The sequence below is a fragment of the Oryx dammah genome, unplaced genomic scaffold (assembly GCF_014754425.2).
Source record: "Oryx dammah isolate SB20612 unplaced genomic scaffold, SCBI_Odam_1.1 HiC_scaffold_4, whole genome shotgun sequence".
Taxonomy (NCBI): domain Eukaryota; kingdom Metazoa; phylum Chordata; class Mammalia; order Artiodactyla; family Bovidae; genus Oryx; species Oryx dammah.
Window position 1 is genome coordinate 27,207,663 of NW_024070188.1, and position 117,013 is coordinate 27,324,675.

At 42.8% G+C, this 117,013-nt stretch overlaps 2 protein-coding genes across 9 annotated transcripts; both read left to right on the forward strand.

The window, feature by feature from the left end:
• Positions 1–51,650: 51,650 nt before the first annotated feature.
• SLC22A16 (solute carrier family 22 member 16) lies at positions 51,651–84,813 on the forward strand. Of its 2 annotated transcripts, XM_040238498.1 has the most exons (9): positions 51,651–51,746; positions 56,247–56,726; positions 60,326–60,443; positions 65,385–65,736; positions 65,839–65,916; positions 70,089–70,216; positions 72,585–72,694; positions 74,046–74,145; positions 84,431–84,800. In XM_040238498.1, exons 1-9 carry the CDS (start codon positions 51,694–51,696, stop codon positions 84,626–84,628), a joined length of 1,617 nt encoding a protein of 538 aa, XP_040094432.1. In that variant the 5' UTR covers positions 51,651–51,693; the 3' UTR covers positions 84,629–84,800. The 2 variants fall into 2 exon arrangements, with proteins under 2 accessions (XP_040094432.1, XP_040094431.1); XM_040238497.1 differs by having other exon boundaries at positions 65,385–65,916; positions 84,431–84,813.
• A 6,948-nt stretch (positions 84,814–91,761) lies between these two features.
• Positions 91,762–108,944, forward strand: DDO (D-aspartate oxidase). Of its 7 annotated transcripts, none has more exons than XM_040238501.1 (6): positions 91,774–91,863; positions 92,264–92,464; positions 93,880–94,055; positions 98,797–98,905; positions 100,699–100,875; positions 107,501–108,944. In XM_040238501.1, exons 3-6 carry the CDS (start codon positions 93,884–93,886, stop codon positions 108,063–108,065), a joined length of 1,023 nt encoding a protein of 340 aa, XP_040094435.1. In that variant the 5' UTR covers positions 91,774–91,863; positions 92,264–92,464; positions 93,880–93,883; the 3' UTR covers positions 108,066–108,944. The 7 variants fall into 7 exon arrangements, with proteins under 7 accessions (XP_040094438.1, XP_040094436.1, XP_040094435.1 ...); XM_040238499.1 differs by lacking the exon at positions 92,264–92,464 and adding an exon at positions 92,666–92,809 and having other exon boundaries at positions 91,808–91,865; XM_040238502.1 differs by lacking the exon at positions 92,264–92,464 and having other exon boundaries at positions 91,770–91,863.
• Positions 108,945–117,013: the final 8,069 nt, after the last annotated feature.

Sequence of the window (117,013 nt, forward strand, 5' to 3'; positions counted from 1 at the left end):
TTCTGCAAAGTAATCTTAATAATCCCATTTTATAGATGAATATGCTGAGGCTGAAGGCAGTAAAATACCTCTCCCAGGTAACACAATTATCAGCTCCCACCAAGGGATTCAAGCCTAGGTTGTAAATACCAGAATATCCTTCTCAGACAAGAAAACATAAAAGTTTCCTAAACTTGTGTTTAGTTGAATTTTTGAGGGCTTTTAGTGCTCAAAGGGCTTTTGAGTCTTGGAAGCTGCAGCTTCAGTTTGCTTTTGAACATCCTAAAGGCCACAGGGGCAGAAATAGCATTAAGTGGAGAAGTAATCCAAAAGAAGAGTCTAAAATTTCAGATACTGTATATATAGAAAGATATACTGTGCTTAGTCACTCAGTCGTGTCCGACTCTTTCTGATCCCATGGACTGTAGCCCGCCAGGCTCCTCTGTCCATAGGGATTCTCCAGGCAAGAGTACTGGAGTGGGTTGCCATGCCCTCCTCCAGGGGATCTTCCCAACCCAGGGATTGAACCCAGGTCTCCTGTATTGCCGGCGGATTCTTTGCTGTCTCAGCCAGCAAGGAAGCCTGAAAGATATACCACTTGGGTCTTTTCAAATGGATTAAAGGACGCCACACCTACGTTTTCCAAAAGGGCTATTTTCTTTTGGTGTGCCTGGACTGATGAGGTGTGTGTGTGGGATTCTTTAGAAACTTTCTGATGCCATCTCCTGGTACAGTCATGGGCTTGGGTACTGAAATACAGGAGAAATTAGCACCCATTGAAGCACCTTACAGTCTCTCTCCCCTCTGTTCCTCCAGTGATTTCTACAGGCTGAAGTTTCCTTTTAATTTCTGCATCACATCGTTAGTACAGTTTGACTTCTTGGAACTCTTGGTCACAAGATTTCAGGTTTGAAGTGATAGCTTTTGTTACTATCTTATCTGCTACCAGAGTCCCTTTTCTGTTATAGAAATTCAGAGCAGGAAAGTTGATGCTTTCCCCAACAGGTGAGTCACTAAGAAAATGCTTGAGTTCTCAAAAGGTGATGGTTCTACTCCAAGCTGGTGAATTTCATGAACAAACAAAGCTCTGTTTGTAACCCTATCAGATAAGAATAATCTGCAGTGTGTTTTCTGTTTGGTACAGGAAATAGGAGGTGGGTGATTCCACTTTGTGGAATTTGGCAATCTTCTCTTTGGTCAGTATCTCTTATTTTGTTACTCATATTTTAACAAAAAGAAAAGAGGTCTTTTAAAAGACTATGAAACCCATATTTTGAATGGAGATAGGTAAGGAAGGAAGCGTGGGATGTGTCCAGAGGTCAGACAGTTCATGTCTTTAGCTGGAGCAAAGGGTATGTGGCGGTCAGGAGAGTCAGCACCAGTTCAGGGAGGACCTTCAATGTTCGGCTGAGGAGGTTAGGCTTTCTTCTCAAAAGGGTGGGAGCTACTGAGGATTTCTGATGAGAACTGCATTTTAGGGAGACTGGTGTATTAACCATGTGTGAAGTGGAGTGGAAGATAGATAGTAGACACAGGGAAACCCGAGAGAGGTCCACTATCGTCTCCCAGGCTAAAGAAGGGAAGCAGGGAATGAAAAAGATGTCATGGGGGTAGGGTGAGGTGGCAGAGCTACAGCAGAGATAGAAATTACAGAGTCAGAATGTATATGGAGGGCAAAGGTGGTGCCAATATTTCTGCACTGGGTGAGCGGGAAGACGGTGGCATGGAGAGATGTGGAGAGAATATATGGCAGGGAGAGCACAGGTTTGAAAGGAAAGATCATGAGACCCCTTTGGGACACACTGAGTTTGAGGTGTTAATGGGACATGCAGGTGGAGATCAGAGGACGACAAGGCCTTGGAGGCTTAAGCTATTAGCTAAGTTTTTGGTCCAAGCTTCAGCTTAAATGAGCTAACCTGAATTAAGGCGTTGGTTGAAGCAGTAATACTGGATGAGAACATGGAAGCACCCAAGCGAGCAGCCAAAACTAAGGGATACCAGGTCCTTGAAGATCCTGCCTTAGGGAGCAGTTGGAGAAGGGCTTAGATAAATTGTTGAACAGGAAGAGAGCAGGGGTCTGGAAAGCTGAGGAAAGAGATTTAGGAAGGAAGGGGTCAGTACTATTCACTTTGGCGAAGGGGCTGAGAAGGTGGCGGATGGAAGCTGGTGATCTTTGAGAGGACAATTAAGAATAGCAGTGTGGGTCAAAGCACAAGAAAACACACTGAAAATGACATTGGGTGTAATTAATGTCGCTGCAGTAGTACAATGGAATTGAAATATAACATTTAGCTAAATTGATAACATAAATACTTTCTAAGTGTTTACTATGCGTGTGTGCACGCAGAGTCACTAAGTTGTGCTTGACTCTTTGTGACCCTGTGAACTGTAGCCCGCCAGGCTCTTCTGTCCGTGGAATTCTCCAGGCAAGAACACTGGAGTGGATTGCCAGTTCCTCCTGCAGCGGATCCTCCCAACCCAGGGATTGAACCTGCGTCTCCTGTGTCTCTCCTGCATTGGAAGGCGGATCCTTCCCCACTGGGCCAGCTGAGAAGCCCAGGTGTTTCCTATACCACTCAGAAATTAAAAATTTAAATGCAATAGTACATTTAAATATGGTTTACATGGCAAATTTTATGTCATATTTTACCACAAAAAAAGTAGGAGAAAAATTTTAACATTTCAAAAGTTGTATTATTCTCTACACTTTTCCTATGCTTGAAATATATCATAATAAATTGCTTTAAAAAGTGGAGAAAAAATTAAGTGGTAAGTCAGAAACAGACGTTGCAAATACAGAATACTCTCTAGAGGAGTTTGAGAACTGAGTGAAGGAAAAAAGGATGCCTGACAGAGCTTGACGAGGGTAATGGGATAGAAAGAATTTATTTTTCTTTTGATGAGGCAACTTGGACATGTTTCCTGATTTAGTATGAGGATCCAGAGGCAGGGAGAGAATGAAGGTGGGGGTGGGCATGGAGTGGGTTGAGTGGTGAAACTCAAAAAGGTATGTCTATGTCCCAACTCTTGGAACTATGAATGTGACCTTATTTGGAAAGAGGGTCTTTGCAGATGTAATTAGAGGATCTTAAATTTAATCTGGATTATCCCAGTGCATCCTAGTCCAAGATACAGAAGACACAGAGAGAATAGGAGAAGGCCACGTGAAGACAAAGGCAGATGGCGGTGATGCAGCGTCTGCGAAGGAGTGCCTGGTGTCACCAGAAGCTAGAGGCAGGGAAGGAGTCTCCCCTAAAACTCCTGGAGGCAGCATGGCCCTGCTCACAGCTTGGTATCAGACTTCTGCCCTCCGGAACTATGAGAGAATACATATCTATCTATTGTGTTCAGCCATCATGTTTGTGATTTTTTGTTACACAGCTTAGAACAGTAATATAGGGGTGGGGTGGGAAGGGCCTTTGGCCACAGCCTGGTCCTGAAGCAGACCTGGGGCTGGGTCTCAGGCATTACAGTGTTCCATGCGCAGCCTGGGGGCAGCACAGCTAGGTGCTCGGTGATTAGTAAAGGACCTCTGGGCTCATAGAAACAGCACAGGATTTCATTCGCAGAAATAATTTTCCTTTGTCTTCACATTTTCTTCTCCCTTTCCCATTCAATCTTAGGGAAAATCAACAAAGATTTCACAGTACTAATTTTTCCCTTGCACCTTCCATCTTTTCAGCTGCTGACAGTGGAGCCAGCATGGCCCTGTGGGTTTCCAGGGGAAACCTTTCCTGGGAGCTTACACCTCACGCTCCTTCGCACAGACCAAGTGACACGGGGGCTTGTGATCGAGCTGGGCAGCAGGTGGTGAAGGGGAGAGCTCTGGGGAGGCCTGGAGACAAGCTTTCCCCTCATAACTGCTGTGTATATTAGCTGTTGACTTAGATCATCCCAGTCCTTCCAAATTCCAGTAACAGAGAGGGCCTCATTGAGGCACTTAACAACCAGAGAGAGCTGACTGTCCCTTTAGTCAACTCTCTCTGGTGTTTGAATGAGCCGCTTATTCCTAGCCCAGCAAAAGCTGATGGATATGGTGGAAAAGCCTTTCCCAGGGAGAAACTAGAAGACAGAAGCTTCTAAGTTGCCTGAGGACAGGAGACACTGCCACACATGTGAGCCTTGCACGCTGGAGTCCCATGCACACAATAGATGCCCAGCAATGTCTTTTGTTTTTACATCTATACAAGGAACTTCACTCTTTTAAATTTAACCCATACTCCACTCTACTTCCCACGTGGAATATTTCATCATTACAAAACTACCAAAGTAATTTAACAATTTTTTTTTTTTTAAAAGCAGGCTTTACTGAAAAGCTTCTGGCTAAGACCTTTGAATCTGTCCCCTTGAGGGGCTCCAGGGCAGGACTCCAGCAGGGTGGTGTAAGACTTACTGTCCTGACGTGGGTGGCAGTTGTTAGAATAGGGACTGTTTTGTTTCATTAACAGTGAAGCATGCTGTCAGCTGGCAGCAACCGCCACAGCAAAAGATGCAACCAAATCCGACTCTGATCCATCCTGCTCTAGCCACAGGCAAACTTTTCCCTTTTATGGGTTCTCCAGGAGAAAGATGAGAATCAGACCAGGAGAGCCCCCTCAAAGAGGAATTATGTTGAAGTCAATGTAATGCAATCCGAACATTCTGTCGCCCTAAAACTGCCCCTAGCACTGTTTTCTAAAAGCAGAATGCAGTATCCAGAGGGGTGTCTTGGATTCCACCCAAGAGATTTAGTTTTTGAAGAGCCTAAAAGATTCCCAGCACATCATGAGTATGAGAGCCAGATTCCAGAAGGTTATACTGTCCGTGGGTGCTACCCTGCTTATCAAGAATTTGACAGAAATAAACGTTCATTCAGCTGAAATAGATGCATCTAAGAGGCAAACCTTCCTTAAACCCCACTAATGTACAACCTCAATCCACAACTGGATTCAATTACCGCGTGGAAAGAGAGGCATTTTCTCATAAAGCCGCTCTGTTTCCGTGCCTGGCTGCGAGCAGGGTCAGCCATGACAAAGACAAGCCTGTGCGTTGTATTTCTTTTCAAGCTCTTTTGCTGGTACTGCCAGGCCCCAGGCTGTTTGGATCAGTTATGTGGGGGCAAGTTTACTTGTTTTGGCTTTCAGCCTTTCTGTCCAGTGTTGAAGATAGAAGAACAAGCTTGTGACCTATTGATCCGTAGAACTGATGGGCTACCCAGCCGGACCCAGTGGTTATACCATGTCCACGTGTCCCTCAGGTGCAGCACTTCTGAGGAAGGTAAAAATTCTAAGGAAGGAGTGTGGGGGAGACTGTAGGGCACCTAGAGGGGTCTAGCATAAAGGAGTCTGAATGCTGCTGTTCTCAAATATTAATATATAGAGGGTGCTTGCTATGTGCCACTTCCTCCTAAGAGCTTTGCATATAGTAACTCATTCAATCCTCCCAACAAACCTCTGAAGTACTATCACTATCTGCACTTTACAGATGGGGAAATCGAGTCACAGAGATGAGTTTCCAAAGGTTACACAGTAAATGGCTATTGTCAAAGAGGAAGTTGCAGAAATTTAAAAACCATCACTGGCATTTATTTAGCCACTAAGCACATATGCAGCATTCTTCATTCATTCTTTACTTCAATACACTCAAAGGTATTTTGTATTGCTATAAGCACATTTTAAATCATAAGACCCAGGAGACCCACGTGGCCCAGCCTGCCTTGGGGCAGAGAAGAAATGATTCTTATGGAAAGCCAGTGAGCTTTCATAAGAGATAACTGCACCCAAAGGAGGTGAAGACCAAGCCCTCAGTTGTCTGATCAGCAGCTCAAGCTTCTTGCATGAATGTGGGTCTCTGATAGGGAACTCTGGGGCCTCTGACTGGGAGTGAACCTCGGGCCTGTGCCTGTGAACACAGGTACAGTCCAAGTTCCCACCCATCAGCTTAGTTCATTTTGACTGGTATCATTTTGTTGCCTCTTGGTTCCAAATTTACTCTTCATTACTCGCTTGACAATAATGGAAAAGCAGTTCTCTTTGACAGCTAATGTGGTGTTAAGTTGTGTTGGCAAAGGGTCTGGCAGGGACACTGAGGAGTGGCTCTTCTTCCAGGTTCCAGTACACTGGGTCATTAGGACCATGCAGCGGGCATGGCTTTGCCTGCAATGCCAGGTAGCCACAGCAGTAGTGTCTTCCTCTGGGTAGCTTCTCTGGGCACCTCCCTGTGAATGACTTCTGTTGGAACCTCCACAGGAAGCTTCATAATAGAATGCCCAAATGGGCACCCCACTGGGTAGCTTTGCAGTTAGTCTGGGGCCCAGTACCCCGTTCTATGGATGGCTTCCTCAGTACTCCAGAGAACAGGTTCTGCAATGCTTCACCAATATGGCCCCCAATGAACTTTTCTACCATCCAGGGAACATACCTGGGCGGGCACACCCTCTCCAAAGAGGAGGTATAGATCTCGACCCTGAGAGGAGGCAACCTCTTCCTGAACTTTCTGTCTCAGCCCTAGGGGTCATAGCTGCGCCCTGTGTTTCTATTCCTGTTTTCCTTTAGTGTTAGCTTTACCTCTTCCAGTGCTGAGCCAAACTCATGGTTACTCCAATTCCCTTTCAATAATTCTTTATGGTTAACTTTCTTTGTAGAAGTTACTGTGTGATTTCCATCTCCTGTTTGGACTCTAATATTAATACAGTCACTGTATTTTTTAGTCCACCCTTTAAAATAAAAATGTAGCCTCCTTTAAGAAGCATGGAAGAAACAAAAACATAAAAACACTTGCACAGTAAATACTAATGTTTAAGTAAGATATTTACTACTAAGTTACAAAGCTCTGTATCCTCTTTCAACTCTCAGTTCTATATCTGCATGATTCTTGCATAGTGGTAATCCTTGAACACAACCAAGTCTGTGTTCTGTGTTTACCAGTTTGACATTAAACAGTTTTGTGCAGTCCTATGTAGCCACTGTCCACATGCTCTTGTGTTTATCATCAGTCATGGCAATATAACATTCTATCTTTTTATACGCTAAAATTTGCTCAGCTAGTTCCTGAACATTGGCCATTTGGGTTGGTTCCTGCTTTTCCATGCTACAAAAAGTACAGAAATATCTTTGGGCAAGTTGCATCAATGTTATGTAATTTTTCCTGCTGTCTCTCCCTTTCTCCTTTCTCTAACAGCTGGGCTCACACATTTTCCCACTGGTAGACAACAGATTACTGCAACAGAGGAGACATATATGGGGGAATACCTGCTCATGAAGGAGGATGGAGCTTTTACTGAAGTAAAGGCTTCAGGAAGCAACAGATGCTTGACTTACTTAGGGCGCAGCTCTTGCCAGCAGGAGACCTGGGCCTCAGGGACAAGGGACAATAGCTGGTCGGAGTGGGAAACACTGAGAAGAAAGTCCTTCCAGAGACCAGGACTGCCTTTTTCTTGAGTCTCTCATATTGTAACTTGTGACTAATGCATTAGTCATACTGAACACGTGGAAACTACACAATATATACTAGAAAAACATTTTAGTTCTCAAGAATAGCCTCAAAATCAGACAATACTTGAAGTAATGGAGAGTGGGAAGGCACATTGCGATTATTGCTCTCTGACATTTTAAACCACCAAGAACTCAATTGTTTCCTGAATTCCCAGAGAGTCAAGGAACACGAAAAACCCTCTTTGTCATACAGCTAAGTAAATGTTAACCTCATACTTAAATCTTTTTTTTCCTCACAAAAAAGCATTCCTGGAACGGTGCCCCAAAAGGAGCTTAGGCATAAGCGTTCACCATATGAGGTTCATACATAATGCTTATCTGAAGATTATTTCATATCCATTCTTAAAAAATACCTTTGCTGTTCATGCATTTCTCAGTTAAATTCTCTTGTCACTTTGAAGATACTGTTCTAGTTTTCTGGGTTTTGTTGCTGTACAACAAAAAGGTGTTGGCTGACAACCAAATTATTTCTTTGTAGATGATGTGCCTCTTTTTTTTCTGTTTCTTGCCTTTAAGCTCTTCCTTTTTGAGCTTAGCATGCTGCAATTTTACAACAATGTGCCTGGGTATAGATTTTAAAAACTGATGCTTTAAGGTATACATGATACTTTCTGTGGATCGACATTGCTCACCAGTGGAGCTTCTGGTCCTTTATCCCTTTGGATATTGCCTTGCCACCTATTCTCTCTAGTATTTTCTGGGACTCTCATGATCAATATATTAAATCTCAGTCTCTCTTCTAAGTCTTAACCTCTCTTTCATATCTTCTATCGTCCTGTCTCTCTGTACTATATTCTGAGCAATTTCTTCGGACACTCTAGTTAACTGATTCTCTTTTCAACTGTGTCTTTGTTGCTATTTAGTTAGACTCTTTTGCAGCCCCATGGACTGTAGCCTGCCAGGCTCCTCTGTCCAAGGGATTTCCCAGGCAAGAATACTGGAGTGGGTTGCCTCCTGTTTAATCTAGCCATTGAGGTCCTAATGTCTACAATTATATTTTTCATTTATAAATGTTTTACTTGGCTCTTTTTCAAATCTGCTGGGGAAAGACATGTTCCACAGTCTCTCCGTACTGGCACACACTTAGTGATTTCATCCTGGTTTTCTTTAAGTCATACGCAGTATTTTAAACTCTGCATTTAATAATTCCAATTCCAAAACCCTAGGAGTGTAAACGCGTTGCTTGCTGCTTCTGCTTTGTCTTTCCTGTGGTGGCCTTCTTCCTTGCTGTTTGGCCGTCTTTGATTTGAAACTCACTTTGCTCCACCTGTGGGCCTCCTAAGAGCCTCCCTTGGAGGAGTTGACTTCAGCAGAGGCCTCCCTTTGCTTCCTCCAAGACCTAGAAGGCCAAGCAGCCCCCTTCAAGGGTCAGGGCTTAAAGCAGGAGACTTAGTTTGGCCGTTGACCCTTGCGATGGTCTAAGGCTTAGTGTTCTACTTTGTCCTGTGCTTCCCACCTCCTGCTTAAGCATGATTGCAGCTCATGGCTCACTTCTTTGGACTTTAAAGGGTTTCTTTGCTATCTGCAAGCTCAGCAGCACACATTAAAACCACACTGTATTCAGGATCTAACTGTATTGTGGCAGGAGGGTCTTCAGAGGATTGGCTCTGCTGTAATGTTGGGAATGGGTGGCGTGTATTCATGATATTCAGGGCATTCAGACACAGCAGCACAATATGCACAGGCTGAAGGAGATCTGGTTTGCACGTCAAAATTTTAAGATACTACAAAAGATACAAGAGGAAATCTCAAAGCTCTCTGCGCTTCATATATATATATATATATATGTATGGACGTGTACGCGTGCATAGATGTATAACACACACATATACTTTTGTATATATAATAAAAAAGAGACTGGTGAAGAGCTGATACCTGAAGTATTTGAATTCCTTTACGGAGCTGAAATTGGTATTCAGAGTGGGGTAAATAGAGGCCCCAAGAGGGAATCAGTAAGACCTTATCTTTGAGTCTCTATTTATAAACCAGATCTTGCCCTACTGGTATTTTATCCCTTTGGCTTCATAATTATAAGACTTAGCTAGTAATTTTCATACGAATATCCCTTTTGAAAGTTCCCTATAATTTCCTTATTTACAAGATGGGTGCTCATTAGAGTCCTCCTGGCTCTATTGGGTGACTTTTATCCACAGACAACAAATGGATGGACCATGTCATTTTCTCTGCTCGATGATCTTGTAGTGAAGGATGCTGAACTCAAACAACAGCTTAAAGAGATGCACCTTGCTTCCTACTTCTGCATGCAAAATTAATGTTTTTCCCTTTCAATAGGCACTTTCTCAGAAGGTTTTGAGAGGACTGGTTTTTGCTTTCATCACTAAAGTCTCCTCTGGGGGCAAATGGATACTTGTGTATGGATGGCTGAATTCCTTTGCTGTCCACCAGAGACTATCACAACATTGTTCATCAGCAAATAAAAATAAAAAATAAAAATAATTAATTAAAATCCCTCTGATGTGTATCCACCTTCCCCCTGGTACAGCAAAGTCTGCCTGGCTCTGCCTCTGCCCAGCTCTGCAGCTGTCTACTGAACTTTATAGTCTTCTCTAGTCTTCCACTGGAGAAGGAAATGGCAACCCACTCCAGTGTTCTTGCCTGGAGAATCCCAGGGACCGGGGAGCCTGGTGGGCTGCCGACCATAGGGTTGCACAGAGTCGGACACGACTGAAGCGACTTAGCAGCAGCAGCTAGTTTTCCAAGCAGAATGATCTGAAACAAGGCTTGCTTCTGGGTTGGGAATTAGTTGAAGAAAATCTGGGCTCCGAACAAAATCCACATTTAAAAGAGTGTGTCTTTTCTTTTATTGGCTTTTGTTCTAAAAAGCAAAGGCTGAAAAACAGCTGTTAGCTGTTTACACAGTATTTTTTATTTAAGTGTTAGACAATAGCTGTTTTCTTCTCCACTAAAATGGCACATTTTTTTCTCAGGCCATTTAAGTCTTCTCTCCCTGTGGTCACAAGTATTGGTATGCACCTCCACCCTCTCCCTAGGTTTCTGGAGGAGATTAAGCTTTTACGTTGTGTTTTTTTTTTTTCCTTCAGTTTCTGTTTTTTTTTTTTTTTTTGAAGTCTGACTTGGGTTTCTCAGGATAGTTGGCTGAATTTGGTTATCAGGTCAGAATGTTGCAGGTCACTTTTGGGGTCAACGTGACAGGTACTCACAGCAGACACTCTAGAGAAAATTTCTTTAGTTTCAGAGTGTTTGTGGCTAGATCACACGAGCAGAATTAGCTATGGACTTAGTGATGCTCATCTATTCTTGAGCCCTAAATATTGCTGGATGGTTTCCTCTGTTTGTAATTCAGAAGATGATTCCTGCCATTCTCCACTTTCTTGGGCATTTTCTAGGGATACCATCCTTCATCATCACCCTCACTATCCAGAGCTAAGCATCACACCATGCGCGAGGCTACATCTAACCCAGTTTCCAGAACTGGGAAATTCTTACAAGATGTCATCCAAGAAGCACTGCAAGCTTGTTGAAATCAAGATGACCATGGACGAAAGACAATCTTCGTCCTCTTCACTAGGACACTAGGTATTTGCAAATCCGTAATGACACTGCCACCTCCAATCCCCTAAAAATCCCCTAAAGTTACTCCTCAATCTTACTTTCTGTCACATGTAATTAAACAATATTTACTCTTGTTTAATAAGGAATAACACATTATGATCTTTTTCTCTTAAAATAAGTGGTCCAAAATTAGATATTAGAAAAAACAGTCCCCATGTATACAACACCAAATACTAGGCTTGTTAAGTCATTATTTCAAAAACAGGATTTGTGATAAATAATATCCCCCTTTGGGAGATGTAAGTTTTTGATATATTAAAGACTCTGAGAAGTCTTGTAGCAAAGAAACTTTAGGAAACTGTTTTCATGGGACAACTCTTAACCTCTCTCAGGACATCCACTGGGAAGAATGGGTTGTGAAGTCTGTCTTGAAGTTCACGTTGTCGGCATCCTCACATTCTGCTTGGCAGCTCAGGCCTTGGAGCCCCTGGGAGTCCTGATCTCAGTCACCCTATCCTACCGCTGCCAGCTCTCCACAAACCTCATCAACTCCCTTTGCTTGTGGGGCAAGTTCAGGTCAGGAGCCAATGCCCAATAATGCTATCAGTCAGGCTGCCACTGACTTGAACTAAGAGGAGAGAAGCACCCATGGTTGACAAAGAACCGGCCCCTTCTCTGCCACTATCTTCACCTGCCCTCTTCCTTACTGCGGACGCCTCTCTCATGCAGTACATCTGCTTCCATTATTAACCACTGTGTGGTTTACCTGCCGCCTTGACAGAGCCATAACTGGTGTGAAAGAGAAGGGTGAACCACAGCACCCTCAGGGACAGGTATTCCCGAAATACAGGAGTATGGGCATTTACCCGGAACCACATTAAGGCTGGCATGGAACATGAATTCTAGATTGAAAAGGGCCTGGCAACCACAAACAAACACATGTGACTTTGCAGAGAGGGAAAAGCAGACACTGACTTGGAACACTGCATTACACGCCCACAGGTGCCAACTTCCTGAGTGCGGAGGCACCCATTTCAGTCCAGACACCAGAAACCTTTGTAAAATCATGTGCCAAGGTTCTGCCCACTCTCCCACTGGGCATCCAGGGGCAGCTTAGGGGGAGCGGAGGGGCAAGATGGAAGAGGAGGGAATGAGGACATTCTCACATGCCACTGTGACTTCTCACTGCAGAGAGACTTTCATCTGTCAGTGAAATCTGCCTGTATCACGCTTGCCATGCACGCATGCCACAGGTTGCATGCAGTGTTGGGCAACAGGTTTATTTAGTTGCCCAACTCATGCCCACATCCAGTGGGCATGCCAGGAGAAAATGAAAAGCTAGAAACTGTTTGCATAACAATAATTAGTTTCATAGCTAAGTTACACACAATAGTGCTTTCAGCCCCCAGGAGCAAGTAAGGCTGATAAAATGTTTATGGGCTAGTAAATTTTTTTCTACTAATTTGCAAGGCGATAATAAAACCCATGAACTTGATGGCCTGCAGGAAACATAACAAGAACTGGGAATGTACAGTAATTTGGAGCTAGAAGGCCTCTTAAGGTCCTAAAGGAAATGACTCCCAGAAAGGAGATGAACCACAGTATTTTAAACAGAGAAGAATGATGCTAAGTTTGTGCTTAACCAGTTACAGCCTGGGAAAAGACCTTCCAGAAACAAATGGTGGAAGCTTCCTGCTTTCAATTATTCTTGCTTTAAAGAAAAAAATTAGTTCAAATATACAAAAAACTATCTTCAAATGAAAACAATGAATGAAGTACAATTTATCCTGCCTTGTAATATTAATTTAGGACTGCAAGTTTTTTTCCTGCAATATACACAGTCACACTGCGCCCTCTTGTGGCAAAAATGATTACAACCAGAATATAGAAGACACACCCCGCTGTATTTTACACTGTTAATGACCAGATTTATCTGGCAAGCTGTTCAAGGGAAAAGACAGTTTGCAGAAGGTGGTTGACAAGAGAGTCACTGCTGGGACACCTGTGAGCATGGACATCTGAGTGGGACTGTTCTTACACAAGGGGAGTTGCAGCTGAAAGGAATCCTAACCTTTTCACAGATGCAAAGAAAAACTCATCACAGAAAACTGAGTTTTAATTTTCTGTTTGATATTAAAGCTTAACCATCTTAACATTTTACAGCTAGCCCCATCTATAAATAACAATAATTGCTAGCATGTAGCAAATGTGACAGGCAGTTTGTACACATGACCTCATCTCGTCTCAAAACTATGATGTTATATAGGGAAACTGAAGCTTGGAAATAGGAAGTATTTGTTGTGTGTTTACCCAGTTAGTGAATGGCAGAGCAGGGATTTGAATGAATCTTCCCCTCATTCCATAAGCCTGCACATTTTCCATTGTGCTGACTTGACTCTAACCAAATATTTCTTGAGTACTTAATACCTGTGAGACACTGCTGCTGGGTGCCCTGGGGACTTATAGAGTGTAAGATACTCCCCATTCTTCAGGAATTTATGGCCTAGACAGGGGATTAAAAACATACATGGAAAAGAAGCCACCATACAATGCAGGAGAAGGCAATGGCAACCCACTCCAGTACTCTTGCCTGGAAAACCCCATGGATGGAGGAGCCTGGTAGGCTGCAGTCCATGGGGTCGCTAGGAGTCAGACAGGACTGAGCGACTTCACTTTCACTTTTCACTTTCATGCACTGGGGAAGGAAATGGCAACCCACTCCAGTGTTCTTGTCTGGAGAATCCCAGGGATGGGAGAGCCTGGTGGGCTGCTGTCTATGGGGTCACAGAGAGTCAGACAAGACTGAAGTAATTTAGCAGTATACAACGCAGTGTACAAGGACCATCTATGTAGAACTATTTTTAAACAAAGGATCGGTATGGTCATGTACATTTTCTCCATCAACTTCAATAGATTTTGCTTTTGGCCATGAGTGTGAGCAGGACCTGTGGCTCACTTCTAACCAATAGCATATGGCAAAGTTGATGGGACACACATGAGTATGTGTGATCATATGTCTATGTTACTTCAGATCTTAGCAACCACTTTGCTACAGTCTCTTTCTGGCTTTGAGGAAGCAAGTGATCATGCTGTGAAACCCTATGTGGTGAGTAACGAACTATGGGCATCATTTAGCAGCAGAGGGTGGCCTCTGGCCAATAGCTAGCAAGATGTGAAATCCTCAGTCCTGCCAGAAAATGAATTCTGTCAATAACTGTCCCGGGGGAGCCATGAACGAGTTCACAGCCTGGAGGACATCTCGACTGCAGCCTTGTGAGCCTCTAAGCTGAGGTGTCACCTACCCATTCCTGGACTCCTGTGTTAGTCATTCAGTCATGGCCAACTCCTTGTAGTCACAAGGACTGCAGACCCCTAGATTCCTCTGCCCATGGAATTCTCCAGGCAAGAATACTGGAGTGGGTAACCACTCTCTTCTCCAGGGGATCTTCCCAACCCAGGAATCGAACCCAGGTCTCCTGCATTGCAAATGGATTCTTTACTGTCTGAGCTACCAGGACTCCTGACCCACAGAAATAGTGAGGCAACAAAATGTATGTTATTTTAAGCCAATAAGTTGGTGTTCGGAGAAGGCAGTGGCACCCCACTCCAGTACTCTTGCCTGGAAAATCCCATGGATGGAGGAGCGTGGTAGGCTGCAGTCCATGGGGTCACTAGGAGTGGGACACAACTGAGCGACTTCACTTTCACTTTTCACTTTCATGCATTGGAGAAGGAAATGGCAACCCACTCCAGTGTACTTGCCTGGAGAATCCCAGGGACGGGGGAGCCTGGTGGGCTCCCGTCTCTGGGGTTGCACAGAGTTGGACACGACTGAGGAGACTTAGCAGCAGCAGTAGCAAGTTGGTGTTAATATTGTTGCTCTGCAATAGATAACTAGTACAATTATCTTTTAGAAGTTTTATAATTTTAACTCTTAGGTTTAGGTCTTCAATCTATTTGCAGTTAATTTTTATAGATGGTGCAAGGTAAGGATCTTTCTCTTTTTTTTTCTTTCAATTTCTTTTTTTTCATATGGCTAATCCAACTATTCTATCATCAATTGTTAAAAATACTATCCTCTGCCCACTGAATTGCCCGGGGATCTCTGTCAAAGGACGCCTGACTGTACATATGAGAATCTATTTCTGAACTTTCTGTTCAGTTGCTCTAGTTACCTTTACACCAGTGTACACTGTCTTAATTCTTGTAGCTATATGATAATTTTTAAATTCCTGTATTTGTATAAATAATTCTTAAACTCCTTCAACTTTGTCTTTCAAAGACTTTTGGCTATTCTAAGTGCTTTGCATTTCCATGTAAACTTCAGAAAGCAGGTTCATCACAGTGCAAGAGCGCCTCCTTTTCTTACCCTGTTGCCCCACAACAAGTACCACAGCCTCTGCCTTGAGCTTCCTCAGCTCTAAATTACTTACTTATGTCCCACGATTTCAGGGGACACATATCAAGCTCTTTGAGAGGTTTCCTGGATGTTCCTCTTATTAGGGTCGTGAGAAGGTCGGAAGATAGTAGACATTCTTGCCAAGAAACTCTTTCCACCAGCCCACTCAGTGGAGTTCCAGGTGGAGAGTCCCTGGACTGCTTTATGTCTCCAGTGTGGGTTGTATTCCTGTCCTGCTGTGTTGAACATCTTCATCCTGGTCTGTCGCAAAACTCGCTTGCTGTGCCAGACAGTTATCATATCTTTGCATCTTACTCAAACCCCCAATTTAACATTTTGTTATACATTTTAGGGAGAAGGCAATGGCACCCCACTCCAGTACTCTTGCCTGGAAAATCCCATGGATGGAGGAGCCTGGTGGGGTGTACATTTTAGATAAATTATAAAACATTTAAATAATTTCATCTGGCATTTTTTGTTGTTTTATAGGCAGAGAGTCGTCAAGGGAATCAAGTGTGCAATACTACCAGAGATAGGAAAGTGAAAGCGTTAGTTGCTCAGCTGTGTCCAACTCTTTGTGACCCCAGGGACCGTAGCCTGCCGGGCTCCACTGTCCATGGAATTCTTACTTGGAGAGGTAGGAGAAATAGAGGAGGACTTTGCCTTCTGAATAAACTGGAAGGAAGAGAAATAAGTGCTCAGAACCCAATAAACCTGAATTTTTCCAAGTTCTTTTCAACCCTTAAAAGTAGCTCTTGTTAGCGCTAAGCCCCAGCTTCCAGCTGGGCAGTGTTATGCAGCAGCATTTAAATGAGAGATGAGCAATCCTAACCACATGCTGGTTCTGAGGCAGTTTCATACAAAATGACTACATAAATCCAGGTGAGTGCTTGTTAAACACACAGTTACACACCCACGGAGCTGGGCTGAACACACGTAGGCAGGAGGAAGCACGACAGGCATGGTTTCTTAGGATTAATAACACGACTATCAAAGAAACAGAGGATCTCACCTCTTGTCTTTTTTAAGAAAAAGACCAATATTTATGCTGAAATGTCTTCACAGATTTGGGCACATTTTTATTAAAACAAATTAATACACCACAGATGTAGTACATATACATATGTACCCTGATTTAAGCCAGTGTTATTTTTTATAAGCATGTAGCACAAATCCAAGGAAAAAATTCTGAACTAGTAATTTACTTGAGTTTTAAAAACTTCCTGATGGGGGAAATAATGAAAATACCAGCAATAGAAATGTATACAGTAAAGGTAGCATTTGGTCAGTGGAGAAAAAAATGGATTAGTCAGTAGATGGGCTTGAGACAATGGCAATCATTTGGAAGAATGTAGTATCCTAACCTCACTCTTTATACCAATAAAATTTTCCAGTAAAGTTTTATATATAAGAGTAAAAACATAAACCAACCAGCAAAGCTTAAAATGCCAGAAGGAAACATATACATGTAAGTATGTATGTGTCTTTTTGCATGCACACATACATATAATCATGATCAAAATCTTGTAGCACCCAAGAATGTTAGGTGAAAAATAAATGCCTCCTTTCTGACCTAAACCCCATGTTCTATTTCTCAGGAGAAACCAGTCTGTCAGTTTCTTGTGTAAATATTCTGTATATATTTAGGCATATGTATTAGGCTTCCCTGATGGCTCAGCGGTAAAGACTCTGCCTGCAGTGCAGGAGACACAGGAGATGTGGGTTTCATCCCTGAGTCGGGAAGATCCCCTAGAGGAGGAAATGGCAACCCACTCCTGTATTCTTGCCTGAAATATCCCATGGACAGAGGAGCCTAGCGGACTACAGTCTAAAAGGATCTCAAAGAGTCAGACACGACTGAGCGCATACATATATACCTTTTATTAAAAGACATTCATATTAGACAAAAAGAATCCTATTCACTTTTTCATATTATATCTTGAACTTCTTTCTATTTAGTACATATTGTTCTGCTACTGCTACTGCTGCTAAGTCACTTCAGTCGTGTCCGACTCTGTGCGACCCCATAGATGGCAGCCCACCAGGCTCCCCTGTCCCTGGGATTCTCCAAGCAAGAACACTGGAGTGGGTTGCCATTTCCTTCTCCATATTGTTCTACTTATTCATTATTAATGACTGTCTAATATTCCCTTTTGTTGACTGTATAGAGCTTCTCCATCTTTGGCTGCAAAGAATATAATAAATCTGATTTCAGTGTTGACCATCTGGTGATGTCCATGTGTAGAGTCTTCTCTTGTGTTGTTGGAAGAGGGTGTTTGCTATGACCAGTGCATTTTCTTGGCAAAACTCTATTAGTCTTTGCCCTGTTCATTCCGCATTCCAAGGTCAAATTTGCCTGTTACTCCAGGTGTTTCTTGACTTCCTACTTTTGCATTCCAGTCCCCTATAATGAAAAGGACATCTTTTTGGGGTGTTAGTTCTAAAAGGTCTTGCAGGTCTTCATAAAATCGTTCAACTTCAGTTTCTTCAGCGTTACTGGTTGGGGCATAGACTTGGATAACTGTGGTATTGAATGGTTTGCCTTGGAGATGAGCAGAGATCATTCTGTCATTTTTGAGATTGCATCCAAGTACTGCATTTCAAACTCTTCTGTTGACAAAAACAAGACCAGGAGCTGACTGTGGCTCAGATCATGAACTCCTTATTACCAAATTCAGACTCAAATTGAAGAAAGTAGGGAAAACCGCTAGACCATTCAGGTATGACTTAAATCAAATCTCTTATGATTATATAGTGGAAGTGAGAAATACATTTAAGGGCCTAGATCTGATAGATAGAGTGCCTGATGAACTATGGAATGAGGTTCGTGACATTGTACAGGAGACCAGGATCAAGACCATCCCCGTGGAAAAGAAATGCAAAAAAGCAAAATGGCTGTCTGGGGAGGCCTTACAAATAGCTGTGAAAAGAAGAGAGGTGAAAAGTAAAGGAGAAAAGCAAAGATATAAGCATCTGAATGCAGAGTTCCAAAGAATAGCAAGGAGACTTAAGAAAGCCGTCCTCAGTGATCAATGCAAAGAAATAGAGGAAAACAACAGAATGGGAAAGACTAGAGATCTCTTCAAGAAAATTAGAGACACCAAGGGAACATTTCATGCAAAGATGGGCTTGATAAAGGACAGAAATGGTATGGACCTCACAGAAGCAGAAGATATTAAGAAGAGGTGGCAAAAATGCACGGAAGAACTGTACAAAAAAGATCTTCACAACCCAAATAATCATGATGATGTGATCACTAATCTAGAGCCAGACATCTTGGAATGTGAAGTCAAGTGGGCCTTAGAAAGCATCACTACGAACAAAGCTAGTGGAGGTGATGGAATTCCAGTTGAGCTGTTTCAAATCCTGAAAGATGATGCTGTGCAGCACTCAATATGCCAGCAAATTTGGAAAACTCAGCAGTGGCCACAGGACTGGAAAAGGTCAGTTTTCATTCCAATCCCAAAGAAAGGCAATGCCAAAGAATGCTCAAACTACCTCACAATTGCACTCATCTCACATGCTAGTAAAGTAATGCTCAAAATTCTCCAAGCCAGGCTTCTGCAATACGTGAATCGTGAACTCCCTGATGTTCAAGCTGGTTTTAGAAAAGGCAGAGGAACCAGAGATCAAATTGCCAACATCCGCTGGATCATGGAAAAAACAAAAGAGTTCCAGAGAAACATCTATTTCTGCTTTATGGACTATGCCAAAGCTTTTGACTGTGTGGATCCCAATAAACTGTGGAAAATCCTGAAAGAGATGGGAATACCAGACCACCTAACCTGCCTCTTGAGAAACCTATATGCGGGTCAGGAAGCAACAGTTAGAACTGGACATTGAACAACAGACTGGTTCCAAATAGGCAAAGGAGTATGTCAAGGCTGTATATTGTCACCCTGCTTGTTTAACTTCTATGCAGAGTACATCATGAGAAACGCTGGACTGGAAGAAGCACAAGCTGGAATGAAGATTGCCGGGAGAAATATCAATAACCTCAGATATGCAGATGACACCACCCTTATGGAAGAAAGTGAAGAGGAGCTAAAAAGCCTCTTGATGAAAGTGAAAGAGGAGACCGAAAAAAAAAGTTGGCTTAAAGCTCAACATTCAGAAAACAAGATCATGGCATCTGGTCCTATCACTTCATGGCAAATAGATGGGGAAACAGTGGAAACAGTGTCAGACTTTATTTTGGGGGGCTCCAAAATCACTACAGATGGTGACTGCACCCATGAAATTAAAAGACGCTTATTCCTTGGAAGGAAAGTTATGACCAACCTAGATAGTATATTCAAAAGCAGAGACATTACTTTGCTGACTAAGGTCCGTCTAGTCAAGGCTATGGTTTTTCCTGTGGTCATGTATGGATGTGAGAGCTGGACTGTGAAGAAGGCTGAGCACCGAAGAATGGATGCTATTGAACTGTGGTGTTGGAGAAGACTCTTTAGAGTCCCTTGGACTGCGAGGAGACCCAACCAGTCCATTCTGAAGGAGATCAACCCTGGGATTTCTTTGGAAGGAATGATGCTAAAGCTGAAGCTCCAGTAGTTTGGACACTTCATGCGAAGAGTTGACTCACTGGAAAAGACTCTGATGCTGGGAGGGATTGGGGGCAGGAGGAGAAGGGGACGACCGAGGATGAGATGGCTGGATGGCATCACAGACTCGATGGACATGAGTCTGAGTGAACTCCGGGAGATGGTGATGGACAGGGAGGCCTGGCGTGCTGCAATTCATGGGGTCGCAAAGAGTCGTACATGACTGAGCGACCGAACTGAACTGAACTGAATATTCCCTTGACTAGATGCACCATAACTTATTTAAGTCCTTTCCTAAATTGCTTTTTTCTCATAGCAAAATGTTTTCAAGGTCTCTCCATATCTCCTACATTAATCTAACTCACGTCCATCCTGTTGCATAGTTTTCCACTGTAGGAATATGACAGAATTTACCCATCGACATGTTGCTTCCAATTTTTCTCTATAACAAACAATAGAATTTCTAGTCCATGTCCTCATATGAGAGTTTCTCGAGGGCAGCAGTCCTCATATTTTCAAAAGATCACACTGGCTGTTGTGCTGAGAACAGACTTGGGTCTAAGAGCAGGGAGACTGGTTGGGAGGCCACTGTAATAATCCAGATGAGTGGTGAAGTGGCTTAGTGGCACCAAGAATGGGAATGGTGGTGACAAGTGTTTGGAATGAGGTACACTTTGGAGGTAAAGCTACATGACCTGCTGATGTTTGGACACAGAATATGAGAGGAAAAGAAAGGTCAACTAAACAACTAAGAGATTAAAGGTATCATTCACTAAGATACTGATCACTGGGGGATGAGCAGCTTTAGGGAGAAGATCAGTATTACAAAATCTGTTCTGAAAATACTAAGGTTGTCCATCAGACTTCCCAGTGGAGATGTCAAGAAGTTGGAGTTCAGGTGAAAGCTTGGCACCAGAGATACTGACTTGTGAGTCGTCAGTGTGTGGATGCGATTCATAAGGATGATATCTAAAACCAAGATACCAGGACAGAGTGAGTGCAGAGAGAGAAGAGGTTCGTGGCTCTTCTTAGAGCAGTCCAGTATTAGAAACTGGAAAGAGGAACAAGATCTAGAGAAGGATATCATGAAGGAACAGTCATCAGGACGGGAGGTGACCTGGTTTCCAGTTTAATAAATGCTGCTAGTAATGATCCAGTAACATCAAGACTTAACAACTGACTACAGGATTGACAAAGAGGAGCTCGCTGATGTGGGCAAAAGCTTGACAGGATTGCTATCAAGAAAGAAAGGGAGAAGAACTGAAGACTCCTGGAGGAATTTTTCCTTAAAAGGAAGCAGGGGAAAAAAGGGACATTAGCCTGAAGGGATGTGAGACCAAGTGAGGATGCTACAATCAAGATATCACAACCTCTTATAAAACGCAGACAGGAGATTCCAAGTAGAGAAGGGAACGCAGAAGAGAGAAAAGGTAACAGTATGAGCGATGTTCCCAAGCAGGTGAGAGGAGATGGGTGCCTCCCACACACACTGCCAGGCTGCCCAAGTTAGAAAAGTTTGTCCTTCACGTGGTGGAAAAGCAGAGTATGTGGGATAAAGGAATAAAAGGAGAGAGATTATATGTGGTGCAGGGAGTGAACATTCTCTATTAATTTTTCTCTGTTATGTTCTCAGTGCAATAAGAATATAGAGTCAGCCGAGACTGAGGCTGGTTGCTTGAAGACAGTCACCCGAGAGGAGAGTGAGAAGTGTTGCCTGCAACGGAGGGCAGCTGGTCAAATTGTGCCATTCAAGATAAGGGAATTTGCAAGTCAAGACCATCATGCCTACCAGCCAGGCCAGGCAGGCTGGTATAGTGTCTTAGAAAACGAAAGAAGTTTAAGGCCACCAGAGTGGGAAGGGGTTGGGGTGGCTTTACTGAGCAACTCAGTTACCTTCTGTGGCATGCATTTCCTCAACAAACACTGACGGAGAGCCCACATCAGACCAGGAGGTCAAGATAGACCCCTTATGGATCATACAGCCTATGAGGTACACTTTTCTGTAAGAATAGGTCTCAGTTTTACCCTTGCTCTAAAAGGGGGATAATGGGATAGTTTCAGGTACCTGGTGGAGGTAGGTGGAGGGAAGCGAGGCTGTGAGAACTGATACATTCATGTGCAGGGGGATGGGGGGCAGCATGCATTTTACAACTTGGAACAGACTTCCTCCTTAGGCTCCACTATCCTTTTTACCGAAGTTATGCAGCCATCAACTTGCTGGTGCGGTCTTCAACAGGTTGTCTTAATTTATGGGCAAAGTGCATCCTGGATGAGGTGCTCTTTGAGGCCCCGACAACAGTGCCATGATTCTGCCATGGAACCTATTTTTCCATTATGAGCAACAACTAGGGAAAGTGTTTTGAGAAATTGCTGAAATGAAAACCCATCCCAAATACTAACTTGTTTTCGTATGCTTCTCAATTTGAGGAAGGAGACAAATGAGCTCCAGCTACACAATTTGCCTCCTGTTTATGTTTTGAGACAAAGATTATAACAGGAATATGACAAGCAGCTTGACTGTCGCCTGTGGACGCTTCAAGATGACAAAACTAGCAGGAACAGAGAGGAGAAAGCCCAGTATAGGGAAAAGATAAAGAGGCCACCTATTTCTCATCCTCAGGGTCAAGGAGACCTCCCAGACTATATAGGCACAGGGGAGTTCCTCAGGGGAAGGAACATTAGGCCATCAGATGTTTTGTTAACCTCCCAGACACCCTCACACTGGAACCCATCTTGGCTAAAAGATGAACGTGCACACAGGGGAGGGCCCTTAGTCAGAACAAATATGGACCCGGAGCCAGACAGAGCAAGATGACTGGCTGGAGGAACCCCAGAAAACTGTCTCCATTTAAGTGATTTAAGTCACCCCAAAGGTGCGACTTTCTGAGACCGCCCAGGTGTCTATCCGCATGTATCTTTCTCTTAATAAACACTTAATCTGTTTCTATGTTCCATCTCTTTGCTAAAAAAAATTTTTTTTAAGAGAAGACAAGAGCCACGGCTCTGCTTCTAGCCACCAGCAGCTAGAATTCGGCATTCTCCCCGTCACAAGTCTGGCTCTGCTTCCCACTCAGGGAGCTGAGATCCTGTTTCTAACTGCCACACACAATGCCCACCCACAAGATCAAAGTCATCCTGCCTCCTTCCTCCTTTATGGTTCCAGGTAAATCTTAGAAGGTCATCACTGAATGAACCACAGTTGTAAAAGATATGCTAAAGCTTAGTGGGCTTGGCCTTTTTGGCTTTTTAGGTGGCAAAAACAAAACAGTGCATTGGATTCTGCTCTAAAGCAATTCCATTCCAAATGTAGCTATTTCGGGGGCTTCTTTCTGTCATCAATCCCACCAGAACCACACTGACCTCACACACTTTGAAAATGACCGTTTGTTTCTCTACGCTACAGAAAGCCATACAGAATTTTCTATCTCAGATCTATTATTGTTTTCCCATGGCATATTTACGCCTCAAAGCTACATTACCGAATGCTTATCGCGTGCTACTGTTTCTGTTTACTTCTTTGAAATGCCCTTTCTTAATGGATTTTAAGTAAACACAGCTTTTAGTTAATTAAGCTTTCCCCTACTATTTTTTCATCTTTACACAGATTATTTCTTGATTCCACTGTAAACAGAGCAGTACTAGGTAATTATTAATTTTAGGCAACCACGTCAAAGGAGCCATGTAACCTTTTCCCACTAAGGGCTAATTATTAAACACTTGTTAAAAGCAGTAACAATCTTTTTGTTGTAGTCTGACATAACAAATGTTTTTATTTTCCCATATCCTTCTATGGCTCAATTAATTATATCAGTGCTAGAAGTTAAGTAGTGACTCTAAGTTCCTTCTGCTCATGGAGGTATAAAAATGTTACCAGCCATATCAGCACAAGGAGTGTTGCAGCCCTCAGGGAGCTCCTGCGGCTCTGACAGTGAGCCATGAGGGAACTGACCACGGACACAAACGGGCTATTGCCAAGCCCTCAGCCACTGAAGCCACCCCCCAGCGGTGCACCTTGCAGGCACTCAGGATGGGAAAGAACAGGATACTGGCCTAGAAAGCTAAAGGGTCAATCAAAGCAATGATCTCAGTGAACCCAGACTCTTGCATCTTTCCATACATAAAAAAATACTAAATTCATTAACTTGAGCTATCTTGGTTTTCTTTAATTAACAGTAATATTTTGATGTACTGACTACTTGGTCTTTGTTGCAAAAATTCCTATACACCCTGGCTTCTCCCTTACCTCTTTGGTGCAGTCCCTCAGAGCTATCTTCAGAGGTTACCTCCTGGGCTTGAAGTCCTCAAAAAGTCTGTCTCATAAAATACAATTCTCAACTTTTAGGCTGTGCAATTTTTTTTTTTTCCAGTAGACAGAGGGAATGTTTGTGTGACCACACAAACCATTCTATATTTTGCAAGCTGGGGTAAACCCTTGAGCGATTTTCTTCCTCAGCTGAGGTCCACCTATCTCTAAAGCTTATTACGAGCTTTTCTTATATCTCTGTATAAATTAGGATTCTATGTCCCCAATAATTCAAAGTAGCTTAAATAATAAAGAGAAATATCAGGTTATATAACAGAAGAGTCCAGAGGTAGTTGGCTTCAGCTAAGGTTTGGTCCCATAAACAATGTCATGAGGAGAAAAGGATTTTAGAGAGTGTCAGAACAGTCAGGGGAAAAAGAAGTTTAGTTTGCAGATTTCATGAGATTTTTTTTTTAATTAGTCAGCTTTTTGAAAATTATAAGGTATTGTGACTTCTTTTCTTACTCTAAATATTATAATTTTGTATTTGTAACCTTGTCCTCTGAAGTGGTTTCTGCAAACTGCATAAACTTCAAGCTTCACAAAACTTGCATCTGGCCTTCTTGAAGAGAGGGCAGAAGATTGCTTTCAGAAGAAAACTTTATTAAAATGAAGGTGAAAGGACATTTAATGACAAAAACATGACCACTGAAGTTTTAAATCCATTTTCAACTTTTTTTCTTCTTTAAAAAAAATTTTGGCTGCACTGAGCAGCGTGTGGGATCTTAGTTCCCTGATCAGGGATGGAACCGCACACCCTGAAGTGGAAGGTGGAATCTTAACCACTGGGTCGCCAGGGAAGTCCTTGTTTTCAACTTACTTAGCTTTCAGTTCTGCCTATATGAGTCTGATAAATGTTTTTACTGGTAATGAAGCTATTTAAAAGCAGGGACTATGTTATTTATTTATTTATTTATTTATTTATTATTTTACTTTACAATTCTGTATTGGTTTTGCCATACATTGACATGAATCCACCACGGGTGTACATGTGTTCCCAAACCTGAACCCCCCTCCCACCCAGGGACTATGTTTTAAGACCTTGTCTGGCTATGCCTCCAGTGATCAGTGAACTAATCTGTATGTAAAAAGATATTGGTTTGCCATGCCCTTCTCCAGTGGACCACACTTTCTCAGAACTCTCCACCATGAACCGTCTGTCTTGGGTGGCCCTACAAGGCATGGCTCATAGTTTTATTGAGTTAGACAAGGCTGTGATCCATGTGATTGGTTAGTTTTCTGTGATTGTGGTTTTCATCCTGTCATCTGAGTGCCAAAGAATTGATGCTTTTGAACTGTGGTGTTGGGAAAGACTGTTGAGAGTCCCTTGGACTGCAAGGAGATCCAACCAGTCCATTCTAAAGGAGCTCAGTCCTGGGTGTTCTTTGGAAGGACTGGTGTTGAAGCTGAAACTCCAATACTTTGGTCACCTGATGCCAAGAGCTGACTCACTGGAAAAAACCCTCAACCTGGGAAAGATTGAGGGCAGGAGAAGAGGATGACAGATGGTTGGATGCCATCACCGAGTTAATGGACACGAGTTTGAGCAGGCTCTGGGAGATGGTGATGGACAGGGAAGCCTGGCGTGCTGCAGTCCATGGGGTTGCAAAGAGTTGGACACGACTGAGTGACTGAACAACAAAAACATTGACTTGCTAATGTTTCTTTCCAGTACTCTGATTCCAAAAAGATTATACTTTCTTTTTATTTGAACAAACACAAAAGTCCAAGCTGGAGGAGTTAAACTATATAGACATACTATGTTTATAGTATGTCTATGTTTATAGTTAAACTATATAGACATACAGTATGTTTACAGCACAACACAATGACCTAAGCCTTGTCCATGGACTTACTTATTTTGAATAATTATTATCTATTTGTTGAAACAGAGCTTTAAATAAAGGAAGAAACCTTGCCTGAGGTAAGACTCTTAGTAACGTGAGAAGCGTTAAATGTAACCATGTTTTATACATCCTTAAGAGCATATGTTTATTTTAGAGGTTGCTCTAGAAAAAAATGCATTCTAGGATAGAGTTCATGTGAAATTACTCGGGAAGGAAGTACTTGAATTATACTGTTCATGATGGCCTTTTCAGGAATTCATGGAATTCATGTTGTTTCGTCACTAACTGAAATTCATCCTCAGTGAGAAAGTCTGTGAAAATGAATTTGGCCAGCTTTGTCTAGAGATCATTGTTATTGCTCTGAGGAGAGAAGATCCTGTGGCCTCCATGGCTTCTTCTAGAACTTCATTTTTCAGTTATGTGTGACACTTTTAGTTCAGTTCAGTCACTCAGTCGTGTCCGACTCTTTGCAGCCCCATGGACTGCCGCACGCCAGGCCTCCCTGTCCATCACCAACTCCCAGTTTACTCAAACTCATGTCCATTGAGTCGATGATGCCATCCAACCATCTCATCCTCTGTCATCCCCTTGTCCTCCTGCCTTCAATCTTTCCCAGCATCAGGGTCTTTTCAAATGAGTCAGTTCTTCGCATCAGGTGACCAAAGTATTGGAGTTTCAGCTTTAGCATAGGTCCTTCCAATGAATATTCAGGAGTGGTTTCTTTTAGGATGGACTGGTTGTATCTCTTTGCTGTCCAAGGGACTCTCAAGAATCTTCTCCAACACCACAGCTCAAAAGCGACATCTTTGGTACATTATTAAATAACACAGTTTTAGGCTTCTTGGGGTCTATGGGGACAAACACAAACAAACCTGCCTTTATCTTTTGTACTTTTCCTATTTGCCAAGTCACCTCTCTGAGCACAGCATCTTCACTGGTGAAAACAAGAGTGTTGTTCCAGAATGATCTCTGAGGTCTAAGCAGTTGTGACATTCTGTTATTCTAGGATCCAACTCTCTATATTTTCAGACAAATGCTAGACTTGACTAAGTGGGAAATAGTTTCCTGAAACTGAGGGATCTTCTTCAACTTATTGTGAAGTTTCTGACTTTAAACATTTCTGGGAATTTTCTAGGAAGAAGTAATGTTTTCCAAGATTTCTTAGAAAGGAGGAGACTTTTCTTTCCTCCCAGCAGTTACACCTTGCCTCAGAAGTCATCTTGGAATGGGAATATTTCTAGAAGTGGTTGAAAGGCCTCAGAACCACTTCAGTTCAGTTCAGTTGCTCAGTCGTGTCCGACTCTTTGTGACCTCATGAACCGCAGCACGCCAGGCCTCCCTGTCCATCACCAACTCCCGGAATCCACCCAAACCCATGTCCATTGAGTCTGTGATGCCATCCAACCATCTCATCCTCTGTCGTCCCCTTCTCCTCCTGCCCCCATTCCCTCCCAGCATCAGAGTCTTTTCCAATGAATCAGCTCTTTGCATGAGGTGGCCAAAGTATTGGAGTTTCAGTTTTAGCATCATTCCTTCCAATGAACACCCAGGGCTGATCTCCTTTAGAACGGACCGGTTGGATCTCCTTGCAGTCCAAGGGACTCTCTAGAGTCTTCTCCAATACCACAGTACAAAATCATCAATTCTTCGGCGCTCAGCCTTCTTCACAGTCCAACACTCACATCCATACATGACCACAGGAAAAACCATAGCCTTGACTAGACGGACCTTTGTTGGCAAAGTAATGTTTCTGCTTTTGAATATGCTATCTAGGTTGGTCATAACTTTCCTTCCAAGGAGTAAGCGTCTTTTAATTTCATGGCTGTAGTCAACATCTGCAGTGATTTTGGAGCCCCCAAAATAAAGTCTGACACTGTTTCTACTGTTTGCCCATCTATTTCCCATGAAGTGATGGGACCAGATGCCATGATCTTGTTTTCTGAATGTTGAGCTTTAAGCCAACTTTTTTCTCTCCTCTTTCACTTTCATCAAGAGGCTTTTTAGTTCCTCTTCGCTTTCTGCCATAAGGGTGGTGTCATCTGCATATCTGAGGTTATTGATATTTCTCCCGGCAATCTTGATTCCAGCTTGTGCTTCTTCCAGCCCAGCATTTCTCATAATGTACTCTGCATAGAAGTTAAATAAGCAGGGTGACAATATATAGCCTTGACGTACTGCTTTTCCTATTTGGAACCAGTCTGCTGTTCCATGTCTGGTTCTAACTGTTGCTTCCTGACCTGCATACAGGTTTCTCAAGAGGCAGGTCAGGTGGTCTGGTATTCCCATCTCTTTCAGAACTTGGGGGTTTACTAAACACAGACTGCTGGTTCCCACTCGCATGCTATTGTTCAGCTAGTTTAGGGCCTAAGAATGTGAATATCCCACAGGTTTCTAGGTAATGCTGATGCTGCTGGTCTGGGACCAAACTTAGACAACCAATGGTTCATAGCATTCAAATTTAAGGTCTCTGGCCATTAAGTAGAACGAGGTCTACATATTCTTGTCTCTGTAAGAACACCTCCTCTCTCCCTGCACTGTGCCGCCCACCGACCGGGAAAGCTGTAGCACTAGGCAGCCCAGCCAGATGGCAGATGCACAGTTTTCATTCACTCGCCTGAAGTATGGGTGGGGACTAGACAATACTTTGTTTTCACCAGTGGTTTATACTGGGAAATTTCTAATTTTAGTGGACTGGAGTCAGGTGGCATTCTGACCTTCCATCCAGTTAATTATAAAAAGATTCTTGTTTAATCCCCTAATATGGAAAGAGATGGGAATACCAGACCACCTGATCTGCCTCTTGAGAAACCTTTATGCAGGTCAGGAAGCAACAGTTAGAACTGGACATGGAACAACAGACTAGTTGCAAATAGGAAAAGGAGTATGTCAAAGCTTTATACTGTCACCCTGCTTATTTAACTTACATGCAGAGTGAAAGTGAAAGTGAAGTCGCCCAGTCGTGTCCGACTTTTTGCGACCCCATGGACTGTAGCCTACAAGGCTCCTCTGTCCATGGGATTTTCCAGGCAATAGTACTGGGGTGGATTGCCATTTCCTTCTCCAGGGGTTCTTCCCAACCCAGGGACTGAACCTGGGTCTCCCGCATTGTAGACAGACGCTTTACCTTCTGAGCCACCAGGGAAGTCACCTATATGCAGAGTACATCATGAGAAATGCTGGGCTGGAAGAAGCACAAGCTGGAATCAAGATTGCCAGGAGAAATATCAATAACCTCAGACAGGCAGATGACACCACCCTTATGGCAGAGAGTGAAGAGGAACTAAAAAGCCTCTTGATGAAAGTGAAAGAGGAGAGAAAAAAGTTGGCTGAAAGCTCAACATTCAGGAAACGAAGATCATGGCATCTGGTCCCATCACTTCATGGGAAATAGATGGGCAAACAGTAGAAACAGTGTCAGACTTTATTTTGGGGGCTCCAAAATCACTGCAGATGGTGACTGCAGCCATGAAATTAAAAGACGCTTACTCCTTGGAAGGAAATTTATGACCAACTTAGATAGCATATTCAAAAGTAGAGACATTACTTTGCCAACAAAGGTCCGTCTAGTCAAGGCTATGGTTTTTCCAGTGGTCATGTATGGATGTGAGTGTTGGACTGTGAAGAAAGCTGAGTGCCGAAGAATTGATGCTTTTGGACTGTGGTGTTGGGAGAAGACTCTTGAGAGTCCCTTGGACTGCAAGGAGATCCAACCAGTCCATTCTAAAGGAGATTGGTTCTGGGTGTTCTTTGGAAGGAATGATGCTAAAGCTGAAGCTCCAGTACTTTGGCCACCTCATGTGAAAGAGGTGACTCATTGGAAAAGACTCTGATGCTGGGAGGGATTGGGGGCAGGAGGAAAAGGGGATGACAGAGGATGAGATGGCTGGATGGCGTCACTGACTCGATGGACGTAAGTTTGAGTGAACTTTGGGAGATGGTGATGGACAGGGAGGCCTGGCGTGCTGCGATTCATGGGGTCGCAGAGTCGGACACGACTGAGCAACTGAACTGAACCGAACTGATGGTTTTTCATCCATCTATTTATCTTCCCAGTCATTCACCTAAATAATTCCTAAGTACCCTAGAAAAATTGGGAAAATAAATGTAAACAAAAAGTTGAAAACATCCAAAATTAGCCTAAGAAAACCACTTCCAAATCCACAACTTCAGAAACAGATTACAAAACTGTGATCATATTGCTCTGAAATATGCATCACCATCTACTGTGAACATCTTTTCATGTTAATAAATACATAATTACATCATCATTTTAATTTTATGATGATATACTGATATTATATAGTATTAATATACAAGTAATGATTTCCTACTGTAAAAAATTAAGACAATCAGGGATATATGAAAAAAGAGTCTTATCCTGAGAAAAAAGAACAAAGCTGAACTTCAGACTATACTACAAGGCTATAGTAACCAAATAGCATAGTGTTGGCACAAAAACAGAAATATAGATCAATGGAACAGAACAGGGAGCCCAGAAATAAATCCATGAACCTATGGTCAATTAATCTACAACAAAGGATGCAATAATATACAATGGAGAAAAGACAATCTCTTCAACAAGTGGAAAATCTGAAAAACTTCATGAATTAGAACACTTCCTCACATCATATACAAAAATAAACACAAAATGGCTTAAAAACTTAAATATAAGACATGACACCATAAAAATCCTAAAAGAGAACATAGAACATTCTTGGACATAAACTGTTAGCAACATTTTCCTTGATCAATTTCACAAGGCAAAAGAGATAAAAGAAAAAGAAACAAATAGGACCTAATCAAACTTACAAGCTTTTATACAGCAAAGGAAACCATAAACAAAATGAAAAGACAACCTACAGAATGGGAGAAAATATTTACAAATGGAGGGACCAACAAGAGATTAATTTCCAAAATATACAAACAGCTCATACAACTCAACAACAAAAACAAATAACTCTATAAAAAAATGGGCAGAAGACTTAAATAGACATTTCTCCAAAGAAAAGATACAAGATGGTCAACAGGGACATGAAAAGGTGTTCAACATCACTAATTATTAGAGAAATGCAAATCAAAACCATAATGAGTTGTCAGAATAGCCATCATCAAAAAGTCTACAAATAATAAATGCTAGAGAGGGTGCAGAGAAAAGGAAGGCCTCCTATACTGTTGGTGGGGATGTAGATTGATTACAGTCACTATGGAAAACAATATGGAGGTTCCTTAAAAATATAGAGCTACCATATGATCTGGCAATTACACTCCTGGGTATATATCTGGGAAGAACAAAAACACTAATTCAAAAAGATACACGTGCCCCAATGTTCACAGCAGCAATGTTTACAATAGCCAAGTAGTAATACATGGAAACAACCCAAGTGCCTATCAATAGACAAGAGGCTTAATAAATGCAGTATTCATATATAGTGGAATATTACTCAGCCATAAAAATAATGAAATATTGCCATTTGCAGCAACATGTATGGACCTAGAGATTATCATACAAAGTGAAGGAAGTCAGAGAAAGACAAATATCAAAAGATATCACTTATATGCAGCATATAATGTAAAAATAATACAAATGAATCTATAAACAAAACAGAAACAGACTCACAGGTGTGGAAAATAAACTTATGGTTACCAAAGGTGGTGGGGAGGGATAAATTAGGAGCATGGGGTTAACAGATACAAACTAGTATACATATATACATGAAATAGATAAGCAATAAGGATTTACTGTATAGCACAGAGAATTATATTCAATATCTTGTAATAACCTATGTGTGTGCATGCTAAGTTGCTTCAGTCATGTCCAACTCTTTGCAACCCTATGGATTTTAGCCCTCCAGGTTCCTCTGTCCATGGGATTCTCCAGGCAAGAATACTGGAGTGAGTTGCCATTTCCTTCTCCAGGGGATCTTTCTTATCTAGGGATTGAACCGGCGTCTCTTAGGTCTCCTGCACTGGCAAGTGGGTTCTTTACCACTAGCACCACCTAGAATATAATCTGCAAAAGACCCCTACTGAATTTCTATGCTGTATATCTGAAACTAATACAATATTGTAAATCAACTAGCTGCAAAGTATTTTATTATACAGAAAACACCATAATTTAACTAGTTCCCTGTGAATGTTTAGCCTTTAAGTTGCTTCCTCTTTTGCCTCTATAAGTAACACTATATTGAAAAATTTTGCTATAGACAATTGTACATTTCTATGGTTATTTCCTCATTTTAATTTCAATATCCTTGTTTATGAGAGTAATGTATATTTATAAAATATACATAGAAATAATAAAAGCATTTATCTGAGGCAATTATGACCAAGAGATGGTTAATTAACTGAAAAAGTTGATAAAGCAAGGAATTAAAGTAAAAAGAGAGGAATTTTATGAAAGATTCAGATGAATCTTTCAGATGAATCTAATGCTATTTAAACTGTTCCAGACTATAGAAAGGAAATAAAGTATCCAACTTATTTAAGTTAAGCCGAGATAGCATTGATAAAAATATGCAACAATTACTGCACAAGGAAACTACAGATCAATCTCACTTATGAATATCAATACAACAAATGAGTATTAGCAAACATATTTCAGTAGCACATTAAAAGAATAATAACATTAACATTTAAGAATTCCAGGAGTGCAAAGATTATTCAATATTTGGCAATCTATTATTATGAAAGGAGAAAATATTATCTTTTCAATAGGTACTGAGAAGGCATTTGAGAAAATTCAATATCCGTTCTTGGTAAAGATATAGTAAACTAGGACTTCCCTGCTGGTACAGTGGCTAAGAATCCACCTGCCAAGGCAGGGGACACAAGATTCCGTTCCTGGTCAGGGAAGATTCCACACCCCTCAGGGCAACTAAGCCCATGTGCTACAACTACCGAGCCCACGTGCTGCAACTGCTGAAGTGTGCGCGCCTAGAGCCTGTGCTCTGCAGCAAGAGAAGCTGCCACAATGAGAACCACACGCGCTGCAACAGAGTAGTCCCTGCTTGCCACAACTAGAGAAAGCCTGAGGGCAGCAATGAAGACCCAGTGCACCAAAGATAAGTACATAAAAAATTTAAAAGATACCATAAACTAGCAATAGGTAGACACTTTCTTAAAATGGCTTAATATATCTATCTCTGTCTAAAAACCAGTAGTGAGCTTAATAGAGAAACAATACACATTTCCATTCATGTCAGAAACAAAGCAAGATGTCTAGTGACACTGCAATTATTTAACATTATTTTTCAGGTACTAATTCAATTAGATAAAAGAGAGAAACTAGAGGTATATCTATTTTTAAATAGAAGAGCTAACATTCACTACCTGCACATGAGGTAATTTTATACCAAGAAAGTTTAAGAAAGTCACATGAAAAACGATGTCAAACAATATGGGAAGTAATTTGGCTTGGTAAAAAACACCACCACCCAACAGAAAGAAACCGCCTTAAGATAACAATGATCAATTAGAGGGTGTCGCAGGAGACCTTATTTGTATTGTAACTGAAAAAGTAAGGTAAAAGAAAACTCTTTTTCTTTCTAATTAAAGAAAAACTTACACCACTGAGGGATACAAAAGAGAATGTGGACAAATGAAAAGACAAGTTCTGCTTTTGAGTAAAGAAGGTCAACACTGGGGTCATATCAACTTTCCTTACTTTGTGGCAATCTCAGTAAAAATGCTTTTAAGGAATTTTTTTTGAGATCAATTTAGATGCTTCTCAAGTTAATATGAAAAATAAATGGACACGAAGAGCCAAGACACTTGTAAAAAAGAAGAGGAAAGCCAACCCCGTATTAAAATATTATAAAGTAATAACAATTTACACAGTGCAGCGTTGGCGTATGGTAGGCAGCTCAGTGGAACAGAGTCTAAAGTCCCAGAATCGACCTCACAGCTCATGTGTGACTTTGCATATGACATTTACTATTGTTCTGGTATAGGATAAAGGTGCAGTTCAAGTAAGAGGAGAAAAAAATAAACTATTCAGTCAATGGCATTGGGATAAATTCAGTAACTCTCTGCAAACACACTAAGTTGGATCCATACTTCATATATTACACCAAATAAAATTCAGATGTGTCAAAGACTTAAATATAGAAGTAAAGAGAAGTAGAAAAAAGTATGGAGATATTTTCATCTTGGAGTAGGGGAATTTTCTAACTATGATATGAAACCTAGAAGGCTTGAAAAAACATTTGATAAATTGGACTATATAAAAATCAAAAAGTTCAGTATGACAAAACTCACAAGTCAAAATACAAATCAATGGGTGGGGGGAGGCAGGGTTTACAATTCTTATCACACATAAAGGTTTTATTTTTCTGTTGTAATAAAGAGCTCCTACAAAACAATAAGAAAACTACCTACCTAAATACCTAAAAAAGAATGTGAATTGTTGAAGGAAAACATCGAAGATTCTTAAGTATATGAAAAGATACTCAATTTCACACATAAGAAAATCCAAAAAAAGAAGAAAATCTTAAATAACTAAAATTTTATAGGTCAGTTTGGCCAATCTCATAAATTTGCTAACACACTGTGTAACTGAAAGTGAGGAAAAATAAGCATTATTACACATACTGAATGGAATGTAAATTGGCACAATGACTGTGAAGGACAATTTGGCATGTCTATTACGATTATAGATATGAATATACTTCCACCTAGTAATCACTTCTAGGAATTTAGCCAACAAATAGATCTCATACGTGCAAATGATTCACTGCAGCATAATTTGTAATTATGAAAAACAGGAAACAATCTAGTGTTCAGCAACAGAAGTTTGGTTAAATGAACTATGGTATAGTCATATAACAGGAAAAAATGTCAAGCAACTATTGAAAAAAAGATATATAGTGACTTGGATTATTCTTCAAGATAAGGTATGGCAAGGTACAGAACCATTTGTGTGAAAAAAGTAAGGAAACGAATAGAAATGTATTTATTGTTGGTTTATGCATAAGATATTTCTGAGTGGATTTTCAGTATCTTATGACTAGACTAGATGCCATAGCCTAGATGGCTTAAATAAGAGAAATGAATTTTCTCACTGTTCTGGAGGCTGAAAGTATGGGGATCAGGGTGCTGGTAGTCAGGTTCTGGTGGGACTCTCTTCCTGGCTATAGATGGCTTTCTTCTCCCTGCAGTCTCACGAGGCTGAGAGAGGGTAAGCTCTCTGGTGTGTCTTCTTATAAGGGCACTAATCCCAATATGGGGGGCTCTATTTTCCTGATCTCATCAAAACCTGATTATCTCCCAAGGGCTCTATCTGTAAATATTGTTACATTGAGATGGAGGTAATTAAGGTTTCAACATATGCATTTGGGGAGATACAATTCAGTATTTGATAATAATTATAATTAAGTAATTGATGATAGTTGTCTTTGGGCCCAAGGAGGGAAACAAGAGCTAAGGAATAGGACTATAAAGGTGATTTTTCACTGTTTGTTTTTTATACCTCTGTAATTCCCCAACACCAACTGGGTGTCCACCAACTCCATTCAATTCTGATACTATTACTATTTACCTGGAGTTAGCATCAGATCCCACAAGTTCAAGGGCTCATTTCCACAAAGCTGCCCCGACTTCGGATGCCAATCACATGTCCCGTGCCACTAGAACTTCTGGCCAACCAGCTATAAATCGGAGGTTCCCATGACCCCCTCCTTGGGTACAATAATTTGCTAAAATGGCTCACAGAACTCAGGAAAACATTTACTAGCTTAGTATAAAAGATGCAAATGAACAGCCAAATGAAGAGGCACACAGGCGAGGTCCAGAAAGGTCCTGAGTGCCAAAGCATCTGTCCTCATGGAGTTGGGGTCCTAGGTGCTTGTATGCGTGCTTAGTCACTTCAGTCATATCCAACTCTTTGTGACTCTATGGACTGTAGCCTGCCAGGCTCCTCTATCCATGGGATTCTCCAGGCAAGGGTACTGGAGTGGGTTGCCACGCTCTCCTCCGGGAGATCTTCCTGAGCCAGGGACTGAACTCACAGTTCTTACATCTCCTGCAGCAGCAGGCAGGTTCTTTACCACCAGTGCCACCTGGGAAGCTCTGGGTGCTAGGTGGCTCAGTGGTAAAGAACCCTCCTGCAATGCAGGAGACACGGTTTCAATCCCTGAATGTGGGAAGATCCTCTGGAGGAGGAAATGGCAACTCACTCCAGTATTCTTGCCTGAAAAATTCTGCGGACAGGGAGTCTGGTGGGCTACAGTCCATGGGGCCCCAAAGAGTCAGACACAGCTGAGCACACAGTGCATCCTCCCAGCATGTGGACGTGTTCACCAACCTGGAAGCGCTCCAAGCCCTGCTTAGGGATTTTTATGGTGATTTCATTGCAAGGGTACGATTGATCAAATCATTGGCCACTGGTGATTGAACTCCATCTCTAGCCCGTCTCCTCAACCCTCTGCAGAGGCTGAGGCAGGTGGGGTGGGAGTGAAGTTGGAACTTCTAATCAAGGCTTGGTCTTTTTGGAGGCCACTCCTGATCCTGAAGCCATCCAGAGGTCCATGAGAGTCACCTAATGAGCACAAACTCGGTTATGGTTGAAAGGGGCTTGTAATGAATAACAAAAGACTCTGTCACTCAGAAAATTCCAAGGGTTTTAGGAGCTCTGTGCCAAGAGTGCGTGGAGAAGGCTACAAAGACCAAACATATATTTCCTATAGTATCATAATACCTTTTGAATTTTGATCTACGTATACCCAGGCACATACACACTAAATAGTCTTAAAATATTGGAGAGGGGGGGAATGCTCAAGAAGCCTGAGTTAACCAAGTTCACATAACTTGTGAGGGTTAGACCTGGGCCTCAGATTTCCTTACTTCTATTTAAAGATTCTTTACAATATGTCATGATTATTTTTAATTTCTTTGGAGATGTTTACTGCTTTTGTGACTTCAAGGATCTGACATTTCTAGTTTTCATGTTTTAAAAAGATGAGTCCTCCAGACTTTAGAGAAATGGGACACTTGAGGGAGATCAACATTCATGCAGTTTTTCTCCAGTGATCAGTGCAAGACATAGTATACAGAGACAGCTATTTATATTATGCAAATTGGAAAAGACTTGGAAACTGTCCCATCCAAAATACCTCTTTACTACTTTGTTCAAAGACCTGAAATAAATCCCATTACTGTAAACCTCTTAAGAGCAATGCAGATATTTCTAAGGGAGGTAAGTCCACACTCTGAATAACCATTACTGACTCTTGAAAAAATGAATTTATTAGGTTCCTACCTCCAGGTCAGATTTCAAGAGCAAGTTCCTACAAGAATGGGACTAAGGATAATAAATTTTGGTAAAAAAGAAACTTCTAAGAATCAGTTTAATCATCTGTAAAATGAGTGAGTTGGACTGGTGTGTCCTCAGACTTTCTTCCTACAGGGCTCTGCTAAATACCTTAATTCATTTATTCCATCGAAAAACCGGGATATGTGGGAAAGGGGGGGTTGTTTTTCTCACTCGTCAGATAATGAAACTGAGGCTCGAAAGAGGTGAATCTCTTGTTCAAGATCACCAGCCAAGGATTCTGTTTCGCATGATCATTTAACTCCAAGTTCAGTGACCTTTCCACTGTATCATAATTATTCCTCCATCTTTTGAGCCATATTACATGGTATGGTGCTGGGATTCAAAAGTGACAGATGAGGCTCCTGCCCTGTTGGGGTCTGCAGCCATTAGAGAAGACAAATACTTAGCCACATCGTCAGCTCCCTGCTAGAGAGAGAGGGAGAGAAAGAAAAGGGGGAGAGAGAGAGAAAAGGAGAGGGAGAGGAGGATGGAGAGTTGGGAGCGGGGATCAGCAAAAGTGTCACAGAAGAGGTATATCACTGCAGCTGAATTAGGAAGGATGAGCAGGTGTTTGGTATAAAGAAAGATTGCGCCAGTGCTCTCAGGTGAAAAGACTTCAACTTAAAATGGAACACAAGGTGCTCTGTCAGTTTTCTGCTGCGGATAGGCAGAGAGAAACTGTGGGGCAGAGGGGCCTTTCGACCCCTTTTGGATAACATCATTTGTCATCCCCTTGTTCAGCTCTGTGCCAGATTGTTGAGGGTCATAGGCTCCTTCTAATTGGCTCCTCTGCCATCACTGTGCTTAGTCGCTCAGTCGTGTCTGACTCTTTGCGACCCCATGGACTGTAGCCCGCCAGGCTCCTCTGTCCTCGGGGATTCTCCAGGCAAGAATACTGGAGTGGGGTGCCATGCCGTTCTCCAGGTGATCTTCCGAACACAGGAATCAAACCCAGGTCTCCCACATTGCAGGCAGATTCTTTACCATCTGAGCCACCAGGGAAGCCTCCTCTTCCATCCCTATGTGGTCCTTTATTTAAAGGGCTATATTATGAAAGAAGATGGAAAGTGACAGACAACTAACAGACCATGCCATAACTTTTTCAGTTGCTTTACACTTAGTTTTACTTCCCAGATTATGGGGTAGGGGATTGGAAGTCCTCTTGAAGTTTTCACAAGATGCAGTAACACACCCAGATAACAAGTGCAAGACAAGAACAAGTTTTCATCATTGATCAAAAAAAGAAATCCATCATGGCTACTGCCTGGACCAGCTGGAGCTTTGGGTGAGAGCTTCTGGAACAGGTTGCTACCTGACGGTTTTGAGATACCTCATCGTGCAACCCTCCCCTTAACATCCCAGTCTCATAAGAAACATACTTCAGAAGCAGAACTAAGAAGTATCTTTCTTCCCTTCCTCAGACTTGCTTCAAAAAACAAGTTTTGACCACTTTGGTTAGTATCATGCTGACATACAACTGCCTCCAGGGTGTCAGTGGTTCTCGAGCTCACTTACAGACCTGAAAACACAAACACACAGAGAGACTTCTTGCACCTCCTTGAATGAAATCCATCTTCGGCTACACTCTTTACATTTCTAACACAGATAAAATACTCAAGGTTCCTGGTCAAAACTCCAATTCATTTCATGCTCTTAAAAGAGACAAAGGTTATTCCAAATCTTCTGCAAGCTCTACAAATGCCGTTCGTTTGCTTGCTTGCTTTTATGGTAAGAGGGGAACACTGCATTCACCAGAATCTTTAATACATTGCGATTGTTTATAAATCAGTACTTTTAAAGCCACTCCAGAAAGAGTCCTTGGTGGGTGTGCGAGTGACATATACCCAAGAAAGAGTGTGCTGTCTAGGTTAAGAGAAAATTACATAGCTCCCGAAAGAGAGAGGGGAGGGAGGGTTAAGGCAAAAAAGAGGAAGAAAAGAGAGGAATCTGAGTGGCCAGGCCACCATCTTCCCTGTCACCCAGGTTTAAAACCTCAGGGACTGCTCACTTCCTGACATTGATGTGCCTTCCGCAGGCAGTCAAACCTGCCATTCTTCCTTCTCTGCCATTTAAATGGGAATTCCCTTCATTCTGTTCCTACTATCACATCTGTAACCTGGATCCTCAACACTAAACTCAGAATATATCAGCTTCCCGGCTGACCTTCCTACCACCAAATTCTCTACCCTCTGTCACACTCCCACTATCAGACCAATCTTCCCAAAACATATTGTTCACCACATTGGACAAAGCCTTCAGTGGCTCACCACTGCCCTTTAACTAAAGCTCAATCGTTTTAGCCTAGAATTCAAGGCCTCATGCGTGTGCCCTAACTTGTCCTTTTTGGCCTATTTCATAGCATTAACTTTTAGTAAACACTTACCAAGGATCAGGCACTCTGTTAAAACCTTCTAAATGTTATTTGTCCTGTTGGAATCCCTTTCCAGGTAAGGTGTTATGACCCCCACATTTGTGAGATCCTGTCGGGTGGCCATTGGGGGGGCTGAACATGTGATGCAGCCCAGCCAATCAGAGCATTCTTCCACCATAGGCCAGCCAATCAGAGCATTCCCTGCCCCCAACAGGCCAACCAATCAGAACATTCTACTCGCCGTTCCCCTCCCCCGCCCCCCATCTCCAAGCCCAGCTGAAGGAAATTTGACTTTTAGGTGTGGGAGAGAGTGGCTTGCTTTCTTCTGGGGTTAGATCTACACAGAAAAGCAGAAAAGAGAAGAGATAAAGAATGAGAGAGGAGGGGAAGCCTGATGATATTGTTTGTTCCTCTGGATCCCACCACACTGGCAGCTAGTTCTATATCCGGACTTTTCCCATAAGGAGTCAAAAAGTCTCTTCCTTACTTAAGCTTGTTTGAGTTAGATTTGCTGTTATTTGCAACTGAAATGTTGATTAGAGCCCTTTACAGGCCTCTGATTTAACCCTTAACTCATTGAACCCTCACCACAGCCCTGTGAATTAGACTGTCACTTTCAACCAATTTGGTGGGGGCAGTGACACCAGAGAGATGTGACTTGCTGGAGGTCTCACAGTTTTTAATGTGGAGATATTTTCAACCGGGCCTTTAATCGTGTCTTCTAAGACCGTTCAGGAAGACATGCCCAGTGCTTCTGTGTGCCAGGCACCAGGCTGAGCACCACACACTTCTGCCATCCAATCGGCTGCTGTGCTGCACACTAGGACCTCACACAGGTCCTGACTTTTTACACTTGGATCTTTACTCAGGCTATTTTCTCCACTTCAGATATGCAGATGACACCACCCTTATGGCAGAAAGTGAAGAAGAACTAAAGAGCCTCTTGATGAAAGTGAAAGAGGAGAGTGAAAAAGTTGGCTTAAAGCTCAACATTCAGAAAACTAAGATCATGGCATCTGGTCCCATCACTTCATGGGAAATAGATGAGGAAACAGTGGAAACAGTGGCTGACTGTATTTTGGGGGGCTCCAAATCACTGCAGATGGTGACTACAGCCATGAAATTAAAAGACGCTTACTCCTTGGAAGGAAAGTTATGACCAACCTAGACAGCATATTAAAAAGCAAAGACATTACTTTGCCAACAAAGGTCCGTCTAGTCAAGGCTATGGTTTTTCCAGTGGTCATGTATGGATGTGAGAGTTGGACTATAAAGAAAGCTGAATGCAGAAGAATTGATGCTTTTGAACTGTGGTGTTGGAGAAGACTCTTGAGAGTCCCTTGGACTGCAAGGAGATCCACCCAGTCCATTCTAAAGGAGATCAGTCCTGAGTGTTCATTGGAAAGACTGATGTTGAAGCTGTAACTCCAATACTTTGGCCACCTGATGCGAAGAGCTGACTCATTTGAAAAGACCCTGATGCTGGGAAAGATTGAAGGCAGGAGGAGAAGGGGATGGCAGAGGATGAGATGGTTGGATGGCATCACCGGCTCAATGGACATGAGTTTGGGTAAACTCCAGGGGTTGGTGATGGACAGGGAGGTAGGGCATACTGTGGTTCATGGGGTTGCAAAGAGTCGGACACGACTGAGTGACTGAACTGAACTGAGCCTGGTCCAAATCTGCCTGGCTATACTTATCCTTCAAATTTGCAATCAGATGTCAGATCCTTCTGGAAGTCTTTGAGGTTACCTGACCCGGAAGAAATTACTTCCTCCTTTGAGTTTTAAAGACTTTGACTTGAACAGGGGGCAAATGGGTGTCTTCCGGAGCTTACTGCCTAGTAACTTGTGGGCATTTCTTATGGAGGTTCAAGGACTGGTGGTTTGAAGTCACCAGATTTCCATTCCAGTCATTTCAATGGTAACTCTGCAAAAACCACACTTTTTAAAAAACAAGTAGTGCCAGTGTTGTGGTCATGAGCAGTAGCTTTAGAGTAAGACTGGGCTACATTGGAACCTGGCTCTGCAACTCTCAAGCTTGGGCAACCTTAAACAGATTGCTTGTTCTCTGGGAGTCACATTTTTCTTACCTGAGTATGAGGATGAGAACAACTTTGATCTTAGAAAGATATGAGAAGTAAATGAGATAACCAACATTAAGTTCTTAGCATAGTGTCTGGCATATAGCATATATATCTATTTCTATATCTATCAAATTTTTATGTAAGGGATCATACCTTCTACTCATGTTGCCTCCACACACAGAGCAGAGACAAATAAAACACATATTTACTAAATGAAGGACCAGTCTAACAAATAGCCACTCCCTTAAAACTTCTCCCAGGCTTCTACCAAAAAATGACCAATAGTAGGTCCTTGAGGAAATGAAAGAGAATTGGAAGAAGCAAGCTGGGATAGAGGTGGGGGGAAGGAAGAGGGAAATGGTGGTCAGGAAATAAAAGCCCCTTTTAAGAAAGAGTGTCCTAAGAGCAGTGAAGGTAATCAGGGTGAGCAAAAACCAGAATTATTTTTGTTCCTTAGACTACCCCCCTCCATCTCTTACTTGCCTTCTCTCAGTGGATATCAGGTGAGATAGCCAGTGACATAGGCTCTAGTATCTTTTGAAATTGTGCAGCATTCCCCCTTCAGTCCTCCTCTTGTAAGTGGGCACAAGGCAGTTGTGCTGCAGTGGTTACAGCTTACAGTGCTTGCAGCTGCAGCAACTTCCTGATCTCTGGGCTGCAACTATGGTGGTGTGACCTTGAAACAAATATTCAGGTTGTGGCCCCTGGCTTCTCCTCCAGCCCTTCCAACAATATTGAAAGTATACAGTCCCTTTTATTGTATCCCTCTCTTCTTGAAATTCCTAGAGAGGTTTCTGTTTCCAGCACTAACTTCTGCTCAATACATGTAATATATTTAAAACAAGCATATTAAAATTAGTTTTAAATGTTAGTCAATTAAAGTTTATTTTAAAATATGTTTATAAAATTATGATATATAGATAAATGGTCACCAATGGCTGGATACTAAAGAAAGGACTTGGAGCTTCATTTTATTGTCATCAAGAATCTGACATCAAGCAGCAGCTGAGCTGTGTCCTGGAGAATTCATTGATTTGGCCAGAAAGTGGGGTACTGGGGTGAGGTCAGCTTGGACATATACATTTGGGAGTCATTAGTATTAAGTTTTGAAAGCTAGAAGACTAGATCATGGGTTTGCAAACCCATGCAAACTTTTTTCTGTAAAGGGCCAGATAGTAAATATTTTAGGTTTTGTGGGCCAGTCTGTCACAACTACTTAGGTCGGCCATTGTTGTTTGAAAGCAGTTATAGACAATCTAAATGAATGAACGTGACTATGTTCCAATAAAACTTCATTTGTAGAAGCAGGTGGCGGGCCAGATTTGGCCTGTGGACTATAGCTTACCAGCTCTTGGACAACACGATGCTACTAAGGAAAGTGTAAAAAGAGACAAGAGAGCTCAGAGTCCTGGGGTTCTCCAACACTTAGATAAAATTGGAAGAGGAAAATAAAGAGGTTAGGATGGCATAGAAGCAAAGGAAGATGTTTCAAGAAGGACAATATGATACTGTGGTGCTAGTAAACATTCTGAAAGATTTTGAAATGTCCTCTCAAAAAAAAAAGAGAAGGATATCTGTTTAATACCCTTTCTTAGGGTTATCTTCATGTTTCATAGTCTTTGAGCTTTTTATAACTTTGTAAGTTGTCAATAACTTAAAAAACTTAATGATGCAATAATTATTGTCCATTGAAATGAATTGTTTCCTGTGCAATGCATTGATCATGTTGGTGGTAATGGTGAAATGCAGTTACTCTTTGGAAAGACCATTTCTGCATCTATTTGTAAACTTGTTAGAGCATTCCTTATTGCTTTAAAACATGGACTTTATTGAATTCTTCTTTGAATTGATTGTAATATCTTATTAATTTCCTTATTAAATAATGAGTAAAATAAAATCATCGATAAGTATTCATTGTATATTTGTATGTGAGCCATGGTTTTAATAATTATTTTTTAGCTGTGGAGATTGGGTAAAATAATGATTGAAAATTGACCATTGAATTTGGCAACACAGGTCATGGTGACTTTAATAAGTTACTTTGGAGGAAAGAGTAGTAAAAGATTGGAGTAGATTGCATAAAACTGTAAAAATAAAGACATAGGCACAGGAAAAATAAATAGACCAATGGAACAGACTTAGAGATTACAGAATAAACCTACAGATGAATAGAAACTTTATAGATGACAGAGGTGGAAATGTAGTGAAAAGGATGGACTATATTCATAAATGGTGCTGGGACAATATTTTACCAGTATGGAGAAGCCAAAATTGAAACTGTGTGTGTGTGTGCTAAGTGGCTCTAGTTGTGTCCGACTCTTTGCAACCCTATAGACCATAGCCCACCAGACTCCTCGTTACATGGGAAAACTGAATCTTTACCTCAAATCAAGTAATCTGTTCTAGTGGCTTTAAGACTTACCTAAGAAACGCCAAAGGCTAAAACTTTCAGAAGAAAATATAACAGAATATTTTTTGATTTAATGGTAAAGCCAAAATTTAAAACAAGGTGCAAAATCACAAAGTGTAAAGGAAAATATTTATGAATTTGACTTCATTAAAATAAAAAATACTACTTCTGATCACCAAAAAACCATAAAGAGATTGAAATTACAATTATTTCCAGTGCTTAACTGACAAGGGTATCTGGACTACGCAAAGAACTCTTGCAAATCAAAATAAATAAAATGAATCTGGTAGAAAAATGTGCAAAAATATTAATAAGCAATTCTCAGGAAAAATAATCCAAATGATTAGTGAACATATGAAAAGCTGTACAACCTCAGTACTAATAGAGGAAGTGCAGATTAAAACTGCATACTGGATGCTTGGGGCTGGTTACTGGGATGACCCAGAGGGATGGTACAGGGAGGGAGGAGGGAGGGGGGTTCAGGATAGGGAACATGTGTATACCTGTGGCAGATTCATGTTGATGTATGGCAAAACCAATACAATATTGTAAAGTAATTAACCTCCAATTAAAATAAATTTATATTAAAAAATAAAAAAGAAATAAACTGAAAAAACCAAAAACAAACAAAATTACAGCAATGCATCTAAGCACAGTGTACACACTTTTGTATTAATAATTTTATGATAATTTTATATGAGAAACAAATTAATATGTATATTAAAATATGTTGTCCATTAAAAAAAAAACTGCAGTGCAATATCATTTCACATCTCTGAAACTGACTAATATTTAAGAGTCTGATGAGCCAAGTAATGGTAAAGGTACAGGGAAATTAGAATTTTTATACCCTTCTGATTGGAAGTGAAGTTGGTGAAACCACTTTAGAGAGCAATTTGGCAATAGTTGCTAGTTGATGCATGTGCTTCACTACATAACTCCATTCCTAAGAATATACTTTGGAAAAACTCCAGTATATGCACACAGGGACTCTGTACAGCAGCATTGCTGTAGTAAAAATCAGAATGCAATCTTCAAGTCCATCAATTAGAAAACTGTTAAGTAAATTGTGATCTGTTGAAACAATGGAGTAATAAATAGCAATGAAAAAGAAATGAACTAGTTGTTGTTTAGTCATTAAGTTGTGTTTGACTCTTTTGCAACCCCATGGACTGTAGCTCACCAGGCTTCTCTTTCCATAGGATTTTCCAGGCAAGAATACTGGAGTGGGTTGACATTTCCTTTTTCAGGGAATCTTCCTGACCCAGGGATCTAACCTGAGTTTTCTGCATTGGCAGGTGGATTCTTTATCACTGAGCCACCAGAGAAGCCCATATTTAGGTAACCGAGTTGGTATTTGCAGAGTTGGAGAATTAGATGCTGGTATGAGGAAAACACCCACACATTTCATGTCAGAAGTGTTCTATGATATATAGAAAGCTATACAACACTGATGAAAGAAATCAAAGATGACACAAATAGATGGAGAAAATACCATGTTCATGGATTGGAAGAATCAATATAGTGAAAATGAGTATACTACCCAAAGCAATCTATAGATTCAATGCAATCCCTATCAAGCTACCAATGGCATTTTTCACAAAACTAGAACAAATAATTTCCATAATTTGTGTGGAAACACAAAAAAAACCTTGAATAGCCAAAGCAATCTTGAGAAAGAAGAATGGAACAGGAGGAATCAACCTGACTGATTTCAGACAGTACTACAAAGCTACAGTCATCAAGACAGTATGGTAGTGGCACAAAGATAGAAATATAGATCAATGAAGCAAAATAGAAAGCCCAGAGATGAATCCAAGCACCTGTGGACAACTTATCTTTGACAAAGGAGGCAAAGATATACAATGGAGAATAGACAGTCTCTTTAGCAAGTGGTGCTGGGAAAAGTGGTCAACTACATGTAAAAGAATGAAACCAGAACACTTTCTAACACCATGCACAAAAATAAACTAAAAATGGATTATAGATCTAAATGTAAGACCAGAAACTATAAAACTTCTAGAGGAAAACATAGGCAGAACACTCTCTGACATAAATCACAGCAAGATCCTCTTTGACCCACCTCCCAGAGTAATGGAAATAAAAGCAAAAATAAACAAATGAGACCTAATTAAGCTTAAAGCTTTTACACAATGAAGGAAACTATAAGGAAGGTTAAAAGACAGCCTTCAGAATGAGAGAAAATAATAGCAAATGAAACAACTGACAAAGAATTAATCTCAAAAATATACAAGCAGCTCATGCAGCTCAATACCAGAAAAATAAATGACCCAATCAAAAAATGTGGCAAAGAACTAAACAGACATTTCTCCAAAGAAGACATAAAGATGGCTAACAAACACATGAAAAGATGCTCAACATCATTCATTACCAGAGAAATGCAAATCAAAACCACAATGAGGTATTATCTCAAGCTGGTCAGAATGTCTGCTATCAAAAAGTCTACAAACAATAAATGCTGGAGAGGATGTGGAGAAAAGGGAACACTCTTACACTGTTGGTGGGAATGCAAACTAGTACAGCCACTATGGAGAAAAGTGTGGAGATTCCTTAAAAAACTGGAAATAGAACAACCATATGACCCAGAATGACCATCCCCATGGAATAGACCATCCCCACGGAAAAGAAATACAAAAAAGCAAAATGGCTGTCTGGGGAGGCCTTACAAATAGCTGTGAAAAAAAGAGAAGCGAAAAGCAAAGGAGAAAAGGAAAGATATAAGCATCCAAATGCAGAGTTCCAAAGAATAGCAAGAAGAGATAAGAAAGCCTTCCTTAGTGATCAATGCAAAGAAATAGAGGAAAAGAACAGAATGGGAAAGACTAGAGATCTCTTCAAGAAAATTAGAGATACCAAGGCAACATTTCATGCAAAGATGGGCTCAATAAAGAGCAGAAATGGTCTGGACCTAACAGAAGCAGAAGATATTAAGAAGAGGTGGCAAGAATTCACAGAAGAACTGTACAAAAAAGATCTTCAGACCATGGTAATCATGATGGTGTGATCACTCACCTAGAGCCAGACATCTTGGAATGTGAAGTCAAGTGGGCCTTAGAAAGCATCACTACGAACAAAGCTAGTGGAGGTGATGGAATTCCAGTTGAGCTATTTCAAATCATAAAAGATGATTCTGTGAAAGTGCTGCACTCAATATGCCAGCAAATTTGGAAAACTCAGCAGTGGCCACAGCACTGGAAAATGTCAGTTTTCATTCCAATCCCAAAGAAAGGCAATGCCAAATAATGCTCAAACTACCACAGAATTGCACTCATCTCACATGCTGGTAAAGTAATGCTCAAAATTCTCCAAGCCAGGCTTCAGCAATATGTGAACTGTGAACTTCCTGAGGTTCAAGCTAGTTTTAGAAAAGGCAGAGGAACCAGAGATCAAATTGACAACACCCACTGAATCAACAAAAAAAGCAAGAGAGTTCCAGAAAAACATTTATTTCTGCTTTATTGACTATGCCAAAGCCTTTGACTGCATGGATCACAATAAACTATGGAAAATTCTGAAAGAGATGGGAATACCAGACCCCCTGACCTGCCTCCTGAGAAACCTGTATGCAGGTCAGGAAGCAACAGTTAGAACTGGACATGGAACAACAGAATGGTTCCAAATAGGAAAAGGAATACATTAAGGCTGTATATTGTCACCCTGCTTATTTAACTTCTATGCAGAGTACATCATGAGAAATGCTGGGCTGGAAGAAGCACAAGCTGGAGTCAAGATTGCCAGGAGAAATATCAATAACCTCAGATATGCAGATGACACCACCCTTATGGCAGAAAGTGAAGAGGAACTAAAAAGCCTCTTGATGAAAGTGAGAGAGGAGAGTGAAAAAGTTGGCTTACAGCTCAACATTCAGAAAACGAAGATCATGGCATCTGGTCCCATCACTTCATGGGAAATAGATGGGCAAACAGTGGAAACAGTGTCAGACTTTATTTTGGGGGCTCCAAATCACTGCAGATGGTGATTGCAGCCATGAAATTAAAAGACGCTTACTCCTTGGAAGGAAAGTTATGACCAACCTAGATAGCATATTCAAAAGCAGAAACATTACTTTGCCAACAAAGGTCCATCTAGTCAAGGCTATGGTTTTGCCAGTGGTCATGTATGGATGTGAGAGTTGGACTGTGAAGAAAGCTGAGCGCCAAAGAATTGATGCTTTTGAACTGTGGTGTTGGAGAAGACTCTAGAGAGTCTCTTGGACTGCAAAGAGATCCAACCAGTCCATCCTAAAGATCAGCCCTGGGTGTTCATTGGAAGGACTGATGTTGAAGCTGAAACTCCAGTACTTTGGCCACCTGATGCGAAGAGTTGACTCATTGGAAAAGACTCTGATGCTGGGAGGGATTGAGGTCAGGTGGAGAAGGGGACAACAGAGGATGAGATGGCTGGATTTCATCTCCGACTTGTTGGACGTGAGTCTGATTGAACTCTGGGAGTTGGTGATGGACAGGGAGGCCTGGAGTGTTGCGATTTATGGGGTTGCAAAGAGTTGGACACAACTGAGCGATTGAACTGAACTGACTGATGACCCAGCAATCCCACTGCTGGTCATACACACTGAGGAAACCAGAATTGAAAGAGATACTTGTGCCCCAGTGTTCATTGCAGCACTGTTTACAATAGCTAGGACATGGAAGCAAGTTAGATGTCCATCAACAGATGAATAGATAAGAAAGTTGTGGTACATATACACAATGGAATATTGCTCAGCTATTAAAAAGAATGCATTTGAGTCAGTTCTAATGAAGTGGATGAAACTGGAGCCTATTATACAGAGTGAAATAAGTCAGGAGGAAAAACACCAATACAGTATGTTAATGCATATATGTGGAATTTAGAAAGATGGTAACAATGACCCTATATGCAAGACAGCAAAGGAGACAAAGATGTAAAAAGCAGACTTTTGGACTCTGGGTGAAGGCAAGCCTGGGATGATTTGAGAGAATAGCATTGAAACGTATATCACCATATGTAAAATAGATGACCAGTCCAAGTTTGATGCATGAAATAGGGCACTCAAAGCTGGTGCACTGGGACAACCCAGAGGGATGGGATAGGGAGGGAGGTGAGAGGAGAGTTTGGGACAGGGGAATACATGTATACCCATGGCTGATTCATGTCGATGTGTGGCAAAAACCACCACAATATTGTAAAATAATTAGCCTCCAATTAAAATAAATACATTAATTTTAAAAAGAGAAGTGTTTTATGGGCAGAAACAGATCATAATACCTTCTATTCCTAGTTTGCTGAGTGTTTTTATTATGAAAGGGTGTTTGGGTTTTTGCCAAATTCTTTCTTTTGGTATCTATTGAGATGATTCTATGGTTTTTCCTTTCTAGTTTGTCAGTATGGTGAATTTTATTGATTGATTTTTCAGATGTTAAATGACTTTTGCTTTCTTGGGATAAACCTTACTTGGTCAGGATGTATTGTCCTTTTTATATAAAGATGCATTCAATTTGCTAAAATTTTGTTAAGAATATTTTATATCTATGCTCATGAGGTATATTGGTCTGTAATTTTCTTATGTCCTTGCCTGGTTCTGCTATCAGGGTAATACTGGCTTACAGAATGAGTCGGGAGGTATTCCCTACTCTTCAGTTTTCTTGAAGAGTATGTGTGTGCAGACTAAGTATTGTTTCTTTCCTAAATGTTTGGGCCTGGGTTTTCTTTGTGGAGAGTTTTATTTATTTATTTGTTTATTCATTTTCGCCTGTGCTGGGTCTTGGCTGCAGCGCATGGGCTTTCCCTAGTTGCAGTGCAAGATCTCCAGAATGCGAGGGCTCAGTAGCTGAGTCTTAGCTGTGGCTTAGCCCCACGGCATGCGGGATCTTAGTTCCCCTACCAGGGGACTGAACCCATGTCTCCTGCTGCTGCTGCTGCTGCTAAGTCACTTCAGTTGTGTCCGACTCTGTGCGACCCCATAGATGGCAGCCCACCAGACTCCACTGTCCCTGGGATTCTCCAGGCAAGAACACTGGAGTGGGTTGCCATTTCCTTCTCCAATGCATGAAAGTGAAAAGTGAAAGTGAAGTCACTCAGTCGTGTCGGACTCTTAGCGACCCCATGGACTGCAGCCTACCAGGCTCCTCTGTCCATGGGATTTTCCAGGCAAGAGTACTGGAGTGGGGTGCCATTGCCTCATGTCTCCTGCTTTGGAAGGCAAATTCTCAACCACTGGATCACCAGAGAAGTCCCTGAAGGAAGGTTTTTAACTACACATACAATTTCTTTAATAAATACAGAGCTGTTTTGGTTATCTTTTTTTTTTTTTTCTTGAGTGGGTGTTTATAGTTTGTGTCTTTCTAGGAATTTGTCCTTTTTATCTATGTTGTGCTATTTCTATTTGCTGTAATCAGAACAGCAGAGCTATTTCCCCATAGTTCTCCTTGCCCCCAACCCCCCATATCTTTTCCAGGTAAATCTCCTTTGGGTGCTTTGAAACAATATAAGGTCTTGACTGGGCCCTGTGGTTCCCATCTTTCCCTCCTAGGGTCAGCTTTTGCCCAAACTTCTCACTCTCACTCTCTCCCCCTCTCCCCAACCACTTGAACCTCCCAAGCAGTCTTTGCAATCTTAAGACTTTCTGGTTAGCAAGAATCTACCCAATTATTTAAAAAAACCCATTCCAAATTGCTTATTATTTAATGGATTAATCCTTCCAGTAGTATTTGGATTTCAAAAGAAAATAGAATTGTTCATAGCAAAAATAAATCTTTAATGGTGTTATTTCTGGCTCTGTGCCAAGTAGGTGAGGGAAGTACTTTGGGTGATGGGTTTTCCTCTCTTTCAAATCCTCTTCTAGTGTAAGTTTGCTGTTTTCTCTATTCTGCTTGTTTCTACCCAGGGAGTTCCCTTTGCCCTTCGGTTAATACAAGATGTTTCACACAGCTCTGCAGGATCCTGCCATTTCTCAGGGTCATCAGAATCCATTCTTTGTGCTCTGCTCTTGTAGGCCCCAAACGGGTGGACTTCTCTGAGAAAACGATGTTTGTGCCCAAGCGTGGAATCCGCGTTCCCCACCTTGGGCTGCCGGGTGGACCACCCTTCCCAAGCACTGGCGCACCTATCGAGAGCGGGGACCGAAAGGGACGCGGTGTCAAGGGTCTGATGGGGCGGGAAGTGGCGGGGCTTCGGAGGGGCGCACGGTGCCACCGCGGGCTCCGGGATCACGGCGCGCCGCGCAAGAGGCCGCGGCGGCGGGGACTCGCTAGAGGAGAAGAGAGAGGAACAGAGCCTCGCCCCGCGCGCGGCTCGAGCCGTTTGACGCGCGGGAGATGCCAAAGCCGGGGCGGGCGGGCCGCGGGGGCCGGGCGGGGCGGGGCAGGGCACCGCTGTGCCCGCAGTCCCCTGCACTAGGCGAGCGTCGCGCGTCCCGCTTCGGAGCTGGTGCACGGCGGCACCATGGGGTCCAGCAACTTGGAGCTGATTTTTGACAGCGTGGGGCACTTCGGCAGGTAGGGAGATGGGGTAGGGGTGAGGAGGGAGGACGGTGCCCGGGGAGCCGGAGCCACGTGGGTGGAGGCGCCGGTGGGGTCTGTTTCTTTCCGTTGCGGTGGGGTTCTTGCGCGAGCAGAGCTCGCGATCCGAACACATCTCCCCACCCCTCCTTTCCGGGAAAAGTCCGGAGGCCTGAGTCCTGACTCCTGGCCCTGGACTGATCCTCTCGAACTCTGGCGGCCGGACGCCCCCAGAGCGAGCAGCGGGCGCTGGGGGCTCGCTTCGGGAGTGGTGGGTGGGGGGTCCCCCGGCGCGCCCTCTGCCAGTGCCGGAGTCCAAAGCCCCAGCTGCAGAGGCCAAGTCACAGAAGGAATGCCTGTTCTTGGCAGCTCGTTTCTCTGATCTGCCAAATGGGCTCATTTTTCACTTCCCCAGACGACTGCTGTCCCGCCCCAACCCGTGGTAGAGTCTCCTTCAGTGCCTGGCAGGTATTGAATTGCTCTAGGAACAACCGTTTAAAGCTTGTTCGTTCTTTGTGTGTGTGTTTTCGCTTCATGGAAACTTAATATGTGGGGGCTCAGACGGTAAAATGTCTGCCTACAATGCGGAAGACCTGGGTTCAATCCCTGGGTCGGGAAGATCCTCTGGAGGAGGAAATGACAAGCCACTCTAGTACTCTTGCCTGGAAAATCCCATGGACAGAGGAGCGTGGTAGGCTGCTACAGTCCATGGGGCCGCAAAGAGTCGACGCGACTGAGCGACTTCACTCACTCAATATGTGCCAACTTACACAGTGCAAAGTTTTACAAAGGGGTGGGGATGAATCCTTATTTTAATGATTGGGAAACTGAGGCTGCATCAAGGATCCACAGCTACTGCAGGGTGGGACCTAGGTTTGACCTTTGTATGATTGTCACTCTCTTTTCATTTGTCAAATTAATTTTAAAAATTTAAAGTGTATTCATTTGTTTATTTATTCATTCATTCGTGGAGAAATACTAGTTTGACCCAGAACGTTTTGGGAGAAGGGGTAGCTGGGCGAGGAGCCATAGAAAGTGTGGATCCAGCGGTTTGGGCTCAGTCTGAATCCTGGCCTGCCACTCACTGCTAAGGTGACCCTGGGAATACTGCGTCTCAGGTTCCCACGCGCAAGATGAGAATTCTAATCAGTCCTGCCTTTAGCTCCCTTCCAGGCTTGTGATGAAGAGCTGATGCTGTGCTCTTCTCCAGGGTGAAAAGTTGCGCAGATGTTGGTTATGATTCCCAGTGTCCACAAGAAAGGAGTGGTGAAGCAGGCGGGGAAGGGGCAGGAGGCCCCACCTCTCCCCTCCTTCCTCCTGATACCTGCATTATTGAATACTCAGTTGTGCCCGGCTCTGTCCTAAGTTTTTTGTACATGTTACCCTCTTTTACCTTCACCACAGCCCTTTGAGACTAGTGGTATCACTCTCATCTTACACATGAGGAAAGCAGGTCTTGCACCTAAATCACAAATCTCTTAGTAGCAGAGCAGGATTCGATGTCATTGGATGTCCATTGGCCTCCACAGCCCATGCTGTCAACTAGATGCTATCCTGAGTGCAACCCTGGGATTCAGCCAGGTCCCTCATTTATTATCTCATCTCATCTTCCTTGAAGCAGAATGGCATAGGGATTACAAAATCAGCTCTGGGAGTGGATGTCCAAGTTCCAATCCTGGCTGACCAAGTATTAACTATATGGTCTTGAGCATTTGACTTCCCACTGCCTCATCTGTAAAATGGGGTAATAATAGTACTACACATGTTGGTTATAAGGACTCCACATGCAGCTCTCATTTCATCCTCATGATAAGAGGTAGTAGTTACTAATACCATTCTTTCCCCATGTATTTTAGGGATTAATCACCATACTTAGGAGCTGTAACAAAGAGACCCCTCAATTGGATTTTGTCTCTGGTCACTGTCCAGGGCAGCTGTGCTCCATGGTGTCTCCAGGGACCCAAGTGGGTGAGGCAACTCCACCATCCACAGCATTTGGGGCAGCTGCTCAATGTCCTCACCTGCATGGTCAGATGTGGCTCAGTGTGGTGGGAGAAAGGGAGAATGGGTTTGGGGAGACAGCTGTTAGCCAGTCACAGTAGAGTATGCAAAATCTTATCATTCTGTAAGTTATTAATAAATCGTGACTATTATCGTCACCTGAGTCCCCATTCTGGTAGGAAAGGTAGATTGTGAAAGCTACTTATAAGAAGGGAAAGTGTAACATGTCAATGCTTACAGCAAAAGGTGAAAATAGTGTGACCATATCATAGTAGCCCATATTTTCTCTGGCATTCGCTCTCATTGGTCTCTTTATTATCTATAAATAGAGAGGGAGGTTATTGCGTATCGTTGTCTAGTCTTAAGGAAACCTAGCGACAGTGTTAAGTAGAAGGCCCTAATTGTCTCTCATTTCTCCTTGGTCATTTCTAAGGTGAGGAAACACTGTCCAAATCACCTTTAAAAGAGGAAAGCAGGACACCTAAGAAGAATTAGGTGTTGTTCAATACAAAATACAAGTTTGTGTTGAAGTTACAAACACTTCACGGTTTAAGCCCCGTGTCAGAGGGAATTGAGGAAACTGAGATTTGGGAATTGTGTTGGGGGAACTAAGAGCCTGGATCTTTGAGTTATCTTGGAATAAAGACAGAGAGAGTTTAAAATTTCAGAGGTGGAATGATGAGCCTGTGGCTGACTTAGATGTATGGGTATAGGTGGTGGTTGTTTTTGTTTTTGTTTCTGTTTTCGGTCAGTATATGACCCTTTTAGGCTCTTTTTTGACTTCACCTTATGAACATCATAGTATCTAACACTTACATGTACCTACAGTGTGCCATAGTGCTTTACATGTAGTAACTCTACATTCCCACAAAGATCTTGCCCAAAAGACCCAGGTGGTAAGTAACCAGAGACAAGCTTCAAACCTTGGTAGTCTGGTTCTGGAGTCCATGCTCTTAACCACAGTGGTATAATACTAGTTATGTTTTATTATGGGCGACCCAGGTAGTGGTAGTGGTAAAGAGCCTGCCTGCCAAGGCAGGATACATCAGAGACACAGGTTCAATCCCTAGGTGGGGAAGATACTGAAGGAGGGCATGGCAGCCCACTCCAGTATTCTTGCCTAGAGAATCTCCTTGGACAGAGAAGCCTGGCAGGCTACGGTCCACGGCGTCACAAAGAGTTAGACACGACTGAAGCGATTTAGCACATACGCAGGCATGTTCTATTATATAGAATGATATCAAGCTAGGACTGAATGTAATCTTCTTTACCTGTCACCCAGATAGCATAGGTCTGTTTCCTGGAGTTTCTGGTCATCTTTGCTTTTACTTACCTCTGGTTTTCCTGTCTATTCTTTTTCCATTAGTGTTTCTCTTGGCTGTGGGCACAGTGATGTGTTGTGTCTAAGTCTGTTGTTCTGAAGGAGCCTTGGGCTGGGTAGACACTTGGTGGACAGCAATCTTTATAAGGGAGAAAATGATTTGTTAGAATGCTAGACACCTGAGGAAGTAAGATTTTGTTTTTTTGAGGCAGTTATCCTTGTGACTTCCCTGGTAGCTCAGTTGTTAAAGAATCCTCTTGTAATGCGGGAGACCTGGGCTCGATCCCTGGGTCTGGAAGATCCCCTGGAGAAGGGAATGGCAACCCACTCCAGTACTCTTGCCTGGAAAATTCCATGGACAGAGGAGCCTTTTGGGGCTACAGTCCATGGAGTCACAAAGAGTCAGACGTGACTGAGAGACTAAGCACGGCACATCCTTGTGACAGGAAAAGGGAAATTTGAACTGAAAGTGTGCTTAAGACCTTCTCAGCACCTGTGGGTGGGGCAGAGAAGACAGATCCCAGCTTCAGAGGCCTGCCAGGGGTGGTGCTCTGTTGGGGGGACTGGGTGTGAATTGAGAACATGAATAGAGAACTTGTGCGACTCTGTGGAGAAACTAGTGGCAACTGTGGGGTTCAGGCTGGCTGGGGAAGGAGTGGGGCCAGGAAGGTGGCAGTAAACTAGAGAAGCTGGTGGGCGCCAAAGGCTGGAGCCCCGAACAGTGCAGGGGATGGGGTCACTGGGAGGGACGAGGGAGCTGGGAGGATGGGGAGCTGTGGTCAGGCAATGTGAGTTTTGCAGCAGTGGAGCCTCTCCAGGTGATGAGACTACTTAGGTACCAAACCCAAACGCCTCAAGGGGCAGGCAGGTAAACTTCACACAAACAAAGTCTGTCTGCTCTTTGTGGAGACTGTGTCGAGTTTGAGCACTGGAATTTGTGAAGCGAGGAGGAGCCAAAGTATAAAAATGTATGTCATATATGATGTATGTTACCTTCTCAGTCATATTCATGGGGTTGTCGTTATGCGATCCTTCTTAGGTCCCTAACAGGATTTGGTTGTGTTTATCCCTTTATTCAAGCTAAGCATTATGGAGACCTTCCATGTTTGCCTATATCTTTTTTTTTAAGCACATAGGTCAGCTATAATAACTTTTCTTTTCCTCTCTCTTTGCAGATACCAAATATTCCTCTATTTTATATGTGCCTTCCAGAATATCTCTTGTGGTATCCACTACTTGGCTTCTGTGTTCTTGTCAGTGTCCCCGCAGCATACCTGTAGGCCCCCAGGCAATGTGAGTCAGGTTCTTTTCCAAGACCTCTCTACTTGGCAGTTGGAGGACATCTGGACCCAGTTCTCCGTAGGCCATGAGGATCACGTCCTCGTGCAGCTGCAGGACGGGGAGATCTGGGAGCTTACCAGGTGTCAGAGGTTCCGGAGGGATGATCAGTCGAGTCTGGACTATGAGTACAGCGGCCGGAAGAGCAGCTTCCCTTGCTTGGATGGCTACATCTATGACAGAAGCGAGTGGCACAGCACTGTGGTGACCCAGTGGGATCTGGTGTGTAACCGAGAGTGGTTAGGAAGGCTGATCCAGCCCACATTTATGTTTGGAGTCCTGCTGGGAGCAGTGATCTTTGGCTACCTCTCCGACAGGTAACATGAAGTCTTTTGTACTGTTTCATCCATCAGTGTAGGATTCGTTTTTCCGTCTCATTGTCTTAGGCGACAGGGAATTATGTTCAAAGCTTTAGTCATTTTCATACTTCCTATCTAAATACGTACTTCTTTGCTGATCTGTTATTTAGGGACACAAAATAACATTAAGGGGATGGGTTCTGAAGACAGTCTGCCTGTGTTCTGCCTTTTATTAGCTGTGGACCTTGGCACATTGCTTGACCTGCATTGTAGAATCTTGTGTGTAAGCTGGCAATGAAAATAACAATACTCATCTCAGAGGGTTATTGCAAAAGTAACACAGAAAAAGTACTTTGGACATATAACCACTCAGTAGCTACTGGTTATTACTTTGAATATTTTTTCTTTAAATAGACTTGCTTTTTAGGAGGATAGTCTGGCCCTATGCAGTGATATCTATGAAACTGTGTGATATACCAACCAAATTTAAAAAACATATATACTTTAAAATGAACATATAGCTCTTAAAATAAGGCAAAGTTCATCTGTGTATGGATATGGACCACACTTTTAGTGCCTGTCCCAGAGCACAGAGATAAACTTATTTATCTGGCCCCATAGTTGTGAATTTTACAGGCATGTCCTGGGCACTGGGAACCTAAAGACAACTGCTTAGGTCAGAAATCCCTGCCCTCAGTGTGTGCTAGTCACATGGGACCAAGAATCACATCGAAAGAAATATTATAGGGCTTTGTTGTGTCTGGGGCTATATTAGAAGTAAAGGCCATGGAGACAAAGACTATGGAGGCCTAAAGGGAGGGGACCCAGGTCTTTCCCTCCACCTCCCACATCCCCTCCAGGAGGTGGGGTTTGAATAATGAAATTGCAACAGAAGTGGAGTCTGTTAGTAAAATAGTTATTATTTGGTGACTGAAGTTACCATCTCAGTGTTTAAGAATCTTCTGCTTCATAAGCTTCCTGGGAAGGATGAAAGTTGAGTTGTCAGTGGGGAGAGGAGCAAAACAGGAGTTGAGGAGGTAGATACTCCCTTTTGGAAAGTCCATCAGTGGAGGAAATGCAAGATGCAAGGTGGCTACAGGAATGATGGGGATCCAGGGAAGGTTCTTGTCTTTGGCTGAAAGAGACTTCAACTGAAAGGGAGGAGTCAGAGGAGTGGGAGGGATAGAGGGAAAAGAAATAATTGGTAGAATAAGGCCTCAGAGGAGATGGGAAGAGACATGAACCAATACAAAGATTGCAGAATGGTATTTGAAGAGAAAAGGGTGTGTGTCTCTGGACAGGAGGGAAGAAAAAAAGGCTGCAGGCAGAGGCAGGTCTTGTTGGCAGTTGGGCAGAGCAGAAAATTGCAGAGCTTTCTCTTTGATGTTCTCTGTTCTCTGCTCATCATCAAGAGAGTTGCTCATCTGTTACAGAGAATGAAAACGTTGTGGGTAGAAGAGGGATGGATGAAAATAGTTTAAAATGACATTCAGGGCTCAAATGAGATTGGGAAACTTTTAAATGTAGGGCCAACAATCCCTACTAGTGCCCATGGGAGCAGAGCAGTCTGAGGCTGTGAATTTGACAGTTTCCAATTTGCTTACATACTCTCTGCTGCAATGGGCAAACCTGTTGCTTGGAATCTCAGGACTGTATTCTTTTGCCTTAAAATGATCTGTCAGGGACATCTCATAGGGAGAAAATATTTGCAAATCATATAACTAATGACAGTCTAGTAGCTAGGATACATAAAAAACTCTTATAACTCAACAATAAAAAGACAACCCAATTCAAAAATGGACAAATGATTTGGATGGATATTTTGCCAAAGAATATATACAAATGGCCAATAAGCACATATAAAAATGTTCAACATCAATTATCATTCAGTTCAGTTCAGTCGCTCAGTCGTGTCCAACTCTTTGCGACCCCATGAATCGCAGCACTCCGGGCCTCCCTGTCCATCACCAACTCCTGGAGTTCACTCAGACTCACGTCCATCGAGTCAGCAATGCCATCCAGCTATCTCATCCTCTGTCGTGTTGGAAATGTAAATTAATACTATAGTGAGATACCCCTGGTCACTAGAATGGCTGTAATCAAAAAGACAGATAATAAAAAGTGTTGTCAATAACAAGTGTGGATATGGAGAAATTGTTGGGATGGTAGAATTGAGGCAGCCACCCTGGAAAACAGTTTGGCAGCTCCTCAAAAATTAAACATAAAGTTAGCATATGATCCAGCAATTCCACCCCTAGGTACATATCCAAGAGAATTGAAAACATAGCTTAACATAAAATCTTGTTCACAAATGTTCATGGCAGCATTATTCATTATAGCCAAAAAAGTGGAAACAATGTCCAAATGTCCTTCTAGGGATGAATGGATGAACAAAACGTGGTATAGCCATGCAATGGAATGTTGTGTGTGTTAGTCGCTCAGTCGTGTCTGACTCTTTTGTGACCCCGTGGACTGTAGACCACTAGGCTCCTCTGTCCATGGAATTTTTCAGGCAAGAATACAGGAGTGGGTTGCCATTCCCTTCTCCAGTGGAATGTTATTGAGTCATAAAAAGGAATGAAGTACAGTAACATGGATGAAGTTTGAAAGCATAATAAAATAAGCTAGGTCTTATAGTGTGCAATTCCATTTATATAGAATGTCCAGAAGAGGCAACTCTATAAAGACAGAAAGTAGATTGTGGCTGTCAGGGGACAGAGGGAACAGAGAATAAGAAATGATGATTCCTGGGTGCAGAGTTTCTTTTTGGAGGGATGAAAATGTCTTGGAAGTAGATAGCGATGAGTTGCACAACTCTGTGAATCCACTAAAAAGACACTGAATTGTATACTTTAAAACTGTGGTCCCCAGCCTTTTTGACATCAGGGACTGGTTTCATGGAAGACAAGTTTTCCATGGACCGGGGCAGGTGGGGGACAGTTTCAGGATGATTCAAGCGCATTACGTTTATTGTGCACTTTATTTCTATTCTAATGCTGCTGCTGATCTGATCTGACAGGAGGTACAGGTCTGCAGCCTGAAGGTTGGGGATCCCCGCTTTAAAAGACTGGATTTTGTATCATGTGAATTACATCTCACTTTTTAAATCTGCAGGCATGTAATTGTTATTTGTTTGCTTTTTAAAGAAGGAAATGCCCTTCCCAATTATGAAAATATAGGGCAAATAGGCAACTTATTCTACTAGCAGAATGTCGCTAGACTTCTGTTTTTAGAGGGGCTTATGAAGAGTTGCCTCCCCCTTGGTAGGCGGAGCCAGCCCAACAGGGAAGATGATCCAACAGGTGACAGAGCAGGTCCTGACAGGGAAAGGACAGATCTTCCCTCTCCTTCCTCCTAATCCCAGGCTAAGAGGTCCTTTGGGGACCACCCAGAGTGATTGTGTGTGTATATTAGCAGCTGAGGTGGAGACTTGGCCACTGAAAAACTGGCCTTTTGAAAAAATTGTGTGTTAACTCATGATTTACCCAAAATAAATAAGTCAAATATATAAGCTACTAAAAATATAAGTAAAATTTATCTTTCTTGAATTAGAGTGGATGTTTTAAACTGTTGCAGCCACACCTTGCTCCTTCCACTGTGTGATTCTTGTTTTTCAGGGCAGGAAGACGCCTTGTTTTGTGGGCCTCAAGCACCGGTGTGTTTTTGTTTGGCATAGCGGTGGCATTCACATTTGATTATTACAGCTTCATAGTCGCACGCTTTCTTCTTGCTATCGTGAGTTGGGTTGTTGTCGGGGTTTCTGTTTGTTTGTTTTTGCCTCTTTAATTCCACTGCAGTATTTTTATATTAAACCTTAACTCTCTTAGTTGTGCTTATTTGAATCTAGTGAGATAGAGATCAAGGACTAATCTTTGTTCACTGCCCAAGTCTTTCTGTAGAATATTAGTGCCTTATGCTTAGAACAGAGGCTGTTAAATGAAAAACTGTTGCTTAGTAGGCTGAAACGTTTCATTGGACTCTGTGCCTGACACGTGATCCACATTCCACCATTACTAGCAGCAGGGATCTGTGAGACATCACTTCCAGTTGGCATTTAACTGTTGTTGTTGTTTAGTTGCTCAGTCATTTTCGACTCTTTTGCAACTCCATGGACTGTAGCTCGCCAGACTCCTCGGTCCATGAGAATCCCATGGATTCTCCAGGCAAGAATACTGGAGTGGATTGCCGTTTCCTCCTCCAGGGGATCTTCCTGACCCAGGGAATCTTCCTGACCCAGGGATCGAACCCTTGTGTCCTGCATTGGCAGATGTATTCTTTACTCAGCTTTACTCTGAACCACCAGGGAAGCCCATTCCAGCCAATACTGTAAGGCAAAAGATAGAGAAGAGACAGGAAGAACAAGAGGGAGAGAGGAAGGCACAAGGGGACAGAAAGAAAAAAGTCATTATTTATACCCATTACAAATAATGGCTCCAATTATTTTACTTCTGAGCAGTTACGTCAGTCTGGATGTATGCATGAGCCAGACAGTTAAGGCATATTGTTAAGAATGTCATTTGTATAATGTGCAGGAAGGGTAAAAACAAAGCTTCAGGCCTTTTCGTTTGGGGGAACAGGGGAGGATAGTGGAAAGGGCGTGTGTTTGAATCCCAGCACTGTCATATATTGGCTTCTCAGCTGTGTGACCTTGGGCAAATGCCTTATCCTCTTCGAACCTTAACTTCTGATCTGTAAACTGTAGAAAAGAATACCTATTTCACTGGGTTGTTACCAGGACTCGAGATTCAGGGAAATGTCCATAGTTCAGAACCTGGCACAGAGTAAAGCTGACTGTTGCTGGAAGTGGACCAGGGAGTTTCCACACTCAATGAGGCTTCAGGACAGGCTCCATACTACCTCACAGCAGCAACAGCGGCTCTTTGGAGGTCACTGTTCAAGGATAACAGAGTGAAGTTTTCTCTTTGGGAGGAGCTTGTGATCTTGCTGAACACAGAGCAGGGCATACATCCCCTCTCACTGGAGCAGATGACCTAAAGGTGTGGGGAGAAGCCAAGGACTTCAGCCTCAGAAGAAGAGGTCACTGTGCCCCCTCCAAGGGCAAGGTGGTCTATTCTCTTTTGGAGTCTTCATCAACAGCTAGGAAGGGTCCCTAAGAAGCCACACTTAGATGGTCAAGGATAGAAAGATGCATTAAAAACAATTTAGGAGAATCGAAGGTGTTGTATCTTTAAAAAGTATAATATTTTTGGGAATGCAGAGAGTTGTTTACACAAGAGACAACAACCAGCAGTTCTGTCTCCACTAAGGACAGAATAAGAGGAAATGACTCTGTAGCTGCAGGGTGAGGTTTGATAATAGACCTTCTGGTGGGAATGATTGTACAACAGAGGCAAAGATAGGTCTTGAGAGAGTGTGGAGTCCTCTTTTGGAATAATTGAGAGAATAAAAATTCTAAAATTATCTTTTTGGTCTTGCGAAATACCTTGAGTTGATTTCCAGAGCCAAGAAAATCAGACAGCCACCCATAGAATACTTCTGTAAAATGTGGTATTAATTTTCTGTGGCTCTTTCCTTTGGTTTTTATGGGAAATATATTTGTGATGCAATTCTGCTTAGGGAAGATGCAGGCAGATTCATTTACTCAGCACATTTATTGATCTACCTACAGACTGTCATGCTAAGTAAACCTGACCAGGATGTTTCAATAACCTATAGTGTAGCAGAAAGGCAAGATGCTGACGGACCATTGTAAAAAATCTATACGGTGTTGACGATAAGGACCAGCAGTGGGGCTGGGGCTCCACACAGTGGGGGATGGGATGGGGAGTCTAGAGAGTCAGGGTCTTTTTAGTCTGAGGGATGGGTGAGAGAAGAACCTTATAGGCAGAGGGAGTAGCAAGTGAGAAGGCCGAGAGATGTGAAGAAACTGAAGGTCTAGATACCAGGAGAATAGAGAGGCGGTGAAATGCACAGTGAGGCTGAAGGAGAGAGAGATGACTAGGCAGACCTTGTAAGATGACAAAGGGTTTGCCTGGTTTCCTAAAGGTAATGAGAATCCTCTGAAGGGGTTCAGTGAATTCAGGGGTGAAGTGATCATTCTGACTGCTGTGTCAGGCGTGGGGTCAGGGTAGATGTGAGGAATTGAATATTATTACTGGAGGTGACAGGTGCAAATGGGATCAAGGAGACTTTTGGAATTATTCAGGCAGTTGTGCATGGATTGTTTGAACCCAGTGACAGAAGTAACTGGTAGAAGTGGGAGGGAACTCCAAAAGAACTGGCCTTGGAAAAAACATCTTGAGGACTGAGGTTATAGCTTACCTTGATGGGGAATTAAAGGGGAAATTTGTAGTGTTTGAAGGTTTAAATTTACCAAACCACTGGATTCTTCAATATGGGAAGCCTCATTATCAGGCTTCATTATCCGAGTCTTGCAATTACAAGGTTGCATGGGGAAATAAAAGCTCAAAATGTGAAACTGACCACTCATACAGTCATCCCTATCAAGCACCTCTCTGCTTACTGCTACTGGGCTAGCCTCTTTCCAACTCTGATGCAAAATGAAATTGCAGATCTTACAAAAGATGCTAAACTACAAAGAGTCTTTGAAAGCAGTGGGAGAAAACTGCCTTAATGTTACACAGATCCCTTGACCAATTGGGACCTGGCAGAGATAGACCAATTAACTTTTGAAGAAATGAATATCCATAAAGATAATGACAAGACAAGCCTTCAAAAGAGCATGATTTGAATATCAAAGGATTAAGAGAGGGCTTTGGGGAAGTCAGTGGTGCCCCAAAATAATTTTTCAAAAATTAATTTTACAATTTAATTTATATTAATAAAAGTCAAATGTGAAATAATTTTGTAGAACTTCTAGTCCTTTTGCCACCACCCTCCTCCACAAAAAAATCCATTTGTTTCATTCTTTGTTTATTCCCTGAGTAGTCACATAGTGTTATTATAATCTGAATTTTGTTAAATTTAATATAGGCCTGCTTTTAAAATAAAGTTTTTCCTCCATTCTTTTTATTGTGCTAAAATGCACATTACATTATTTACCATCATAACTATCTTTAAGTATCTACAGTTCAGTGATATTAAATACATTCATACTGTTGTACAACCATCCCCGCCATCCATCTCCAGAATTCTTTTTGTCTTGCAAATCTGAAAGTCTATATTCATAAAACAGCAGTTCCCCATACTCCTTTTCCCCCAACCCCTAGCAACCACCATTCTACTTTCTGTCTCTCTGAATTTGACTACTCTAGATACTATGCCTGATATAAATGGAATCATACAATATCTGTCTTTTTGTGATTAGCTTATTTCACTTAGTGTAATGTCCTCAAAGTTAATTCGTGTTGGAGCATATTTCAGAATATTCTTTTCTTAAGGCTAAATAATACCCCATTGTGTATTATCTATTCATCTGTTGATGGATTGCTGTTGATGGGAGCTTGGATTGCTTCTGTATTTTAGCTACTGTGAATAATGCTGTTATGAACATATGTGTAAAAATATTTCTTTGAGATCCCACTTTAAATTCTTTAGGGTATATTCCCAAAATGGGATTGCTGGATCATAAGGCAATTATATTTTTAGTTTTTTGAGGACCCTCCATACTGTTTTCCATAGTGGCTGTACCATTTTACATTTCCGCCAACAGTGCATAAGGGTTCTGATTTCTCCATATCCTCACCAACACTTACTTTATTTTATTTTATACTAGCCATCCTAATGTCCCTGAGGTGGCATGTCAAATCATGATTCTGATTCGCATTTCCCTAATGATTAGTGATGCTGAGCATCTTTTTGTTGCTTTATTGGCCATTCCTGTATTTTCTTTGGAGGAGTCCAAGCCCATTTTTTAATTTGATTGTTTGTTTGGTTAGCAGATATTTGGTCCTATCCAAACCATCCATAAGACATTTGGTCCATGCCAAAACGTAGCTGATATCTGGTCTTATCCAAAACCATTTGGCTTGGACCAAATATGCTTACAGGTCTTTTGGGTAGGACCAAATTTCCAGGACCTTTTGGTGTGGACTGAATGTTTTATGGATGTTTCTGACAGGACCAAATATCATGTAAGGTTTTGTTTTATTGTTGAGTTTTAGAAGTTCTCTGTGTATTCTGGATATTAGTCTCTTATCAGATATATGATTTGCATATCTCTTGTTCCATAAGTTGCCTCTTCACTCCAGTGATAGTGTCTTTTGATACATAGACGTTTTAAATTTCCCTGAAGTCCAATTTGTCTGTTGTTGTTGTTGTTGCATGTCAAAATGAAATTTTAATCAAATCTTTTTCTTTTCACTAATTACTGTAAATGGTTTGTTCCCATTTAGAATCTAGGATTTAATAAAAAAGGCTCTTCTCTATATGAATAAATTAATACACATATTTGCAAGGAACTGAGATGTAAATTCACACTGTAAAGGAATATTTAAATGAAGCAAAAGGCAGTGTCTAACATAATGCAAAACCACTCAAACTTTGCCTTTTGGGGGTAGACAGGGTGTGGGAAGATGAGAGGACACATTTGAAGAAGAAGGATGGATTGGATTAAATTCCATTGTATGAATGTGATATGGGTTTCAGGAAACAAAGCTTTCTTTTCTTTCTGGTGTGATTTGCAGAGGGTCAAACTCCTTAGTAGTTATGTGTGTGACCTTAAATCTGGCCCACCCTCCCTGCTTTGTTTTGCAGTCTGGAAGTGGCTATCTCGTGGTGGTGTTTGTCTATGTGACAGAATTTGCCGGCATGAAGTCTCGGACATGGGCGTCCATCCACTTGCATTCCTTTTTTGCCTTTGGAACCATGGTGGTGGCTTTGACGGGCTACTTCGTCAGGACCTGGTGGACCTATCAGATAGTGCTCTCCTCTGTGACTGTCCCCTTTATCTTGTGCTGCTGGATGCTCCCAGAGACACCTTTTTGGCTTATCTCAGGGGGAAAATATGAAGAAGCACAAAAAGTAATTGATACGATGGCCAAGTGGAATAGGACGAGATCCTGTAAACTGTCAGAACTTTTATCACTGGATCACGATGGTTCTGCTGGTAATAAGCCCTCTCAAGTTGAGAAGCACACCCTGTCAGAACTGTTTTATGACTGGAGTATTGGAGCAAGGACACTTATTCTTTGGCTGATTTGGTTCACAGGGTGTTTGGGGTTCTACACCTTCTCCTTGAATTCTGTTCATTTGGGAGGCAGTGAATATTTAAATCTCTTCCTTATGGGTAAGTGGTTAAACTATATTAAGTGTAGCTGCGAAGTGAAATTTCTACCAGGTTTTGAGAGTGTTTCTATTGTCTTTATTTCTACCAGGAATAACACTGCCGGCTATGTCATTATGGTCTTTTTTAGTATTGTGTGTGTGTGTGTGTCGGTAGCTCAGTCATGTCCGACTCTTTGCGACCCCGTGGACTGTAGCCCTCCAGATACCTCTGTCCAGAATTCTCCAGGCAAGAATACTGGAGTGGGTAACCATTCCTTCTCCAGGAGCTCTTCCTGACCCAGGGGTTGAAGCTGGGTCTCCTGCATTGCAGACAAATTCTTTACCATCTGAGACACCAGGGAAGCCCCTTTTAGTGAAAATCGAAGACTTGAGTCCCTCCTTCCTTTCCTGCCTCTTCCCCTTGCTTGCTTCCTTCCTTTAAGCCCATTGCCATCTCAGAACTGTAGTTCAGAGGTACCTTCTATAACCTTTGTCCTGTACTTTCAGATTTCTTTTTATGCATCTCCATACATTTGTACAGATAAATGTTTTATATTTTAACATAAATGAGATTATTCACTACATATTGTTCTTTGCAAGTTGCATTCCTTTTAAAATTTAGCATGTCTTGGAGCTCTTCTGGCATCTTTCTACCTTCTAATTTAGGAATTTTAGTCAGTAAAATAACCTAAACACATGCAGCTGTAGTTTATGATGTCATGCTTCTTTTAATTCAGTGGCAGGTTAAAATAGCTCTGAAGCTGTGATAGCCTAAGGTGTGACTCCTAACCAAATTCACACCAGACATGAGAGAATTATCAGAAATGCATTTGTGCAGAATTATCAGAAATGCATTTGTTTCTGTGTAGGCTACTTGCATTTGATATTATCCCCAGAAAATTTGTTTTAAAATTGTTATACATAAATGTCACCCTTTCTCATTAAAGTGCTCTGTTGAGACACCTGTTTTTGTTGATTATAGCACAAAGGAATTATAAGTCATTTTAAGAAAAAAAGAACTACTCTTTTTTTTAGGGGGGAGAGACCAACAAGTTTATAAAAGAGCCCATCTTGACTTCAAACACATTTTATAAACAAATGAACAAGTGAACGCATTCTATGTGTCAGTTTGAGAAACAGGGATTGAACCCGCGGTCTCCCACATTGTAGGCAGATGCTTTACCATCTGAGCCACCAGGGAAGCCCAGTATTTCTAGAACAGAGCAGCGAATGGTAGCAGAATCAAGGGGGTGGGGTGTAACGTCAGGAAGTTTAGGAATGCTGGGGTTTTAGATCTTTATGATATAGTCTGTTAAATTTGATGGAGATGTATTACTTCTCAAGGAAACAGGCAATCTCATAAATATAAAAATGTTTCCAAGACAAATAGCATTGTTTTAGAGCCATTGGGCCTCCCCTATGGCTCAGCAGTAAAAAACCTGCCGACAATGCAGGAGACGGGGGTTGGATCCCTGGGTCGGCAAGATCCCCTGGAGGAGGGCCTTGCAACCCACTCCAGTATTCTTGCCTGGAGAATCACCATAGACAGAGGAGCCTGGGGGGCTACAGTCTATGGGGTTGCAAAGAGTCAGACAGGACTGAAGCGACTGAGCACGCACATAGTCTCCACTGCCTTTGATCTTTTCATGTCATGACCCTTGCCAGTAGCCCTCTTCTTGTCAAGCGCTTCTAGTCAGTACTTACGTGCTGTGCAAATTTTGAACAAGTTTTCAGCTCCTGAGATGGTCTGAGATTGGTAGGGATTTCAGTTCAGGTTTTGTGCCACTTGCAGGTGATGAATGCTACAGTAGCCTCAGGACATACCTTTGGGGTTATATGGAGATAGGATCAGAATGGGGTCTGAGTGATTAGAGAGATTATACATCATAAAAGTGAAGAAAATAATGGCACGTTGTCCTAATCCCAGAAGGGTTCGTTGGTTGCACTATTTCTAAACCAGACATAGTCAAGTCAAAAATGTAGACGCGGCATCACTACAACTCAAGAAGAATCAAGGTGAAATATACTTGAAAAGGTCTCTTCAGCTTTCCCAGTAGCTGTGCAGCTTTGCTAGGCTCCAGGAATTCAGCTGGTGGCCTTGCACACAGTGCTGGAGAGAGGAGAGCCCAGAGTCAGATGTGGAGGGAATCAGACATGAGGGAGGGAGGTGGCAGGAAAGGTTTGGCTCCCAAAGACCGGTCCATGAGCTGTCACTCACTCATTTGGCTCAAGACATTTAGTGTTGGGAATGATTGAAGGTGGGAGGAGAAGGGGACGACAGAGGATGAGATGGTTGGATGGCATCACCGACACAATGGACATGGGTTTGGATGGACTCCGGGAGTTGGTGATGGACAGGGAGGCTTGGCGTACTGCAGTCCATGGGGTCGCAAAGAGTTGGACAAAACTGAGTGACTGAACTAAACTGACTGATTTAGTGTTAGTTGGAAAGTAGAGGTGGTAATCCAGGCCTATTCCCAGGAGGTTCTTTTGAGAATCATTGTTTTATTTGATCTTGAAAAGTCCTTAAAAAAAAAAAAAAGAGTAGGGTAATGGATGAACCTACTGTTTTGGTCCAGAGGCACCAGATCTTACAGCAGGGTCTGTGAAGGGGAGGCGTTTTCTCTGGAGTTGTTTATTTTTCATGTTAATGAAGAGAAGGTCAAGGCTATGGTTTTTCCAGTGGTCATGTATGGATGTGAGAGTTGGACTGTGAAGAAAGCTGAGTGCCAAAGAATTGATGCTTTTGAACAGTGGTGTTGGAGAAGACTCTTGAGAGTCCCTTGGACTGCAAGGAGATCCATCCAGTCCATTCTAAAGGAGATCAGACCTGGGTGTTCTTTGGAAGGACTGATGCTAAAGCTGAAACTCCAGTACTTTGGCCACTTCATGCAAACAGTTGACTCATTGGAAAAGACTCTGATGCTGGGAGGGACTGGGGACAGGAGGAGAAGGGGATGACAGAGGATGAGATGGCTGGATGACATCAGCGACTCGATGGACTCCGGGAGTTGGTGATGGACAGGGAGGCCTGGCGTGCTGCGATTCATGGGGTCGCAAAGAGTTGGACACGACTGAGAGACTGAACTGAACTGAACTGAAGAGAAGGGAGACTCCTCTCTCCAGCAGGGCTCAGAATGTTACTTTTTGTCTTTGCCCAGCCTTTTTTTTTTTTTTTTTCCTGAGCAGCTGCAGCAGAGTTTAATTTCTGACACACTGCTAAGAATGTTAACTCAGGAAATACGTATCCTCCTGCAGTGATATGTTCCCAAAACCACAGAAGACATGTAGGCCCAGACCTGCCAGGCCAGGTGCTGACAGCACTCTGTAGTTAAACAGGCAAGAGCACACCGGTCCTCAGAGGCAGTGATGTGTAGCGTCCTGAGGTTAGGCAAACTGCAGAGGGTCGAAAGAAGAGACCTTTCACTTACGTGGACAATCTAGGCTAATAAGCAGTGACAGTTTCTCAGAGGCTACTGGGTTTGCTCAGTTTTGCTGAGAAATCTTGCTTGCTCCCTGTTGTGTTCTGGGTGATAGATGTAAAGCTTTTTGGTTCCGGATCTAAGATTCAAACTTCGGTTCTTCAACGGAAGGGCTTTTAAGTCAGTTCCAGACTTTGTTTTTTGTTGAGGGGGAGTAAAAGGAGATCCAAGACAAGGTCCTTGCTCAGTGGGGGATTCATAGTAGCTTAACTTTTAGGTTTAAAATCCATCAAACAGTTATCATTATTTTATGTACCTAGCTGCACTGAATTTTCTACCTTAATTTCTAAGTTTGAAGTTACTGATAGAAACATTTCCCCATAGTTCTGTCAAGCAGAAGAAGCCAAAGATCAGAAAATATCAGTGTTGTCTATTAATTTATATATTTGTTCATTCCACCGGCCTGCCCTCCAGGCACTGTGCTGTGTGTCCTGGGAGCTTCCAGCCTCACTGGGGATTAAGATTCTGAGGAGAGATGATAAGTGCTAAGCAGATTATGTGAGCATTAGTGCACATCTCAGTAAACATTCTTCCCACTCCAGTGAGTTTAAAAGTCACAGGCCTTTCTGCCTCTTAGGCAGTTGCTAGATAGTTCTAAGAAGTCCGTGAGATCAGAGAGAGGGCTGACCATTCCATTGGGTTAGAAGGCAGGGTCCCCCTGTTCAGTTGGATGCTCTGGCTTACAGAGATGTGTCCTTTTGCTCCATGACAGGTGTAGTGGAAATTCCTGCCTATGTCTTTGTGTGCTTGGGGATGGACCGTATGGGGAGAAGAAACATTCTGATTTTCTCCCTTCTGTCAAGCGCAGTGACCAATGGTGTGATTATGGTGATTCCCAAGGTTAGTTCTTTTATGTTTTACTTAGGGGATGGTTAGTTATACTGTGAAAGTTTGATGGGAACATTTTCAGCTTATGAATATGAAGATGAAATAAGACATAGGGATAGATTATATTCATAATATTTTAAATGTTTTCTTAAAAAAAACCCATTCCTTCTCTGTTATAATAAATAGAAAATTTAAGGGAAAAAGAAATGTGGGAGGTGGGGGGCGAAGCCCAAAATCCCACTTCTCAGAGATGGTCAGTGTTGTCCTGTGTAAACATGGTAATCTTGAGTGAGGAGAGTAGATTGCACTTTCCAGTGAGTATCATCATCTTAAACTTTTATTCATTCATGAAAGTCCTATCCAGCATCTAGTATGTGCCAAGTCCTTTTCTAGGTACTGAAGACATGCAGTAAGTCAAGTTTCTCTGAGTAAAGTGAAGAAAAACAAAATTGAATGAGGGATGGAGAGTGACTGTGTTTGGAGGGGGAATGCACGTGTGTACTGTTACTTTATCTAAGGTGGTTGAGGATGGTGTGCCTCTCAGAGAATGTGACATCTGATCAGAAATCTGAAGGAGCAAGGGAGTCATGGGGACAGATGAAAGATACTATGAGTCTTATGTTCAGAATTGTTCCAGTTTAAACAGTCTTATTTTTCACTGTAGTAGGTTAATAGTTTCCAATTTCTATTGTGCATGTATTTCCCAAGAATTTTGTTTCTAAGAATGCAATTTCTTTGTGAGAAACAGTGCCATAAACTACTGAAACGACTTCCTCATTCCTGTATTTTGGCAAACTCTTTGGCCTAGGATACCTCTTGCACCCAGAAGAACTCTTCCTTTTTTCACCTCAAATGTTACTAGAACCTGTATTTTCATTCTCAATATAGAAAATACAGTCACTATGACAATACTTTAAAATAATTTATATTTTATATTACATAATTATAAAGCAATAATATCTCAACATTTAGATCAAGGCATTTTAAGTTTTGTATATTGTAAACAATTGTTTGAAAGCTAACCAGTGACTTCCTTTTATGCTTCACTTAATTATCAGTGAATAATTGGTGAATCAAATGTTTTATGGATTGAAATTTCCAGGTGATTGATACATGCAACTGATTCACATTAGTTAAAATTACTTAAGACTTGGAGATCTCTGCCACTTTGAAGGAGCTTCATCCATACCTTTTTTGCATGCGTTTTTAAGTAGTTTGCAGTTCTATTAGTTGAGTTGATGGCAATTGTCTTTGAGCCAGTGAGGATTTAGGGAAACCCTGGCCACCTCATGCGAAGAGTTGACTCATTGGAAAAGACTCTGATGCTGGGAGGGATTGGGGGCAGGAGGAGAAAGGGACGACAGAGGATGAGATGGCTGGATGGCATCACTGACTCGATGGCATCACTGACTCGGTGGACATGAGTCTGAGTGAACTCTGGGAGTTGGTGATGGACAGGGAGGCCTGGCGTGCTATGATTCATGGGGTTGCAAAGAGTCGGACACGACTGAGCTACTGAACTGAACTGAACTGAACTGAGAGCTTTTCACCTCTACGGTGGTTAAGCCCCAGCAGTAATGCGGAAGACTGGAAAGTGGCTGATGGCATTTCTAGAAATAGAGTACTAACCCCTAATCACAAAAATTTCCTCTCTAATAAAACTTCTCTCCAAATGGTAACGTCAACACAATACAATTTTTCTGAGTTCCATTAATTCATTCAGCAAACACTGAATGCAAAGTAAGGAAGGTGATGGGTGACACTGGCTGCCTTAATACAGGCACCCGCAAATCTCAGTGACTTCACATCATAGACGTTTATTTCTTGCTCACAGAAAGTTTGATGTGGCTCTTCGCTGGTGGATGTAGGGGTGGTGAAGGGGGTGTTTGGCTCCCTGGAGTCACTCAGGGATGCAAGTTGACAGAGGGGTGCTGCCACCCCTAATGCATGAACTCCACAGTCACCTGGGTCTCAACACCCAGCTGGCAGACAGGGGAGGAGAGAAAAGATGGACTGTGAGACGTCTCTGAGAACTACTACAGGAAGTAGAATACGTCAAGGATGACCGCAGAAACTATCTGGGAGGGTCTTATTCCACAGTGTCTCTTCCCAAATGTCTCTTCTTAGTTGGTAATTTGAAATCTCCTAGGAGAGGAGGCACTGTAAAACTTTTCTCTAAATCTCATAAAGAGGGAAAGCTTTTGCAGACCATGAGCAGAATTTACAAAACAGATTCAAACAAAAATGAAACTTACTGTTCTGAAAGAAACTGGAGGATTAGAAAGTTTTAAGTAATAATTTTAAGGATTTTCTCTTTCTTTAAAAAAATATTACTTGATGACAAAATGATGGTCTATTTTGCCAATATATACATTTTCAGGAATACCATTTTTGGCTAGTGGTGGCAACTATGGCTGGAAAATTTTTCATAGGGGCAGCGTTTGGCCTTATATACCTTTATACAGCAGAGCTGTATCCAACCATTGTAAGGTAAGAGTTACTTATTTTTGTGTTGTTTTCTTCTTATCTTTCACTTTTGTGTCATAGCCTTACATTTAGTCTCTGAGTATAAATGCCTTCTTTTTGTAGAAGTATGGGAACTCCGAGATGTGGGATGATTGCATGATGGTGCTAATTCTGAATCAGAGGCTTTGTCTATACGTCATTAACAAGGATATTAGAGAATTTGTTTTGAAATAGTGCTGTATTGTCCTAAAACCACTTTAAATCTCAAACACGATTGACTTACACCGACCCAGGGCTAATGTTCTAAGGATGTGTCTCTTGATGTCCTGATGTCGGTTGTGTCAGGGCTGCCATAACAAAACACCGCAGATTGAGAGCTTCAAACAATAGGAGTGTGTTTTCTCACGGTTGTGAAGACTAGAAGTCTGAGATCAAGGAGCCTGGCACGTTTGGTTTCTCCTGGGGCCTCTCTCCTGGGCTTAATAAGAGATACTTGCTCATGCTGAAGGGCTTCCCTGGTGGCTGAGACGGTAAAGAATCTGCCTGCAATACGGGAGACCTAGGTTTGATCCCTAGGTTGGGAAGATCCCCTGGAGGAGGGCCTGGCAACTCACTCCAGTATTCTTGCCTGAAGAATCCCCATGGACAGAGGTGCCTGGTGGGCTACAGTCCATAGGGTTGCAAAGAATCGGATACGACTGAGTGAGTAAGCACAGCACACTCATGTTGGAAGCACATTCTTTGCTTCCTGCTAGAGATTCTATAAGGTTTCTGTAAATAAGTTTTAAAGGAAAGTATATTAAGATATTGCTTGACTTTAAAAAATTGAAATAGAATTATCCATAGATATAATTCTTTTGGTTTCCCAAATCCCTACTTCCTATTCTAAATAAACTTCAGCTGTAGAAGACTGATGTTATCCTCAATGTTAGACTGAATGAGTAGCGTAAGAGCTTCATCTGCATAGCTGATGAAGACTGATTTACCTTTCTTTTGTCCTGAATTATCTGCGTGTTTGTAGACACTGATATTTCACAGAATGTGAATATAAATCATGAACCTGTGTGCTTAGTTGCTCAGCTGTGTCCGACTCTTTGTGACCTCATGGACTGTAGCCTGCTAGGCTCCTCTGTCCATGGGATTTTCCAGGCAAGGATACTGGAGTAGGTTGCCATTTCCTCCTCCAGGGGAAATCATGAACAATTCCTGAAAAATTAAAGTTAATTTCCAAGTATGTTAAGCTGACTTAAGCTTTAGTATTTATTCTCTGTGGGGAGGGAGGACGGGGACCTGGGCAGCTGTTCCCTCACTGTCTCTATCACATGTCCCTTGTCTTCTGTTCCTGCTGCTGTCTTAATTCTCTCTGTGTTTCCAGGTCGCTGGCCGTGGGGAGTGGCAGCACGGTGGGCCGTGTGGGAAGCATCGTGGCCCCGTTGTGCATTTATCTCTCCAGCATTTGGATCTTCATGCCACAGGTGTTCATCAGTTTATAGAACTTGACTGAGATAGTGGTGAGGCAGAGCAGCTGACTGCCTTCTCTATTTTGATTTATTAGGCTCCAATTTATAATTTGGTTTGGGGATTTCTAGCATCCTTGTTAACAGCTCATCAGTTGTTAAGTAGGGCGGTGGTTGCTGTTTCTCTTGTTTGTTGATTGCCTTCCCCCTTCTCCCCACTGTCAGCTATTAATTGCAACTTGATCAGCTCAAGTAGGTCCTCTCCTCAGCACATCATGAAGCCAGGAGCTCTGGTTTCTGGTCTCTGAGCGTGTGCTCCTCCATCGGGATCCGCCAGCTGCCTCCCACCCCCAGCCTTTGTGATGTCTGCTCAAGGCCAGTTCTGGAGGCTGCTGCTCCTGGAAGAATCTGGTGGTATCTGGTGGAAAGGTGTAGGGGTGTGTGGTTCGCAGCTTCTCTGAAACTTGAGGGGCTCTTCATGGGCGGGGCTGCCTGTGTGCCTCCTCCGGGCATTGGCAGTGTGAGCTGTTCACCTGTTTATGAAGCCTGAGGGCGCTTCTGCTCAGTTTGCAGATTTCCTCCTGGCTTGGCTGTGAGTTTGGGAAGGCATACGGAGCACTGTTACACAACTGCGGCAGGAGGAAGATGGGTGATGGGAGGTGAGGGGCAGGGAGGTGGGGATGGTGGCGGTGCCTGCAGGTGCTGCAGTGAGGGTGCTGGCCCTCTCCCTCCTCCTCCAGGCTCCCTTTTTGGAACTTCCCGCTTGGAGCTCTCTCTAGGCCGTTTGCTCTCTGTCGTCTCTTTTTCTGATTGTCTCACTCTCCAAGAGCCATCCTGGCTGTCTTTCCCAGTCGCTGTGTGGATAACTGCTCCGGAGTGCTGACTTGACTTCCAAGCTGCAGTCTCACTAGCCCTGGGGATATCCTCCCAGAGCATCTTATAGCTTCGCCATTTCCCAAACCCAGCTGGCTTCTGTTCCCTCCTCCTCCTGTCTCCACCGTGGGGAGGGAGTCCTTGGCCTCCCACATAACACTGGAACGCCAGCTTTTATCCCCGCCCCGACCCCCCTCCTCTCAATCCACGACACCAAACCCTCCTCACTCAAAACCCCCCTCTTCACCTGCTTCCAGTCCAGCTCCTCATGACTGCCTGCCTCCCAGGTGCCCTCCCCTCACTCTACCCCCACCTCACCCCCAGCCCCACCCCATCAGGCTTGTCTGCTGAACCTACCGCTCCAGTCCAGCTGCCCCTCACCTTCAGAACGGACCCTAGCTCTGCCTGATCCTCATGTGCTTTCCAGATTGACCCCTCCCCACCTTCCCTATTTCGTTTCCCCACACGCTTCCTCCACCTCTCCACACCCACCCTGCTCTCGCTGATACCCTGCGCCACCTCCTCCGCTGGAACATCCCCTCTGCAGAGAATGCTTCTTGCCCACCTCCCCCAAGCTTTCATGTACCTTTTCTTTTCCTTAAGATAAAGAGACCCCTTTTCCTCAGACTTTCTGTAACCATACATGTTAAAACCAGGAAAACTGATGGGGCTGATTGACTAAATCAGGACCCCCTCCTGTGGAGGAGGGAGGGACAGGCTTCTGGGGTGAAAGCAGTGTTTTCTTGTGGGTGATCAAGACCATGATAATTATTTCTTTTCTTTTCAAACTTTAAACTTCTGTATTAGGGTATAGCCTATTAACAATGTTATGGTAGTTTCAGGTGAACAGCAAAGGGACTCTGCATACATATATGTGTATCCATTCTCCCCCAAAACCCCCTCTCATCCAGGCTGCCTCATAACATTGAGCAGAGTTCCATGTGCCATACAATAGATCCTTGCTGGTTATCCATTTTAAATATAGCAATGTGTACCATCAGTTCAGTTCAGTTCAGTCGTTCAGTCATGTCCGACTCTTTGCGACCCCATGAATCGCAGCGCGCCAGGCATCCCTGTCCATCATCAACTCCCGGAGTTCACTCAGACTCACGTCCATCGAGTTGGTGATGCCATCCAGCCATCTCATCCTCGGTCGTCTCCTTCTCCTCCTGCTCCCAATCCCTCCCAGCATCAGGGTCTTTTCCAAGGAGTCAACTCTTCGCATGAGGTGGCCAAAGTACTGGAGTTTCAGCTTTAGCATCATTCCTTCCAAAGAATACCCAGGACTGATCTCCTTTAGGATGCACTGGTTGGATCTCCTTGCAGTCCAAGGGACTCTCAAGAGTCTTCTCCAACACCACAGTTCAAAAGCATCAGTTCTTCGGCGCTCAGCTTTCTTCACAGTCCAACTCTCACATCCATACATGACCACTGGAAAAACCATAGCCTTGACTAGATGGACATTTGTTGGCAAAGTAATGTCTCTGCTTTTGAATATGCTATCTAGGTTGGTCATAACTTTCCTTCCAAGGAGTAAGCATCTTTTAATTTCATGGCTGCAGTCACCATCTGCAGTGATTTTGGAGCCCCCCAAAATAAAGTCAGCCACTGTTTCCACTTATTTCTTAAACTGTACATTTGTTTTATGCATTTAAAACTTATATTTTATGGTAGATCGGTAGATAGATATAGACCTTTTTTTTTTTTTTCCTTTTCAAGAGGTAAATCCAAGAACTGTTAGGACCCAGGCTGCCTCAGAAGCTGGCAGTGCATCTGGGTCAGAACCGTGAAGGGCTCCAAGAACTGGAAGATGCATTGTGGCTGCAATTTCTCTCCAGTACTCCTATGAGGTCCCTTTCACAGCATCTTCCCAATTTGCCAGAGAGCAGTTTTCCTGGATGGTGGTGTCCTGGAGCTTTAAGTGGCTGTGACTTACACAGGGGGGAGCTGAGACCAGAACTGGACCCACTTGCCTCGTTTCCAGTTTGTCCTCCTGCTCTGACTCTGCTGGATGACTAGTGGGGGCCGAATGCTCTAGGGGTGTAGATGAGGCAGCCCCCGTGTATTGATAGCTTTTAAGACATGGAGCAAACCCCACTTCTTCAAGAAGGCCACCCAGACCCAGTGACCCAATCTCCCTCTTTCTCAGGTCTACATAGCATTTCGTTTGTACCCTTTCTACAGCCTGCTGTGGCAGTCTGGCTGTAACATTTGCACGTGTCTTTGTCTCCCAGTTAAACCGTTGAACTCTTGCCGAACAGGGCATTTTGTATCACCACAATTGGGTCCAGTAAAGCATTTCTCTTACTTCGTGTGCCATTCATGTTATAATTTATAATATTTAACATTTTAAATCATATACACTGGCTTTTATAATTTAGATTTGCCCTAAGCAACAATAACAGTGAAATCATGGGTGTTATACTAGTTACATGGAGAAGGAAATGGCAACTCACTCCAGTATTCTTGCCTGGGAAATCCCATGGACAGGGGAGTCTGGTGGGCTACAGTCCATGGGGTTGCAGAGGGTCAGATACTATTGAGCAACTAACACACATGCATACTAGTTATATGTCTTATACATTAGCAAAATCCTACAAGTAATAATTGTTTCAGGTGACCTTAAAAAAAAAAAATCACTGTGCACCCACAGGTGGTATGCATCTGCTTTTTGGGAATCATTGGTTCAACGTGTTTCTCTCTTATGTCCCAGCAACAGGCACCCAGTCAAGTGTGCTTAACTGGGGGAGTTGGGTCTGGCCTACACAAGAAAAGATTTTTGAGAGCTCACTACTCATTTTTAGGGCATGGGCTTTTCCAGAAGCATCTCCTTTGTGCTTGCACTTTCAGTTCAGTTCAGTTCAGTCGCTCAGTCATGTCCGACTCTCGACCCCATGAACCACAGCATGCCAGGCTTCCCTGTCCATCATCAACTCCTGGGGTTCACCCAAACCCATGTCCATTGAATTGGTGATGCCATCCAACCATCTCAACCTCTGTTGTCCCCTTCTCTTCCTGCCCTCAATCTTTCCCAGCATCAGGGTCTTTTCAAGTGAGTCAGCTCTTTGCATCAGGTGGCCAAAGTACTGGAGTTTCAGCTTCAACATCAGTCCTTCCAATGAACACCCAAGACTGATCTCCTTTAGGATGGACTGGTTGGATCTCCTTGCAGTCCAAGGGACTCTCAAGAGTCTTCTCCAACACCACAGTTCAAAAGCATCAGTTCTGCAGCGCTCAGCTTTCTTTATAGTCCAACTCTCACATCCATACATGACCACTGGAAAAACCATAGCCTTGACTAGATGGACCTTTGTTGACAAAATAATGTCTCTGCTTTTTAATATGTGGTCTAGGTTGGTCTGTAACTTTCCTTCCAAGGAGTAAGCATCTTTTAATTTCATGGCCGCAATCACCATCTGCAGTGATTTGGAGCCCCCCAAATAAAGTCAGCCACTGTTTCCCCACCTATAGCCATGAAGTGATGGGACCGGATACCATGATCTTCGTTTACTGAATGTTGAGCTTTAAGCCAACTTTTTCACTCTCCTCTTTCATTTTCTTCAAGAGGCTCTTTAGTTCTTCTTCACTTTCTGCCATAGAGATGGTGTCATCTGCATTTCTGAGGTTATTGATATTTCTCCCAGGAATCTTGATTCCAGCTTGTGCTTCTTCCAGCCCAGCATTTCTCATGATGTACTCTGCATATAAGTTAAATAAGCAGGGAGACAATATACAGCCTTGACATACTCCTTTTCCTATTTGGAACCAGTCTGTTGTTCCATGACCAGTTCTAATTGTTGCTTCCTGACCTGCATTTAGGTTTCTCAAGAGGCAGGTCAGGGGGTCTGGTATTCCCATCTCTCTCAGAATTTTCCACAGTTTCTTATGATCCACACAGTCAAAGGCTTTGGTATAGTCAATAAAGCAGAAATAGATGTTTTTCTGGAATTCTCTTGCTTTTTCTATGATCCAGCGGATGTTGTCAATTTAATCTCTGGTTCTTCTGCCTTTTCTAAAACCAGCTTGAACATATGGAAGTTCATGGTTCATGTATTGCTGAAGCCTGGCTTGGAGAATTTTGAGCATTACTTTACTAGCATGTGAGATGAGTGCAATTGTGCGGTAGTTTGAGCATTCTTTGGCATTGCAATGAAAACTGACCTTTTCCAGTCCTGTGGCCACTGCTGAATTTTCCAAATTTGCTGGCATATTGAGTGCATCACTTTCACAACATCATCTTTCAGGATTTGAAATAGCTCAACTGTAATTCCATCACCTCCACTTGCTTTGTTCATAGTGGTGCTTCCTAAGGCCCACTTGACTTCACATTCCAGGATATCTGGCTCTAGATGAGTGATCACAGCATTGTGATTATCTGGGTTGTGAACATTTTTTTTTTGTACAGTTCTTCTGTGTATTCTTGCTACTTCTTCATAATATCTTCTGCTTCTGTTAGGTCCATACCATTTCTGCTCTTTATTGAGCCCATCTTTGCATGAAATGTTCCCTTAGTATCTCTAATTTTCTTGAAGAGATCTCTAGTCTTTCCCATTCTATTGTTTTCCTCTATTTCTTTTCATTGATCACTGAGGAAGGCTTTCTCATCTCTCCTTGCTATTCTTTGGGACTCTGCATTCAGATGCTTATATCTTTCCTTTTCTCCTTTGCTTTTCGCTTCTCTTCTTTATGTTCCTCATTAATAGAAGATGAAAGTGGAAAAAATGTTTTTAAAAAATAAGCCAAGACACACAGAAGAAGATAGATAAATCTATAAAAGCAAACTGCTATAAAGTCACTAAAACCAAATAAAAATTTTTTTAAGGATATCCATAAAGATCCATTACAGACTACAAAGTTAAAAGGGATTTTTAATTGTATATAACAGCTACTCTAATAGTGCTTGTTATATGACAAGCTCTATTTTACTTGCTTTTCGAAAAGCAGTCTTCATAGAATGTTGTTTTTGTTCAGTTGCTCAGTTGTGTCCAACTCTTTGGGACCTCATGGACTGCAGTACACCAGGTTTCCCTGTCCTTCACCACCTCCCAGAGTTTGCTCAAACTCATGTCCACTGAGTCAGTGATACTATCCAACCATCTTTTCCTCTGTAGCCTACTTCTTCTCCTGCCCTCAAGCTTTCCCAGCATCAGGGTCTTTTCCATTCATAGAATGTAGGTGCTGTTTTTGCTATCACTATTAAATGACTATGTTCTGTGCTGTGCTTAGTCACTTAGTCATGTCTAACTCTTTGTGACTCCATGGACTGTAGCCCGCCAGGCTCCTCTGTCTATGGGGATTCTCCAGGCAAGAATACTGGAGTGGGTTGCCACGCCCTCCTCCAGAGGATCTCCCCAACCCAGGGATCGAACCCATGTCTCTTACACTGTAGGTGGATTCTTTACCATCTGAGCCACCAGGGAAGCCCTTAGATGACATACTTGGGTTCAAATCCAAATACCATAACTTTTTCGTAGGTTAAACAAACAGTCCTAAAGGGGATGCAGAGGAAAAAGTTCTCCCACCTTGATCCTCATCCCCCCTTCCTTGGGACCACCTCTGTCATCCGGGTCTTGTGTGTATTTGCAAAAATATTCTGTGAATATGCTTCCTTTGGAAGTAGCAGATGTTGCTTATTATTTTTAATGAGTAAAAAAATAAATTATTAAATTTCTCATTAAGCTTATTTATGGATGTTAAACTGCCCAGGGAGCCAGTATTTTCCTTCTGAGGACTAGACATAATCGTCTAGAAGATAAGTTTATATTTTCTCTTTCCAAAAGAACCGCATGAGCATCATTCCTTCTGTTGCTTTTATTTTCAACCGTTATTTTTTAGTAATCTTAGGAAAAAAGTGGACATCTAATTCACATAATCTTTGTATTTGTGAACTCATTTGGCAAAGGTTGAGTGTTGATTTTGAATTAGGTGATAAGGAGCAGGGATAAAGAGACAGCATTTGTCCTGAAAGATGTCCTGACTGGTGTGGAAGGCAGAGGTCCCAGAGAAGAGGGCTGGGGTAGGGAATGTTGGGGTTATGGGGTTGCAGGAGAGGGCTACCAACCCAGCTAGGGCCAGAGGAGAAGTTTCCTGCAGGAGGGGCCTTTCATCTGTGTCTGGAGGGGCCGGTGAGAGTCAGCCAGGTGGAAGAGGAGATAAGGGAATTCCATGCAGAAGCAACAGAAAGGCAAAAACTTAGAGGGGAAAAGAAACATGGCCAGTTTGGGTCTAGGTGCTGGCATTGCTGCTAACACCCAGGGTGGGTCGTGGGTGTCAGGAGGTAAGGGTGAAAGGATGCAGGGATCTCAGAGGAGGTCAGAATATCAGACTAAAGGCAGGTTGGAGTGGACAGGATGGAAAAGTGTTACCCTCTGGACCTGTGACATGTTGGGTATGGTGGAGGGGGGCAGCAGGAGGGGTGGAAGGTTGTTCTCAGGGCTGTAGGGGACTCTAGGAGGAGCAACCAGGCTGAGGTGGGGAGGACTGGCGCCCTTGAATTTGGGTGAGGAGTGGAAGGTGCCTGCTTGATGGCTGGAGAGGGGGCAGCGGGGTGGGGGCGGGGGGAGGCTGGTGCCTTTACAGGTCTGGAACTCCGAGGGGCACAGACTTGAGAGTCAGCTTATGAAGGGTGAGAGGAAAGGCGGGGGACTGAAGAGCAGAAGCCTGGAAACAGTGGCGTTTAGCGCCTGACGGGAAGAGGGGTTCAGGGCAGAAACTGAGGGGGCAGCAGGGGAGGTGACCGGGCCCCAAAGGAGGCGGGGAGGCGAGGAAGGCAGAACAGGCAAACGGCTGTCAGCTTTGGCCCCTGGGAATCTGGCCTGGGAAGAAGCGTCCATGGGCACTGGGGGAGGGCCATGTTGCAGGGGGGCGGGCAGCACGGAAGGAGAAGCAGGGACTGCTGTGGAGAAGACGGGCGGGGGCTGCAGTGGGTGTGGGCTGAGGCGGAGAGTCTCGTTCCGGAAGATAGAGAGCGGTAATGACAGCTACCGTTTATTGGCTCCTCAACTGTTACTGTTTTAAGTGCCCTAAATGGGTTATTTAATTTAATCCTTTCAACAGTCCTTTGGGGGCAGGTAGTATTATTATTTCCGTTTTACAGATAAGGAAACTGAGGAGGGGAAAAATTAAGTCACCTGCCCGGGGCCACACAGGTAGGAAGTACAAGTTCCCAGGCCGAGTGGGTACAGAGATTGTAAGAGGCTCAAGAAATTTATTTTTACTGAGGGAAACTAGCCAGTGGAAAGGAAAAGATCAAAAGTTTGTGAGAAAGAAGGGAGATCTATTGATGCGGGAAGACCCCACCCCTCCACAGCCCACCCCCAGGAGAAGGTGAGAGGGGACAAAGGCTCCCCCTGGCCAGGGGGAGGGAGAGGTGGGATGGAGGGGGTTGTTGGGGTGCTTGTGTTGGGGTAGCGAGGACTGGCCAAGGGGGTGGGGGACCTGCTTGGAGTGAAAGGAGAGACCCAAGGTTCTTAGTTTATTCAGTGCCTGACTATTCTCACTACTCACTACTATGCTTGCTCCTTGGAAGAAAAGTTATGATCAACCTCGACAGCATATTTAGAAGCAGAGACATTACTTTGCCAACAAAGGTCCATCTAGTCAAAGCTATGGTTTTTCCAGTGGTCATGTATAGATATGAGAGTTGGACTATAAAGAGAGCTGAATGCTGAAGAATTGATGCTTTTGAACTATGGTGTTGGAGAAGACTCTTGACAGTCCTGTGGGCTGCAAGGAGATCCAACCAGTCCATCCTAAAGGAGAGCAGTCCTGAATATTCATTGGAAGGACTGATGTTGAAGCTGAAACTCCAATACTTTGGCCACCTGATGCAAAGAGCTGACTCACTTGAAAAGACCCTGATGCTGGGAAAGATTGAAGGCAGGGGGAGAAGGGCACAACAGAGGATGAGATGGCTGGATGACATCACTGACTCAATGGGCATGAGTTTGAGTAAACTCTGGGAGTTGGTGATGGATAGGGAGGCCTGGCATGCTGCAGTCCATGGGGTCACAAAGAGTCAGACACAACTGAGTGACTGAACTGAACTGATTCTCACTACCAAGTTAAAAAAGAAAATCCACTCTTGTCTTGAATTGTCCATTTGATTCTATTTCTTGTTTAGACTTGTTCGGTGTTTTTCAGACCCTGACAGAGGTCTCTCTTGGGATTTCTACGTCCTTTGCAACATCACTTTAAATTCTGTTACTGTTTCTTGGCTTACTCATGCATTTCTGGAATTAGGTTATCAGTGTTTTGCAAAACAAGTCAAGAACTGTCTTCCCAGGTCACATCTGTACCTGATGTGGCCTCAGGTCGTGTCTCAGTTTGCACTGTACTTCAGAGACTATAAAAGTACCAAATATGCAGATTTATCAGAAAGCCCATGCCTTAATTTATTTTTATGGGCTCTTCTCAGTACTTTTTGCTAAAGGAGTTTAAATTATGCAAACCCACCAATATCTTCATAGTGATCAACAGAGAAGAGATATGCAGACTTTAGTTTTTTAATGTGATTTGCATTTTTGAAAGCAAACACCTTGGTGGTAGTCTAAAAGGTTACCTTTCAGGTGTCAAAACCTGGAAGGTAAAGAAATACTGAATTTTTATAGGAAATCACTTGGAAACTGTTGTTCCCCCTACACAAAGTAGCAGCTAGTTTCCATTGCCTCTGTTTTGTTTCCCCCTAAATGCTACAGATTTAGCATCTGTATGTGCTGTGTATGTCATCTGGATGTGTTCCCAATATAAAATAATTTTTAATTATTGTTACCTTTTAAAAATAATTTATAGAAAGGTTTTACTTTCTTTTAAAGTAATAAACAGTTCATTGAACTGTTCATTCATGCATGCATGCATTTATTCAGTCCCCACCATTTACTGAATGCTGATGCGTGTCCATTATTGGGGGCAGGAGCAGGGTTGACTAAGACAGTCCCTGACCATCAGGTCCAAAGCCAAGATGCTGGGCTCTCCCGTGAGACTCTGGAGCCTGGCAAGACAGGGCAGGGAGGTTTTTTTTTTTCTTCGGTGTAGCTCCTAGGACTGTGCCTCAGTTCAGTTCAGTTCAGTCACTCAGTCGTGTCCAACTCTTTGCGACCCCATGAATCGCAGCACACCAGGCCTCCCTGTCCATCACCAACTCCCGGAGTTCACTCAGACTCACATCCGTCGAGTCACCTACAAGAGTAATAATGCAGGCAGTAACTGGGATTTATTGAGTAGGTGCTCCACGGTGGTTGATGAATGATCAGGTTAAGCTTAGTCAACTAATTAAAAGTAACCAAAAAAGTCTTACTACTGAGAAACAAAAATGCCAGCTGTTATGTCAATTTCAATTCTATTGCCCTCTGAACAAGGTTCAGAAATGATTATTCTCTGAAGGGTACATTTCTTTCTCGATGTGTCACTTTTTTTTTTTGCTTCCTTCTAGTTGCTTGTTGGGACTTTGGCCTTAGTGAGTGGAGTTCTAACATTCTTGCTTCCGGAAACCCTCAGGAGGCCTCTGACAACTACTTGGGATGAGACTGAAAAAGAGAGCAGTTCAGGCAAATTACTTTCCACAACCAGTAATACTGTGTTAGAAAATGTCACAGTGGAGAACTCTGAGGATTCTAGTCTTAATAAATAAACGGGCCAGAAGTGCCGTCCAGCACCCAAAATGTTGTTTAATGCTTTTGTATTAGAGGGACATTATTCTCATCTCCTGCATGTCATGTATATGTGTCTTTGTAAAGTTTTTGTAAGAAAGTTTTGAAATGGTTGTTTTGTAAAAGTAGAAGAAATAAAACGCAAGATGAGAATTCTCTCTTTTTTCATACTGCTTTCTTATTGCCACAAAATATTTTTCCGTGTTTGTTCTTCTGAGTCACTAATTCTTGCAGGACTGGGGGACTGGTACACAGCTCCCTTCAGTACTGGGGCCCCCTCCCCCCAACACCTGGACTGCTGACTGGGAGGAGGCGGCGTGTGAGAGCGTGTTTCTTTTGACAAAGCCACTCGCCGATTCTGTTTAGGATATTCCTTCCTCTATTAGGAGAATCATAGCTCTAAATTCAAGTCTTATTAAAAAATGTTCCATCAAAAAACACTTGTCTAACTACAAAAACTATAGTTATCTTGCTTTCCAGCACGCCGAGGGCTTGAATGCACAGACAAATGTACTTATGTTTGGTCTATTTAAGGGACTCACACTTGGTAGGGGACAGGAGTGAGGTTTTTTTGGTCTGAATTTCCTATTTTTCCTAAATTTACCAAATTCTCCCCATACATCTCATTCCTTGTGTATAGAAGCTGTGGCATTTTGGTGTTGCAAAAGTATTGCAAATTTTTTTTAACTTTGTAGATCATCTAGGAAATTGACATCTGGGTGTGTTCCCAATATAAAATAATTTTTAAGTATTGTTACCTTTTAAAAATAATTTATAGAAAGGTTTTACTTTCTTTTAAAGTAATAAATTTTGTTTCCTCAGCTTCACTTATATTTTGCAAAACAGTGTTAGATCCTAAACATTTCAACTGCAGAAATATGGCATATGGTATTATCTGTTATAGGAGTATGCATTCCATATAAGTTGCACATAGGTTTTGGGTATTTTCTTTACTTGGATTTCATCAGATTTATTTTTTTTTTCTTTGCTCTTGAAATTTAGCTGTTGGATACATCTTATGTCCAGTATATTAAAATTAAGGAAGCATTAGTGTTATCTGTAGAGGCAAGTGAAGAAAGATTAAGACAATTGTAAAGGAGTACGTCAAGGCTGTATATTGTCACCCTACTTACTTAACTTATATGCAGAGTACATCATGAGAAATGCTGGAGGAAGCACAGGCTGGAATCAAGATTGCTGGGAGAAATATCAATAACCTCAGATATGCAGATGACACCACCTCTATGGCAGAAAGTGAAGAGGAACTAAAGAGCCTCTTGAAGAAAATGAAAGAGGAGAGTGAAAAAGTTGGCTTAAATCTCAGCATTCAGAAAACAAAGATCATAGCATCTGGTCCCATCACTTCATGGCAATAGATGGGGAAACAGTGGCTGACTTTATTTGGGGGGACTCCAAAATCACTGCAGATGGTGATTGCAGCCATGAAATTAAAAGATGCTTACTCCTTGGAAAGAAAGTTATGACCAACCTAGATAGCATATTAAAAACCAGAGACATTACTTTGTCAACAAAGGTCCGTCTAGTCAAGGCTATGGTTTTTCCAGTGGTCATGTATGGATGTGAGAGTTGGACTATAAAGAAAGCTGAATGCAGAAGAATTGATGCTTTTGAACTGTGGTGTTGGAGAAGACTCTTGAGAGTCCCTTGGACTACAAGGAGATCCAACCAGTCCATCCTAAAGATCAGTCCTGGGTGTTCATTGGAAGGACTGATGCTGAAGCTGAAACTCCAATACTTTGGCCACCTGATGCGAAGAGCTGACTCACTGGAAAAGACCCTGATGCTGGCAAAGATTGAGGGCAGGAGAAGAAGGGGATGACAGAGGATGAGATGGTTGGATGGCATCACTGACTCAGTGGATATGGGTTTCGGTGGACTCTGGGAGTTGGTGATGGACAGGGAGGCCTGGCGTGCTGGGGTTCATGGGGTCACAAAGAGTTGGATGCCACTGAGCAACTGAACTGAACTGAACTGAACTGAGAGACACTGTAGCTTGAAAAAAGGGATTTGACTTGAGTTATTTAGACTTTTTATATTAATTCAGTTCCCTGGATAATCACTCAATTCTTCACTTGGCCTTTCTGCTTGTAAAATAAGAATAAAAAGCTTTTTTCCTTTTGTAAAAGAAAAGAAAAAGAAATAGGAGGATATGAGAAGAAAGAAGAAAGACATTTTAAAATCCTTTCTGTCATCTTATTTTGTCTCCCTTTCTTTTATTCCTTCAAACTCAGCCTGTTCTACTGTCATTTAGAGTTTTCATTTTAGTTAATATTTGATATTTTATTGACTTTCTTTTTATGTTCTGAGTTAGTTTGCTAGGTAGAGTACCACAGACAAGGTGATTTAAACAACGGAAGCTTATTTCTCACAGTTTTAGCGGTTGGAACTCCAAGGTTAAGGTGTTGGCAAGGTAGATTTTGCTCTGAGGCTTCTTCTCTTAGCTTGCAGGCCACCGCCATCTTGCTGTGTGCTCCTATGACCTCTTCTGCTTATTCAGGGAAGAGGGACAGAGGGTGGTGGGGGAGATGAGAGAGCAGGCGTTGTGTTGCCCCTTCTTATAAGGGTACTAATCCCCACTCTCATTACCTCATTGAATTCTACGTTTAGTCCATAATACTCATGTGTGTGTTTGGTGTATGCACATGAAGTCACTTCAGTCATGTCCGACTCTGCGTCCCTATGGAATGTAGCCCCACCAGGCTCCTCTGTCCATGGGATTCTCCAGGCAAGAATACTGGAGTGGGTAGCCATGCCCTCCTCTGTGGGATCTTCCAGACCTAGGGATCGAACCTGTGGCTCCGGCACGTCCTGCATTGCAGGCAGACTCTTTACCTTTGAGCCACCAATGTCCAGTCAAAAAAAAAAAAAAAAACAACAACCATCACATTTTGCACTGGCAGTGGAAGCAGGAAATATAGGCTTGGGGCTCCCAGCCCAGTGATGGCAGTGACTGATCTCTGGGTAATTTCTCCTCCATTGATTCTACCAATCCTTCCTATACTTTTGTAACTAATGCCCCATATTAAATTTCTCCTTACTTGAAATTTCTCAGAGTTTTATGTTTTCCTATTACGTTTCTAATTATTTTCTACTGCTTATTGCTAACATAAAGGAAGGTGCTTGATTTTTGTATGTTACTGTTTCACCTTCATAAAAAGTGTTATTAACTCCAAAGGAAAAGAAAAAATACAGCATAACAATTCACAAATATTAGTCATAGAGAAAGCCAAACATACTTTGTTCCTCTAGCATTTCTTAATATGTACAGCTTTCTGATTTTATACTTGAAAAAGAGTAATGTTGTATATCTGTAATAATGTGTGCTCAGTTGTGTCTGACTCTTTGTGACTCCATGAACTGTAGCCCACCAGGCTCCTCTGTGCATGGAATTTTCCAGGCAAGAATACTGGAGTGGGTTGCCATTTCCTCCTCTAGATATTGATAATCGTTGGAACCTGGTCATGTATGTAGCTCACCACATCTATCTCTGGTTGTAAACATTTCAAGGAGCACTTTACCACAGAATTGGAAAGCTCAGAGAAGAGCCCACATCCTAGTAGGTAAACTTCAGGCAGGTGGCCTTCTTACCAGTGGAGGCATGTGGACAAAACACAAAGCAAAGTAAACCTGGCCATCAGCCTTCTCACCTGGGCCAATCAATTTCTCTCTGCTACAGTATTTTCATTAGAAAATTCAGGATCATATTAAAACGTCACTTCTTTATCCATATATCTCCACTGCCCCTTACACTTCGTGGCCCGTTGAGGTCAAGTCGATGCATGGACCACAGTTACGCTGAACTGGTAATAAGGTCACCAGAGATACTATATATCTGCATCATTTAAATGCCACACTGCACAGCCCAGGTCCTGTACTGTGCCGTTTCTCCACGCGCTTTGTGTGATTCCACCATGCTGTCAAGGAGAGTGTGGCGGGCGTCCTGTCCAGCCTTGGTCTTGGCCAGTCAGCATTTGGAGCCTGTCATGCTGTCCCTGTTCTGAATCAATTGTGTCCTACAATATACGTTTCTCCCTCGAGGACTCTGCAGTTTAGATGGTTCTGGTGGCGGTTTCGGCCCATAATAGCTGCAGTGAAGACTTGCGAGCTCAGTCACTTCGGTTGTGTCCAACTCTTTGCGACCCTGTGGACTGTAGCCCACCAGGTTCCTCTATCCATGGGATTTTCCAGGCAAGGATACTGGAATGGGTTCACATTTCCTTCTCCAGGAGATTTTCCTGACAGAGGGATTGAACCTGCGTCTCCTGCATTGCAGACAGGTTCTTTACCCACTAAGCTGGGAAGCCCGCAGGGAAGATTTGCTGTGAGGCTAATAAAGCACAAATTTCAGACTTACTTCCTTCACTTGCACACGCTTTTGAGAAAGACCTTAGCAATCATTTGGTCATAAATCTTGGTAAATTTTATAAATTTTGCAAAAGTAATATATAGTAACTGCGACCAGTGAAGACTGCTATCTCTTTCCACTCTTTTCCTTCTGTAATAGGTCATCTCTATCAGACGGCATCAAAGTGTTTGCAGACATTTTTTTCTTTAATGATTTTGTGTATAGACATAAAAGAGAGCTTTTAAAACTGTAGAACTTCAGACCCCCTAAAAGCTGAATCTGTCCTCCTCCCCCCACTTCTCCAATCTTTGTTAAAAGCTATGTTGTTAGGTTTAAGTTCATATTAAAAATATACTCTGAATGTATTTCATTGAATGGTCAGTTCTGAGGGACTGACTTGTCCCCTTTGGATCACTCTTATCAAGTATTTACTTACCACATACTCAATACAAACAGTTCATTCTATAAAATGGCAATATGCAAAGAGGGGTACTTAGATTCTTGTGGGTGGTTAAGAGGAACTTTTCTTATTTAAGACTGTGAATACTGACTTAGAAGCCATGGTAACTATGGCTAACGATGGTTACTCCTCCAACTGAGTGCCTGGGAGTTGTAGGTGTTCATTCTTATCTGAATTTGCCGGAAGTCAGTAACGGCTGCTCATTTTATCTCTGAAGTCCACACTGCACCAGTATATAATGACAGTTTCTAGTTCCCTAAAGTAACTCCATCCTCTTCATTCATTCCCTGCCTCTCCCTGAGCCCACCTACCCCATTAGGGACCAAATGCCAGAGATTTTCTTGGATGTACAGCTAAGTCTTAAAAATCTTATTTATAAGGAAGAAAGAGTTCAATCATAGACTCTGCTTTCCTTCTGTGTCCAAGTCAAAGCTAAGCCAATGTATCAGAGGCTTCAATCTCCTAAACTCACCCCTTCCATGCTTTCCTGCCCTAATCTGCAGCCATACAAGGCTGAATCCCTGGTCCCATGAACCTCACGTCCTCAAATAGCCTCCAAAGAATTGAAGTTCTCTCGGCTTAAAGGCCTTGATTTCCTGGCAAACTAACACACCAGCAAGGCTAACATGTCTCGAGCAGTACAGGAGGTGCTGGTGGGCAGGGAGGCTCCCAACACACTGCACAGATGAAGCTCTGGGGACCTCCAGAGCCCAAAGTAACTTTGGGCTGAAAAACTGTTGGAGAGGAGTGTGAAGCTGACCTCACCTACAGTCTCAGGGAGATCACATCAACCCCTGGACCTCAGCCCCTTGGCATCCACACGTCTGTGAGTCTATTTCTGTTCTGTAGATAAGTTCATTTGTGTCATGCTTCAGATTCCACACGTAAGTTATTTGTATGATGTTTGTCTTTTTCTGACTTACTTTGTTTGGTATAATAATCTCTAGGTCAGTCCACGTCGCTGCAGATGGTGTTATTTCATTCTTTGGCTGACTGGTATCCTATCGTATATATGAACCGCATCTTGTTTATTCATTCCTCTGTCACTGGACATTTAGGTTGCTTCCATGTCTTGGCTATTGAAAATAGTGCTGCTATGAATACAGGCGTGAATGTATCTCTTTCAATTATAGTCTGTCTGGATACATGCCCAGGAGTGGGACTGCTGGATCATAAGGCAACCCTGCTCTTCGGGTTTAGAGGCACTTCCATACTGTTCTCCCTAGTAGCTGCACCAATTTACATTCTCGTCAATAGTGTAGGAGGATTCCCCTTTTCCCACACCCTCTCCAGCATTGGTTATTTGTAGAAGGAATTTTGAGCAGGTGCTCAAAAAATTTATTTCATTCCTTATTTCAGATGGGGAAACAATCTCAGAAGTAAGGTGGCATGTTCAAAGTAAAACAGACAGGTCTCCTGATACCAAAGTATGTGCTTTTGTTAAATCATGTACTTTGAGCCTTGGAATCTGAGACTTGGAATCTAACGCTCATATGAAATTTTGCCACTAAAGAGACTTTGGGCCTGTCCTTAGTCTTTTGGAGCCTCTATTTGCTCATCTATAGAATGGGAATAATATTAATAATAATAGTACCTACCTCATAGGCTGATGGTGTTATATGGTGTCATGCATGTGTCTGGCAAAGGATTAGTGCTAAATACATATTAGTTACAACATTATTATCACTATTTCGACACTTCAAACTGCTTCCTTGTAAACAAACTTGTTGACTGTAAAGTGTCTACTGCACATGGACACAGCAAATATTTGAATACACGGGCAAAAACAATCATTTGATTCTTATCCTAGATTACCTTCTGAATCATTTTTCCAGCTGCAATCAGGTCATCAACTTAATGATCAACAAGCATTATTCTGCCGTCACGCTCCCCCCTCCCCTAACTCCCCCCTGTACCAGCTGACCCAGCAGAGCCAGGCACCAGCGGGAGAGGGCAGCCAACACTGGGCAGCAAACGGGAAAAACAGTGTCTGCTTCTAGTTGGGACTTGCTGGAATTTGGACAGGTTCACCCCTTATTTGCCACGCTTACAAGTCAGCTGGAGAAATACCAGATATGTGGCACGGCAGAGGGTTTGTAAACTAGAAAGAGAAGGGCTGCCAAGTGTGGGCCAGCCAGGGGACCGGCAGAGCTGCAGTTCCATGGGCGAGAGGAGGTCAACTGCTCATTTCTCTGGAGAATAAGTGACAGAGACACAGGCGAATGGGCCAATGGAGGTTAAGCACAGAGGGAATGTCCTTAATAAACTCCCCAATGGGAAGCAGTTTTGCTTTTCCTGGCCCTTAGGGTGCTAGACCAGCCACTAGCTGGGAAAACAAGTGCTGGTGCCAGAGCCTTCTGTGGGTTCCAATGCTGCTTTTTCAGAGACAGGTACTTGAATCCTCCCTGCTTTCGGCTCAGGGGTTGTTCTACATCTACTCCATGAGTTTTGGGTATGTCTCCGTGGGGTCAGGTGATAGTGATTCACAGGTCACTGGGCCAGAAAGTACCTACCTTGCTAGGTCATTTTTTTCTTTCCTGGTAGCTAGATATTCTCAGCCACAGGTTACTTCCCCTCTCAATTTATTTGAGCTATTTTAAGAAAGTTTCTGGGAAGGGGAGGCCATTGTGAAATAAGAAAGCTGGTAAGGGGACAGGTGTCTGCTTTCTGCCTCTTGGGGACATGCATGGGGCTACGCTCCAAAAGCTTGCCCCTCACACGTGGGCCTGCTGCTTCCCCGGGACCCTCCCTATCTCTTCCTTCTGCCCTGGCAATCCTGTTCTTTCTCAGCTAGCCAGCCCACTGGGGAGCAATCAGATAAACGTATGGCTGAGAAAACCGCATAGTACCTGAGAAACCGAAATAACATGCAACCATATTGGAAGACTCTGAAATATCTCAGTGTCAGAGACCTTCAGAGAGATATGTGAGCACTGACTGCCTTTGCCCTGCTCACAGTGAAGGAGCCACCCCACCCCCTCCTGAGAAAAGGTGAATTTTATGTGCAGGTGGCCATGATTTGTACCACGTGACCTGATGCCCTGGCTATTGCTGATTGGATAAGGACAGGCAATCATGCCAAGGAAGATTTAGAGGCCCTCTCAGCCCGATAAACTGGGCTGGGGCTAGAGCTTTGTTTAATAGGGATGATGATGACCACCTGGACTAATTGCATTTTTTTCTCTCTGGAGGTCCACTTGAGACCTATTTAGGGGAAGTTAGCAAGAACCAGAAGTGGAAAGATAAGCAGGGAAGCATAGGGGGACAAGCCGGGAAGCATAGGGGGACTCAGGAGCTGACAATGGACAGGGCTCAGTGGACTCCTGCTGCTCACAGGTGAGGGGATGGGAGGGCTTTGAGCCCTCATCAATCCTCTGGTTTCTACCCCGGGAAGACAGTATCAGGACGCCCAGCCCAGGCCCTGGACGTCTGTCTCCTGCATTTCCATATGGACTCTCAGAAGAAGTCTCCTTTATGAGACCACCTCAGTGCATCCCTTATTCACCACCTGCAAGAGCTAATAAAAAACTCACGTGGCCTGGCTTAGACATGAGGAGTTGAGGCGAGGGGCCCATGGTCGTGCCCCAGGTTATAGAATCAGAACTCAAATCTGGGAAGGAATCCAGGCTCCTTACCTGGAAAGCTTGCTCTTAGAGGGTGAGGTTTGAGGACTGGAATGTTGGGGAGAGTGGAGTGTTGGGGTGTGCGTGAGGGGGGTTGGTTTCCAGTTAAGAGTGAAGAGCAGGAGAGGAGATGCTAGGTTCGGCGGTTCAGACCTTGTGTCACATTGTTACAATTAGAAAGCAGTTTGTAAACAGTTTCTAAATTGCCTGTGAGCCATGCCCTCTCAGTGGCTGCTCCTCAGGAGGTCTCTGGGAGCAGACGCAGCCTTCCTGCTGCTCTTGTCCACCTCGCTGACTTCACCAACCTTCCCTTGGCCGTGCCCACAGGGAAGGTGCTTTAGGAATCAGCAGAAATCTTCTCCCAGATGCAGACCGACTTGCCTGCCCTGTGTTCTCAAGACAACTCCAGGCCGGTTTGGGACTAATGTCTAAACTCCGTGGAGACCTTCTTGCCCTCACTTTTAATAGGAAGAGACCTCACAGGAGCTCTCTTTATCCGATGAGAAACGCTGGCAGGAAAGGTCAGATTTGAAGAGGCTGTGGACCTAGGGAAAGAACTCTCAGGGCCAAACTTTGTTCTGGATGGAATAATTCTTTTTTTTTTTTTTTTCTTTTTTGGCCATGCTGCATGGCTTGCAGCATCTTAGCTCCACAACCATGAATTGAACCCACATTCTCAGCAAGGAAAATATGGAGTCCTAACCACTGGACAATCAGGGAATTCCCAAGGATGGACTAATTCTTAAAACAAGGCTTTGCAGCTCATACTTTGTCTCCTCACAGGCCCATGGATACAGTACGGATTGCAGTTGTGGGGGCTGGTGTGATGGGGCTTTCTACTGCTGTGTGCATTTCCAAAATGGTGCCAGGATGCTCCATTACAGTCATTTCAGACAAATTCACTCCTGAGACCACGAGTGATGTGGCAGCTGGCATGCTTATTCCTCCTACTTATCCAGGTGAGAGAGGGATTTTTGCTCCCCTGTCAGATATGATAGATGTGAGATAGAATGGTGTTGATGTTGGTGGACTGCCGTTGACAAAGACAGCTGGACGTTTGTGTAAGTGTAACGTGTGCCTTTGACATCTTGTTGGTTCATCTGTTAGGAAAGATTCAGTTATGTTGCAGGACAGAAAGAACCTCCAAATCTTAGCAGCTTAAAAAGCAAAGGTTTATTTTTCGTTCATACTATATGTGGATTGAATATCAGCAAGGGTTCTGTTCAGCACTCAGGGGCCTAAGCTGATAAAGCAGCCACAGTCTTGAAGGTGATCAATGCCTGTAGCTGGGTGGGTGAGAGCTCTGGGGCTCCTGCCTTAGCAATTAGAGGCTCTGACCAGGAAGCAACATTCATCACTTATGATGACAGCTCATTGGTCAATGCTAGTCACATGCTCCCACTCTTCAGAAGGAAGCCAGGAAGTGCAATTCTATAAGGCTTCTAGAAGGCAGACAAACAGAAGTATTTGGTGAACAGCACTAATGGCTACCACAGTTGGTAACTCTAAATCTTTCCACTGATAACAGTAATGACCAAGTCAGAAAATACTTGTAATGGGACTAACATTATCCTCACTTCTAAGCCAGTATAAAAAAAAAAATTGGTCAATATGTATTCAGGACTAAAAATGCATTAATTTTTAAAAACATGTCCATGCATCTTTTCCATTTTGTATTCTTCATAAGAAATGGGAGGAGGAGGAAACAGAATTTAATAGGAAACAAAATCACTTTGCAACTAATGAAGTTTATACCCACTGTCTCCATTTCCTCATTTCCACTCTCTTTTCTCCCCTTTAATTTTTGTTTTTGTTTTTGCAAAAAGATTGTACAAGCACATAGTCTAAGTAGTCAAATGGTTATAAGTTATTACCACCACCACCCCCCAACTGCCCCAGCAATCTGGACTATGAATTGCTGTGTTCATTTAATCCAGAAACTTGTGTCTCCAGTTCAAGGTACAGTCTCTGAGTTACCCTGCTGACTCCTCCCTCCTGCTGTCTCTGCCTCTCTTTCTGGAATTGCTGTTATGCTGGGCCTCCTGGTTGGATCCTCCCATACTCTTAGCTTTTTTCTCTTCCTATTTCTCTTCCTCTTTTTATTTACTTTCTGGGAGATTTTTCTCAGTTTTTTATTTTCCCTTGCTGTTGGATTTATTATTTCTCCTATAGCATTTTAATATTCTAAAGCTCTTTTTTAGTCTCTAAATTTCCCTGTGTTCTAACATACTATTTATGTTGTACAGTTGCCAACTTATCTTTCTGAAGACACTAGTCATGGTTTTAAAAGTTTCTTCTCCCTGCACAGTTCCTGTTGTCTTCAAGTTGTGTTTTTTATTTGATGTGCTCATTTTTCATGTTACAGGTTTTCCTTGGCTTTGTGGTTATCTTTACCTGTCTGTTGACATTTAGGAGCAGGGTCTGGACAGGAGTTTCTGAGCCTTGTATAGTGCTTGTTATCTTGAGGCTCATTGCACTGGGATGGGGGAGCTGTTTGGTTGGGGAACCTCTGATGTCATTGTATTAGTCTTTCTTCTTGTGTAGGTCATGTTCCCCAGAGAAGAGGCTTTCTGTCCCCTGGCTGGGGTGGGTGAAGGCCTGGCTGGCAGCATTCTAGAAGGAGGAGGAGAAGCGGTCTGGGGTCTTAGCATCCAGTTTGCATGTGTTCCCTTAACACTCTTGTTTTCACTATGGTATCCTGACCTTTGACTGTGCTTAGGGTTTCCTACCCCCAAGACCCCCCTGTTTCACCTAACAGAAAATAAACCCACCTTCTGCCAGGGTAGGAAGGGCTGTGGCCCCAGCACGGCCATCCAGGAGCTTGGCTTTGTCAGCAGCAGGCGCTGGTGTACCTCCTAGGAGCTGCCTTTCAGGAAACAAGCCCAGGAGCCTGGTTTGTGTACAGAATGCTAGTTCACTCTGGACATCTTTCTTGTGACCAGAGTCCTGGTGTCCATTTTCCAGGCATTTCCTTGCTGCGTCAGGCCCAGGTGAGTGATGCAAAGGCTGCCCAATAATCATGGAATCACCTTCAAAGAAGGAGGCTCACCTGGGAGTTCATCCAGTCCATGGAGGCCCAGCTTACCCTTTGACTGGGTGGTCAGGGCCCCTGGATCAGAATCTTTCTCTCTAGTGCTGCTGATAGACTTAGGTTTTCTCCCTGAGCTTCTTTTGGATCAGCCCCAGTGATGTCAATACCGTATGGGGACCATCCTGTTCCATAGGGTTTTTATAAAGATTAAATGGGTTAATACTTGCAAAGCATTTAGAACAGTGCTGGGTCATAGTAAGTGTTATGTTGACATTTTCTTTTTTTAAATTAATTTATTTTAATTGGAGGCTAGCTACTTTATAATATTGTGGTGGTTTTTGCTATACATTGACATGAATCAGTCATGGGGGCACATGTGTCCCCCCATCTTGAACCCACCTTCCTCTTCCATCCACCCTCCTCCCTCCCTGCTCCCCACCCCATCCCTCTGGGTTGTCCCAGAGCACCGGCTTTGAGTGCCTGCTTCAGGCACTGAGCTTGCACTGGTCATCTATTTTACATATGGTGATATGTGTTTCAATGCTGTTCTCTCAAATCATCCCACTCTCGCCTTCTCCCACAGAGTCCAAAAGTCTGTTCTTTACATCTATGTCTCTTTTGCTGTCTTGCATATAGGGTCATTACCATCTTTCTAAATTCCATACATACGCATTAATATACTGTATTGGTGATTTTCTTTCTGACTTACTTCACTCTGTATAATAGGCTCCAGTTTCATTCACCTCATTAGAACTGATTCAAATGCATTCTTTTTAATAGCTGAGTAATATTCCATTGTGTATATGTACCACAACTTTCTTATCCATTCATCTGCTGATGGACATCTAGGTTGCTTCCATGTCCTGGCTATTGTAAACAGTGCTGCAATGAACATTGGGGTACACGTGTCTCTCAATTCTGGTTTCCTCGGTGTGTATGCCCAGCAGTGGGATTCCTGGGTCATATGGCAGTTCTATTTCCAGTGTTTTAAGGAATCTCCATGCTGTTCTCCATAGTGGCTGTACTAGTTTGTATTCCCACCAACAGTGTAAGAGGGTTCCCTTTTCTCCACACCCTCTCCAGCATTTATTGTTTGTAGACTTTTTGATGGCAGCCATTCTGTACATCGACATTTTCTACTGTTACTACCGATAGTCTGGCTATGGTTTTCTTTTACCAGCACTTAACATGAATTAGGTCACCAGATTTGCTTTACTCACCATTGAACTGGAATTGTCTGTTATTTTGAGATGACTTTTGCAGTGTGTGAGTAGCAGTCACTATTTTGTGTCTTCCAGTTTGGAGTGGGAAAGGAGGGTACATTTCAATATATCCTCAGGCACTGGCTTAGATTGTTGGGGTGTAATCCATATGAGGTCTAATTCAGTTCTTTGTGGTTTATTTTTTTATTTCCTCCTTATTTCTGAACCAGTTGATCCAGTCTGCAGTTTTGAGAATGCGTTCACATGGGCACTTGTTTAAAGACAATAGCAGATATCCATTAGTAAAGAAACATTTCCTGGCTCCTGAACAAGAGAATTGCTTTAAAGTCTACTAAGGAAATGCCCCCATTCACTTGGAAGCAAGATGCCTCCAGGGGCTTTTCAGCTCTACTTTCAGTGAGCTCTAGGACTTCTCTCCAAGCAAAGCTGACCCAGGATCCTCTGCTCTGCTGTCCCTGTCTGCTCTGTGGCTCCCCGACATTTTAGTCCCTCAGGATTATTGTTCCTCAGTCCCTGTCCTGCCCCTGGACTCTCTTTCATGACCCTCCCTCAGGGCTCAGATGGCCAAATACTCCATCCATAGATTTGTCTACGCTTCTGGGTCAGGCTTGCTCTCTGTGACTACACTGGGCACTATTATTTTGAGGCTTGAACCCTGATCCTGATTTCCTCCCTGGCAGGCCTGGAACCCTTCTGGAAGCTGTGTCCAGGTCCAATCCCTGTGCAGTGGCAAGGATGCCTGGGGGGTAGGGGACACTGGTTCGCAGGACTGTGACAGAGAGGAGGTTCCTGGCGTGGCCCCTGCACACCCTTGGTGACCCCAGGAATGCTGCTCCAAGCTGGTCTGTGATTCCATGGAGGGGGATGGAAGTAATGGCAGCCTTGGATGGGGCTGTAGGGAGCTCAGTTTCACAATGCAGGCCTCCTTTCCTTGTATCAGGGGGATGAGCAACCTGAGTTTCCCACTCATATGCCTTCTGTTCTTCGACCTGGTTGACCTGGGCTCCAAAGATCTCCCCTTGTCTCCTGCTGTGTTTTCAGCTTCCAGGAAAGAGGCCCTAGGTTATTTCTCTCATCATCTCAACTGTGTAGCCAGCTGCTTGCCTCAGTCAGATCAGCTAACGTGGCTCAGGTTGGTTATGGACATTTCTAGGGCCTCTGGAATACGCTGAGTGCCAAAGACCACTTTGCAGGTGGCCTGTGTATTAGACTTTTCCCTCATTGGTTGATTTCCCCTCTGTTGATTAGTTATTATATGAACTGACTCTGGTAGAGCATGTCAACATTCAAAACTCCGGTCATCGTTCACCACGATGTGGTACTTTATCTAAATGTTGCTCCCTGCCTTTTTAGTTTTTGCCAGTTTGTAGGAAGAAGCTTCTCTGAAGCACAGTCATTGTCATAATTTCCCTTTTTGTTCTGCTTTGCTTTTCTCCACCATCACAGACACACCCATTCAGAAGCAGAAGCAGTGGTTCAAAGAGACCTTTGATCACCTGTTTGCAATAGTCAGTTCTGCAGAAGCTGAAGATGCTGGTGTTATTCTGGTGTCTGGGTAAGAGAGGAAATCAGAAATTATTTTGGAATTTAGAATGATCTTAACATACTTTAGAGTATAACAGAAAATATTACTGAGTACCTGCTGTGAGCATGGGGTAAATGTCTGAGACATAGAGGTAGACTTAGGGTCTAGACTTAGGTAGGCAACATGGGTCTGGATCTGGTTTTGGAGTTCAGGAGAGAGAAGAGGGCTGGAGATGTAGCCTTCTGAATGTTTGGCCTGTAGATGAAAAGAGGGAAGGGGTGATCTAGTACAGGAGAGTGTGCAGAATGAGACAGAAAGAAAGCCTGGTATTGAGACCTGCAGCAAACAATCTTTCCATCTTCCACAGGACCTGTGTTGAATGAATCACTTAGAGATATAAATTCCAGTACCTCAATGACCACACCATTAGCAACCATGTACAGCACTCAAATGATTTTCCTTGCTATTTTAGAGCATCCATGCTTCACAACGTTTATTCCTATTGATGTAAAGAACCCAATACTTACAAATCCAAAGATGTGCCTAGCAGCTATTGGTAGTATTATAGGCTTCTTATTAACAGCTGATGCCATTCCAGCCTCATCAGCTCCAAGCATGACTTAACGATACAGGGTATGACCCAGCAATCCCACTGCTGGACATTCACACCGAGAAAACCAGAACTGAAAGAGACACGTGTGGCCCAATGTTCATGGCAGCACTGTTTACGATAGCTAGGACATGGAAGCAACCTAGATGTCCATCAGCAGATGAATGGATAAGAAAGCTGTGGTACATATACACAATGGAGTATTACTCAGCCATTAAAAAGAATGCATTTGAGTCAGTTCTAATGAGGTGGATGAAACTGGAGTCTATTATACAGAGTGAAGTAAGTCAGAAAGAAAAACACCAATACAGTATATTAATGCGTGTATATGGAATTTAGAAAGATGGTAAGGATGACCCTACACATGAGACAATAAAAGAAATACATATATAAAGAACAGACTTTTGGACTCTGTGGGAGAAGGCGAGGGTGGGATGATTTGAGAGAATAGCATTGAAACATGTATATTATCATATGTGAAATAGATGACCAGTCCAAGTTCAATGCACGAAACTGGGCACTCAAAACCAATGCACTGGGACAACCCAGAGGGATGGGATGGGGAGGGAGGTGGAAGGGGGCTCGGGATGGGGGATGCATGTAACCTGTGGATGATTCATGTCAGTGAATGGCAAAAACCACCACAATACTGTAAAGTAATTAGCCTCCAATTAAAAAAAAAAAGGATCCAGGGCTTCACCTGACAAATCCTGGCCTTTCTTATCAAGGACTCAATGTGATCATCTACAGTTTCACTCATAATTCGCACCCCTGTCTCCTGCACTCCCCTCATTGCTTATTCTAACTTATATATTTTGTTTGAAATGGAGGCCAACATTTAAACTTTTGATGATTTGTTTGTGGTTTATGTAAAGCATTATGCAAAACAGAAAAATCTTTCCCCCCAGGTGCATCATCATAAAGAAAGAAAGAAAAGCTGGGCAAGAGCTTTTTAGAAAAAGAGAGTTAAATTCAATCTTTAAAAGACACACAGCTTTTTAAATGTCTTATTCCAATGCCTGCCCTCCCCCTACCCTGAACATTTTAAATTTAGCTACTGAATTATATGAAGCTAAGTGAACAGAAAAATAGACTTTTTTTCCTCTGTACAGGCATAAGAAATGTGTTTGTAAAATGCTTTAGAGAATGTTACATGGGTTTTACTAGAAATCTCACAAAACTTCAGGAAATTTTTCCACTTAATGTGTTTGAGTTGGCAGATATTTCGGAGTATTCCTACTGAAGAAGTGCCATACTGGGCTGACGTGGTGCTAGGATTTCGAAAGATGACAAATGATGAGCTGAAGAAATTCCCCCAACATGTGTTTGGTCATGCTTTTACGACACTCAAATGTGAAGGCCCTACCTACCTCCCGTGGTTGCAGAAAAGGTTGGTTGAAGTGCACTTTACTGCTTCCTTTGTCTGTCCTACCCACAAATACCTCATACCTTCTCGTAACATAGAGACTGAAAATTCTCTGTTGTGCCTCAGAGCTTCTGTGCACTGTGCCTTGGTGTGTGTTAACGGCTGCGGCTGCTGCTAAGTCACTTCAGTCGTGTCCGACTCTGTGCGACCCCATAGACAGCAGCCCATCAGGCTCCCCCGTCCCTGGGATTCTCCAGGCAAGAACACTGGAGTGGGTTGCCATTTCCTTTTCCAATGCATGAAAGTGAAAAGTGAAAGTGAAGTCGCTCAGTTGTGTCCAACTCTTAGCGACCCCATGGACTGCAGCCTACCAGGCTCCTGTGTCCATGGGATTTTCCAGGCAAGAGTAGGGCTTAGTAAATAGTCTGTGAGACACTGCGTCACAAGGAGTGAGTCACACCCAAGTTAGTAACACGTCCATCTCCTGCTTCCCTGTGCACCTTGATGCAGAGGTTGGTCTCTGTCTCCCCACCACTAAGACCCCCTTGCTGAAACAGAACCTTAGTTTCCTCATCTATAAAGTGAGATATTTGGAGAATAGGCTTCCAGCTATAAAATGATAGGATTTCCTCTAGTTCTTTAGAGAATCTTAGGTTTATTATACATTATTTTAGAATTTTTTCTCATTAATGAAAAAGAAAATAACACCATTATTTTATTTTGTTATTAACAAGGACTTTAAAACTGAGGGCTTATCTAAATTAGGTAATGTCTTCCTTACCAAGTTCAGCCCAAATTCCAAGAACTTGTATTTTGGCTTGGTTTTCAGGACTTCCTGTTCCAGTTGGTTAGGAAACACATGAAGGGTATCATTATTTAAGACACATTAATAAATCTCTCTTGTTTCATTGGAAAATGCAAGCATGTTGAGGGTTGTGAAACTTTGGCCCTTTCAGTGCCTGAATCTGTATATTTGGTAGATGCATAGGAATAAAGCAAATTATTATATAAAAGTTGGAAAAGTGACTTGAGGTAAGCAGTGGCAACAATGACTTAGTCCTAGATGTAGGATATATGATAATTAAATGGAATAATTAATTCCACAACTCTTTGTTGAGCTTCTGTGTATACCTAGCACTGTACTAGAAGGTAGTCAATTCTACTGAGGGTGATGGCGTATGTGTGTGTATGTATATTGATATACATGTTAATTAACAATTACAGTAACATGTATGCTGAGCGTTAAATACAAATTTATGAGGGTGGATTGGGAGCACAGAGGAGGGAACCTAAGTCTGTTAGGCACATGTTGGGAACATCATGATATGTTTTTGTAGTTTTGTAAGTGCTCGCCTCACTTTTACCTCTTAGCAATTTATATGGGACTTTCTTTTCTTTTTTTTTTTTAAGTTCCAGTTTCATAAAGCCTACACTTTTGTGCCTTGTTTGCTGGCCCATAAATTCCTGTTTATATGTGAAATTCAAACCACTGTGTATCAGCTGATAAATGAATATTTGAGCCCTCATGTGATGGAGTTACTCATCAGCCAACATTCCAGTTTTCAGGGCATCACCATCTTTTCTGAGTGGCAAGATTATATAGTGTTGCACTTTTGTCTTTATAAGAATGCCTAGAAAAAGAGCTTTGGAAGTGCCAATGCTATTGATACCTAGTTAAGGTATCATTTATCTTATCTTAATAAAATTAAGGGGAAATTATTAGGCAAGCCAGAAGTTACAGAGCTTTACTGTCAATATATGCATATTTATTTTGGGCCACCCTCAACTAGTTTCACATGAGAACGTATATTACCCGAACAATTTGTTCTGCCTGCTTCTAAAGTATCACCTCCTAGAAAACTGACCCCTTATTTCCATTATAGCCTTATTTTCAGTACTAACTGTGGGATCTGAAGGCCTGGGAAAAATCCTGATATCCTCTCATTAGTTGGAAGCCTGCTGTCAGCATTTTGCTTTACTTAAAATAAAAGTGGTACTTTGTGCCAGTGGGAGCCACCTCCTGACTGCAACACCATCGGGCCTGGTCACCAGCCAGCTGGGGTTCGTGCCTTGGAGCACGCTTCTTCTTGTCTGGTTTTAGGTGACAGAGTCAAGGAGAAGAGGCCCAAGGGGCTGCTCTTGCCTCTGAGAGTCCTGGGGAGGCCTTTTAAGGTCTATTTGTTTGATACACACCTCGACCATGACAGTGGATGGGAATGTGAGTGCCTCGGGCAGACAGTACACACTATCGGCTGCAGGGAAGCCACGAGGAGACCCTTGTCCTTGCTGTCCACCCCCCACCACCACCACTTTGACCCCTCTAGGCCTGTAATACCTCAGGCTTTCATATACCCCTCCACCGCAGTGAGGGGGCATGTAGGGGCCTCCTCTCTGTAAGATTAGCTGTCCCCGCTTCCCTCAGGCCCTGGCATCTGACCAGAAGGCCAGTGTAGAGGAGGAGGGTCATACCCGAGGAAGACTTTGTAGGGCTGGGACTCCTCTAAGCCCAAGGCAAGCCTCTCAGATCAAGGACCTCAGGCCAAGAGGGAGCCTGGGCCGTGTTGTGGTAAGGGCGTGGGATCCTGGGGCTCACTCTGTAGGCTGCCACCCACTCTCCACCATGGGGGTGACCCAGCTGGGGAGCCACATAATCCCTGCTTGTTCCTCATGCCCAGGGTCTGTTCTGTTGCCTCCTACACCCCTGCCACACAATGCAAGTGTTCAGCCTAAAGCATTCTGACTCAAAAATGGGCATTTCACTCAGCAAGCCACACAACAATGCCTTCAATCTAAGCTCTATCCTTCTGAAACAATATTAATTTCTAGGAAAGAAAAAAATTGTTCTTAACAACAAGTTAGATCTGTAGTGTTTTTCAAAGAACAGAAGAAATCCTCTCCTCAAAAAAAAAAAAAAAAAAAAAGCATACCCAGTAATACCCAGAACAAACAGATGAACAAACCCCCCTGAAGGTTAATCAGCCATGCAGATCATGTTCTATATCGTTGGCCAGTGGAGTCATATTCTGCTGCTTTGTACTTGCCCTTCCAGGAAATGAATCATAGAGGCAGTACGTCAACTGAACCTGTCTCTTCTCCAGGCATCCTACCTAAATAAATCATCCCAGCTGGAGCAGGATGGTCCTGTCTTGGGCGGCATTCAGAAAGTGGGTGCCCCATTTCAGTGCTGGGGGCCCTGTGATTCTGGTGCATTGCCTCCTTTCCAGGGGGCCCAGCACTGAGCCCAGCACTACACTGAGCTGCTTCCGTCTCTCTCCTCTGTGGAGTCTTCTCTGTTATTTTCCAGTCTCGCGTCTCCTACAGCCTCTGTTCTTCTGCTTGGCCTGACTGACAGCAGAGCTGACACCACTCCCTCGGCAGATGGACAGAAACGTGGATTGTATGTCAGGCAGGAGACAGGTCGTCTCTGCCTTACAAATGTCCAACTTGCAAAGGTCCCTTCCTGTGCACAGTGGACTCTTGCTTCCCCACATGCAACATACCCTGTGCCTGCTAGAGCAGTCTTCCTTTTCCAGGGCCCTAGAGAATTCCTCCTTAGCCCAGCATTGGCTGCTGGCCCCTAGCCAGACAAGCCATGGGCAAAAATTGGCCTCAGATACAGGTCTAATGTGAGCATGTTTCATCCTGCCCCCCCTAGGCTTTCTTCCTGGTTATGCAAAGATGAAGTGGAAGGGCACTGGCCAGGAAAGTGCAAAATGATGTTTATTTTTTCTGACGATGGCAACAAGGTTAGTAGGGAAGAGATGTGGGGCAATGGCCTTGGGGGCTTCCCCTGGGCCTCCAGTCGCTGCCCTAAGACGGTTGCAGGAGGAAAACCCCACCTGCTGGACTGACTAGGGGTGCCCAGCTGCTCCCCTCTGGACCACTCTGCCCACAGAAACAGGTCTCCTCCATAAAGGGACCAGAAGCTGCTCTGTGCCTGAACAGGGCTTAGCTCAATTAAAACAGACAAGTTCGTGGCATGGACAAGGCAGAGAAGGATCTTCTGAGAAGCGGGAGATAGAATTTATTTCCCACTTATCACAGTTTATTTTATTAGAATATGCATTGTAACAGAATCAGTGAGCAGTAGGGATGGTCATCGGATGAGGTTAAAACTTTCAGGTTAAAATTAGAGTGTATATGGAGAGAGAGTTATATGCTATATATTTAATTGCTTTGTAAACCTAAAATGCATTTAAAAAATTCTGACTGTGATAAGTTATTTTAAATATATTTATAATACATTAAATATATTATTTTATAAATAATATATTTCTGACACCAGAATATATATATCATATCATATATATAATGTATAATATATATTATAAATATATAATGTATATTATATATATTAAATATAACATGTATATTATATATTATAAATATATATATAATAAATATATATATATGAGAGATTTACTATAAGGAATTGGTTCACACAGTTATGGAGGCTGAAAGTCCTGAGATCTACAGGGTGAGTTGGCAAGCTGGGGGCCTAGGAGAGCCAACGCTGTATGGTTCCAGTCTGAAGGCTGGCAAACACTGGACCCAGGAAAAGCCAGCGTTTTAGCCTGAGTCTGAAGACAGGAAAAAGCTGACATCCCAGTCTGAACGCAGTCCAGCAGAAGGAAGGTCAGCCTTTTTGTTCTGTTTAAGCCTTCAACTGGTGGGTTGAAACCCACGTGAAGGAGGGCAATCTACTCTACTCAGTCTAACATGTCAATGTTAATTTTATCCAAAATATAGTCAAAGAAATACACAAAAGAATGTTTGGCTAAGTATCTGGGTACCTCCATGGTGCAGGCAAGCCAAAACATAGAATTAGTCATCATATACCCAAACTAGGATTTCATACTGTCTTCAGGATTACCCAACATTCATGTCAAGTTCAGTAGGTATTGGGTGCTGAGCTGGGTCATAGGTGTAGTGAGATGCGTGAGACATTGTCTCTCCTCTTGAGAAATGTTTAGTTTATTGGTGTGAGTCTCCTATATCTCGTGAAACATGTGCGTGCTCAGTCGCTCAGTCGTGTCTGACTCTTTGTGAGCCTATGCACTGTAGCCCACCAGGCTCTTCTGTCCATGGGATTCTCCAGGCAAGAATACTAGTGCCGGTTGCCTTTTCCTTCTCTAGGGGAATCTTCCCAACCCAGGGGTTGAACCTGAGTCTCTGTGTTTCCTGCATCAGCAGGCAAAGCTGATTCTTTACCAGCTGAGCCACCAGGGAAAGCCCCTGTGAAGCACTGTCATGCCCATTATTTCATCTGAACTTTACAACCATCTCTGAAGCAATCAAGGGAGGTGTCACCCCTAAAACCCAGATAAGGAAACTGAGGGTCAGAGAAGTGAGATGAGTTGACCAAGACCTCAAAGCTAAGCTAATGTGAGGCAACTGGGACCTAAATCCCCTGGTTTCTGATTCTACATCACCTCTCATGTGGAACTTCCTTCATTCTGCCAAGTACTTACACTTCTGTCTCCCAACTCCTTTGTCACTCTTGAGGAAGGGTACTTTGCCTCTAAGCAGTACCTTGCACACAGGCATTCAGCCTGCATCTGCTGTACAGAGCTGCTGACAGTCTTCCTCTCATATTAAGTCTTATATATTCTACAAGTGACCTATGAATAAGATTGTTATTGTTTCATAGGTACATAGTTTCAGTTTTGTAAGATGAAAAAAGTTCTGGAGTTGGATGATGCTAGTGGTTGCACAACAACGTGAAAGTATTAAACTTAACACCATTGAACTGTACACTTCAAAATGGTCAAAATGGTGAATTTTGTGTTACGTGTATTTTACTACTGTTGAAAAAGATCACAGAACCTAGATAAATTATTTCTTTTCATTATTGATGACTTGGTCCGAAAAATCATTACCACCCACAGCTGTTACTTAGTCCATCAGCTGCAAATATTTTGTGTTCCTCTCATGCTGGCATCCCTGCAGGAGATGTAAGTGGGGGACGGTGCACGTGAGCCTAACCATTTTGTTAGAGAGATAAGGGTATCACAAAGGAACATGCAAGAGTTAACAATATGAGACAAAAATGTTGGAGGCAGTAAATCTAAGAGCTAAATAAGTGGCATAAACCAAAAGTGCTTGGGTTTTTTTAAAAATACATCAGGTTAGCCTGATATTTATTTAGCATCTAGAATAATATAGGGCTTCCCAGGTGGTGCAGTGGTAAGAACCTGCCTGCCAATGCAAGAAACACAGGTTGGATCCCTGGGTCAGGAAGATCCCTTAGAGTAGGAAACGGCAACCTACTCCTGTATTCCTGCCTGAAAAATTCCTTGGACAGAAGAGCCTGGCGGGCTACAGTCCATGGGGTCTCAGAGTAGAACATGGCTGAGTACACACGAGCGTGAGAATGATATAGGAACTCCATTGAACGTAAAAAGGATGAAGCATCTATTTGCTTTGAGTTTCTGAAATAGGTTTTTATTTAGGTTCAGCTTTAGGAATCTCTGGTTTGCAAGGATGTGAGACATTCAGAATATCACCTGCTCGGGCCCTGGAAGTGCTGGAGGTATTTGCTCATTGGATGGTCACCTCAGTTTTGTTTCTGAATTCCTGTCTGTCACTTCTGTAAGGGGTTGAGCGGGGCGCTGGTAAGGCTCGTCTCATGGTCTCTTGTTCTCCTTAGGGTAAAAGGAAGTGGGGGCCTGATACTCACCCGACGAATAGAAGACCTGTGGGAGCTTCACCCATCCTTTGACATCGTGGTCAACTGTTCAGGCCTTGGAAGCAGGCAGCTTGCAGGAGACTCAAAGATTTTCCCAGTGAGGGGCCAAGTACTCAAAGTGCAGGCTCCCTGGGTAAAGCACTTTATCCGAGATAGCAGTGGGCTGACATATATTTACCCTGGTGTATCCAATGTAACCCTGGGTGGCACTAGGCAAAAAGGAGACTGGAATTTGTCCCCAGATGCAGAAATTAGCAAAGAGATTCTTTCCCGATGCTGTGCCCTCGAGCCCTCTCTCCGTGGAGCCTATGACCTAAGAGAGAAAGTGGGTTTGAGGCCCTCTAGGCCAGGCGTACGGCTGGAGAAAGAGCTATTAGCTCAGGGCAGCCGGAGGCTGCCTGTGGTCCATCACTATGGCCACGGAAGTGGGGGCATCGCCATGCACTGGGGCACTGCTCTGGAGGCCACCAGGCTGGTGAACGAGTGTGTCCAAGTCCTTAGGACTCCTCCCAAATCAAAGCTGTAGGTGACCCGAAATGATGGCAAATGGCCCCAGAATCTATTAATCAAAGTGTAACTTAAGAACCAGAAGAGATTCAAGTAACTTTTCTGTTAAATGAGAGTTTAATTGGACACGATTTTGTTTTCAAAATTAGAATTGATGCAATAGGTATCAGTAGACTTAAACTACTACTGATCTAACTTAGTACTAGTTAGTACTAGCTATGACATAGGGCGTTAAGCTCTATTTTTGTTTTTTAAAAAAATACTTGCTATAAAGATTTCTTTTAAATCTCAAGTCCAAGGATCTAAGCTAATTCACATGGATGCAAGAATTTTGATATATTTTTTTGGCTTATAAATCTACAGGAGGAGATAATGTATGGAAAACACGGAACTCACTATCAGTTGCAGAGCTGCCGTGATGCTCATAGGTTGTAGTCAAGTGAACACTATAATCCTTTAAAATTACATGGCGATATACAATTCAGGCTCATTCCATTTAGTGGAAGATAAAGGACGATTCCTGCTAGTATTGGTGGCAACCTCTACTTCCCCTCAGCTGGCAGATGGTAGAGATAGTGATGATGTGTTGCTTACAGGTGTGACATCAACTCAATTGCTGTCTGGGGTCAGCCACCTAAGGGGTGTACTTTCTATTACTACAGATAACTGAGAGGTGGCTCACTAGGTGGTTGACTTTGCCTAAGCATTTTTGAAGATTGAATTTCATGTGCAGCCAAAGAGCTAATTTGCTAATTAAGATGGAACAATCACTCTGAATGAAATATAACCAAAGAGTTTTCTGCAAGTTGTTAAAAAGTACTGGGAAGGAGTGGGAGTATGTTTCATGACACAGTGATTTTGGAATTACTGAATTAATAAATCTAATCTGAATTCTTGGCTTGGTCTTTAATCCGTTCATGTGTGTTGGGAATACTCATGAGGCTTTTTGCCTGAGTGAATGGTAAAGGAGATGCTATTCATTAAGGTAAGGAAGCTTAGGAGAAATAGATGAAATTTTTTTTTTTTAGTGAGAATAGTCTGTTTTATTTATTTTTTTTAACATTGGAGAATCTCAAAGTTTGACTATATCTAATTTAAATATAGGGCCTAAATAGTTGTAATAAGATGTATTGTGTATGGTGTTTATGCTATAGTTATTGTTGAAAAGGTGTATGAAAAATGTATACATGAGGATCAAAAAATATATGTAATTCTATTTTTAATTTTGGGGGTATATTTCTCATGTTTAGTAACAATAAGTTCTATTTTAGACATCTTGGGGGGAGTGTGGGGTTGGCAAACAGAATGGGAAAGAACCCCCAGCACAGCTCCATTCTTGTTGTTTTGTTCATTGAACTTTTGTATGTAATTTTGTATGGGAAAAAACAAAAAACAAAAACCAAAAACCAAAAAAACCCTGTGCTGGAAGAGACAAAGATGGAGACAGAGAGCATGCCGCCGTGCTCTTGATCACCCTTGCAGTAATGAAATTCCCAAGTTAAATCAAGGGTGGATTCTTTTCTATGTATTTCCATCAGGGGGCGGTGTTGTATCAAGTTCAGATATACTGGTACATTTGAAAATTTAGAAATGGTTAGAAATAAAAATTGGATATGGAGGTGTGTGGAGTATGTGGGTGATTCTTCTGAGGTTTTACAGTTTATATGCTCAAACTTCAATTTTTAAAAAATGTTGTTTAGAGTATTTGAGAAATGTACGAGCTCAGATAGACTGAAAATACACACACACACACCCCCATCCATACCCACAGGCGCTCACTACGCATGATCTGTGAGAAATAATATGTTATGATAAAATGGCGTTTTGAAGAGGGCATTTAACAACCTTTTAGTGGTTAAAAATGAAAATGATGGGACTTCCCTGGTGGTGCAGTGACTAAGACTCCGTGCTCCCAATAGAGGGGGCTCAGGTCCGATCCCTGGTCAGGGAACTAGATCCTACATGCTGCAACTAGGAGTTCCCCAGCCACAGCCAAGACCCAATGCAGCCAAATAAATAAATAGAAATATTTTTCAAAAACGAAAATGCTTGGAACAGGTGGATTTTGGTCATTTTTACAGCAGTCTTAAGTGTACTCAGCTGTTCCTTATGCCCACTGTTCAGATCCTGCAGCATTTTCATTTCCTGTAGGTAGGTTCATACTCTATGGCTATTGCCTATTTGCAACAGTCTAAGCAATTACTCTAATTTAACTCTTCATTTTATATTCCTAAAGCCTAACATTATAAGACTGAAAAATTAGAGGCTTCTGGAGAAAGTGATCATGGCTACATGCCGATATCATTTTTACTAACTGTTAAATATGCGATTCTTCTCTTAAATGTTTGTTTATTTTGATCAGTTGCTGGGTTGCATGTTATAGTCACCTGGGAAATTTTGAAAAACTAATGATTCAAGCCCTTCTCTAATAAATTAGCATCGTTGGGGTTGGGTGGGGCCCTGGCATCAGGATTTATTCGTAACCCACAGAGTTCTATCCAGTAGCTGGGACAGAAGGTTATGAACACTGCTTCATTCCTCTCCTCACTGCGCTCTGTCACTACTGTAACCACTCTTCTCTCCTTTCTTCCTCTGCACCTTGGGGCACTGAGCTAAGAGTGATGTGCTCACGTAAGCAGGTATGTCCCGAGTCACTCCTGGGCAAGGTAGCAGCAATTATCTGTTTCTCAAAGTGGCTCTCTAGAAATTCTGGGAACCATCTTGTTCGCTGTAGCTCAGCTGCTCAGAGACAGCCACCTCGCTTAATGAGAGACTAAGCATACAGATGAACAATGGCCAGACTATATATAAAGGAACTCTGATCCATGGCCTGCAGCAGCTGGCCCGGGAAGCCACCCACTTCTTTATAATCACCAGCAAGGGAGCCAGTCTGCTACAGGTCAGATTTGTAAGATGCTAAATTGCTGTCTCTAGTAATGATCCAGAAAGCTTAACAATCATTTCTGGAATAGTTGGCCCCAAATGGTCAGTACTTGGTTAATAACTGACAGTTTCCCTAAAATTTTGTCCTGTTTCCAGCTTAGGACCAACCAGAGAAAGCTGAATACACCCCTATCCAATCACACAGGATGCCCCCCTTTTTTGGAGAAAGGCATATGTTTAAAACCTTTTAATTATGTATCGGAGAATAGCCAATTAACAATGTTGTGATAATTTCAGGTGAACAGGGAAGGGATTCAGCCATACATATACATATATCCATTCTCTCCCAAACTCCCCTCCCATCCAGGCTGCCACTTAATATTGAGCAGCATTCCATGTCCTATACAGTAGGTCCTTGTTGGTTATCCATTTAAAATGTGGCAGTGTGTACATGTCTATTCCAAACTCCCTAACTAGCCCTCCTCTGTATTCTTCCCCCCAGCAATCATAAGTTCTTCTCTAAGCTTGTGAGTCTCTTTCTGTTCTGTAAGTTCATTTGTATCATTTCTTTTTAGATCCCACAGGTAAGGGATGTCATATGATATTTCTCCTCTGACTTACTTCACTCAGTATGACAATCTCTAGATTCATCTATGTTGCTATAAATGGCATTATTTCATTCTTTCTAATGCTTTTGTTTTTTTCATTGCTGCGCAGGCTTTTCTCTAGCTGCAGTGAAAAGGAGCACCACAACTCTGTAGTTATGGGGCGCACGCTTCTCACTGTGGTGGCTTCTCTTGTGTAGTATGGGCTCTAGGCAGCTGTTGCAATGCCTGGGCTCAGTAGTTGCGGTTTCAGGGCTCTACAGCACAGGCTCAGTAGTTGTGGTGCCTGGGGTTATTTGCCCTGTGGAATGTCAGATCTTCCTCGATCAGAGATCAAACCCATTTCTCCTGCATTGGCAGGCAGATTCTTTACCACTGAGTCACCGGGCTGGACCTGAGGATGTTTCACTTCTTAATAGCCTGCCAACAGCTTCCCCATGCCTGGAACCTCCATTCAGGGCATACCTGAAGTCTTCTCTTTAGTGACAAGCCTTTTGTCACTAAAAGACTCTCCCACACTTCTGCCTTCCTTGGAGAGACAGTGACTGACTCCCTTGCTATAGCAAGCTCTAAATAAATAGTCATTGTTTTTCTCTTTTGGTTGGCCTTTTTTACTGTTTGTTTCCACAAAGATTTCCTGTTTTGTAAGCTGAAGTCTTAGATCACTATGCTAAGGCCAAGAATGGGCCCCCATTCTCTATTACAGTCCATTTAAAACTTTTTCTGAACATAGAGAACAACAGATTTCCCTCTCAAATCCCTTTCTTCAAGTGTCTGACATTTGTGGCTGAGCCAGGACCTGCTTTGCCTGTGACCCCGAGGGATACAGCAGCTTTGAGGGTACTAGCATGCACGTATGATGCTTCTTCAGCAGACAGAGGTTATGTACAGACTTTGAGGATTTTATTTGCTTTGGAAGAAAAGAAGTTAAACAGAAAGGCCATAGTCCAATAGGACATGGTTTACAGACGAAAGGCTATTTAAAAAAATGATATAGATTGTTCTTTTTATTGAATGTTAAAGTTTAAGTGTTAGTCACTCAGTCATGTTCAACTCTTTGGGACTGCAGGGACTGGGGCTCACCAGGCTCTTCTGTCCTTGGAATTCTCCAGGCAAGAATACTGGAATGGGTTGCCATTTTCTCCTCCAGGGGATCTTCCTGACCCAGGGATTGAACTCACGTTTCCTGCATTGCAAATAGATTGTTTACCATCCGAGCCACCAGGGAAAGTGAAAGTGAAGTCGCTCAGTTGTGTCCAACTCTTTGAGACCCCATGGACTGTAGCCTACCAGGCTCCTCCATCCACGGGATTTTCCAGGCAAGTGTACTCCAGTACTCTTGCCACTTCCTTCTTGAGCCACCAGGGAAGCCACAAAGAAACTCACCCTCTTGGCCTGGAGATGCCAGGGATTGAACCTGGGGCCTCATGCACTCTACCACTGAGCTACATCCCTGTTTATGCATTCAAACCAACTGATAGTCGAACCGTCTTTTTTCTCAATCCATTAAGAGCTTTTAGCCAAAAGGAAGAAAATGATGGTGGGACCTGTGTCCTCTGGGAGTTGTAGTTCTGGGAAACCTGTTTCAGGACTCTGAAACAGATAGTTGAAATGAATGTAGCAACACTTAGACTGTTTTTCTTGATTCCTCTCATCTTTCTTCTTGAGGATGTAAATGATGGAGGCACATTTGAAACCTATTTCCTCTAGGTATCATTCACTTACGAAAAGCCAGTGGAGATGTTTAAGTGGTCTCTTTCTTCATGAAAAATCTCTGCAGTTTGCCACCAGGCCTGGGGGCTTTATTATCCTAAGCAACTTTGCCGTCTACAACTCACTGCTCTAAGTAGCTAAAGGGAATGAGTTAGCCAGAGCTCTGAAAAAATGTAACCGGTGTTTCTTCAATATTAGCAGAACAATTGACTTCTGCCTGGGCAGGGCAACTGCAGACCTGGCTTGCAGTCATGTTACCCACAACTCCACCACTCAGAGCCTAAATTTCCCTTGAATTACAGTTTTTACTCTGATGGTGTCACAGCACAGACACCAATCTGATACCTGATTCTAAGATATCAGTCTACCCTAAAACTTCTCATGCATCCTAGTATTTCTCTCCCATCTAAAGCCAAGTGGTCTGACAATGGAACTAAGCTAATGGAATATTGGGATGAATATTCTAAATGGTTTGCCTGCTCTACCCAGGTCCCCTTTTCTGGGAAATCTACTCAAACTTGAGAGTTCACTATCTGGGCAGAATCCCTGTTACCCTGTCTCTCTGGTTATAGTTAATGGATCAGAGGAAACTTGATTACATTTAGGTTCAGTTGCAAGTAACAGAAACTCCCCCAAAGCGAAAGAGAAAGCGAAGTCGCTCAGTCGTGTCTGACTCTTTGCGACCCTGTGGACTGTAGCCCACCAGGCTCCTCGATCCACGGAATTTTCCAGGCAAGAATATTGGAGTGGGTTGCCATTTCCTTCTCCAACCAAGTAAAGTAGTTGCTTAAATAAGATGGGCATGCATTTCTCTCTCACTTGGTAGAAGCCTGGATTTAGGCAGTCCTGGGCTGCTGTGGGAACTTTATCAGTGATCCAGGCTCTTCCTGCTCACACTCTGCTGTTTCAAGGGTGTGGCTCCAAGATGTCAGTTGGAGCTCCAGTTATCCCATCATCACATCCACCCCCAAACTTTCCAGAAGACTCACAATAGTTTTGCTTGTATCTCATTGCATAACCCTACACTAGATTCAAGGGAATCTGGGGGTGTAGTCTTTTGATTTGGTGAGCAATGTAAAAGTCAAGGTTTCAGCAGGCTCTATGAAAAGTATCAAACTATAAATCGGATTAAGCTAGTCAGATTCTTGAGAATTGTACCAAGGGATTCTAAATCTTGATAACGGCAGGCTCTGGAGACACATAAACTTGGACCAACAGTGCAGATTATTCACGTTTATGTAGAGGAAGCCAGGCAAGAGAGAGGAGCCAGATACAAGCAGAAAAGGTGAGAAGGAAGCCCAGGGGGACATGTGCTTCTTGGGAAGCATCAGGAATGACCCAGGTCCTGACCCAGTTCCATTTCTCATGAAGTCTGACTGGACAGTCAGTTCTGCACTCCTCAGAAACCTCATGTTTTTAAAAACTGCTTTTCAAACATTATTGTATTGAGAAGAGAAAGTGGGGACTTCCCTGGAAGTCCAGGGGTTAAGACTCCATGTTTCCATTGCAGGGGGCACTGGATTGATTGCTGGTTGGGGAATTAAGATCCCACATGCCCTGCAAAAAAGCCAAAAAGAAAAAAAGATGAGAAAAGGGATGGAAGCTGGAGGGTTTCAGATTCCTCCCAAAAGAAGTTATTTTTCCTGGAGCAATTAAGGATACATTTTATAGCTATAACAGTAAGATCTTAATATAATGAAGCAGATCCAGCATTTGCTGAATTCTATCTCTTACTTAAAATTTTTGTCTTCTTTTCCCAAACAGGGACATTTTACATATCCTTATATCCTTATCTCCTTTATAGTTGTCATCACCCATTGTTAGGATAGACAAAGTTGAAACTACTCAAACAAAGCCCTTGTGTTCTTACATTGGTGCTATCCTACCTCCTGAATATATTATCAATCCCTGGTCAAGATCATATTGTAACCAATGGTGTTCTTGTTGTACTGTGCTCAGTCATGCCCAACTCTTTGTGTCCCCATAGACTGTAGGCTACCAGGCTCTTCTGTCCATGGGGATTCTCCAGGCAAGAATACTGGAGCTCTTAGTGATGCTTATTTTTTCCTTTAGTTAATATAATTGAATTAAGGCCAATTTGTATGACTGTAGGAGTAATACCTGTTTTTAATTTCCTGTCCACGGATTCTGTGGGGAAATAGTTTACCATAATCTGCCTTTCCCCTTGAACCCATTAGGTAGATTCTTTCCTTTCAACCAAAAACTTTTATCTAAATCTTCTTATAAAAAAAAAAAAAAGAGTGGATCTCTGGGATGAGGAAACAGATTTATACTAGCCACTAGACCAGGGGTGGCAAAATGCTTTGGTAAAGGGTTCAATAGTAAATATTCTAGGCTTTGCTGGCCATGCAGTATATATTGCAGCTTCCTCAATTTTGCCACTATAACCTTGGAGTAGTCAGATTATGTGTAAGCAATGGTCATGACTATGTTCCCATAAAATGCTATCAAAAAAACAGTTCTGACTTGACGTAAAGGCTGTAGTTTGCACTGTGGCAGCAAAATGGCGCAGAAGTGCAGCCGAGAGGAGCGACCTCACGCCCAATATCAGGGGCGGTGGCCAAGAGGAGCTACCCCATGTCCAAGATAAGGAGCAGAGGCTGTCCTTTGCTGGAGCAGCCGTGAAGAGATGCCCCATGTCCAAGGAAAAAGAAACCCAAGTAAGACAGTAGGCACTGAGAGAGGGCATCAGAGGGCAGACAGACGGAAACCACAATCACAGAAAACAGGCCAATCAGATCACATGGACCACAACCTTGTCTATCTCAGTGAAACTAAGCCATGCTGTGTGGGGCCACACAAGACGGCTGGGTCATGGTGGAGAGGTCTGACAGAATGTGGTCCACTGGAGAAGGGAATGGCAAACCACTTCAGTATTCTTGCCTTGAGAACCCCATGAACAGTATGAAAAGGCAAAAAGATAGGACACTGAAAGAGGAACCCCCCAGGTTGGTAGGCGCCCAATATGCTACTGGAGGTCAGTGGAGAAATAACTCCAGAAAGAATGAAGGGATGGAGCCAAAGCAGAAACAACACATAGTTGTGGATGTGACTGGTGATAGAAGCAAGGTTCAATGCTATGAAGAGCAATATTGCATAGAAACCTAAAATGTTAGGTCCATGAATCAAGGCAAATTGGAAGTGGTCAAACAGGAGATGGCAAGAGTGAACACCGACATTCTAGGAATCAGCGAACTAAGATGGACTGGAATGGGTGAATTTAACTCAGATGACCATTATATCTACTACTGTGGGCAGGAATCCCTTAGAAGAATTGGAGTAGCCATCATGGTCGACAAAAGAGTCCAAAATGCAGTACTTGGATGCAATCTCAAAAACGACAGAATGATCTCTGTTCGTTTCCAAGGCAAACCATTCAATATCACAGTAATCCAAGTCTATGCCGCAACCAGTACTGCTGAAGAAGCTGAAGTTGAACCGTTCTATCAAGACCTACAAGACCCTTTAGAACTAACACCCAAAAAAGATGTTCTTTTCATTGTAGAGGACTGGAATGCAAAAGTAGGAAGTCAAGAAACACCTGGGGTAACAGGCAAATTTGGCCTTGGAATGCAGAATGAAGCAGGGAAAAGGCTAATAGAGCTTTGCCAAGAGAACGCACTGGTCATAGCAAACACCCTCTTCCAACAACACAAGAGAAGACTCTACACATGGACATCACCAGATGGTCAACACCAAAATCAGATTGATTATATTCTTTGCAGCCAAAGATGGAGAAGCTCTA

Excerpts from the sequence above, each read along its gene's own strand:
- SLC22A16 (XM_040238497.1), top strand. The coding sequence starts at position 51,694 with ATGGGGTCCAGCAACTTGGAGCTGATTTTTGACAGCGTGGGGCACTTC. Across the intron at positions 51,747-56,246 it reads AGCGTGGGGCACTTCGGCAG|ATACCAAATATTCCTCTATT; the intron begins GTAGGGAGATGG and ends CTCTCTTTGCAG. Across the intron at positions 56,727-60,325 it reads TTTGGCTACCTCTCCGACAG|GGCAGGAAGACGCCTTGTTT; the intron begins GTAACATGAAGT and ends CTTGTTTTTCAG.
- DDO (XM_040238499.1), top strand. The coding sequence starts at position 91,843 with ATGCTGCTTTTTCAGAGACAGGT. Across the intron at positions 91,866-92,665 it reads CTGCTTTTTCAGAGACAGGT|TCCACTTGAGACCTATTTAG; the intron begins ACTTGAATCCTC and ends TCTCTCTGGAGG. Across the intron at positions 100,876-107,500 it reads CTCCCGTGGTTGCAGAAAAG|GGTAAAAGGAAGTGGGGGCC; the intron begins GTTGGTTGAAGT and ends TGTTCTCCTTAG.